Below are 111,288 nucleotides of genomic sequence, written 5' to 3'. Positions count from 1 at the left end.
CAGAGACAAATTACACCAGACTTGCTTCAGAAAATGTTTGCAAAATCAGGCAGTGAATAACCTGAATCACTTAATATTAAATGGACATCTTTTGAAAAAAGAATGTGTAAGACTTGTAAAAATGAAAAAAGAAATGAAAGAAAAAGTTGAGAAAATGGAAATTGCTGTACAGCAAATCACTGGACCACTACAACAAATTAATGACCAGGTGGAAATTCTGGAAAGTAAAACTGAAGATATTAAAAAAGAGAGCTAGAAAGTGAATTAGATAATCTGGCATTACTGGAATGGACATTTTACCCAGGGAAATTCCAGAGGATTCTGGTGAACATATTATAGAAAATATTATTAAAGCCTTATTTATTTATTTTTTGAATGAGATGAAGATATAGAGGCAGGTACTGAAAGACAACGTCTGTTGGAAAGACAACGTCTGTTTATTACTCAATGGACTTATGAACTTTCTGTGTAAAACAGAAAAAGATGAACTAATGATTTATTGTTTTGTTGATTTGATACGATAGATCAGGACTTTTCAAACTTTTCACCCATTGTACCACTTTTAGGATATGGCAACATCCAAGTACCACCAGTCACCTAGCAAGGTGTCAAAAACTTGATGATCAAAAAAAAAAGGGAAAAAAGTGATAAAGTACAGGTAGTCCTCAACTTACAACAGTTTGCTTAGTGACTGTTCAAAGTTACAATGGCACTGAAAAAAGTGTCCAAGCCACAGTCGAGCAAGACACCAGCCTGCCCACACGGCAGCGCTCTTCCTCCTGTCTGAGGTTTTCATTGTTGTGAGCATTTCTGTCAGCGGGGGTGGGGTGGGGAGTATTTGATTTTTATTCCCCCATCTGCTGGGTGATTGCAGCAGGCTTTGGTCACTTCACATGACTCTGGGTCACTGGGACCATCATAAATATAAATCAGTTGCCAAGCATCTGAATGTAACTCACAAGACCCTGGAGATGCTGCAACATTCCAGCTGATCAGCGCTTCTTCTGGGCTCAGCAGAAGCACCAGGATCAGTGCTGCTTTCCAGTTGATAGGTGCTTCTTCAGGGCTCAGCAGAAACACCAGGATCAGCGCCGAGCTCCAGCTGGAGCCTGGCGCTGATCTTGGCGCTTCCGCTGAGCTGACAGCTCCAAAAAAGCACCAATCAGCTGGAAAGTGGCACTGATTCTGGCGCTTCCACTGAGCCCTGACAGCCCTGCTGCTCCAGCCATCTCTTGCTCAGGCTTGTGTAGTGCTGCCACCAGTTCAGCTCATTCCCCTCCCCCGCTATCTTTTATAGGATGATCACGTACCACCTGCCAGGTGCCAATGTACCACAGGTGGTTCCCGTACCACTGGTTGAAAAGCCCTGCGATAGATTATAGAAAGCAGATGTAACTTTAGATAAAGAGGTAAATTGGTCAATGTTCTTATAACAGCTGTAAAGATGATTGGAAGCCGCTTCTTTGTATCCTGTTTTCTATTTTTTTTTTACTTTTTGTTTCTTGTACTTGTACTTTTAGCTCTCTTCTTTCTTACTCTATATTAGTTTGTATTAGTTTCTGAAAACTTTTAGTAAAGTTATATAACAAAATCACTCCGCTACTAAGCAGGCTCTCTCCATTGTTCTATTAAATTTGTCATAAGGCTTCCTCCATTGACTTCCCAATTCTACTACAAATTAGAGAGACTGAGATCCAGTAAACTGGCTAAAGCAGGAATAAGAAGATGCATGTAGCATGTGGCTGAATGGACAAGAACCAAGAAGAGGGGGCTGCTACTACATCTGAAGCAAGCATAATGTTTTCAGTTCCTGGGAGTGTCTTAAAACCTGTAGTTTCTCAAAGCAGCATATAAACTGGAAAAAATAAAATAAAAATCTAGGCTAAGTTAAACACATGCCAAGTCAAAAGACAGAGTAGAGAAACAGCCAGCAAATGGAGTTTTAGGAAACCCAACAATGCCTTATTATATCGCTTTAAAAGACTAAGGACCTTGTGTCGATCGGTTGTTGAAGAGCTCCCTAGTGGACAACAGCAGAGAATATTTCTTTGGGGATTTTAAACTTTATATAAATAAGTATCATTCACACAATTCCTTTTGAGGGCAAGAAATGCTTTGCAAAGCGCAAGAAACAGTAGGAAATATTAAGCAAACCCAATTAAAGAAATAAGAAAAAGAAAAATGCTGCTTAATTTAATTAATACCAACACATCCATTGTATTGCTCCATACTTTTCTTTGTTTCCACTATGTCCATACACCACTTGCAAGTTATCTTTTGCCTTTTAAACGTCTTTTGGAGAACCTCGCCAACTTCATTCAGTCACAACGTATTTTTTCCCACTCTACTCTCCATCTATTCATTCTTTCATTATATATTTGCATTGCAATTCACTTTTCATTATTTCCTTCTGTATGGCAGAATTACCTCCACGTACTTCTGTAGTAGTTAGCTATTTCTGTATCCAAAGGGCTTCACTCATTAACACCCCCCCCCATTCTTGATTATATTTACTATTTTACCACATACATTCCTTGTGTATCCTATTCCTGCTACATTCAACTGTTATGTTAATCCTGTTATGCCGAGCTCTTACATGGACAGATGCAAGCTCTTCTACATGAACATTTTCATTTGACATTCATTTTTCAGCATGTGCAATCCACTATCTTTCTACAGAATTTGCACATCTTAAAATTTTCTCTCCTACCACCTCATGCAGTTCTTATATATGTATCCATTAATACATGAAGTCACCAAAAGGACATTACCTATCCTTCTCTTTCTCCCGGCTAAATGCTGAATGCTTCATTAACTATTCCCTTTATTCTCCCAATGCTGTGTTTCCATATATTTTTTTTAGCACCTTCAGCAACTAGCTTTCGGCTCCATGTTTGTGCAAATATCCCATAATTCAAGCCCATTCATCTTCCATTTTTTCTAAACTAACAAATATTCAAAACTTTCTCATATTCACATATTTCTCATATTCACATATTTTTCAATGACCCATTAAAGAACAAAATATAAGGGTATTTTCCTGATATTGCCAAAATACAACCGAGATCAAAGGATTATTGTATAAAGGGCAGGAAACCTGAAGAATCTTGACCAATTCAGATCAAAAACTAATAATCAGGCAAGACCATTTATGATATTCATTCATTCATAATAGGTTAGCATCAGAACTAAAATTTAATATTTAGAATTGTGTTGATTTGATCCATTTTGTAAATTATCTACATCATTCGAGCACCATTTTCAAATGAAAATTATATAAATATATGGAAAGATTTTTCAATTTACCCAAGGTCCATGGTAGTCTACTGTATTTTAATCAAGTCTTCCTCAGTGCATAACCACCTACCTTGTTCTTTTGGAATACAGCTTTCCTTTAAAAGGGAACAGAAAGTCCTACTAAACAAGGATTAAATTGCATCTCTAAAGTACTTAACATACATGTCTGACAATCATAGGACACGAGCTGCAAAACGGTGCTAGGGAATACTAGACAGAAGCCCTAAATGTTTTAAAATACACATGAGAAAGAAATAATCAAAACCCACAGTGGCATTAATGTGCACCAGAAATTATTTGAAAAGTGAGTGAATGCTGGTGGAGCAGAACTCAGTATATTGAAACAGGTTAAAGAGAGGTTTTTGTCCTTTTGCCAGGAATACACCCACATGAAGTGCTCTTAAATTTCATTGAAAAGGAGCTGCACACTTATTAAACCTGTTTAAATAAACAAGAATAGGAGCTTGCATTATTACTCCCCACCCCCAAAAATGCAGTTAATGGAAAAGATTTAAATGTTTATGGATGTTCAGAAAATGCAGTTTCAAAAGCCACCTTTGGACAAAGATGACTAAATAATTCTGGTATGTACAAAGCAAATGTTAAAAAATTAGGTCAAAAGGCAATAATTTATTACATTCTCCCATTTGAATTCCCCATATTCTCAAAACACGGGGCACATATATGACCGATAATGGTTCTAAGCAGAATATTCTATGATTAAAGGAAGCAAGTCCATCTCCGTATGCGAGAAGGGGAAGGCACTTGGGTGTCTTTAGGAATTTCTAGCCAAGCTTAAAGCAGGGATTATTGCATGATACAATTGTTTTCCTAGGTTATTGGTGGGTGGAGGAAATTTCCATCAGTAGTCCGAAGAAGGCCAGCTGACATTCTGGAAAAGAGTTTCCACTTACCTTGAACTCACTCCAAATCAGAGACGCCCACAATAATAAGCTGCACAGAGCTCTAGTTCTATAAAGATTTTTATTTGGAATGAAAATATAGATATCAACCCTGAACAGTTAATTTCCCCTGTTCCATTGTCACTGTGTTTTGGAAGCCAGAAAGAGGAGTGGTACCAGAGACAGTAGCCTGAGGACTGTGACCAGAAGGCAGGCTCCTTTCACCACCTGGCCCTACTGCACGTCTCTCCATGTTCTCATTGCAAAAAGTTCAGACAAGGAAGCAGAAAACTCCTCCATGGGATTTCAATGGTCCTATCTGAGAAAAAGCATCCCACCTCCCACTGACTTATAGGTGGCCCAGGCTTCCAATAACACCCCCAACCCCACCCCACCCCCCGGGTGCACACACACACTTGCCACGAGAGACTCATAAGGAAACCTCAGCCTTATTCTCAAGTGGAGGGTACAGGCAGGCCAGGCCAAGCTGTCAGACAGCCCCAATCTCCCTGGGTGATATCTAAGCCGGCCCCATTCATGGGAATGGGACAGGAAATAGGCCATTGACCAGAATAAGGCAAAGGAGCAATGGTTAGGGCACTAGCATATGGCCCCTTGGATAATATGGGGTGCAGAAATGAGAGGAAGAGGAGATTTGGTCCGAGACAAAGCCCAAGAAACATTCCCAGTAGCAGCAAGAGAGGGCAAGCCCCTGTCTCACCCCACAGGGCAGGAGGCAATGTGAAGGGATTACTGGCAGGTCAAAGGAAGGGGAAGTAAGTGAGATCCTCCATGTTGGTCAGGTTCTCTTGGGGGGGGGGCACGCAAGGCCCATTAGAAATCACCATTCTCAATGCGGCTCAACTGCAACTCTAGCCTTGCAATGCGCTCCCCCTGTGCAGCCACAAGCGCCCGCAGGGATGCCACTTCACGCAACACCTCTTCAGTAAGCTGCCTCCCTTCCTGCAAATGGGAAAAAGTTGATCATTCATTATTTCATCATATTATCCATCTTTTTGCCCGTAAGATTCCCAGAATTCCAATGGCCCAACTCAAACCAACCACTAACTTACAATAACTGGAACAGACAGCAAATACAGTACATAATCTGGTGCAGGAAAAGGTGAGGAAAGCAAATCTGACCCACATTTTTAAGCCTGAAACAACACATATGCACAACCCTACCCTGATCATATGGGAGTCACAATAAGGAAGATGATCATTGCTACAGTTTCAAATAAAGAAATCTTCTGCAGCACAGGTTCTCAATTTTGGTGATTTTAAGATGTATAGATTTTAACTCCCAGAATCCCCCAACCAGCATGCATTATATACTTGGCTGCATCATGTTTCCAAGAGCCTGGTTTACAAAGTTGGTTGCAAAAAATTTAAGTGCCATTATTTGAGCAGCAAGGAGATCTGTGCAGGATCATATTCTAACCCAAGAATCATACCCAGCCTTTCTTAAAGTGCCGATACTTGTCAAAGCTATGAAGAGTCAGAAGCTTGCTTTTCTGCATGTAGGGAGGGCAGAAAGTCCGAAGATGAAGCAGACACTCAGTACTACCTTGCGAATCCCCATATGCCCCAAGCAACAGCACAGTACCCACCCTGCTAGCAGCAGTAACACCAAGGGCAGATGTGGCAGCGGATGGAGTCATGGCACTGGAGGGTGTGGCACTCAGCCCAGTGTTGGAGGGAGCCGCCGGGCGACCCTCAGGCAACAAACTTCTTCGGTTGACCTTGAAATCCCGCTGTTTGGTGGGTACATAGGCTTCACGCAGTGAGATTAGGATGGGGGGTGCTGTCTTCCCTGCCACCCATTCCTCTGCCTCCATGGCAGCTTCCGGCCCAGCTGTGTCTGGGTACAAGTCATCTTGGAACAGATCTGACTGCAAAGAGAGGACAGCATCAGCTTTCATGGCATTGGCAGAGAGCACCAGAACAGAGTCCTAAGATGAGTTACCAGCGTGTATTTAGCTGAACATGGAGAAAGAGACTAAATGTTTTACACTCATATGGAGCCCAAAATGTGAACACTATTTCATGTGGTAATACTAAGAATGTCCATTCTGCCTGAGAAATCACAAAAGGATAATCTGAGAACACAGACTTGAGAAAGGAGCATCTTAATTCCTCAGTGTTCATGGATCTGTTTCTAAATGGAAACCACTTCTCTTAACCCAAACATGTTGTACTGTTGCACAATCTACACAATAGTAGAGGGAAAAGTCTCTAGAATCAATCCTTTCACCAAAGGGATTCTAGGTAGTCAAGGAAAATTAAGTTTTGAACTGAACCATTCTAATTCTGTTTTAACATTTTTCTTTACATTTCTGAATAAAGATCAATTCTACTGGAACATTTGGAAATCATATTCAGAGCAGAATGTTGCATTTCATGGTGAAAGAAGTATGTGGCTGAAAGGAAAAGAAATTGTCACACGGGGGACAAAGAAGGCCAGGAAAACTTAGATAGTTATGTTTCTCAGAATCATATTACTTCAGAGAGATTAAAAATATGAATGAAAACAGGTGTGTGTGTTGAAAAAAAACCCAGCTCTCAACTGCCAGGAATGTTTTAAACAGAGAGTATCAAATAGTAATACAATACAGCAATTGAGACCAATCCTATCAAGGAGTAGTAGGATACTATATAGATATTCTAAATCAGCGGTTCTCAACCTATGGGGTCAATCAACCATTTCACGGGGGTCGCCAAGCAAGGCTGTCTGCCATTTTTTTCCCCTTTTCCAGCGGGTGCCTTACCTCCCTTGGGCTGGGGCAGCTGGTGGCCCAGCCAGTGGTCGGCCTGCTCCGTCTCTGCCGCTTGCCAGCTACGCGTCGGCCGGCGCAGGGGGCAACACCACGCATGTGCAGCGCTCCCGGTCAGGGAAAGTCCTCGACTTATGACCAGTTGGGTAGTCCTTGACTTACGACCGGTTTAGTCCTTGACTTACGACCGGTTTAGTCCTCGACTTACGACTGGTTGGGGGTCGTAGCATTAAAAAGGTTGAGAACCACTGTTCTAAATCAAACTTGCCGTGTCACGTGAGGTGTCATGATGTGTTGTGACTTTTTTTGCACTGCCGGACCTGGGGTGGGCACGGCCTACATATGTTGCAACCAGTTTGACACCTCTGTTCTAAATTATCAATTCAAAGACCCTAATCTAAATCTTAGCACAACTGTAACCTTAAATTAATTTGCAAGATGTCTAAGAGACTCATGGTTGAAATAAGATTGGAACTGGCTGACCTTACCAAGCTTTTTAAAAATGAGATATAATGGGAACTGAAGCACATTCATTAATCTACTAGGTCATTGGCTAGTATTATTAAAACAACAAAATTACAAATTAATGCAGAGCAACAGAAGTCAAGATCCAAGGAAAAAAGTATCAGCCAAATGATTCCTGACATTTTATAAGTTGTCTAACTTGTGTTAAGAAAAGCACTGCTGCCAGAATCTAGAAATTTGTAGCCTGCTTTGTCTTTTAGCAACATGGGGGGGGGGGGAATACAGTATTAGCACACTTCCTAGCAAGATGCTAATAGAGCACCGCAGTGGCAGGACCTGCTTTCTTCCAGATTAGGGTTCTGGTACTGGATTTTAATTCTAGTACTGGATTTTAATTCTAACATTAGACAAATAGGTCAGATGCTAAACTGCAACTGCTCGCCTGCCTACTAATGAAGAGCAGGGAAGGAAGATGAACCAGGAATCCCTTATAAGGAAAGGCAGGCTAATGTCTTCTTATGAAGTACCCACCTTCCTTGGCACTGTCATAATAATGGGTTCACACTTGCGCTCATGGAGTTTGTAAAATCTATAGAAACAGAAAGGAACAATTGAGTTAATCAGACTGGATCTTTAAAAACTATGAGAATAATTCATGCTATACTTTGACTGCCTATTTGCTTTCTTGCCATTCACCTCTATACCTTCCTATTAACAATTTAATCTAATTACCTGGCAATCTCACACTTGTTGACATCCAGACCCCGCTTGGGCATCCAACCCATGCCACGTTGTGGTTCTTTGCTAGTAAATGTGTTCAGGAAGTGGATGTATGGTGCTTCTGCTGTGATCTCAAAATACCGGATGCTAGAATCTCCCTGGAAAGCAAGAAAATATAGCAAGATACACCATGACAGAAACCGCTTTGGTCGCGCTGATGGATGATCTCTGGCGGGCCCAAGACAGGGGTTATTCCTCTGTCTTGGTGCTACTCGACCTCTCAGCGGCTTTTGATACCATCGATCATGGTATCCTTTTGCAACGACTTGAAGGAGTGGGAGTGGGAGGCACCGTTTTACGGTGGTTCTCCTCCTATCTCTCTGGCCGGTCGCAATCGGTATTGGTGAGAGGGCAGAGGTCAACCCCGAGGCCTCTTGAATGCGGCGTGCCACAGGGGTCAGTCCTCTCTCCCCTCCTATTTAACATCTATATGAAGCCGCTGGGTGAGATCATCAGACAGCACGGGGTGAGGTTTCATCAGTATGCTGATGATACCCAGTTATATATCTCCTCCCCGAGCTCTCTCAGTGAAGCGGCTGATGTGATGGGCCGTTGCCTCGAAGCCATGAGGGTCTGGATGGGGGTTAACAGACTCAGGCTCAATCCTGACAAGACCGAGTGGCTTTGGATGTTGCCTCCCAAGGATCATGTCGACTGTCCAGTGTTGACTCTCGTGGTGGAAAATATACCCCCTTCGGAGCAGGTTCGCAACTTGGGTGTCCTCCTTGATCCACAGCTGAATTTGGAACATCAATTGACGGCTGTGGTGGGGAGGACCTTTGCACAAATTCGCCTGTTGCACCAGTTGCGACCCTACCTGGACCGGGAGGTTCTCCTTACAGTCACTCACGCCCTTGTCACCTCACGTCTGGACTACTGCAACGCGCTCTACATGGGGCTACCCTTGAAAAGTATTCGGAGACTACAGTTGGTCCAGAATGCAGCCGCGCGAGTGATAGTGGGTGCTCCTCGATACACCCACGTTACACCTATCCTCCGTGAGCTGCACTGGTTGCCTATTGGTCTCCGGGTCCAATTCAAGGTGTTGGTCATTACCTTTAAAGCCCTATATGGCTCAGGGCCAGGCTATTTGCGAGACCGCCTACTACCTCATAGTTCCCTACGTCCGGTTAGATCCCACAGGCTGGGCCTCCTTCAGGCCCCGTCGGCCAAGCAGTGCCATTTGGCGGGGCCGCGGAGGAGGGCCTTCTCTGTGATGGCGCCCATGCTTTGGAACCAGCTCCCCCTGGAGATTAGGACCGCTCCCACCCTGTTGGTCTTCCGTAAACTACTTAAGACCTGGCTTTTCCGGCAGGCCTGGGGTTTATAAAACCTGACCCCTGGATGACTGTCTTTGTACTGTTTGTTTGTTATGTTTTATGTGTTTTTTATTGTTAGCCGCCCAGAGTCCTTCGGAAGTGGGGCGGCTTATAAATTTTAAAAATAAAATAAAATAAATAAAATGACAGAACTGCCACTGTTTGGATGGCAGAAAAATACATTAGAAAACCAGAATTCGAATCATCATTGAGAAAGTTAGCCTGATCCATAACATATCTGAGATGAAGTCCCATATATGAGAATCAGCCTATTATACTATGTTTAATAGTCTGCCGTTACATGAGTGCACTGTGCATAACACAACATGAAAGTCCTTCCTGTGAATTTTGATCAATAGATCATCTACTCACTGACAAAGTCCTTAAGGGAAAAGAGGTAGACCTGACTCCCGATTATTTGAAAACACCAAAATATGGCCTCTTTCTGCCCGTACACTTTGACTTTATGTCTTCAGCATAGGGATTGCCCTCCAGATACAAGGGTCATTTCCTCTCATTCCTAGACAATGTAGTCATTTGCTGATGTAATTCAACTGACAAGAGTTACACCCAGAATTCTCAGGTATCAGAGAAAAACAAGCACAAAAACACAGGCCTAATTTTATTTAGCAACAACGGGAGTCTTGTTTTCTTCGCAATATTAATGCTGAATTACAAGACAAGCTACAATAGGAAAGAAAACTATTAGATCCTCAGCAGATTCCCATGTACTATGATAGAAAAATCAATACCAGTTTAGTTTAGGAATTGTCCTATCTGTAAAGATAACACATAAAATATACTGGAAGGCATATTCTGCCTCAATCAGGCACCATCATGAATATACCTGCATATAGAAACAAAGTAAAAAAAAAAGCATACTTTGCCACAGACGTAGATAATGTTGGTGTCAGGGTCGTAGAAGGGCAGAAGGGCCCCATTGCTTGAGTCTAGTTCCTGCAATGCCATAGGTTCTTCAAGGTTTTCCTGAAATTGACAGAAACAAGAAAGCACAAAGATATATTACAATCTCTTTCAGATGGTTACCTCCATGTCAGCCCCTTTTGTGTAAGGTTTGACTTAATTGTTGCCTACTGCCTCGCTGGTTGGGAATAAAGAGAGAGGGTACTCCAGACTGGTTTGGGAAGGTTACTCTACATCAGAGAATTGCTTGAGAGGGAGAATCTCCTCATCCAGGGTTTAGAATTGTAGTAGAATCTTCATCCTTTCTCAGATACTACCTTCACATTGTGGGGATGGTGCGAGGCAGTGATACCATTGTAGAAGACGGGGCAGGATTCTGTTCATTTCCTTCAAGATATAATCCTGAGGGGTTCTCTTGCGGAACCAAGCTTAAAGCAATACCCATTTGAGAAGAAAGCAACCTTCAGAACGGGAAGAGGAGTCTGTTGCTCAGGCTCTTGGAACTGATAGGGGTTTCTCTTCTATTGGAGTCTTCCTCCCCACCCAGTTGTATCCCGCTCCGTCCACCTTCCCACTCACTGGATCCCAGAGAGCCAGCTGCCTTTCACTCATACGGCTGAAGCCTGTTGTAAAGATCTTCCCATCAGCCAGGAAAATGGCTCGCATTGGGCGTGCTCCCTCATACGCTTTCTCCCTTTCCTAGTAAGTAAGAGGGAAAGGGTCAGGTTAAGATAAAGCAAGCAGGTTCCACAATAGACAATAGAAATTCTCCCTGCCAGCTCTGCTCAGATATCTCTTAAACTGAATCCAGACTAAGCTCTCCTATCAGTCATCAAGATTAAATTCAACCAGAAGACTTAACATTGTTACAGGTATTTAAGCACAATTTCTTCAGCTCTGCCTTACCTTTTCATTTTGTCCCCATTCTAAGGACTATAACTATAACCAAACTCAAAAGTGTTTCTTCAGAAAGTTGCCTAGGAACAGACTAGATTAAGCTGGGAGGCCAATGAGGTCTTTGTGATGAAAGGCTGAAAACATCAAAGACCTCATTTTTAATTTGCTTCTGAGCAAAGAACACAAAATGTTAAAATCTTGGCACTCTGCAGGAAAAGAAGCTTCTTGTGCCACTCTTCTCGCTTCAAAATTAATCAGACCAGCATTTACTAAACCCCCTTGCTGATATCTAAGAAATATAATTTGACTCCATCAATATTTAAAATCTCTTTCTCGCTCTCTAATATTTTAAATATTTAAAAACATAATCCAGAAAGAAAACAAAAAGACAAGCAAAAGAGGAAATAGAGATTTACAAGAATTATAAAATTAAATGACAATTTCATGGTAATATTTAGTTCAAAATATTAAAATATATCAATTTAGGAGAATCTAAATAACACGCAATGATTAATGACAATTATATATCAGGATGAGAGATTACAATAATTTCTGCCTAATCTAAAAAATACTATCCTTAGATGTTGACACATTGTTAGAAGAAATTCAAATTTCAGATGTGTTACAAGACCATATGTGGTATTATAATCCAGAAATCTTTTCCATGTTGAATTCTATATTAAATTTGCTTTTCAAATAAAAGGTTATTTTTGACATTAATGTATACTCCCACTACTTTGCCATTCTTCCACAGAAAAGAGTATACATAATTTCCAACAAGCACAGGGAAAACTGATACAAAAGTGAAATTTAGGATTTTGTTATTGTTACTGTCTTTGTTATCTTAAATTGTGCTGATTTTATGAACATGATTTTGAGCTGAAGAACAGTTTAATCTGTTGTTTTACAGATGTATACGCATAACCACAAATTCTAAAATTGAAAAAAAAACCTATGAACAGCAGGGACTGTTAATGCAGAAATAGAGATCAGGTAGCTCAGATCCATGTTAGTTAATAAAAATGTGAAATCCTGCTCATTAAATTATCTGCTCTGGAAGTAATTTTTATATAGTAATGGAAAATGCGATTTCTGCCATAAATGTGTAATTATATTTAAGAAGCATAGCCTGAGGAGGGAAAGCACTTCTGATGCTCCAACTGCACTGAGAAAATATCTTTGTATTTTATACAATAGGGTTTTATTGCATTTTCAATTTTAAGGGTTAGCAGAAATTTAGAAAGCATAATTAAATCTGCAGGTATACAGAAAAGAGGAAAAAAGCAATCACTGGGTGGCAATCAAAACAATGTTTTCTAATTCTTTGCCTTTTCTAGTTTGATGAACTGTCCATAGATCTAAAGAACAAAATACTTTATATGATTTTTTTCTACTACACTCTTTCACAAACTTCAGCTGTTAGATTGCAACTTTCTGAAAAAAACAAACAAACCCAAAAACATGTGTCTCTTTAGGAGCTAAAAGCATTTAGATAGCGCTGACGCAAAAGTAAAAAAAAAAAAAAAAGGGGGGGGGAATGTAGATTCAAGACTAAGCTACTATGTATCCCAGCATTGCAGTAATAATATAATGCATTCTTCTTCAACAACTTTCTGGGGCTAAGATATTATAATTCCCCTCTACACAGATCCTGAATTGGAAAGACAATATTTATGCCATCATCGGTGATAGCTTCCCAACACCATCATCCCCATCTCATTTAAAACAACTGCCTTCCCTAACATTACTAAATGCTCATCAGAAGATAGCTGGAGTTCATTACAGTGAGAGGGGGACCTTTGACCTATTTGCTTCATTGACTCATGGGGGGGGGCAGAGGACTAAAGAAGAGCTCTTCCTCCCCCCCCCAAAGTTTGACAACTCTCATCACTAGCAACACAGATACTTCAACAGGAACTCAGCAAAAGCAATTTTGGCTTGGCTGTGAATCCCCCCACCCCAGATCAAACTTTCCCAAAAGACAGGTAGGCAAGACTGGCTAAAAAGGGTTCTTTTAAAGGTACTCCTTGCTAACGGGGGGGGGGGGGGCATGAGTTCCTAGGGAAGAGTCCCTTTAAAGATCTCCTGGCATGAAGAAAAAGCTGCTTTCCTGAACTGGAAGATATGTGCATCTCCTATCCCCTCGTCTAACTGGTGTGAGAAGCACTGGAGTCATCCAGTCCTTGGCCTTGATCCTAGTCCCTAGAGCAGGGCTCCATTTCTGTTCTCCTGCTTACTTCAGTGTATAGTCCTCGTATCTTTCTGCCACCTATGTATTTTGCTACTACTGTTGTAACATGTATTCAACACAGGACTGGTGATGCTGTCCAGATTTCTTGCTGACAGACTCAGGCATCATTTATTCTGCTGAAAACAAAGTTACAAAATCGGACTGTACCAGTTGCAAAATTTCCATTTGCCTTAAGATAGCACCTCTGCCTCAAGCACATTCCACATTACTTTTTTTTCAGTTCCTGTAGTAGGATTATAGTTCTGCAAGCACACTTTGGAAAACCAAAAACAAAGTGAATCCTGTCATGTATCCAAATGAACATTATAGTATACTACTATGAATACCCACCAATGTGTCATTTTTATACAAATAAACATGGCAAATTCTTTTGTAATTCTGTAGATCTGCAGTCACCTTACTGCAAATCAAAGACAGTACAAGTTTAAGATATGATTTAAGCTAAAAAAAATGGAACCTGAAGCAATAAAACAAAGAAAAAGCTGTGCAGATAAGAAAATGGGGAATCTACTGCAATACCCTAAAATACAAAATACAATGTTTTTGAATTGCCAAGATCAGAATGGCTTGTCACAATGCCACAAAATTAATTTCAACTCTTACAATCACACACTGCTTCATGAATGTAAACAAGAACTCAAAGCATGTCAGACTTACAGCTACAACTTGCCCACGACGTGGATCAATGATGCGCACACTTTTGTCCTTACAAGCTGAACAGAACAGACTGCCATCCCGGTTCCAGCTGACATTATAAATGATGTCAGGATGCAGATTGTCAAGGTAGTAAAGCTCTTCTGCAGTGCCCACATTCCACACAATAACCACATTATCACAGCCTGGAATAGAAAGGAACAACTAAATGGTTTGCTATGGTTTTTTTCAGACAGCTCATAAGCCCACATTTTTCAAAACCATCCTGCTTGCAGCAGAAACTTCTCAACTTTGCTGCCTCCTTTGCTGGTGGTACCTGCACTCAGAAGGATGTTGCGAGCGGTCGGATGCCACGTGATGATGCCCACACGTTTTGAATGTCCTTCCAGAACCACCACTGGTTCGGTTAGAGGCACTGTGAGGCCACCCTCTGGGATCTGCCATACCTGAAGAGAACAAACAGTGCAATACAAGGGCACAGAATCACAATGAAGCTCACATGTGTTTCATTCTCTCCCATCAACACTGCACCTCAAGCACAATCCTCCCTTCTTCCTAACAGCATCCAACATCAGTGGAAATTTATTTGGAAAACCCTCTCCTCCACATCATACCCTGCATAGTATTATCCACCTACTACTACTACACAAAGCCTAAAACAGCACTTCACATTTTAAAAGCAAAGGAAAAAAACCTCCCCTAAATTAAACCCTGTTCTGGGTATAATATGGTTCTACCCACGCTGCAGTTTTCAACCTCTGTCAAATGAAGAACTGTAGCTCATGCCAGCAAAAGACTGCCAGTCCTGTTTTATCTAAGTGAAATATTCAGATATGCCTTATTTTTGCATAATTTATTCTGCCTTTGCAGAAATAAGAAGTGTATGGAACATTGGAGTCTGCCTTCCTCCCCACTGCTAGAAATCTTGTTATTCTATCCTTCACATTGCCCACACCTTTCCAGCTGTGAGGAACACTTTTCACATGCAAGACTGACTGCAATTGCCTCAGCTTTAAGATGCATGTGGAGGCATGGCTACTGAAGAGACCACTTTACCCACTATACACACCTACATACAAACTTTCCCCATTTCCATCTCACCATAACAGTGCAATCCTCAGAACCACTGGCAATGATATGATCATTATGTGGACACCAATCAATGTCCAAAACTGGTCCAGTGTGCCCACACACGGTAGGGTAAGACTTATCAATGCGCCCTGTCTGGGGGAGAAATAAACGAGATAAGAGTTGACATACAGTTTAAGTCTCTCACAATCTTATTGCAAGCTGGAGTCCCGTTTTTTGTCTCAATTTTTTTTCCATATCAAGTCTCTCTCATAACCCTTCTCTTCCACCCCCAATTGTCTATAAAAGGTGGATCCATTAATAGAAAGATTAATATAAAGAAGTGACAAACATAGAGACAGTGAGTGGTCATTTTTATTAGAGTTTTCTGCTTCTCCTCCTCCCCCTTTCCTTTTTCCACCTTGAGCCCATCCTTCACCTTTTGCAGCGGGAGCACCATAAAGGCCCCCCCTCCACTGGCCTCGACAATTACTGCCACAAACTTGAGGTTGACAGCACAAAAGGTGCTGTCCCAGGTGACTCGTGAAACCCGGATGTCGTCATAGCACTGGTCATTCTTGACAGGCTGTCCAAAGACGTGGCGGAATTTGCTCTGACGCACAACCTTACGAAAGGACATGACTGGAAAGAGACAGAGCAAAAGTCAGAGAAAGGGTGCACACACAAGTATAGTGCAGGGATTCACTTATGACTGCTGCCCAGTTCGACGTCTTGCAATTTCAAAAGCATCGCTGCCAATAAAACCAGTTGCATCATCAGACAGTATCTGACTCTTAAGGGGGACTGGGGCCAGACCAATTGTGCTCCTAAAGAAGATGGGAACTGCACAAGAAGGAAGAAAGTAGCCACCAGTTTTATTCTTAGTTGCATCTCCTAAAATATTACCCCATATAAATTGGAAGACAGACCTAATTATCCTATTCCTTTGAGAAAAAGTAAAAAGCAGTTCCACGTTGTCCTCACCTTTAAAAGAGAGGCACGATAAAACATCAGAAACTAAATACAGTTAGTTCTTGACATTATCACAATTTGGAGCAGAACTTTTGTTGCTAAGCAAGGCAATTCTTAAGTGAGCCGTGCTCAATTTTATGACTTTTTTCTCCCCACAAATGTTAAGTGAATCGCTGCAGTTAAGTGAATCATGCCATCAATAGGCAAATCTGGCTTCCTCCATTAATTTTGCTTGACAGAAGCCAGCTGGGAAGATTGCAAATGGTAATCACATGAACCTGGGACCCTGCAAAGGTTGTAAATACATGCCAGTTGCCAAGCACCCAAATTTTGATTAGGTGACTGTGGGCATGTTGCAATGGTTGTAATAGCAAGGACCAGTTCTAATTCGCTTTTTTCAGCACTGTTGTGATTTCAAACGGTCACTAAACAAATGGTTGTAAATCAAGGACTACCTGTAAAACAGAACTAGAATAATCAGATGGCATGAGGGCAGAGCAAGGCCTAACTCAGAGAAAGCTCACAGGAAAGCCCATTTGGTGCCCTCTAACTAGAGACAAAAGACAGAAAGGGAATTACCTACACCACAACAAAGCCTTAATCTTTAAATCTATAAAACACGGAAAGCAAACTGGGAGGTTGCCTCAACACCAGATCCAATTGGATCAGAGTCAGAAACCAACCCAAACTCCAAACAGAACTCTTTCAAGCTAGAGGGGAACAAATGAAGTCCCACCAACAACAATCCATTCAGTTATTCAGAGTCCAATTTCAGAATGCGCTGAATGACTTCTGGGGAAGTGAGCTAGGATTACTCAATGGGGTGCATCTGCTTTCCATTCTGTTCATCAAGAGGGATCCCCCCTTATTTCCATAAGGAAGCAGAACCTATAGAAGCAAACATCTTTTAGAAATTCCTAACAGATCAGGTGGACTAAACGGTGGGCAATCATATAAATGCTCCTGCACATCCTGGAGAATTTGGAGGGGAAGTGGGGCTATAAAATTGACCCAATCTAATACAGTATGACAAGCACTTTTGTGTAGTGGCTAAAGACACCAGGCTAGAAACTGGGAAAGGTTGAATTCTAGTCTTGCCATGGACTCAAAGCCATCCAAATGATTTGGGACCAGTTACTACACTGTTTCAGCTCCAAGAAGGAAGCAAGACAAGCCACACCTGAAAATGCCGATAAGAAAACTGTAGAGACTTGTCCAGGCATTCACCAGGAGCAGGCATACACATACACAAAACCAAACCTATATTAGCTGGCCAGAAGTGTACATCTAGAAGAGTGTTTCTCAACCTTGACAATTTTAAGGCATGTTGAGAAACACTGATCTAGAACCTCCCTGAGAGGGGGGAAAAAATGATTGAGAAATGTAAAGGGAAGGGGAGACGGAGGGGGCCGGGTAGAGAAAAAAAGGAAGGAACTGTTTTTCTGCAAATCAGAGTCCCACGAAGAAATGAATAAATCATCCCAGTTCAATTACTCCACTGGAGCAACCGGATGTGCAAGGAAAAAAAATGCAAGGAGCCTCCAGTTGGACTAAAGGGAAGGGGGGGGGGGGGAAATCTAAGCAAAGCAATATTTTTTTTGGGGGGGGGGAGGTAGAAAGAGCGCAACCTGGAGGGAGGTTTCCACCCTCAGCGTGTCAGAGACCTGCCTCGTAAACAGCGAAAACGCAAAAGGGGGTCAGTCTCCAGCCGTATGCAAAAAGCTTTTCCATTTCCTGGCAACTGGAACGGCCAGCTGAGGGGAAGCCGCGTAGAAGAACGACAGCCACCGCCCCTCAATTTTTTTAAAGCGAAGTTGAATCTGAAGCTGTTGCATCCCCAGGATGGCCGCCACCTTCGATTTCCGAGGACCGGAAAAGAAAAGGCAAGGGAGAAGCTACGGCAGTATCGCTGCCCAGTCCGGAGGCGGGGAGCGAAGGTAGTGATTTTAGCAGTCTGCCTTCCGGCCTTGGGGCCCGGGAAGAAGCCCGGGAAGAAGCTCGGGGTGCCGTCCACCCACCCCGCCACCCCCTATCTCCATCAGCGCGCTCAGGACGCGGTCGCCTACCTCCACTCACCGGCTTGGAGGAACGGAACGGAGCAGCCTCTCCCTTGCGCACAGCCCAGGGCGGTGCATGCGAAGGGAGGGACGAAAGGCCCGGAGTGGGCCGGCCTCTCGGTGCCTACAGGAAATGACCGAGGAGGCGGAGGAAGCTCGCTTCCCAAGCACCGTTTTTACCTGCTTTGCGGGAGGAGCGGCCTAAAGCTCGAAGGAGAAATTCCTCCGGTACAGGAAGGGGCTGTGGCGACCGGGTACGCCGAGCCCGACAAGAATAACCAAGGCGAGCGACCGCTGCTTGGCTGGAGCTCCCGCAGCAGCTCGCTCGGGCAAGAGTCGGCCGCTGTAGTGGCCTGCAATTCGGAGAAGACTGCGGCGGTACGCCTGGCCAGCCCTGGAGGAGAGGTTCAGGCTGGCAGCCGGGATTCAGAGGCAGGATCCCAGCGGTCGTGGGAACTCATTTCGAGGAAGAAAAGCGCCTCTGGGGACGAGGCGGGAGCCTTTGCCTTCCCATTTGCCTAGCAGCAATTAGTTTATTAAGGGAACGGCGCGGTATTCCGACTCCCCAATACCTTTCTCCGCTATCGCTTGTTATGCGCGTTTTTCTCCTTTCACTGGGAGGCGGGCGCGCCTCCGTAAGCCCTAAACAGCATCCTGGAAGGTGCGCTTCCCTCATTTGGGGTCTACGAGCCGCAGCCCGGCGTCTGCTTTTCAGCTCTTCCAAGCGACCAGATGATTGCTTCCGTTGGGCTGGGATTTGTTATGGCTCTTTAAATCGGCCTCTTTCAAACTTGGCAACTTTAAGATGGGTGGAGTTCAACTCCCGGAATTCCCCTGCTGGCTGGGGAATTCTGGGAGTTGAAGTCGACACGACTTAAAGCTGCTGCCGACTTTGAAAAACGCTGGTGTAAATGAATCAGTGATCAAGCAGGGAGGGGTGGAGAGTGTGAATAATAAGAACTGTAGGAGTTGGCAAGGGCTAGAGGAAAATGAACTAAACTCCCCAAGAGAGCTGGTTGTGTCCAGTCTCTTAATTTCCAGAGATAAGGAACCCAGAACCTTCACAGCCATAGAGAGTAGGAGAAATGACTTTGTCCAAGATATGCAATAATTACCTAGGCAAAAGGGCTGAAGTATTTTAAAAGTCCAAAGCAACAAGATTATACTCAGAAGCAGCTGAGATGCTTCCCTGATTCAGACTTACAAGATTCTCTAAATATAGCCAATCTCAATAAAAGTAGTTTGAGTAGTCCTAAGTTGAGGACTACCTGTATACCCAATATTTCCGTTTCTAAGGCCATGGAAATAAAATCCTTGGTCAGCTTCCTTGTAATTTCTCTTTAAATACCTACCGTGTTTTCCCCAAATTAAGACCTGGTCTTATATATTTTTTGTCTCCAAAAGAGGCACTAGGTCTTAATTTTGGAGAATGACCCAAATTTAGGACCACCACAGCCAGGCCTCTCACACCCCGACACCTGTTGCACCGCTGTTTGACTTCTGTGGCCACTTGCTGTGACTTGCGGCCATATGGCACATTGCGCCATTGCCGCTCCTCCCGGCAGGACGCCGCATGGTGCTTTGCACCATTTCTGCTGCTCGCGGCAGGACACATGGCTCTTTGGGCCATTTCCACAGCAGAGACGGCCCAAAGCGCCATGTGGCTTCCTGCCTCAAGCAACAGAAGCGCCCCGAAGTGCTGCACCAGCCATGGAAGCGGCCAAAGCAGAAGGAGCAGCAACGGCACAATGTGCCACATGGAATCTGGGCCACAAGTGGCGGCATGCGGCTGCAGAAGTCAAGTAGCGCAACAGGTGTCAGGGTGTGGGAGACCTAGCTGTGGTGGTCCTACCGATAAGGTAGGCGGGTGTGGGGCAGCTTGATTTTTAGGGGTGCACCTCGCCCCAAAACTAGGGCTTAGTTTTGGAGTAGGACTTATATTAGGCCCACCCCAAAAAATCAAGGTAGGGCTTACTATTGGGCTGGGTCTAACTTTCGGGGAAAGACGGTAAGTGCAGCTATCATGTCTTCCTTAAGTAGGAACAACAGAAGATATGAAGGTGACAGTGCATGAATTTCTATCTGCCCTTGTTCTTTTCTTCCCTGTTGATAAAAACAACAGTAACAACCACAAGACATGCATTGGTTGATAGTTCCCTCTGAATTCATGCTTCAACACTGTAATCCCAAGGATATTTTCAAATATAGCATACTTGATTTATCTGTTCAATATTCTTGTAAATAATTTTGTTGATTAAGAAAAGTTCACAGAACATGTTGGTACAAATTTATCTACTGTGAGAAAAAAAAATTTGAACATGAGATTTTACCCTTAGAAGTGGGCAAAAAAGAAGCAAGAGGCTCTGTTGTGTTTATATCTTTCAGGAACACAAAAGAATGTGTTTGGTAGGTTGCTTGCTAAGCATAGCACACATACTTATTAGTTGCACTTCTTTATATGCTGCTTCCTTGCTGGATTTTAGGCAGCTCACAATAAATTGTAGCATAACATTAAAGGAACATATGACTGCCTATAAGATCCTTAAAGTAAAAACTCTTTATGTGGCTTCCATCTTAAATATTTTGACTGTTCTCTTAAACTGTACCCTTGCATAGGCCAATCCACATGTATACACAAGCTGTAATCACTTAAGTCTTTAATCCATAATCTCCTAAATTAGAAAAACAGCATTGTGTTCTATTGTACAAATTGATCAGAAGTGTGCCTTTTAAAAAGGGTGAAATGAACTTTTTTTAAATACAATGAATGTCGGAATCTGGATGTAGTATTTGTATAACAAATAAAACTTGCCGTGTGGTTAAGAGATATTCTCAACCAAAGAAATCTGGAAAGCAGGAAAGAGTTAACAATTGTTAGCAAACTCTTGATGCCTCTGACATTAATTTTGTGGACTGGGGCTGCCAAGAATGCTATTAGGGCATATCTGAAATGCTACGGGTCCCCCCATCATCTAAAGGATTGTGAATATAAATGTGTGTTTCTTACTTTAAATATATCCTGATCTTCAGCACTCAGCAATGTGCGGTTGACTTTAGTTGAATGTCATTATCCAGTCATAACATAGATTCATTATTGCCTTTTACCTGATAATTATCTACAGCCCTCTCAGACCAGCATTCAGCAATCACTAAGTTTCATGAAAGGGATGGGGGATAGGATGATGGGTGGGAAGAACAAAAGTGCACAACACAGAGGCAAAACCATTTAACTCAACTCAGTTCCACTTCACCATGTAGTAATCTGCTACACTTGCAACTAATTGATGGTTTGTTTAACCATACTTTATTGACTAAGTCACAAGTAACTGAATTAATACAATAATGAATGTTGCAAACCATTACTTATAAACAAGTGGCTGAGTTCATAAAATAAAGCAGTCAAAGTCTGCTGCAGCTGCAACCATAGTTTTGTGACTTTTAAAGACTACCAGTTTATCTTTGCCTATAATGCTACTTGGCATGAAAGGTGATTGTGTGTTGCAAGTCTTATGTAAGTGGATAAATGGCTGTAGGAGAGAGAGAGATTGTAAGCTGGTCAGGAAGATAAAAAATAGTAGAAACAGTGATATCTATATTATAGCAGCACTCATGAAACAGTTGTTGCTAATTACATAGACATCTTAATGGAAACTAATTGACACAGTACTATTATAAATACCCATTCTCTTTCCCTTGAAGTTGTTTTGTTAACATACAGTTCCTTTAAACAACTGAGATAAAACTTCCAAGTCTTTAAAATAATTAAGGAGAACAGAGATTCTGCAGGCTTTATTTGTTAAGATAAACAATAAGAAAGTTATCTGGGTTAATCATAAAAATAAGAAATATTTAAAAATCTCCTTAGCATGCAAAAATGTATCTGTTCATTCAAGTTGCTATGTACCAGGAATAGCCACACTGAACTCAGTTATGTTTATTTCTGAGTAAACTTTGTATGCTTTATAAATCCTTTTGACGCCAGACTGACTAGAAAGGAATTTTTACAAATCACAATTATACAACTGGATGCCTCAATAAAAAACTAAAACAGAAAATGAAAACAGAAATAAAAAGAGCTTCTAAAACTTAATGAAGAAGTTTATTTGTTGCTGTAGATGTTGCTGTACTTAAACAAATATAAAAGTGAAACTTTCACCAAAGTGAAATGAAATGCAGTCCAATGCATGTGTATGCTAAAAAAATACTTGGTTTTTTTGAGCTTAATCGGTTAAAATGTTTCACAGTCAATTATGATGTGATGTATATTATCTTTGAAAAATGTTGTTAAATAAATCAGTACAAACTGCTTATGAGCTATTCAAAGCAATCTATTTTCAGCTAACCAAGAAAAATAAGTTGGTCAGGGAACTGCAAAATATAGGATGTAAAAGCAAATGGAATACACAATGAATGTTTCAAATGTATTCTTTGTCCTCAAGTAGCATCACTTCTTTTTCCTTTTAATTACTGTTGTGCAACTGGGGATGACTTTGTTGATCTAATGATAAAGCAATTTAACTGAGCTTTGGAGTGTGTGTTATTGAAAATTTTGATACCACTATAAATCAGTGAAGCTAATAATGTTTCCACTCACAATCTTCTATGGGATAAGATTACCTTAAAACAAGGAAGTCCAGCCTGGGCTAATTTTAAACCGTCCTGGATTGTAAGGACTTAGTAACTTCTATGGGCTGTGTGGACCTTTCTGTGATATCTTGTAAACCATTCTGAAAATGGGCAAGGGCACTTTACAGTACCAAAATGTTTGTATTATTTGTACTTATTACTGTATTATTTTTGAATGTTTTTTTTATTAAGTATGTGTGTGCCTTCAAGTCAGTTTTTGACTTCAGATAACTGCAGGGACTAGTCCAGGCAGTCTTCTTTGCAAGGTTTTTTGGAAGTGATTTAGCATTGCCTGCTTCCTAGGGTTGAGAGAGAATGAGAGAGAGAAAGCCCAAGGTTACCTGCTGGTTTTTGTGCCTAAGGTGAGACAAGAATTCACAGTCTCCTAGTTTGTAGCCTGATGCCTTAACCACTACACAAAACTGCCTTTACAATAATATTTTACTCTTTTGAAAAAATATTTTTTTTAAAATAGGTAAAAGGACTGTGGGAGTTTTTAAAAATAGGTTCTGAAAAAGTGTTTAAAAGCAGGCATTATAGCACCTATTTGCAACTGTGTTTTCCCCCAGCATTGTAGGGCTGTTGTATCCAGTTGTCCTGAACCTAGGAAAAGACACAGCTGCTTTAAAGAGTTGCAGACAGATGCTATGTATGCATTCCCATGTCCTCCAATGCATCTGCTTGGAATTGAAACAAACATTTATATAACCATTACTAATGACAAAAATAAATCAAACATGTGTTTTTTTTTTCTTAAATAACAGATGGTACTGCTCAGTGATGTAGTGCCCTCTGCTGATTAAAAAAAATAATGCAGATTTATTTGTTTACTAAAATAGGTGGAAGCAACAACTTCTTTCCCAATCTGAAAGGAGAATGGGGAACCAGAACCATGAAAAGCAGCTCAGGGTGACTTGAGATATGGAAGAATCAATGGGAAAACGGTGTTGCATGGCTGGGATATGGGAGGCTGGAGTCATTAGGAAGACTCTAGAAGAGGAGGGCTTCAGAGAACGATGGATGGATTAGGTAGCTGCAAAGCTTGAGATAGGAAAAGCAGTAGCAGCCAAAACAGATAGTCCTGTATGCAGAATGGGCATGGGGAGAAGAGGAAGCAACATGGTTTGTACTAAAAGCATTATCAAGCCATTTTGTATTATTTCCCTAAGTAAAAAGTCACATTAAAGGCAAAGTCTGTTTTGAGTCATGGTTAGTAACATCATGCACACAATCGTGTGATTTTATTGGCAACATTATAGAAGTGATTTTTTCCAGTACCCCTTTGTATTTCTTTCTGGCATAGATGGATAGATAATAGAGAGACTGACAAAACCTTAGTATAGGGTCTCGGCTATAAGCCTCAAACTACCTAGAGGTGTCTGGTGCAAGTGCTATGCAGATCCGACCTTCTTAGGTTTTTAAGATAAGCCAAGGTTCACTAAGTTTAAAATATAAGATTAGATCTCTTTTGTCAAATGTTAGAGTTTTGCTTCTTCCTGTAGCTTGCTGTTGGAGATTGGGAGAAGAGGATACACCCATTACATTTTAGCTCCAGCACTATCAGTTCAGGATCCTGTCTAAGCCAACATTCAGCCCTTAATGATTATGTTTAATAAATGCAGTCTCAACCTAAAAAGTGTACACCCCCCTTTTAAAGATACATTCAACGCTGTCTTTTCAGTGATGGAGAATCATAGATAAACTCAAAACAATGGTAGAAGGTATCACTTTTAATGAGAATATCTAGAGTTCCCTCCGGGAAAGTGGGTTATTTTCAGGAGAATTCTGGTTTTAATCTTATGCACAATTACCAGGGAAGGGTGAGCAGTTACAGGGAGTAGGCAGAAAGAGATTGAAGTGATTATCCTGCCCACAGCTCCTACTGGTTCTCTGGTAGCTAGTTCCAAGGAAAAGTGGTTGTCTGGAATTTAAAAAAAAAATAAAGATTCTCCAGGCATAGATCCCAACCCTGTAGTAGTACTACTTTGTGTTTTTCCTCAACAATAAGATGGGGGTAAACATGTTTTTTTCTCAATTGGAGTATAGTTGAGCAGACATGCTCACACTCCTACCTGCCTAGGCCCATCCCACATGGGAACTCTAGAACTCTTTCCTTCTAACCCTGGAAGAACCTATAGCCAGAACAGCTTTAAAGCCTGCCCTGAAATTACCATAATAATCCCCTCTTATTAGCTTTCTATCTGCTCCTTCCTGGGGGTGAAATCTAAGAAGATTACCTTGGCTTTCATACTCAGAGGCTTCATACAGGGTTGCCTATCTCAGAGAAACGCACCTGTCCCATGCCACACAAGAAGCCAGTGGAGACGGAGGGCCTACCTGAGGGCAAAGTGGAAGAAGGAAAGCAGCCTTCCAGGCATGACAGTGAGTCCAAGGACAGCAACACTGAAAGCCCTGCCCCTGAGCAAAGCTCACAGCCGGGTCCTCAGACCAAGCACAGCAAGAAGCATCAAGATGACCCTCATGCAGCTGCCACCAAGGCCTATTCCCCTTTCCTCAACAGGCTCTTTGGCAAGGTGAGTGAGTGGCTGCAGAGCAGGAGCAGGCAATTTTCCAAAGACCCCAGCAGGCTCTGTGGGAGGCTGCGTGCCACAAATAGGAAGGTCAAGGGCCTGTTGGGTGGGACCTCAGGGCGTAGGACTGGTAAAATTGATCAGTCAAGTTTCTGCAAGCTTTAATACATCGGCCCTCCTCAACAGCTGAAAAAATGCCATTGAAGGACAAGCTCCACAGTTGTCTTAGCGGGCCGTTCTTCAGTCCATGGGCTGGCAGAAAAGCATGTTGGCTTAATTTTTATTCTGTTACAGGAAAAAGGCCAAACACTGGGGCTCTCCTTGCAGACTGCAGTGCAGGATAACTTAAGGAGAGGAATTGCTGGAGTCTCTTATCTTTGTTCTTCTTACCAAGCATTCTGTGCTGGCAGGAAAAACAACACTAATGACTCTATCTTAACATGCAAAGAGGTAGGGCTGGGTGAGCATAGGCAGGTAGTACCAGGATCAGCCGGTTAAGCCACTTGTCAAGCTGCCTGGCTGACAGATCGTTGGCATGGAGGCCCTCTACATTTCTGACCTATCAACAGTTTTTAGACTCAGGTCCTGTTTCACCCAGCCATATCCATTAACCACTGATTTTATTACCTCTTTATCACTATTGTCTTGATGTTGTTCCTCCTCTATTGTTGCTGCAGTCACTAGGGAAGAGGGTTTCACTTCCATGATGCCCCCAGTCCTTCCCCCAGTTGCTCACTTTCAGCCATGCCCATTCTGGAGATGGAATATGCCAAGATGACAATATAGCAGTGGGGGGTAGATGGAAACCATGCCAGGCTTTCTCTTGGCATCTGGGATGGAGAAGATCCTGGTTGCCAGGATTCCCCTTCTTACACATGTAGTAAAAGTGAAAGGAGGAATGGGAAGTAAATTTAAATGTCATTAAAGTCTCCTTATCCGTATTTACTGAGTTATTCCATGGCCATCCATTTAGCCTACTGAGATTTAAAACAACCATGGGTTTCTGGTGTAGGTCACAGGGAATGGCAAACGGGGAGGGGGTCACACTATCCTCATCACTAATGTCACTAGAATCCTGGAAAATTGCACTGAAGTGCCTTGGCATCCAAGACTGTTGTTTACTGCAAAATGTTTAATATGCAAGCCATGTGAGACCCTCTAAGATATTACTCTGGCACTGGAGGTATAGAGGGAGGGAAATAAGGAGGGCAAACAACATTATATCCTCCTTTTAATAGCAGATTTCATGCTTTGATGATGAATAGTAGCTAGAATGACTTTACCTAGACCCAAGAAATTAGGAATGTTTGAAGTTTGTCAAAATAACCACTAAACACACACACACAAGGGAAAAAATGTAAAATGATGTACTGTTGGTGTGGCTCCAGAAAAATTGTCCAGAACATATATACGTACTTCAAAATTATGTTGATGGAAATGTGGATAACATGAAAGTTCATTTTATCATGCCTGGCAGAGTTGTAAAAAGCCAGAAATTTCTGGGTTCAAATACATACAATATATGATGTAACTTTGGAATTAGAGATTAAAATATTAAATATAAATGTTACTGAAATATAAATTATAACTGCTGTCAAGAAGATTGAAGGCTACTTTAGAATGTTTTCATTTTCTTTTTTCATTTTCACTTATTATACTACTTGTTACTTTATTCTTCTTTAATTCAAAATTTGTATTGTTTTTAATTCTGTTGAAAAACTTCAATAAGAACCATTAAAAAGAAAAATTCAAGAAAACCTATATTTTCCAACCAGAGTCCCTTATGGCCTGAAGGAAAGCTAGTGATGAAATTGGGCAATGAAAAATAAATATGGAGAGCCTGGAAATAGTAAGTTCCTGAAGGAAGAATTACTTTCATCTCTGAATTGAGATTATAATTCAAAAGTAACATTAAAACAGAAGTTGCAACAGATTTGTCTCTTGAGGAGTGAGTAAAAGTTCCTCACTTTTGAAATGTCAATGCCAGAAGTAAATGTTAGTTAAATGTAAATGGATTTCCACCCTGCTACAGGGATGGTGGATGGTGGACATTTTGGTTTCTAATATTGCAAGTGTTAGCTTATTTCTTAGACACTGCTTGATTTTGCTACCAATCTGCTGGGTTGGTTTCACCTTAGCTTCAACCCTGGTAAGAAAATACTTTATTTTTATACTTTTTAAATACTTTATATTCTGATATAAAGCTTCCCACAACTGCATTCCCATGGGCAAAAATATGCCGAAATGGCAGGTCAAGAAGTGGAGATGGATAATTACTTCAGTGGAATCTGACTTGTACTTTGAATAGTAGTAATTTGAAAGAACATGTTTTTTTTGTAACTAAGGAAGCTTTCACTGGATTTGAAAAACTTAGCCTCTTCATTTTCCAAAGCGTTCTCTTGCTGCTGAAAAATGAGTGTATTTCCTACAAAGCAATTTTTTAAACCAGCAAGCACTGGTTTTTAAACCAGCAAACAATTTTTTAAACCAGCAAGCACTGGAGGCCATGGGACTGTAGAGCTGTGACAAAGCCTTAATTTGCACGCAGCCTGCAGACTCTAGGTTCAGGAATGGCAATGTGAAAGATCTACCTAATGGGACCTGGTGAGCAACTGCCAGCCAAACTGGGCAATATTGGGATATACTATTTGATCTAACACAACTTTGGTGTTGGATGATCACGATCTACACTGGCAAGTCTGCCATTCTAATAGGTTTAATCTAGGTTAAAAGCAGAGAGCCTACTTGCCTGCTCTCTATGTAGCTAACCAGAGTGCATGCTGAGTAAGATATCAGAGAACAAAGGAGTTGGGCCACCACCTATGCATGCATATTCACAACTCTTATAAGATTTGAGATAATTTACAGTTTAATTAATGTTTAAAGTTACAATATAGTTACCCCACTAATACTCCCCAGTTTTACTTTCTCTTCTGTTGCATACTGATCAGTAATTGATTGATGCATGATACTATAAGCAAAGCTTCAGTGAACAGGCAACAAGTAGTCACAGACTTGAGGAACCAGAACAGACAGAAATTACGTAGGGAAAGGGTTGCACCCACTTATGTGCTAAAGAACAGAGGCATGACCCACTGAACACAGATGATCAACTCTCCACTGCTAATAAAGATAGCCCATATCTGCTGCCTTGTTAGAAGCCCAGAAAATTGCATTAGCTTGACCAGTAGGTAGAGAAGATATAGGAAAATGCAGTCTAGTGATTTCCAAGATGTCCTTTTATTTGGAAGTACTTCAGGCAGTCTCTACTTCAAGAGAGGATGAATGAGCAGCTTCTGTTATGAATAAAATCTTTACGCGTAGCCTCCTGGAATGGTTCACCTGGAATGGTGAATTAAAGTAGGCGTACATCTGGGCTACCACGATATGAGCAACCACTAGATGGCAACCAAGAGTTAGAGTTTGCTGTATTTCTTTGGGACCATCTACCCCAGTGGTTCTCAACCTTGACAATTTTAAGGCATGTGGACTTCAACTCCCAGAATTCCACAGCCAGCATTGCTGGCTGTGGAATTCTGGGAGTTGAAGTCCACATGCCTTAAAATTGTCAAGGTTGAGAAACGCTGATCTACCCGTAGTTCTAATGGTTGTGAGGACTCCTGTGACCCAGATACAGCATGTCTAAATTAAAACCTGCAGAAGTGAGCTTGATCTCCAATCCATTTAATCCAGACATGTCAAACACAAGGCCCGGGAGCCAGATGCGGCCCGCGAAGTGATTTCATGTGGCCCGCGAAGCCATCCTGGAAACAGTGAGGGAACGGCCCCCTCTGCCTTGGCCCTGGCCCAGGCCAGCTGGGAGCCAATGTACAATTTTGTGGTGGCCATCTATGCTGAAACATGTTCAGTCTTAGCTCCATAGCTCCCCCTGCATGGCCTGAGAGGAACAGTGAGGCTCCTTCAGTGGACCATGCCTTGACACTTGCCCCGGTCCAACCCCATTCTGCCAGATCTATCCCACTCCTGCCCAGGCCCCCACAGGCACCCTTGACGCGAACGATGTAGAGCTGGCCACACCTACCCAGTAGGCCATACCCACTTCATCCACACCCACCTGGCCCCCTGAGGGCAACCGCAATGCTGATGCAGCCCTCAATGAAATTGAGTTTGACACCCCTGATTTAATCCAATTTTCAGCAGATTAATTTGAGAAGGGATTTCTCACTGGGTTGGAAGTATGTTGGTATTTGGGAGGGTGTGTGTGTTTTAACGTCCTCAACACTTTATCCAAGCTTTCCCCCTGTCAATCAGAGATGGGACTTTTGAGGATACTTGTGGAGAAAATATGACTTTAATAGTAAAGCAAACAATGGCCACAACTAAAATTTGTATATATCTTTTTCTTCTCCTTTTTAAAAAACAATCCTCTGAATAGTCTGAATAGTCTTTTTTTTGGGGGGGGGTTGCTCTACTTTGTGCTTTTGTCTAATGAGACTTGGATTTCAATAAACTTTAGAACTTTCTGCACATGTTGAAAATCCCTCTTGTTTTTCAATAGCCCAGTTCTGGATATTTTCCTCATAGCGTTCCTCACTAACATTTATTCATTTGCTTTCTGAAAACTTCTGTTCACTTGGGACTTTGTTTCATCTTATGCAGATTATATTAAACATTACAAAGATAACTTTTTTTGTAATGGTACAAATTTCAGAGACAGCCAGATGTTTTTCCCCTTTTAATGTGCTTTCTAGCTTTGTAGAACTTTTTGAGATATTCCTGCAGTGAAAGCAGTAAGAAGGATTAACTAAATCAGCTTCAGTCTGGGAGATTCTGGCATCCTGATGGAATCTGAACACCTTCAATATTTCCATAGGCACAAAGGAGGCTTTTTCAGGGAACAACGTGTCTCTTGGCAAATTCTTTTTTGCTAATAGGGCTTCTTCAGCAAGTTAGATCTTTATATAGCTGAAATTATAATAAATGTTACTTATGAATTTTCCCTCCCTTCTTTTATACATTCCCCTATATTCTGTACATGGGATCCTCTGGTTTTCAGGTGGTAAAGTGAGATCTGCTATTATATCGCCTTTAGTTTTTGAAGAAAAGATGAGATATCTATAGTAAACATTTCCTCCTTTTTCTCTTCCTTTTTTATGCTAGGAAAGAGAGCTTTCCCCGTTGGAACTGGATGGTAAGTTGGCAATGTTTTAGGAACATGGATTTAGGATCTTAAGATTTTGGCCATGAGGGGAAGATGCAGTCCTCACTATTTCACTGCTGATCAATAAAAGGATTTTTACTGATTTACCCAGTTCCCAGCCTCCACTTACTTAAATTTAGTTCTTTTTCAGTGTCAAATTTTGAGGAGACTTAATTTTTTTAATGTTTATTGTTTTCAGAGACTTAAATAATTTAATTTAATTTAGTTGATTATTTATAATTTCAAATAGTTTCACAGACTAAAGAATATTCTAGTTTGTGATTTAATAAAAAAATTAGTTTGTTAAGAATATTACAGACATTTTTTTTAAGGAAGGGAGTGACTAATAGAGGACGAACAGTTCTTCAGGGACAAGTAAAGATATGAGTTAGACTCAGTTTAACCATTGTCATTTATTGGAGCTAATTATGAATTGCCATCAATTAAGCAAAACGCATAAATCATCAAGAAGTTTCCAGACCTGTAGTGAGATAAGTTTCTTGCAAAAAAGGGGGAAAAAATTCAAAACAAAAAAAATTGTTTACACGTAGTGCTCGGCTAACGACCACGATGGATCGAAAAATTTCTTTCTAAGCAAATTAGTTGTTAAATGAGTTGCGCTCCATTTTGCAACCTTTTTACCATAGTTATTAAGTGAATCACTGTTGTTAAGTGAATCTGACTTCACTTTGTGACTGACTTTGTCAGAAGCCAGCTGAGAAAGTTCTAAATGATAATCTCATGATCCTGGGACAATGTAACCGTCATAAATACATGCCAGTCAAGTGCCCAAATTTTGATCATGTAACCATGGAGATGCTGCAATAATCATAAGCATGAAAACCAGTCATAAATCACTTTTTTCAGTGTTGTTGTAACTTTGAATGATCACTAAACAAATTGTTGTAAGTCGAGGACTACCTGCATATCAATAAATGTTATCCTAAGAGCATATTTGCCTTCCTCTTTTTAATTTTTTTCCCTTTTTTGTTCTTTAAGGAGGAAAGATTGTAAAGATTTGTATTAGAAGAAAAGAAAGTACAGAAAGTCAAATCTGTGATAATAATAATTGTTTATGTATAGGAGTTTATTAAGGTAGTAAACTTTCTCTCCTGCAAACTGTAAATGGTCATGATGGTTACAAATTAGCCAACGTGGCAATTTTATTTATCAGAATGATTATGACAGATATGCTATCTGGGCAACACATCTCTACAAAGATTACTCGTGCTTGTTAGCTTAAAGCCAGCCTGTCCAGTTCCTGGCAACCTCTGAATGACCATGGCTGTAAGAGAGCCCAAGGGTGTGCTTGCCTTCCAGGGCCATGGGCCTTTCCCTGAGTCCCCAATGGGGGAAGAAAAGTCAAGGAATCTTTGCTTCATGTCTGCAAAGTTTGTTTGTTTGGTTGATTTTTTTCACCTTTCCTGGCAGAGCTGCTAGATGCTTTCAAGGAATTTGACACGGATGAGGATGGCTATCTCACCTACAAAGATCTGGGTGATTGCATGCGAACCATGGGCTATATGCCTACAGAGATGGAGCTGCTGGAGATCTCCCAGCACATCAAAATGCGCAGTGAGTTGAATATTTATGTGCTTCTCCAGTTTCCAAGGCTCAGAGTCAATAATAGTCACAGGATGGGGTGCTGACAGGGCAGCTGAAGTAACCACTGCATACTATTTAGGCATAGGGATGAAATGTTATTTAGAGGATGTAAATTAGATTCAGAGTTATATTCATAGCTCATTACATTGTTTCTTAAATTACCCACAAACCATTTCAATAAAGTTGAAGAAATGCTAATCTCCGTGAAACACTTTCAATCATCATGTTCCCCCATGTCTTGTCTTATTTTATGGAACCGATGCTAGAGCAACAGTTATGAACTGTTGGAGAACAGGAAATCTAAGAGCAGTTTAATCTCATTCTTTCTCTAAAACAGAGGTCCCAAACTCCCGGTCCATGGACTGGCACCAGGCCGCAGCACATCAGAAACTGGGCCATGCAAACAAGTGAAGCCCCATCCATGGGATGTAGGCAGCACACGAAACCATGCCCTCTCCAGTCCACGGAAAAACCTCTCCCCACAGAACTGGTCCCTGGTGCCTAAAAGGTTGGGGGCCTCTGCTCTATAGGAACAGTAAGAACTTACAGAGTTCTGAAAGTTGGCCATTGTGGGAAAACAGAATGCTAGATTAGACATGTTTTTGGTCTATTCTAACATTAGATTTATATGGAACTCTTAGTTTCATATAAATCTAATCAGTAAAATAAATAAATTAAATAAATCTCTTGAAGAGAGGTAGTTTATATATCTAATAACACCATCTCCTACCTCATTCAAAAGTGCTTCTTCCATCAATTGAACTAATCGTTTCTTGTTATCTGTCCTCTTAGTGGGAGGACGTATAGATTTTGAGGAGTTTGTAGAGATGATGAGCCCCAAACTGCTTGAAGAAACAGCTCATATGGTGGGCGTGAGGGAGCTGAAGATCGCCTTCCGTGAGGTATGACAGCACAGCTATGAATTGGATATGTAAAGTTGTGCTGAAACCCATGCATATTTCCATAATTATTGATACTATTTTTTTATATATAAAATGGAAGAAGAATAGAGGATTTGGTTAGAAATATGTTTGCCCCTAGCCAGAAAATGCAGCATACAGCTAATTTATTACTATGAAAGAAGTAACAATGACGATTTAATTACCTATATTCCGGTGTATAAGACGATTTTTGAGAGCGTTGAAACAGCTTCCGAACTCGGGGGTCGTCTTATACACCGAGTCGTCTTATACGCCGGAAATAAGGTAGTTTCTGACGTATAAGACGACTTTCTAGGCAGGCGACTCGGCGTCGATCGTCTTATACGCCGGAAATACCGGTAGTTTCCGGCGTATAAGACGACTTTCTAGGCATGCGACTCGGCGTCGATCGTCTTGCGACCCGGCGTCGAACTCGGGGGTCGTCTTATACGCCGGGTCGCCCTATATGCCGGAATATACGGTATTTAATGATGTAAAATATGTAAAATAGAGACACTTACCAAATAATCTTACCAAAGATAGACAGGAGACAACTGAGGCAGTGGAGTCTCACTTCCTAACCCTGCTAAATGTATGCTGAAAGGACTGAAAGTAAGGGAATTTGGGGACTCTTTCTCTCAATGGAAAGGAAGACACAAGGTCAACCTTCCAGGCCTTTTCAGAAGAAGATATAATGTCATTTTTACTTTCTGCATATCATCCAACACACCAACCTCCTTTCGCCTACTCAACCCTGGAGGCCTGAAATTAGTTGGTACTGAATGTCAACTTCATAGAAGAGGTAAGGTTATTTCTTCCTTTGGTTTTCCTCTGAGGAGGGAAATCCAGAAAGAGAAATGGCTCTTGTACCACCTCCATCTAAGTTCAGAACCATAAGGGTTCACTAAGATTAACACAAAATGTCACCTCTCAGATAGTGTTTGGCTTAGAGACAGCTACAGGGCTAGCAAGAATAAATTGGGAATAAATACAAATGCTCTTTTGATCAACTGAAAGTCCTGAAGTAATCTTACTCTGTGTACAAATATCCTATGTGTTTGCTACTGTTCTTGTCTAATCCGTAAATGGCACCAGTCTTTATCAAGCTCATTTTAGCTTTACATTCTTTTCTCATACTCTATAGAATTAAAGTTTATATTTGGCAAAATGCTTTACCTTCTCCCCTCTCTCTGCTCCCATATGGATTTCTTGCTCTGAGTAAACAATATTAATAAATTGAAAAATATTAGTGCAGTGCCTTTTGCTTTACCCAGGAGTAATATTTATTTATCTGATTGATTTATTTGTGATTGATGTATTTCTGACTCTTTAAAGAAAAATTATTTAAGTGAATAGACATAGAGACAAGTAATAGATATTCAAAAGCATATTTCCTACCGGTCATTTTGATTCTTCTCTCATTTGTTTCTGTACTATAAAAAGTCTATTTTTCAGAAAAACACCCCTTTAATGTCTCATTCATAGTTCCAAGCCTTTCAAAATACTTCTTTCCTGGAGGCTAGTCCTTCTATGATGTCATGTCCAAAGACTTCATTCCCTTAAGCATTATTTTTATTTTCCCTTGCAGTTCCTTCTGAGTTCATTCAAACATCTGACTAGTTTCCAAAAGCCTTGTGTTGTCTTTGTGTAAGACAAACAGAGGAACCAAGGCAAGGAAAAGCTAATGGTTCACGAATTGTTTTATTTTCTTTCTGTGATCAGGAAATTAGTCTGATTTCTGTCAGAACAGAGTTCAGCCAAACTCAAGTCAAGCAGGAAAGGGAATTGAAAGTGGGTGGCAAAACAATAATTGAGTAGTCAACTTGAAAACTTCCAAGGATAATCATTAATCCCATGGCATAGTCACTAAATACACTGGCATTCTGCACCCGTGATAGCCACTGTCTTGGTCAGTGGCCCTTCAGCTACATGTCTCCTCTGCACCCCAAATATGGCTGCGGAACCTTGAGATTGCATTTCCCAAAATTTGGTAGCAAATGTCCATTTTGTGCAACATGACTTTTGGGGATTTGTTTTTCAAAAATAAAAGAGGAAATGAGAGGTAGAGGCCTGTGGGAAGGCAAACTGCACTGCAGTTAAATCCCCTCGCCCCTGAATACACAAAATTTCAATATTGCAAAGGAGTTCTCATGCGGGTGCTATGCTCATGCAAAAATTATCTAAGCTCATGCTATTTGTCTGTCATTCAGGAGAGAGAATCTGAAAAAAGTAACTAAGACTGGAGAATTTGGATAATCGGAAGAGGAGATAATAATAATAATAATAATAATAATAATAATAATAATAATAATAATAATAATAATAATAATAAAGAAGCTGAAGAAACAGTGGACCACCTGGTAAGCTGTTGCAAGAAGATTGCACACTGACTACAAGCAGCGGCATGACAAAGTAGCAACAATGGTGCATTGGAAGATCTGCAAAAAATATCATTTGCCTGTAAGCAAAAACTGGTGGGATCATAAAATAGAGAAAGTCATAGAAATGATAAAATTAAACTGCTCTGGGACTTCAGAATTCAAACAGACAAGCACCTGCAACATAACACCCCAGACTTAACAATTGTCGATAAGAAAGACAAAAAGTCTGGAGAGTGGACGTGGCAGTGCCTGGAGATAGCAGAATAGAAGAGAAAGAACTGGAGAAGATAACAAAATACAAAGACCTACAAATAGAAATAGAAAGACTGTGGCAAAAGCAAGCAAGGGTAGTACCAATAGTAATAGGCTCCTTGGGTGCAATCCCAAAACCACTGGAGCACCACTTGAACACCATTGGCATTGACAAATTCGCTATTAGTCAATTGCAAAAGGCGGCCTTACTAGGAACTGCTTCCATCCTGCGACGATATCTGTAATACCATCAAATATCCACATCTGCCTATCCCAGGTCCTGGGTAAGGACTCAATAGGTAGACAAAATGCCAAATCCAGTCTGAACATCTGGCTGACTGTGCGATGATCAATAATAATAATAATAATAGTAATAATAATAATACTAAAGTTGGAAGGGACCTTGGAGATCATCTAGTCCAACCCCTGCTCAGGCAGGAAACCCTATACCATTTCAGACAAATGGCTGTCCAGTCTCTTCTTAAAAACTTCCAGTGTTGGAACATTCACCGCTTCTGGAGGCAGGTTGTTCCACTGGTTAATTGTTCTGTCAGGAAGTTTCTCCTTAGTTCTAGGTTGCTTCTCTCCTTGATTAGCTTCCATCCATTGCTTCTTGTTCTGCCTTCAGGTGCTTTGGGGAATAGCTTGACTCCCTCTTCTTTGTGGCAAACCCCTGAGATATTGGAACACTGCTATCATGTCCCCCCTTATCCTTCTCATCATTAAATTAGACATGCCCAATTCCAGCAACCGTTCTTTATATGTTTTAGCCTTCAGTCCCCTAATCATCTTTGTTGCTCTTCTCTGTACTATTTCTAGAGTCTCAACATCTTTTTTACATCATGGTGACCAAAACTGGATGCAGTATTCCAAGTGTGGCCTTACCAAGGCATTGTGAAGTGGTATTAATACTTCACGTGATCTTGATTCTATCCCTCTGTTAATGCAGTTAATGTTGGCTTTTTTGGCAGCTGCAGCACACTGCTGGCTCATATTTAAGTGATTGTCCACTAGGACTCTGAGATCCCTCTCACAGTTACTACTATTGAGCAAGGTACCACCTATACCAGTGGTGATGAACCTATGGCACATGTGCCAGAGGCAGCACTCAGAGCCCTCTCTGTGGGCACACGTGCTGTTGCCCCAGCCCCGCCTCCCCCGCAGACTCCTCCTCACCAGCAGCCCCCATGGAGGAGAGTCACACCCCCCGGGCATGGCCTGCACAGAACAGCACAGCCAAGAACATGGCAGCCAGGCAGCGGAGACAAGTCTCCACTCTCGCACCCCATCACACACAGATGATGCTGCAAGATGCAGATGGAGGATGTGCCCATGGCGCTGCTGGGCCATCTGGGCAATCTGTGGTGGGCCATGGAGGTGGTAGGTAGCCCTGCAGGTGGGGCAGGGGGCAGAGTGTGGGTGGGGCGGAGCAGGTGGGCTGGGGCAGTTTTTGGGCACTCAGTCTCTAAAAGGTTCGCCATCACTGACCTATACTATACTTGTACATTTGATTTTTCTTGCCTAAATGTAGAACCTTAATTTTTTCACCATTGAATTTCATTTTGTTAGATAGCGCCCAGTGTTCAAGTCTGTCCAGATCCTCCTGTATCTTAAGCCTGTCTTCTGGAGTGTTGGCTATTCCTGCCAGCTTGGTGTTGTCTGCAAATTTGATGAGTTCCCCTTCTATCCCCTCGTCCAAATCGTTGATGAAGATGTTGAAGAGCACTGGGCCTAGAACAGAGCCTTGGGGCACCCCACTACATACTTCCCTCCATGTAGATGTGGTTCCATTGAGGACCACACGGTGAGTATGGCCGGTCAGCCAGCTACGAATCATCTGGTGGTGATGCTGTCTGTTATGTCCTGAGCCTGTGCAAGCAGGCTCGGGGCATTGCAAACGGTCCCGGGCAGGTGCAAGCTGCCCGGGACCAGACAGGCTGTCGCCAGTACTTGTGCGCATGCGCAAGTGCTGGCGTGCCAAAAGTTGCAGATTGACCCGGGAATGGCCTATAAAAGAGGCCGGGAGTTTTGGGCGTTGTCGGCGTCTTCTAACTTGTAAGCTGAACTGGAAATAAAGAAGTTTCTGAGAACTACAACTGCTTCTCGTGTCTTGCCATTTCACGAAGGACGCAACACTGGCGACGAGGATGGGATTGCCTTACATCAATGAAAAGAAGGTGTAAGCTTACCCGAGTGAGTCCTGAGCGGCAGGAACGGCGTTGACTCGGAAGCTACCCGCCAATCCAGCGTGCATTCGGGGGTAGGCTGGCTGATAGACCCTTCCTTTCTACAAAATGGCAAAAATTGGAAGGCTTTCGGAATTCGACGTCTCACATCCAGAGAGGTGGGAGTCCTACGTAGCCAGGGTGGAAAACTATCTCAAGGTAAATCAAGTAAGGGAAGATAGTTTAAAGGCTGCCACCCTGCTGTGCGTTTGCGGTCAAGACGCATTCGAAATCGCTGAGAACATTGCAGCACCTGTTCCTCTAGAGTCTGTCAGCTACGCAGATCTAAAAAAGCTACTGAAGGAGCACTTCCAGCCCAAGATGTCCGTCATCGCGTGGCGCCACACCTTCGAACAGAGGGATCAACGATCCGGAGAATCGGCCAAGGAGTACATCGCCGCGCTGAGGAAAGCCACCAAACATTGCGAGTTCAAGGACCTCGAAGAACGACTGAGGGATAGATTTGTATGCAGACTAAGGCATAGAGAGTTACAACAGAGACTTTTCGCCAAAGAGGACTTGTCATTCCAAGATGCCTTGAGAGAGGTCACCGCAGAAGAAGCAGAGGGTGGCGCCATCAAGAACATGCGGCCGATCAGGAGCAGTCCAGATGCTGCATCCGTGCACCAGGAAGAAGTCCAAAGGAACTCTGAGGAGGATCCTGACGAGGAAGTGGACCGTCTCCACCCCACGAAGGAAGGAAAACAGAGAGGAAGCTCTTCAGCTCTCCCCAAGTGCCTCGGTTGTGGAGGTCACCACAAGAGAACCGACTGCAAGTTCCGCTCCGCTATCTGCAGGGCATGCGGAAAACAAGGACACATTGCAGCTGTGTGCCTGGGCCGTCGGAAGGTACAACCTCAGGAAGAATTGCGCCTGAAAGGTACCAGGGTCCCCAGCCAAAACAGGGTGGGGCTTTGCGCTTCGCGAAGAAGCATCTATAGGACAGGCACACACAAGCCCATTAAGAAAAAGCTGTCACTTAAGGTGAAGCTACAAGGGGTTCCATTGGCTATGGAACTGGATATGGGGTCTGCACTTTCGATCATTTGCATGCAAACGTTTAGGAAGATTTGTTCCGGTAGTGGAACTCAGGCCAAGCTGAGGCCTTCTGACATTGTGTTAACAGACTTTCAAAACTCCAGAGTGTGTGTTAAGGGGGAGGCCACCCTTAACGTACAGTATAAGGATTTTGAAGGTCCACTAGATCTAATAGTAGTAGGGGGTGAACGAACGAGTCTCATAGGACTCGATTGGTTTGAGGCCTTGGGAATACACGTCACAGGGCTCAATAGTCTGCAAACACTCGACCTACAAGAAGTCTGCAAAGAATTTGCAGATGTTTTCAGCCCCCAGCTGGGCACATACAAAGGACCCCCCGTGTCACTAAAGCTAGACCCCACTGTCACTCCCATTAGGATTAAAGCAAGAAGGGTCCCTTTTGCTTTAAAAGGTAAAATTGACACTGAGTTGGACAAACTGATTCAGCAAGGAGTTCTAGAACCTGTTGACTCCAGTCCCTGGGAAACCCTCATTGTCACGCCTCTCAAGGCAAATGGGGACATTCGCATCTGTGCTGATTACAAATGCACTCTGAATAAGGCATTGCAGCAACATGCCTATCCTGTTCCTGTGGTCAGTCATATTCTGGCCTCCCTCAAGGGGGGGCGTGTTTTTGCAAAGCTTGACCTAGCTCAGGCGTGTCAACAGCTGCCTGTTGATGATGCTGCTGCTGTAGCTCAGACCATTGTGACCCACAGAGGGGCTTTCAAGATGAAGAGGCTACAATTTGGAGTAAATGTCACTCCTGGAATTTTCCAAAGCGTAATGGAAAACACACTACGGGGTATACCAGGGGTTTGCCCCTATTTTGATGATGTCTTAATTGCAGGAGATTCTACACACAATTTAGCTGAGAGATTAAGGGCTGTCCTGTTAAGGTTCAGGAAAACGGGCCTCAAGCTTAAGAAGGACAAATGTAAAATTGGGGTGCCTTCTACTGATTTTCTGGGATTCAAAATTGATGCTATTGGGATTCACCCTGCTGAATCCAAACTGAAAGCTATTATGCAGGCTCCTAGGCCAAAGTCTAAGGCCGAATTGCAGGCTTTCCTGGGCCTTCTGAGTTTCTACAATTCCTTTCTCCCGCATAAGGCTAGTGTAGCTGAGCCTCTTCACAGGCTATTAGACAAACAGGCAGTGTGGCAGTGGTCACAAAAACATGAGGCAAGTTTCAATGAGGTCAAGGCCTTACTCATTTCTAACAGTGTACTCGCTCATTTCAATGAATCCCTTCCTGTGTGCATCGCTTGTGATGCTTCTCCTTATGGGGTAGGAGCTGTACTAATCCACCTCCGCTCTGATGGAACTCAGGTTCCTGTTGCATATTACTCCAGAACATTGTCTTCTGCCGAGCGTAATTATGCTCAAATAGACAGGGAGGTCTTAGCTGTTGTTGCTGGAATTAAAAAATTCCATGATTTTTTATATGGCAGGCATTTCACGGTCTTCACTGACCATAAGCCTTTGCTGGGACTGTTTACCACGCGTAAGCAAACCCCCCAAATCATCTCCCCCAGGATGCTCAGATGGTCTATCTTTCTGTCTGCCTATGATTTTTCCTTACTTCGCAAACCTGGGAAGGAAATGGGCCATGCTGATGGCCTCAGTAGATTACCCCTGCCGGTAATAGAAGCTGACCCCACACCAGCTATCAATCTTCTTTCCATTCAAGCCTTGCCTGAGTCTCCTTTGAATGCCAGGGATGTAGCCGCTGAATCAGGCACAGATCACACACTTTCACGTGTCCTTTCTTGGGTTTTGTCTGGATGGTCAGAGCACTGTCCTGGTCCTGAGTTTCAGAGTTTCTGGCCTAAAAGGAACGAGTTGTCCACCTTCCAGGGTTGTCTGCTTTGGGGAAGCAGAGTTGTCATCCCTTCCTCAATGAGGACTAGGGTCTTAGGTTCCCTCCACGAGGGTCATCCTGGCATTGTACGCATGAAGGCGCTTGCGCGCAGCCATTTGTGGTGGCCTGGTTTAGATAGAGACATTGAAGCTAAGGTGCACGCATGCCACCCTTGTCAACGCTCGTGCCCTGAAATGCCCCAAGCTCCTGTACATAGATGGGAGGAAACATAGTCTCCATGGTCTAGGGTGCACATTGACTACGCTGGGCCCTTTCAGGGTCAATTCTTCTTGGTCCTAGTTGACAGCCATTCAAAATGGCTTGAGGTTGTACCTGTCTCTTCCACCACCACTGCAAAGACTATTCAAGTACTGAGGGGGATTTTTGCTGCGCATGGGCTTCCAGACGTCCTCGTGTCTGACAACGGCCCTCAATTCATGTCTTCCGAATTCCAAGCTTTCTTACAGGCTAACATGATTCGTCATGCCACCTCTGCACCTTTCCACCCGTCCACCAACGATATGGCTGAACGCATGGTTCGCATCACCAAGGACGCCTTGAAGAAAATTACCTACGGAGACTGGCATCACAGGTTGGCTGACTTCCTCCTTTCTTATCGCACCCACACTGTCCACTTCTACAGGGAGAAGCCCAGCTGAACTTCGTTGGGGGCGAAAACTGACTACCAAGCTTGACCGGTTGCATCCGGACAGACTGCCTCCTTCTGTTTCACACCCCAGGGCACCTAGGCAACTACTTGTGGGTGCCCCGGTGTGGACTCGTAATTACGGGCCTGGTCATACATGGGTCCCCGCTTCTATATCCAGGGTCACAGGTCCTCTGTCTTACGAGGTGTCCCTGGACAATGGTCGTGTCCTGCGTCGACACATCGACCAACTTCGCCCTAGACGGGACCTTCCCGCTGAGACTCCTGGGTCTTTTCCAGGGGGGAGGGGGATCCCTTTGGGCAAAGGGAAGGGCATGGGCTGCTGCCCATTATCAATGAGGAAGCTACAAACAGCTCATCTCAAGATTCCGCAAGTGCTCCCAACAGGAATTCATGGAGCTCAACTAGAACCCAGGCATCAGTGCCTACTCCAGCCAGGGAGTCACCCCGGGGGCATAATCACTACTCACCCGCATCACTCAGTACTCCAGTCAGGGAGAATACCCGTGAGCATCCCAACAAACCATACCCTGCAAGAGAGCTGGCACACACTCCTTCTAGTTGGCCCGACACTACCCCTGTGCCTAGAAGGGGGCAAACACACAGGGAGGTGGTCGAGGAACCAAATCCCGACTACAACACCTCTGATTTCACTCAGGGGACAACTGAGTTTTGGGACACTACCGAAAACCCCACAAGCCCGGGTACAGAACGGGAATCAGGGGACAGACAACCTCCTGACAGGTCTTGGACGGACCTCGGAGGTTCTACAGAAACGCCCAACAGTGTCAGTCACTTAGAGGGGCCAGAGAGCCTGCAGCTAGGCAGGACAACCAGGTCAAACAAAGAAAGAAGCCCTGGTCTGACGAGCCCGGTGGGCAAGCAAGCAGGCCAGGCATTGGAGCACAGTCCTTGGGAACCACCAGGGTGTAATAGGGGGGACAGGCACGTATCACCCCTCAGTCAAGGGGTACTTGGCAGGTACCCAGAAGTTAGGAGGTCACAGAGAGCCAGGAAATCTCCTAAGTATTTAGAGGATTTTGTAACTCTATTGGCAAAACAGAGTTAGCAGAGGAAGCAGAACACTAAGGCTGTTGGCAGGAAAAGGAATACCTGGCATTAGGTAGTATGGCACTACACTCGCAATGGGTTATGTGTTATTATGGCATGATTAATAGTTTTAGCCCGGGGGGAAGGGGTGTTATGTCCTGAGCCTGTGCAAGCAGGCTCGGGGCATTGTAAACGGTCCCGGGCAGGTGCAAGCTGCCCGGGACCAGACAGGCTGTCGCCAGTACTTGTGCGCATGCGCAAGTGCTGGCGCGCCAAAAGTTGCAGATTGACCCGGGAATGGCCTATAAAAGAGGCTGGGAGTTTTGGGCGTTGTCGCCGTCTTCTAACTTGTAAGCTGAACTGGAAATAAAGAAGTTTCTGAGAACTACAACTGCTTCTCGTGTCTTGCCATTTCGCGAAGGACGCAACACTGTCTAACCCACATTTTTCTATCTTATCAAGTAGTAGGTTGTGATCTACTTTATCAAATGCCTTACTGAAGTCCAAGTAAATTATATCCACAGCATTCCTCTGATCCACTAATTTTGTCACTTGGTTAAAGAATGCAATAAGATTTGTCTGGCATGATCTGTTTTTGACAAACCCATGTTGGCTTTTAGTAATGACTTTGTTTGCCTGTAGGTGTTCGCTGATTATCTTTCCCAGAATCTTCCCAGGTATTGAAATCAGGCTGATAGGTCTGTAATTTCCTGGATTCATTTTTTTTCCTTTTTTGAAGATGGGAACTACATCAGCTCTTTTCTAGTCCTCTGATAGTTCCCCAGTGCTCCAGGATCTTTGAAAAATATAGTTCAGTGGTTCTGAGATCACATCTGCCAGTTCCTTGAGAACCTTGGGGTGTAATCCATCTGGTCCTGGTGATTTGAACTCGCCTAGGCTGGACAGGTACTCATTTACCATTTTCTTGCCTATCTTGTGTTTCTAATCTGTTTTTTATGGTACTGTTTTTGATAGATTGGGCTGTTTTTTCCCTTTGTGTAAAGACAGATGCAAAAAACAAGCTAAATAGTTCTGCTTTCTTCCTGTTGCTTATCACCTTCTTGCCACTTTCCCCCACTAATAGACTAATCATTTCCTTAACTTTATTCTTGTTTTTTACATGTTGAAAGAAGCTTTTTTTGTTGTTATTTTTGACTTTGGTGGCAAGGCTTAGTTCATTTTGAGCCTTAGCTTTCCTCACTTCATCTTTGCAGGCTCAGGCTATTTGCTAATATTCTGCCTTAGTTATGTGCCCCTCTTTCCATTTTTTATACTTGTCCTTTTTATCTTTCAATTTATCAGAGAGTTCTTTATGCAGCCATGCTGGTTTCTTTTGAGAGCTGTTATTTTTCTTCTTTGTTGGTATTGTGCTAGACTGGGTTTTTATTATCTCACCTTTCAAAATTTCCCAAGCTTCTTGAGTTGTTTTCCCCTTAAGGATTCTCATTCATGGAATCCTTCCCAAGGCCTCTCTAAGTTTATTGAAATTAGCTCTCTTAAAGTCCAAGACTCTAGTTTGACTGTGTTCTATTGCTTGTGCTTCCATAATGCTGAATTCCAATATTCCATGATCACACTCCCGCCCAAGGTTCCTGTGGCTTCAACACCTTTTATTATTTCATCTCTGTTAGTGAGAATTAGATCCAATATGGCTAATCCTCTAGTTCCCTTCTCTACTTTTTGGGAGACAAAGTTGTCTGCTAGGTTTGTCAGAAATCTGTTTGATCTTCCACTTGGTACAGAGTTTCTCTCTCAGTTGATGTCAGGATAATTAAAGTCAGGGCTTTTTTTCTCATAGAACACCCAGAATGGAGTTCTGGCACCTTTTAGGGTAGGCAAGGCAGGTTGTATGACATGTGTGAGTTACAGCACTTTTTTTTTTTTTTTAGAAAAAAAGCACTGATTAAAGTCCTCCATTACTATTGTGATATGCTTCCTACATACCTTAGTTAGCTGGCTAGCAAAAAGTTCATCTATTTCCTCTGTCTGATTGGGTGGCCTATAGTATATACCTATGGCAATGTCATTCTCCCCCCCCCTTTTATATTGACCCAAATGCATTCAAGACAATTTTCATCATTGTTGTGCTCTATTTCTGTAGAGATGTAGTTTTCTTATAAAGGAATGGGAAGGTTGAATGGAGAATAAAAAAGAAAGGAAGATTTATTTATAACTTAGAAATATAAAAGTGCCCTACTGAGGACAGACTCTGGATAGCATACAATTGAACCAATACGACGTTTAAAAATAGGAAAAAGAAATACATAGAATGATATTACTTTGGACATAATAGGGAAAAATATGCCACAGCCAAGACAAACTTACACACCAGTGGGCATGACAAGTATCTATCCCAGAGCTTGGGGAAGGCGCCAAGTTTTTAAATATCATCTCAACATGAGTAGGCAGTCCAAACCCTGCCAGGGAGATATTGTTCCAAAGAGCAGGTGCCGCAACAGATGTTTGAGTGGGAAGTAAATACAGTCCGTTCTCAGACAATTCCTTTCCCCCCCATATATTTTATTGATTTTTTTTAAACATAAATCACTTAATAGTTGGTAAACAGTGTGTTTGCTGGGTTTACATTGGTAAAGAAAAATCATTAACAATTGGTTTCTATAATCCATAATCCACATAGTACATTTAATTGCTTTCCCCTTTTCCCCAAAATGTCTTCTTTGCAAACCTTGAAATAATGCAATTCTTATTATTTTGATAAATAACAGTTACATATATGATTTTTTCCCAATAGTCCTAGAAATAATGATCACATCAATATAATATTTCTTTTCTATCTAATCATTCTGGTTATATCCTCATCTTATATCCTGTTACAGTCCTTATTTAGATTTGTTTCTCCCATAAAGTTCAAAAGTTCAAAATCTGGTTAAGATTTTCTCAACAGTTAATTACATTTAAAGATTTAAATCCATTTTTCCCATATAAACCATCTCAAAGCTTTTACATTTCTCAAAGAATAGGTAAAAACAGTAAAGAAAAGGAAAAGAGAGCAAAAGTAAAGAAACATAAAAAGTAAAATACTACTTAAAATATATATTCCTCCTAAGCCTGCCTACCCCTGTCCTAAGCTAATATATATTCATTCCCAAAATTTCTTATTCTTTTTAACCATGATTAAAATATATATTAAATTTTTAAATATTCCGTTTAATGTGCCTAGTCATCTAATCCTTTAACTCTTATTCAAAAGATTTTTTTCTTTTTTATACATTATAATTTCCCTAAATTCAGACACATTTAATTATCTAAAACATTTCCTTCATCTAGGCCATTTCAGCAGTTTTATATTACTTATATCAAGAAATAAAATAAAAAGGGGGGAAAACATACAGTATTATTTAAGGAATTCATCTCTCTTAGAATGACATATGTATTCAGAATCTTTTCTAGTTCTTTAACCATATTCAAACAAATGTTTCTTTTTTAAATATTCTCTCTGGTAGATCCCATCATCTATTTCCTTAATTTTCACTTTGATCTTTTTCCTTTGACCAGTATCTTTCTTGATCAATGTGTTTTGCTGAATCAAAAGGTTTTTCCATATATTCATGACTGTTGCTGTAGGTATAAGAGGAAAACCAAAAAAAGTGTCTTTATGTGAGGCTTTTGCCTTTCCATGTTTCTTGAAAATGTTTTTCTCTTTCTCCTTCTTTGCTTTTCTTATCACTTCCTTTCTCTCTGATGTTTTCAACATCTCTACATTCCATTTTATCCAATCTGTTTTTTTTGTCCTCAGATTTATTTTGTAGTCTTAAGGAATGAGTTGTTTTTTTCCATTTCTTGTAAATTTTTTCCCACTAGGATTAAATCATGTTTTCTTGCTTTGTTAAGTTTCGTCTTTGAGTCTCTATTTTCAATTTTATGTCCATTTATTTGTTTTGTCTGCTTCTTCTCTGTTGTTGTTTCCTGACAGTTTTTTTTGTTGTAAAGTTAACTTAGAGATAGATTGATTTGTATTTTCAAAGTTATTTTTGATTTCTTTGTACTTTGAACTCTGTGTTATTTGAATTAATTGCAGTATACTATATATCTCCTCCTGAGAGGTATTTATGTTTTCTTGGTGTGTTCTGTTTACATGTCTCTGATTCATGATGACCAAAAGTTGGAGTTTTCCTTCTTATCTGCAAATAGCTTTAGAGTCCCGGTTAAATAGATATTTATCATCCAAAGAGTTCAAAAAAGATTTTTTTTCTAAAGTTTATAATTCTCTCTTTGTCTGCAGCCCATATTGTTGTCTTTTTTTGCTACAGCTGTTCTTTATTATTAAAGCTTTGAAGGTCACAAACACAGATTAGCTTTTCCCAGGTTTTGGCAAGTTCTCTATGGAAATCACAGCTGTCATAATCTTCATCCACCATTAGGTGTCAGCATCTATTTAGTTTTCAATATGAACAATGGTCTTTAAAATGAGAGTCTTAACCATTCAACAATCTTAAACTTGCCCAAAGTTAAATTTTAGCTTTCAAGTTTATAAATTTATTTCACTACCATATATTTTGATTCTCCATAGAAATTTTAATTCGCCACTTCCATTAGTATAAGGATGGGGCGGAAGTCCCCCTCCTTCACTTTTGGAGGTATTTTACTTCTTGGGGATCTTTTCCAGGAAATTAAGTGTAGAATAGAAAAGGGAAAATCAGATTCCTCACCCAGTTTCAAGCACATTGTTTACTGTAGTGCTGGTTAGTTCTTTTGGACTCCAGTTGCAAGTAGCTTGGGTTGATTGATGAAATACAGCCTTTCTCTGTCATATTAGAAGGCTTTCCCCAAGACAAACGGAATGACCACCGTCATTCCAGAGTCACCTGGGCACCCTTCTTTCTTCGCCACCTCTCTGGGGCAGCTTGGACCTATTAGGGTCTCCAGGCAAGATGAAAGTTGGCTGTGGGGGTGTGGCGGTCCGCAAGCCTCTGACCAGTCACTACCATGCAGGACCAGAAGTCCCATTCTCAGGCAATTCCTTCTTTCTCAAGTTTGATACAGATGGAGATGGAGCTATCAGCAGTTTTGAACTGCGCCAGGCTGTGACTGCCCTCTTAGGTGAGCAACTCAATGCCCAGGAGTTGGACGAGATCCTGCAAGATGTAGATCTCAATGGAGATGGAAAAGTGGACTTTGATGGTGAGAAAAGTCAGCACATGTTTTGTTAACTTCTTTCCCCTTAAATACTGCATTCTGAAAGGCAGGATCTATTTTCTATAAATGAGACACTATGTCAGAGGGATTTGGTTTTTTTAAAATACCGAATAGGTGCATCACAAATAGTGCAGGACAGCATTGGCTGGGTTGTTTAAGAATGCCTACCAATAGAAGAAATAATCTAGAAAAGCTGCAGGTTTTCCAGAAATGGATAGCACTGCAGTTGTAAGTTCCAGTAGGAGTCATACAGTAATCATGTTTTCAAATTTATCCATGAAAACATGCACAAGTTTGAACCAGAACTCTTTCATTTCAATGCATTTAATGTAGATTAAGAAAACAGGATTCTTTGCTACTCATTACTTCTTTAAAGGAAGCAGAAATTGTTTCCCCCTGAAGCTTTGTATGGTCTGTAGTCAATTTTGTAACTACTAGTTATCAGAGAATATGGGTCAATTTCAAAATTCATGGTTGGATAAGGTTGACTACCTTCTTTGATCATTGTTTGTATATAAGTAGCAGCACCTTTTCCATGGAACATAAACTAGAACTGTAACTCTGAAACATATTGTAATCACTAAAACATGCAAGTGTTTTAAGGACTTATCATAAATACAGTCAGGGCAAGATGAATTTTGGTAGGGAAAAGGGAATTTTATCAGGAAACTAGATTAACACTTCCACAATATAGTCCATTCCATACATGAGGGAGCTATCACACTGATGTGATGTAATGCCTGTTGTGATTTTCCCAAGGACTAGGAAGCAACTATGATGGTTTATAACACTCTCTTCCTAAGGCCCATTCACCCTTTTGAACTTTGTCCCTTGCCTCATTCTTACCAGAAAGCTATGTATGTTTATGTCTCCCTCTGAAAGGAAGACATTGATTAAGAAGATGAGAACCCCTCAGAAATATGATTGATCTGACTTTTCCTGTCTCTTTCAGAGTTTGTGATGATGCTGTCATCCACGTAACAAGAACCAGAGGAGAAGAAATGGGGATGTCTTTATTTCCAGAATTACCTTGCTCAGTAATGGGAAGGAATTGGTTTCTGCTGCTAGCTTTTTTCACTTGCTGGAGATAGGAACATCACGATAGGAGATGAAATTCTCTTTCCCCAAGTCTGGATCCAAAGCTGCAAAGTACCTCAGGGAGCAGGTGCTCACTGTGTGTGCAGGAAGATTTTGAGTTTTGAGGCAAAATGGTTGGGCTGAGCCTAGAGAACTCACCTGGCACCATCTTTGTTTGTTAGGAATACAAAGCACTTCAGGGCCCATACCAGTGTGGCTAGGCCTGGCAAATTCTGTCCAGGTATGGAGCCATACCCAGGTGTACTTTGATTTCCTCTGACATTCCCCTCCCCCCATCAGCTCAAAATTCCTGGAGACTTAAAATAAACTGTTTGAAGTTAATAGTTCATTCATCCAAAAATATTCTGTTGAGCTGAATGGTAATTTTTTTTTAATCCCCTAAGAGCAAAATGAATAAATGAATGACAAGCCTCTTCCCAGATATTTTAAAATAAAGGCAAAGAGATTCCTGGATCTCATTCATGAAGATTCTTCACTAGAAACTGTAAGGATATGCGTCCTATTTCAGTACACTGGTGAAACAAAAATAATATCAGCTTTGGATTTGTAAATAAAGCTATCATAATTCCAAAGAGCAATCCCTGAAATGCTTCCCATGAATTCAGTGTCAATTTGAAATTTGGAAAAAAGTTAAAGATCACTATATGCAACCATAAATATATTTATTTTCTTTTGACAATTGCATAAATATTAGATATATGTATGTTTATGCAAAAGCAGAGTCAGACTCTGGCTGTGTTACTGAACAACTGCAGTGTTAAATATTGAAATGATATAAAGCATAATTGAAATATTTGTATTTTGTTTTTCTGAAGTTCATGTGTTAAGTCTAGATAGCTGGTGATAATTAAAATTCACATTATTAGACCACAGATGAAATCAAAATGTAATAGTATGACACATATGGCAGACAGAACAAAGTCTTAGTTAAAAATCATTCAGCCTGACAAATTGAAAGCCTGCTTCATACGTTAAAAAATATTCTCAAATTGACAAAAAGAAATTGAGGATGAGGTCTTCAGAATTTCACTTTCCAAAACAATGGTGTGTCTACAAAGAATGTTCTTTGTCCAACCAATTGATCCTGCATCATGGACAGGAACATAAAAAGCCACCTCAGCTTGATTTTAATGGGTAGGCAGATTAGCATGACAAGAGCTTCTACTTGGGATCTAGCTAGGACAGACATGTCAAACACAAGGCCCGGGGGCCGGATGCGGCCCACGAAGTGGTTTCATGTGGCCCGCAAAGCCATCCTGGAAACAGTGAGGGAACGGTCCCCACTGCCTTGGCCCTGGCCCAGACCGGCCGGGAGCCAATGTACAATTTTGTGGTGGCCATCTATGCTGAAACACATTCAGTCTTAGCTCCACAAGGCCATCTGGAAACAGTGAAGAACCAGCCCCTGCCGCGTCGGCCCCACCCCCTGGGTGCATGCTGGGGAGGTGTCACCTTTTGTGAGGAATGAAGAAATGCACCATTGCCTGAAAGTGGCCAGCAAATGGCCTTCGTCTACTTCACATATCCGGCTTGATGGGCTCTGGGGGAGGGGTTTCAGCAGGAAGCGGGGTGCTCTCCTCACAGCGTCGGGTGGCTGAGCCAGGTGGCGCGAATCTGATGAGAAGTGCAATGCTGCCTAGCCCCCAGTCTGCCCAGTTTCAGCAGGCAGCAAGGTGCAAAGCTGGCGATCTTTTCACAGCCCAGCTCAACCTCTCAGTGCTGTGATGAGAGCGCCCCGCTGCCTGCCGAAACTGGACAGGCTGGGGGCTGGGTGGCATTGCACAGGTAACATTGACTCTCACTCTGCTCATGGCATCCCCTCCCCCAGAGCCCACCAAGCCAGATATGTGAAGTAGGTGAGGGCCATGTGCTGGCCACTTCTAGGCAATGGTGCATTTCTTCATTCCTCATAAAGGTTGACATCTCCCCAGCTGCATGTCTTGCCTGTTTTTCTCCCTCCCTCATTTCAAATATTTTCTCATCACTCTGTACTTAGGAAGAAAGGAAGGAAAGAAGGAAAGGAGAGGGAGGGTCTGAGGGAAGTTCTGCCTTAGTTCTGCCCTGCTACCCTTTCACCATCCCCTTGCCCCCTCTTCCTGACCTATCCTGGGGGTCTCCCATCCTATTGCTAAGGAAACTTTGGATACAAAACCGGGTCTCCTCCCATGGAGAGGGAATGGGCCTCCCTCTGACTTTGCCCTCGTACCCATCATGAGCAACCTGGGTAAGGAGAGCAAGCACAGTAGCAGCAGCCTTGAGGATGAGGTAAGTGCAGCTAGGTGACCCCTTGGGGAAGTGGGGCTGGGCTTGGTGCCACGGGTGCTTGAGGGGCAGGCTGGTGTTTGACCTCTGCTGTCCAGGGCTCTGGGCAGCCCACACCACCATCCAGCCCTCCCCCGCATGGCCTGAGAGGAACAGTGAGGCTCTTCCAGTGGACCATGCCTTGGCACTTGCCCTGGTCCCACTCCCTTCTGCCAGAGACCCTCAAATCTGTCCCACTCCTGCCCAGGCCCCCACAGGCCCCCTTGACACGAATGATGTAGAGCTGGCCATGCCCACCCAGTAGGCCATACCCACCCGGCCCCCCGAGGGCAACCACAATGCTGATGCGGCCCTCAATGAAATTGAGTTTGACACCCCTGAGCTAGGACATTACAGATAATCATCAACAATTGTAATTACACCTGTAAATATTTAATAACTAAAAGGCGTATGGCAGGATAGAAGTAATATGATCCCATAGGTAAACACCCATAACTTCTTTGTACCAGCTGAAGCTTCTAAAAACCCTTCCAGTGATACTTCATGCTAAATGTAGTATTCAAATCTAGCAATAACTAAGATACATTGAGTCAGTTCTCCTCAGGACTGGGAACAGCATTCCAAACTAGATTTTTGGGTCTACAGTTTCTTTGCTCCTTTGCCTCAAGAAACAATTTCCGCAAAGCAAATAGCATCCCTTATCATCTAACAATCTAGCAGTCAAAGAAAACTTGGCCAAAACAAATGGAATGTGTAGCTTGGCTATGGGTAAAAAACTAACCACAAACATTATTTCATGCAGGAAAGAAGTCCTGTGTCTCTGTTCTCCCTGTCATGCAACAGACAGGAACAGATTAAAGCATCAAATACAACTTCAGAAAAGCAGTTTCCACAGGTATCTCCCATTTCACCTTGCATGCCTCCTCTTTGCCTGTGATTTCTTAGCATCTTTTTTTTTTAGAGCATTTTTTCTAAAAAAAAAAAAAAAGTAGTTAAACCCACATTCAGAAAAAAGCTCAGGCAGTAGATGTAGTGTCTCTGTGTTTGGGAGACATTAGTTCGACTATTGAGAGGTAGCCAAACCTGTTATTCAAAGCAGCTATCTATGCTTGCTCAATCTCCCCACCACATCACGATAGGGAGGGAATGAGATTGATACTTCTTTTTTTCCCACCAGCAGGGTCTAAGCAGAAAGGGAAACCAAGCCATGGGGTTTCACCATTCACTTTACTTAACGTTCCACATTGAAACTACAAGGACAGATCCACGTCAGGCTCATTATTGGAGCAGAATAAGACTTGACCACTGGTGAAACAGAACTAGATTAATTGTACTTTATTGTAAGGCTGCATTAACAGAATCTTGCAAGTCTGAAAGTATAAATTTCCACCCATCACTTTTAACTGCCTGATATAGTAAGGCAGATCTTTTCTCGGTTTCATTTTGTGACCATTAAGTGATTGCTGGCTCCTTGCCCCTCTTATCTGTTTCTTTTCTAGGCAGCATTTCTCCTTCTCTTTCCTCAAGATCACTAATGCATTCCAATATGGTCAGTGAATGATAGACAGTTGATTAACCTTTGGGGGTCTTTACAGAGCTCCACACTAATCCTAATCCTGAAGGTGAGGTGGCTAATGGCAAGACAGCGTTACCCAGCCACCTACAAGAACGTGTGTGGTTATTTGTGTCATTTATCTATTATTGTCATTGTTATTTTTCATAGTACTATTACTAAAATAATATTTATTAGTTTCATATAATAAATATTTGGGGGCCAATGAACAAACTGAAATGGCATGAAAAGGTTATGCAGCTGAAGAGTTTGGGATCCCTGGCCTTGATGATTTACTGTAGATCTGAGAGACAATATTTTTGCCAGAGTACACTGGCTTATCCAATTTATCAAGTTTTCTGCATGTGCATCAAAAGATTATCCTAGAAATGAGGTGGAGTAAAGACCGATCTTGCACAAAAAAATAAAATAAAACCTCAAGGATTGTCAGGCCCGCCCCAAAACCAAGAATGACACATAGTGATTCCTCCAAGCTGAATTCTTTATTGTTTCCACATCTATCCGCAGAATATTGCCAGACTAAGCACACTACTTTTTGCATCTGCCATATACTCAGATAACTATTAGGGAGCAGCTGTCTTCACCCTCTTTGTCTCACACAAAATATCTGGACAGAATTGTCTCTTATTCCTCCAAAATGCACCCCTCCCTCTTGGGACTCCTCACTACATTCCATCACAAGGGCACATCATTGGGAGATAATTGCATCAAGCAATAAACTAAGGAGTGATTATCATCATTTGTTTGTTACATGGACTAAGCCATGCATAATTCCTTTCATTATGTATCATCAATTTGGTGCCAATTCTTAGTGACCACGTAAATTTTCTCCAGCATCACTGATTGTTAGAATGTGTACAACACAGAGGTTTCAACTGCCTTTGATTATTAACCAACTCATCGTATTTAAAATGTCTTCTGCAGTGCCGGTTGTGTAAATGTTTCCTTTTTTGTCTTCCAAAAGGCTATTTTCTTCTCATAGTAGGCTGCTTCGTTGATGAAGACTGGGAAGAAGGTGTCATCACCATCATGCAGAATATCCTCCCCAACAAAATTCTGGAAAACTGGGTCCCCAGGCTTCAGGGGCTGGAAATCTTTATCCTAAGGGAGATTATTTGATTTGATACCAAGAACAAAATAGCCAGAAGGTTTTCACAAAGCAAGCCTTTCTATTCCCCTTGTGTGGTAGCCTCTGATGAGCTGGAAACAGCCCTTGCAAGAGATGAAACTGTTGTAATGAGCATTGTCACTGTTGGATGATTAATTGCAGACTTCCTTGGAGTCTGATGTGTTATTATCCTACACTCTCTATCCCACTCAAGTAGACAACTTGATGATCAGAGAACGCAAGGTCGGGAAAAGGGCATTCTGACAAAGAGAAATTTCCCTAAGTCTTGCAATGTTGCGGCACACTTAGCAAAGCTCATGGTTTCGCATGCTTATTAAACTCCAGTTTCCTAGCACAATGTTTCCACTCCCCAATCCCTCACAAGGCAATTATTGAAGCTGAACAGCAATCTTTCTCATTTCTCCTGACCCTGAAAAGTAAAAGAGTGCTCTCTCACTACCCAAGGAGAGCTGCCGAGAAGAGTGTTTTCCCATCTCTGCCCTGCCTACTCCTCGGTATTCTGATTTATAAATGTCCCCACAAGCCCATACAAAGAAAACACAGGCATTTGCTGTTGGATCCCTGCTGCTATGGCTGTCAATTTTACACCTAGCTGTGGAGGTTTTGATTTCTGTTCTGTAGAAATTGAAAGAGGAAAAAAAATCTCATTCATTTTTATTGCATTAAAAAGCTTCTGAAGATGTAAGGAATGTATCAAGAAAAGGAAAGAATCTAGAGGGAGGGATAGACAAAAAAATCCCTTCTCAAATAGACCAGCCACAATAATGCAGTGTTGCAAAGTGGAAAAAATGTCAAATTGCTCTAATTTCAAATAAAATGCAGAGGTGCTGGGGAAAAAAAGACAGCTGCCGAAGCTACCTGATAGGGTGTGATTGCACACGTCCAAAGGGGGATCATACTGGTGCAAGATACTCATGTACAGATGCCCAAAGTTTTAGGCAGTCAATGTTCTATTATGTTGCAAAGAGCAGCCAGAAAGCTGCAAACAGCACATGCACACAAGCACTCACATGCACTCACTCTCGCACATACACATACACAAACATGTGCCCTCTCTTCTTTCCTTCTTTTCCTCATACTCACCTGTAGATTTGGATGTATTACAGCAGAAATCTCCCCGTTGGGATAACGGGGGAAGTCCTTCTGTTCAACCGGTCTGTATGCCTCTATTTCAAAAGCTGGGAACAAGGTGCCTAACAAAAAGAAGCAGACAAATCGCAGAAAGTTTATTCTCAGTCTTCATAATCAGGAGTCTATCAGGCAGGAGGATGGACAAACTCCTTCCCCACCACTCTGGGCAATTGATGATCAAAAGTTCAGATGTTTGTCAGCTTCTGCATCTGAATATACTGTTAGGTCTAGGCTTTATTTTAAAATTCATGCTAGGCACAGAGCCTGATCAGCGTAAATCTCATGACAGATCACTAGAGTGTGACACACGAGGGAAACAGGATTATATTTCCAGTCACATTACGGAAAAATGCATGACGGTTGGTTGGTAGCTCTGCATTAGCTTTTCTTTCACTCTTATTTTGACAAAGGGAGAGCTTGTTGCCATAGCTTTCATCATTTTATCAGTAAAACTGTAACACTCTGACGATCTCCAAAATGGATCTCACGAAGACGTAATATTTCTCACTCACGTTTATGGAGCTTCTCAGTTGAAGAATCAAAATAGGTCACCTTTGTTAAAAAGCTCAATGAAGTCCAAAGCACAGACCACAATTGATCTCATCTTAGCAAGTTGGTCAGCTCGTGCCACTCCCTGGGGTTGTGGGCCCAACTCTAATGCTGGAGGGGATTATAAGAAGAAAGGGGGGGGGGGGTAGAACACATCATTAGCAATTATGGTGAAATGTCTTTGTTTACCTTACATACACTTTTCCTCCTTCTACTACACTGATCACAAGTGGCAAAGCAAGGACTGGAATATCTCCCACTTTTTGCTTGGAGAATACCTATGAGACTTTTGAAAACACTACAAACTACTAATGTAAGGCCTAAATGTGATTTTTCCAAAAGGCAACTGGACTTTTTCAAGAAAGTCCAGTTGCCTTTTGAAAAAAAAAAAACCTCCTTGGGACAATTGTGACCTGGATGATCGAGAATCTCATAGACATTTACTAATGTAGGAATGGCCATTGTCTCTCAGCCTTTTCATAATATAGTTATACTGTATGGACAAAGAATGGGGCAAAGCTGACTATCTTATTAACAGCTGACTTAATATGCATTCAAGAGAAACCCAAATAAGTTATGCTAGAGGAAAAGTTGCCAGAGAAAAACAAGATTTGAATAAAGTAAGAGTTTGGAAAACAGGTGGGAGAGATATGAATTTTCATCTTCACTAGTTTTTAGTTATGTATTTATAAAACATTATTCCAAACTTATCTTGCTTAATTTATTTGAGCTATCTTAGTCTCTTTCAACAAAAAGCAACCAATTGGATAATTTTAATAGAATATTTTTAAATCTCTCATTATAGAAAGCAGCCCTTTGATACTGTCACTTTATTATTGCTACAAAGATGTCAAAATAGAAATGGGGTCAAGAAGACCATATCAGAAAAGACCCCTGTGGTTCAGCCAGAGATGATTTGAGACATCTGCTGCATCAAAAGATTACATTGAACCCTCTAAGGAGATAGTAGGATCTTTGGGGATGTTGCAACTGAAATTCATGAACCGTATGGATCTTTTCCAGTCATTCTGTATTCTAGGAAGGATCACCAGAACTACTCCTTACCTAGTCCATGTTTAGCCACTGACATCATGAAAGTAGTCTCCTCTCCAGATAGTTGACAGAGTAATATGGGACAGTGTCTCACTCTGCAGTGTTTCTGTAAAGGCAGGAAAAAAGAAGATAGCTTTTTTTAAAAAAAGAAATCCCAGTTTTCTTTTCTTGAAACAGGAAAAAAAATAAATTCTTAGGAAGTTTCAGAAACATGACCTCACCTGGATATAGTTACACATGTGTATGGATAACAGGCTAAATTCAGACTTCAGTAAGAGGCAGGAACCCATGTTGGCTGTAGTGTTGTGTAGATCTAACATAAAGTCATAGGCTTGAGATGAGCCTTTGGGTCCGAAGATCTGGTTGATTTCCTGAGCACGTTGAATCTCATAAAGGTCTGAATCTGAAGCCTTGGTACTGAGAAAGAGATGCACAAAATAATGGTAGTCTGTTAGATCTGATCAGGAGAAGATGCCTCTTCTAATCTGGTATTATGCGGATATATTGGGCTTCAACTTCTACTGTTCTAGCCAGCATGGTTAAAGCCACTTGGGCTGAAATTGATTCAAGATGGAGATATGCTAGCAGTTTTGAAGGGCCACAGACTGAAGAAAGTAAATTTAAAGTCTTATGGCAACAAACTTTAAGTGAGGGCTTAGACACCTAAGCATCTTCAAACCTGACACAAAAAATGTGAGCTTCAGTGTGTTACCCTCCCCAGTCCTGAGAAGGATGGTCTTTGTGTTCCCTACAAACTTCTAGAGCAGGGGTCTTCAAACTTGGCCCTTTTATGACTTGTGGACTTCAACTCCCAGAATTCCTCAGCCAGTGTTAACAAATCATAAAAGGGCCAAGTTTGAAGACCCCTGTTCTAGAGATTGGAGCAAAGCGTAATACTTACTTTAGAAAAGCTGCAGCGAACGTACGATTGAGATCCCTCCCAACGTAGCGCACGCACCGCTCGACTGCACGTGGGTTGCCCACAAGAGGTGTGACCTGAAAGGTGCTGCGCTGCAACTCAGATGGATCCTGTAGCCAGTGCTTGACTAGGTAAACACCTGACATTTCATTCCCATGAGTTCCCCCACATATTGCTACGCGTCCCAAGGGAGGAAGGTATTCTGGATGTGACATGATGGGGTTTCAGACTCTGTTGTGAGAAAGAAGACCACATGGGATTATCAACAGCCCTTTCAGCAATACTGGAGTGTTCCCATCTGCAACCCATTGAGCCAAGCCCCTAATCTTGCCTTTAAATTTACTATCCACCATCCAGTTCTGCAATGTTTTAATGTAAGAGTGGAGACTCCATGGATTACTAGAACTTCAGCATTCAATACAGTTAGTCCTCGATGTACGACCACAATTGAGTGCAAAATTTCTGTTGTTAAGCAAGGCAGTTGCTAAGTGACTTTTAACACCTTTCTTGCCACAGTCGTTAAGTGGATTACTGCAGTTGTTAACAACACAGTTGTTAAGTGAATCTGGCTTCCCCGTTGACTTTGCTTGTCACAAAGTTGCAGAAGGTGATCACATGACCCTGCAACTGTCATAAATTTGAGTCAGTTGCCAAACATCCAAATTTTGATCATGTGACCAGGGGGAATGCAGCAATTGCCGTTAAGTGTAAAAAAGGTTTGTAAGTCACTATTCTCAGTGCCGTTGTAACTTCGAACAAATGAACTGTTGTAAGTTCAGGACTATCTGTACAATTTACTTATTTACTTATAAATATTTACTTATTTATTTCTTTATTTATTATTCATTTATTTATATTAAATGCATATGCTGCCAGTGTCACCAATAAGGCAATTCTTAAGAGATATGTCTCAAATGTTGATATCATTGTCTAAACAAATCATTTGCACAGTTATATTATGAGGCACATGTCTCACACACACATATATAGACACCCCTGCTCCCAGTACAGTCGGTCTACAACTGTCACCCACTGTCGTGATGGGAGTGGCACAGAAATTCCATATGAGGATTCTGAGCATGTGTGAAAGCACCTTTCGGCTTCTGTGTGCCACAGGCTGCAGGAGATTGCAACCAGTTGTAAATATGAGTTGGTTGCTACAGGCGTCTGAAATGCAATCATGTGATCCCAGGAGTGGTGTAGCAATCATAACTGTGAGAGTAAGTTGACATAAATTTTAATGAGTTTGTCATAACTTCGAATGGTTGGTAAGCAACAGTGGTAAGTTAAGGATTGCCCTCTAAAGTCCACAGATGTGAAGAATATCACTAATGAAATTTAGAGTCTGTGAAGTAAAGCATCAGCCGTTTGTAATCACCTCTTTTTTTAAAAAAATCACATCTACCCATGATGCGGATGGTATTATTTCAGTTCTTCTGCAAAATCTGTGGTGAGCTAATTTTCCTCTAGGTTCATTTCCCAGACTGTATTCTGGGGCACATCCCCTAATCTTCGACTTGTCTGCTGCATGAGTTAGAAACAGAGAAGCTATTTAAAGAGAATGTGGGAGATTGCTCTCTTCAAGATCACCTGATTCCATATTCAGAATAGATTAAAAAAAATTCCCATCATCCTGGGTTATTAGTACATATACTGAAATTGTCATTTGCTTGAAAGAAAGTAGGAGAGAGGCAGAAGATGATGCTTTGGGGATGACAATTTCTTGAGGAAACAGTGAGGCACTTCTTAATGTGAGATATATTAGGAAAAAAAGTACAATGTATGTTCTAAAAACAGTATATCCCTTGCAATTTAATCTTCAAGAATTTGGCATTTTGAATATGTACTGAGTTGACATTAACAAAACGAACTTTACAGTCCTTAACGAGTGGAGGATAATAACCAACCAGAAAAAAAGTTCAACTACAACATTTTCCAGAATGTCAGAAAAGATTAAAGGGACTCAGGGATAGTATTTAGCACTATGCAATGTCTGATAGAGTGAAGGAGTGGTTGTCTGTGGGAATCTGATAAAGAGTTAGCAGACAGAATAACCAGCATTTACCCTGTCCTATAAAAGTAGCTAGCAACCCATGCTACTACTCTACCTCTAAAAATTCTTCCTGATCCCTTTTCTGTTTAAAACTGTAGTGATGCTTATGAATGTTACAGTGTGAGAACTTACCCAACTTGAAATTCTGGTCTACTTGCCTAATCCTGGCAGAAACACAGAGATGAGATCTGTCAGTCTCCTATCATGTCTAGGAATTCTACTAAAGTAGCTTTGTTGATATGTATGTATATGTGTGTCTCCAAGTCTGCCTTGACTTCTGGAGATTGTTGAACTAGTCTTTGCAGGTTTTTGTGTGTGTATATGTATATGTATGCAGAGGGAGAGAGAGGGAGGGGGGAGAAATGTTGTTGAGCATTGCAATTACAAATATAAGAATTAATACAAAGTAAAAAAAGAATACAAAGAAAAATAGTGCAGAAAAGAAAAGACTTCCCCCTTCATAACAGGTATAAATAATGTTAGTAACATCACTTTCTCTTAAAAAATGACCTCTTCTTCCCATGTCTCAAATCTATAAGCAAACCTTTAAAGCCTTATTGTTCTCTCCTGGTTGGCAAAAGTCCATTAAGAATTACCAGATATAACAATGGATCAAATAAACCAACTTTATATTTCTTCCTTTTAATTTTAACAATCCTGTTCTTTTTATATTCCTTCTCTCTCATTTTTAACATAAAAATATGTTTGAACCTTAATCCCCTCAAAGTCCTGAAACATGATTTGTTCTCATTTTTTTCTTCATCCCCTCTTACAAAATTTTTCACAACTTTAGCAGATTTTGAAAATCCAGTGTAACAAAGTTATCCCAGTCACTCTTTTGATTTGGTAAAACATCAGCTGGTTTCATTTGCATATCCAGTGTAGCATCTTCTTCTTCCTCCTCCTTCCCCTCATTTTTAGATCTATTTTAATCCCTGCATTTTTCCTGGCAACATTCAGAAGTGGCTCCCAGGACTAAGAAAGGGAGGGTTTGTCCCAAAGTCTCCCAACTGATTTTAACTATTATACCAAACTGGATCTTTGTTAACTTTTATGCCTTACTTAAAATTATGCTTTACTACTCAGCTGAAGTGTAATCACTGTCATTGAGAAGGATATTGTCCTTAATACCAGCAATTACACTCCCAAGCTTGCTGGGCTAAATCTGAGAACAAAAAATTTAGGAAAGTACTGGGTATGTAAGCACAATAAAAAATAACAACAAACAGAAAAGAAAGTGTTTCCAAATTCAAGGGCAACTATAAACTTTAGAACAAAGAGGACCCATTGGCTGAATGACACACTTAACAAGAAAATTCCTTACTTTATATTTGATGTAGATTACAGCTTTCAGGTTAAAGAATTCCCAATGGCAATTGTTTATATTTAGGGCAATTGTTTAAATTTGAAACCTCAGTTAAGAGCTATATAATGAGAGGCATAGAAATAGTGTTCCTGCTTCTTTTTAATTTTGAGTTAAGCCTAATCCCTAATGACTTTGTGGACAACATCACACAATTTTCTTGGCAAATACTACGTAAGGAGTTTGCAATGGCCTTCATCCAGGATGTTTATCCATTTTTTTGGTCAGGTGCTTAGCCCTGATATTTCCTTCCTCCTAAGTACCAACCATATGAACCCTGCTTAGCCTTTTCTAGATTTGCCTAGGTCAGTCAGGTGTTGCCACTTAATAGAGCAGATGGGAAGTTAATGTTTACTACAATAAACAGTATTTACTCCATAGAGTACCTTTGGACTCCATGTATTCCAGAGGCAGTCTTAGAAAATCAAAACAATGCTGGGCTTCATTGTTTCAAAATTTGCCCAACTGTCCAGAAAAGAGACTGCTATGTGAAGAACATCCTGGGATGGCAAAATGGGATGGGGGAAGCTTCTGGAAACTGGGTTTGTTGTGCTTAAGCAGTGAAATGCAGCCACCATTTTGTGAGAGTGCTGTTAACATGTCTTCCAAATTTCATGTATGCCATGGGCTCAAAAAAAAAGTTGGGACCTCTGCAATAATACAGCTATCCCATGGTACAAAGGGATAGAATGAGCAATCCTGTCCTCCATTCCTGACTGAAAAATTGCTCCATATATCTTCAGGCTGCTAAGGCTGAGAAACATCCCACATGGTGTGACATGAACCTGGAGGAAATTTCCTTCTTTCCGCTGACACTTTTGGAACAGTGGAGCATGAAGCCCATTTATGGCTTTTGGGGAATGGGAAATGTCTTTACTATTCTTGGCTGCTTCCAAAATGCCTCAGCAGAGGCCTGTTTTCAAACCAGTGACTTCCCTAAACTCTTCTCCTTTCTGGCGAGAGATTCCCCCCCCCTTCTAAACGCACCATCTCTTCACCCTAGTCCCCAATTTGTCTCTCCCTCTCCTCTTCTTGGCTGCCCATTTATCTCCCTCTGTCACCACCCATGGCAGCTCTAATATAACTGCAAGGCAGGTATTGAGCAGTGAGATGAGCAGGTGTGAGAAAGGACCAGGCACAACTGTCACTAGCTTGGCAGGAGAAGATGGATGGTGAGAAAAGGAGGGCCACGTCCAGGAGCCTGAAGGCTAAACAGGAGGAGGGGAAGGAAGACCAGACAGCTGCCCTTGTATTTAGCCCACTTCTCCTCTTCAGTGGGCTTGATTATTATGAATTCATCCTGATATTATACATGCCTGGGGCTCACCCCAAATCTAACCCAGATTTTGAAGGCGCCTTGGCCAGGATGACCTCAGTGCATGAGCCCCTGTTACTATGGTCCATATTGACCATTCACTTGCCATCTCCCTTGCGATCCAATCCATACCCTTGCCCTTGCCCAGGCACCAATAGGGAGGGAGGAACAAGGTCCCCTGTTGGCAGCTGGATCTGTCAATCATCCTCAGAGTTTGGCTGGTAATTGTTTCTCTCATAATTGCCATTTTGCATCAGGTTAGAGTACTTTTGCATCCTTTTCCAGATGTGGAATATGAAAGCCAAGTACATTTCATAAATCTAAATAAAAATATGTGGAGACTAGGAAAGTCCTACTCCAGGGAACTGAGCTTTGAATTAAAACATGTTTTTGAGGAGATAATGGAGGACAAGAATAAAAAATATTTATGGACCTAGGAAAAGCATGATTCCAGAGAAATGGCAATGTATGCATTATCCTTGAACTATTTAGCATTCTCTTATGAGATATCTGCCAACATCATGGCTGGATTTTAAAACTGTACTAAGCCATGATGTGAATGGGTTTGGCTGTGGTTTACTCATCAAAGTAGGAATGAATAAATCAATTTAACAAAATGTAGAAACTCAATCATTGCAAAGCCAGCATCCTAGGTCAATTGTACATTGAACAATGTAGTCAAAGGCCTTGCCCTAGCCTGTGAACTTGAACCAGAGAGCATTAATAGCAGATATAACATTTGTGTGGCAGTCTTATGCATCTTGCCCTGGCTTATTTCTCTCTCTGATTCTAGTCATCTAAAAATAAAGGATTTAATTGTATAGAGTTGATGATGTTTTCTGATGAAGCTTTGGAGTATTAGGTGCCCACAGTGGTCGGTAAATACCCCAGGCAGCCAAAATTATCATTACTCTGAACTCCCTACTCCACAGATTTTCTAGATAAAACATCCCTGGAAAAAAGAGTGGCCTTAACCACCTGGCAGCTGGGACAATAGGATGCAAAGAAAGTTTGGTTGGGGAGAGGACAGTTCCTAGACCTGTAATAATGTCCTGTGTAGAAAAGAAAATATGCAAAAGTATTCCATCCCATTATTAAACTGCCAGGGGTCAGAAAAAACTGCATTTGCCAAGCCCTCCTCTTTGATACAACATGGAAAGATTCTCAGGAGCTGACCAGGAACTCCCTGCTCACTTGACACTAGCAACAGACTTGGACTCTTCCATCATGGCTTCTGTTTCTCTTTCTATGAGAAATGCTAACAACAATTAGAGCTGTCATGCCCACTGTACCTCGGAGGAAGCTTTTTGCCCTCTGGCTTTAGCAATATTATTTCAGCCCAGGAGGTGGTCCCAGGACTGCTGTCCCTGGTCACCTGCTCATTGGGCTCATTAATCGATGGGTGTTGGCTGCATGGATGTGAGCAGCAGATGATTCCAGCATGTGCTGCTTTCATCCAACCAAGCCTTTATCTGGTTCACTCTCCTCCCTGCCTTGCTGCTCATTGGAGGGAATGGAAACCTCTCTTGATACGCGTCTACCACTAGCCCCCCAGCCCCGTAGGGATGGAAAATAAAATCGCTCACACCATTCTGGAGATTCAGCTCAGAACATTGCAGAGCAGGATATGGCAAGACTGAGAAGGGAATGAACTGAACAAGCCAGAGTCTTCTCACAGCCTTCCAGCTACATACAATGTCAGGTAATTGGATCCCAGCAATGTACTCATCCATGTTTTGGATCTTGGTGGTTTTCTCTTTGAGCATTTTGATTTCTTCCAAGCCAGTAGGTTCCTCTAGTGCTAGGAAAGATAGGGGGACAGTTATTGGACTAATGCTGCTTTCCCAAATTAGTGCTATTGAGAAGTGTTGGATTACAACTCCCATCATCCCAAATCTAAAGGCTGGGAAAGGCTGTCTTAAAGCTTACTCTTACATTCCATTGCTATGTAGAGAAGCAGCATGCTTGACACCTGAGCCGGGCCTTTCTGGTGATTTCCACATGTGCCCATTCAATAAAATCCTTGGATGCTGCAGATAGTGAGGTAGCATTTCTTTTATCTAGGTCAGTTGGGGATCCTAAAGAGTAGCAGCCTGGGTCATCTCAAAGGAAACCTGCTCTAAAACTTCATAGGGAACGTTCTGAGGGTACAAGCATATATGATTAAGTCATAATAATGAATTCATCTAATTACATGCTTGCATGATTTTTAAATACCACCCATGGAATGAAATGTGGCACATGCCTAAGAAGGAAGTAGAGGGGGTTGCTATAACCACTTCAGTTGGAATCCTGAAATAATGGGAATGATTGAGTGGGTGTCCTTAGAGGGGAAGGTAGGTACACATTGGCTTCTAGCCAGCAAGGCAGGTGAGGTAGTTGGGTCTCCCTGCTAGGAAGCTCACAGTGCAGCTTCCAACAGCCATACCTTATTGGCCGTTCTAACCAGTGACTCTTCCTGTGGCAGAACTTGCAGGGCTACAAGGCATTGGGTGTAGCTGCTGGATGGTGCTTGGAGCTATTCCCCCCCCCTAGTTTTTATTATTTACAGCTTAAGAGCAATTCACATGATGGATAGATTCAATTTTAACAGCCATTTTGACTGGAGAGATGCTAAACAAAGTTGATAATTAAACTCCCTATATAATCGAGGAGGTTCCGTCTATTCTGTTTTTTAAAGAAAACCTAATTGTGTTGCAAACCACCCCCACTCCTTGTTTTGTTATTGAATTTTGGCAATGTACTCCCGGAGGTTGCAAAGCTGAGTTGAGGGATCCTACATAGGCAATGAGTTGTGAGTTGATCCTCCTTCTTTTAAAGAAATTTGCTGGCCCTGGATGGCCCTGATGTTCTCAGACAAGGGAAATGAAAAGAGGTTAGACAAGGAAGCCAAGGTGAATAGTAGAAGAATAGCAGATAGGCTTGAGCTTTGATTGGATCCCATAGTCACAGTTTTTCAGGATTTGCACAACTGTGTGAATTGACAGCTGGAAAGATTAAGTGCATCTCTCCAGAAACCTTCGGATGGCTTTGTAGGGTCAACACAACTGAACTCTTTATTATAAGGTTACATTAACAGAATTTTGTGAGTCTGAAAGTACATTTCTCTCCTATTGCCTTTACAACCCAAGAAACCAGGAAAGTTCCCTTTGGAGATATTTACCATCCCCACATTCCTTCTGTGGGCTAAACTGCCTCTTATCCCGCTGTCTCCCCAGCTGTGGCTCTTCTCCCTGCCTTCAAAGGTCACTCCCGCATACCATTACAAAACATTCCTTGCCTTTTTGAGAACCTGCTTTAAAATATGTATAATACACATGTGATTTTTCTGAGGACTCTAGAGAGGGATGAAGAGAACAAGGCAAGGTGTACGAAAAGAACAGAATTTCACAAAAAGAGCAGGACATTAATCTCCTCAGCTTCCAGATGGAGCAGCACCAGGGTCATATTCCATACCCAGAACTGGGGTATTAGCCATATCCCTGTGGGAAACTATACATGGCTGAACATACATTGCTAGTCAAACGTTTCTGAGGTAAAGTCCACCTTGATTCAAGCTTGACTTTGATTTCATTCCAATCCACTCTTCAGCCCTCAAATTTCTTGGTTGTCTCCCATCCAAACAATAAATATGTTTCAACCTTGTTTAGCTTTTCAGGATCAAGCTAAATTGGTTAGGCACTGCCACCTAGAATCTAGATGGCCGTATCAAACAGATTTAGGAAGCGAATGTTTGTTTCTTTATCCCAATGAAACTGCAGTTCTAATTAGATCTGGACAGAAAGCAAACATTTTGAATATTTCATTTGAAGTTAGGAGCCAAAAAGTAGATATTTTTAAGGCATATTAAAGGACAAAATAAATGTTTTAGGGAAAATGTAAAATATTATTACATAAAAAGGACAAAGGAAAATGGGGTAATGAAACCACAAGATGGAGTAGTTACAACATGCAAAGTTTAATTTAAAGTTTCCTAATCTCTACTGGAAAAAGCAAGGTGAAAAGAAGCTGAATTAAGGCATGAATGTAAATAAGGTACAATAACCATTAACTGATTAGAAAAACTAGTGATAATAATTGATTTGTTGTTGGACAGAACAATTTTAACTCTAGTTTCCTTACTGGGATTGTTTGGGGCAACAGTCTTTCATATCAGCCATACGGAGTGTGCTCTGATCGTCCAGATCTGCTCATAGAAAACTCAGTGTCACTAGGGGCTATCAACAATTGGGTGGTTCCTGTCAGCAATACACACCTAAGAAATGATAAAACCATGTTTGGATCTTTTAGGTCCTTTTCTCTGACAGATTTCGCATTGGTCCTGTCAGGCATGCCAGCTTGGAGTTCATAAAGCTAATCGCACTAATATCCTACTTCCAATATAGGAAATACTATATGGGCTTCAGCTAAAACAGTCTATCAGGCTGAAAAGTCCTGCAAAACTGTCCTAGCTCCTGCTCTAACAACTATGAAGCGTCAAGGGTTGGTTTTAAGCAATAGTTTTTCTTGTTTGTTGCTCCTTGGTCCCACTTTATTGCATCTTAACTCAATTCACCTAAGCTTCCTCCAGTTTGGCTAAATAAATACAATTCTAGACTTTCCAGACATTTGGCACAGAGAAAGAGAGAATTTTAATTACCTGGTCCACAGCTGAGATTCAAGCAACACACTTCTGTAGGCTCTAGTGAAAACGTTGAAACTCTAATTGAAAGTCCAAAGTACAGACATCAGGAATGTCCTGGTAGAAAAGTAATCCAAATGCAATTGAAGGGGAAAAAAAATAAAAGTTAAGTCATGTAACCTGAATCTCATCAAGAAGTAAACAAGATTACAATAATCTCTCTCTCATTCTCTTTCTCTCTATAATTCATAACAAGGGGAAAAACTTTCACAACTGGGCAGAAAACTGAATTACTGCCAAATTCTTCATGACCCAAATATCCAACCTCAGAAAGCTAGTTTAGGAAAACAATCAAGAGTAGCCTTAACACAAAAGGGAAGACATTTTCACAGCAGGAAAATCATTCTTGTACAAAGAGAAAGCCTAAAGCAAATTTTCCCTAAGGAATTTTGAAAAAGCAAAACTATTCAGATATTCAAAGTAATAATAAATAAAGGAGAAAAGAAGAGCCCCAGTACAGAGCAGCAATCTCTTTTAATCTTCCGACACTTTAGTTTTTCTTGCTAATGCAACCTTTCATTTCTTCTTCTTTTTCAGTTAAAATTTAGTGTTGATTTGGGTAGATAAATGGATGACTGAAAAGTTCAGGCCAGAAACAAACAAACAAACAAACAAAAATCAGATTTCCCTTGTGAAAGAATGGGATGGGGATAATGTATTCCCATGATCTACTATTAACAGTGTAACAAATTATTAAACTTTTTTCATACTATCGCTGTCATATAATTTGCAAGATGTTTTGCCAGCATTAACTGTTTTTTTCCTGACTCAAGAGGCCTTTTTCCCACTGCTGAGTTAAAGGTCTCTCCGTCCATCCTTGACGCAACAGAAAATTACCAGCATAAATTTTCCTTTTCTCACTGGTAATCTCTCTCCTGCATCTTGTTTTCAAGTCACTACAACCATCTGATTTCCTTACAAGGAAACACAGGATAAAACTGATTTTACACATTGTGAGGATGGCCTTAGGCAATGTCAGGATATGGGGGGGGGGGGAAGCATATTGCAATGAATTAAGCTTCTCTCACTCATGGACTAGAACCCAAATGAAGGCAATGTCATGGAAACACAGCCAAAAAAAAAAAAAAAAAAGTGGCTGGAGCATTTTGGTGCCATAGCAACATACACATAGGGAAAAAACCTCTGAATCCAGGCAAAGAAAAAACATTATCCTCAAAACATCAGGCATGTTTTGAAAATCAGATTTTGCTCCTGTTACATCTTACAGCTCTGTTGCAATCCACCGGTTCCCTTATAAAAGTAACCTGAAACAGAAAAAGCATCATCCACCATCCTCTCCTTTAATGTTAAAGAGGTATGGATAATGAAGAATCGGTTTGGATGGATTATTTATTATCTTTGTTTTTTTGGTTTTACACAATATGCTTTTCTAGTGTGGTTTGGCCTGTTGTAGGAACTCAGCCATTGTCTTAGTTTTTTGCATGAACTAAGCCATCATGTTGATCTGTAATATTGTTTACTTGTTCAGACAGAGTATGTTATATTATCACAAAACAATTGTGTTTTGCTAACTCAGATTTAGTGTTCAGTGTATTGTGTGATTCCTTGGTTAAGTGCTTTTAGCAGTGACAGAGTACATATCTTTACAACTAAATCAGGATCAAATCTGAGCTAGATCTTCAGAAGATGCTGGTACTGTCTTCTCCTGTTTTCCACAGGACATAGCTTCAAACTTATTTTCAAATTCATAAGTTACATCTTAGAACACATACTGATATTTTAAGGAAATTTTATCTCTAAGCAGACATAAGTACTTATAATCAGTGAATAAGCCTCATTTCCAATCATTTGCAATAAGGGGCCAAGACTTCCATTTAGGCAGATATTCATGTCCGCCTTCAGAAATTAACCACAGCATATGAGTTTAGCAACTACCAATTAGAACACGTGATTGTCCTTCTAATCGAGGTGGAATTCAGAAAAAAGCAAATGCCATCTGCAACAAATGCATTTATATTTATTTACACATTTCCTCCCTGTTTATCAATTAAAAAACCCACAGGTGCATTCGAATAGTTTACTTTTATAAGAAAAAGCTCCAAGATTTTTGATGACAAGCATTTTTTCAAAGCACACATTCAGCACTCAAGAGAGTTTGGGGAATGGGAGGAGGTGGCTTATTGTATGTTGAAGGTTGTGTGTCAGCATGGCCCAAGATTGAATGTCACTGAGAGGCAGTTGCAAATCTTCCAAACTCAGAAACCACAGTCTAAGATGAAGTCAAATAGATTACATCCCACCCATGTAATTATTCCTGGTGTAACCACATATATAATATAAAGTTTGGTTGAGTTATTCTTTAACTAAAAAGGTGACCTGATAATGTCCTTTAATTTTCTAATGCATCTTTACAAACATGGGTGCGGGATGAGTTAATACCTTTGGAAAAAATTAATTGTGCACATACAATTGGGGCATAGTATTAGTGAAGTCTATGTTGTCCATAGGGATACATTCTCATACCATCCTTCAAAGTTAATCCACAACTGTAAGGAAGCAGGCTATCCAGGATGCAATTATTCTTTCAATTGTCCCCATTGTCCCTGTAAAAAGCATCAGCAATTCCTAAAGGTGCTTTTTCAAAAGTCAACTGGACTTTTTTTCCTTGAAAACATTTTGCTTCTCATCCAAAAAGCTTCTTCAGTTCTTGGATGAGAAGTAAAACATCTTCAAGGAAAAACAAAGTCCAGTTGCCTTTTGAAAAAAAAAACACGTTTGGGACACCATGACCTGGATGACTGAGAATCTCCATAAACAGCTGGAGTTCTTCCAAAGATGTAGATGTTTCAATGAAAGCCAACATTCAACCAGTGTAGATTAAGAGACAATGTCATGTTCAAAATCTAACATTGATCTTCTCCATGGGCAGGGATTTTTTTTTCCTGAATCTTGGTTCTCCCACTGAGGTTTACGGAAGTCTGGTCTCCATGGCATCTGGAGCTGATACTGTGGTTTTCTTTCACTTCTTTCTCAGCATTCATTGCAGCAAGTTTGAGTGTACTGACCTCTGAGGGCTGCCCCTTCTCTCCTAGCCCAGTGGCTGCATCATGTCTGCTGGGCACAACAGCAGACTTTGAGCAATATGGAACCAATGGAGCAGGGAAGCAAAATGGCAGCTCCCAGTTAGCTAGGAAAAACCAATGTGTGTCTGGTGTCACTGTGCAACTGGAAATGAGGAGTCTTTGGGAGGAGTTCAACAGCCTTGGCACCGAGATGATTGTCACCAAGGCAGGACGGTAAGTGTCATGCACTTGGGATCACAGGTGCAAACACCATCTAGTGCAGCATTTCTCAGTCACTGAATCTTTAATATGAGTAGACGTCAACTCCCCACATACCAGAAGTAGGAAAAGCACACCACTCAGCAAAGTTTCAGGAAGGAGGCTACAAAAATTGCACCTATACTACATTTATAAGAACAAAGTAAAAGACAATTAAGAAATTTAAGATTATACCATGCACCTGAGCTTCCCAAATGGGTGCAGCTGTTTTAATGCTTAAAAAATGTGTGTAAAATATGGTTTGCTGTGTAAGCTAATCCTCTTTCAAATGCTTTTCCAGAGCTTGCTGCCTGCCATGGGAGAAATTGCCCAGTTTGGCAATTTGTGAGAAGCCACTTGATAAGTGTCTTGGGCCTTTAAGGCAAGACTTGTAGTGGGCTTTCCTGATCTTGGGCACATGATATCTGCCCTTCCCTGACCCTGAGTATGCCATTTACTCAGCTCAGGAATATTTTCCCCATATTCTGTAATGGCCTTCAAAACACTGAAGGGGAAAGGAAAGGAAAGGAAAGGAAAGGAAAGGAAAGGAAAGGAAAGGAAAGGAAGAAAGCTCACCTTAGGAAATTTTCCATACTTCCACCCAAAGCTACTGGCTCAGTGCAGCATACTCATTTGTATCAATTATCCACAATAACCCATCTTTTTGTGCCAGCAGACCCTACTCATCTAAGACCCTTAGAATGTAGTTGACTGGCATTTCCAGGCCATGATAAGTCCTTCCCCAAAAACAACAGGGAGGCTAAACAAATGATCTTGCAAAGTCCTTTTTCTCTGTGGCAGGAGGATGTTTCCCACCTTCCAGCTGAAGATATCAGGCATGGACCCATTAGCTGACTATGTGCTTCTAATGGATTTTGTTCCTTTGGATGACAAGAGATACCGGTACGGGACCGTAAGTTTGGACCTACTGATGTCAATAGGAACTTCAATGAATGATTGCAGCCAATGGGGTCTCAGCCAATTCTCTACAGTCAAAGCTTTTCTATCAGCAGAGTTCAGGGGTTCTGGGATTTTTTTTTTTTAAAAAAAATCTGAATCTGAGAAGGTTTGAGACTTTCTATTCTCTTCCATTCCTCCCTCCAAACCCTTTAAATATCAGCCATCTTCTATTAGCACTTCTGTCATCTTCCAGGAAACCATGCCCACCCCGGCTCTGCAAAAGCAAAAACCATCACAATACACAGTGGTGGGATTCAAACATGTGAACAACCGGTTATCTGTGTGGATGCCTCTTCCGGAAGTCCATTCTGGACCTGGGCAACAAAAAGTAGCTACCAGTTCTGCTGAAGTGGTGCGAACCGGCTGAATCCCACCACTGACAATATGTCACGTGATGCAATTGAGTTTGACACCCATCCTATAAAGAATCACTTCCAGGCAGCTAGAGTGTACCTTCTTTTCCAATTTAACATTATTCATGAAGGGAAAAAAAACACATATCCTGTATCAGGTCTCTTCAGAAGAAAAAGGAGTTGCAAGGCATAATAACACCACACTTTTATCTCAAGATAAAAGCCACATAAGTAGTATGCATTTAAGTTGTATTAGGTTTCTATATTAGCATGCAGCAGAGAGTCAGCAGCTACCAGTCCGTGATGCAAATCCTGTGGGGCATCAGTTGCCGATACCAATAAAGAACCAGGAGTCAAAAGTTGGATTCATTATTATTATTTATTTGTCTAGCATGTCTTCAGGGATAAAAAACACATGAGCTTGACTCCCTCTCCTTTTCTTGTCATTCTGGCTTTTGGTCAACAATGGAAATGAATTAGCAATAGTCAGGTCAATATCTGGTTCTTGAATGAAGCTACTCATTAGAGAGGCACAGATTTTTAAGATGGCTGCCATGGTGAGGAAAAACTGTTTACCAAAAGACAATCTAGAACCCTGTCCCTGCTGTCCCTCCTAGTTCCTCAGGATGCTGTTTGTCATCCTAAAGTAGATGGCATATTTCCAAACAAACTCCTTTTTTTGTGCCCATCAGCATGTTATAAGGCAACATGGGATGTCTACATGTGATTAAGGGGCATTCCTATAAATAAAAGTGATGCTAGAGACTGCTATTTTGCTTTGCAGCATCCCAGTAACCATTTATTTTTAGAAAGTATTTAAGCAAAAATAAGATGGGATATAGAACCTGACAGGAACCAAAAGACTTAACTCACCCACATGATCGCTCCTCTCTTGCAATAGCCTTGTTGCTGAGACATATTTCAGTTCAGAATTTCATTTACACTTATAAAAGATCTTGATTTAGATTTTGGATTCTGCATGAATCAATTTATCTTAGTCATTGGTATTGTCTAACATGCCTGAACATCAATACAAATGAGTATGTGGGTTTGTTATGTATTAAACCAGGGGTCTTCAAACTTGGCCCTTTTATGACTTGTGGATGCTTGGCCCTTTTATGACTTGTGAATTCTGGGAGTTGAAGTCCACAAGTCATAAAAGGGCCAAGTTTGAAGACCCCTATATTAAACAATGTATGTAACATCCTTTGGCCTTCTTCCAGGCTGATAGATAGGGCCAGAATTCTCATCTCTGAGATATCCAGTTGTTAGGATGGATAACTTTTTCTGTTCCACATCAGGGCAGCATACTTCCTATAGGTAGTATTTCACTATTCCATAGTTGGAACTGGACTGATCTAGCCTATTTTTTTCCCCTTGGTCTGGAAAGCAAAGGAAAGCTTTTGAGCTGATAAGTAGAAAACAATGGGACTTCCTAGCAAGCCAAACATAATGGATGGATCCAATACAAGCCAGAACTGTAACAACCTGTCCCAGCAGGATACTTCTTTCCTACAGGTATGCATTCCACAGTTCTGCTTGGCTGGTAGCTGGCAAGGCGGATCCTGCTACACCTGGTCGGGTTCACTTCCATCCTGACTCCCCTGCCAAGGGAGGCCAATGGATGAGGCAAATTGTTTCTTTTGACAAGCTCAAGCTCACCAACAACTTGATGGATGACAACGGCCATGTGAGTTGCTCTGGACTGTTGCTGATTAATAACTATTTAGCTTCCTCACCTGGTTGCACTAGACTTAATAGCAACTGCTTAAGGGAATTGTTGCAAGTTTTTCTCCTGTTTTTATTTTTAAAAAGGCAACATTATTCTTTAAATGCAATCATCATAATACTCAGATTTAAAAAACTCTAAGCATATATCTATATCTATTAGCTAAAAACAAAAATACATTTCTCCAAAATTCTTCTCAAACAAGATTTTTCAAAAATAAAGGAGGGTTGTGGTAGTGGAGAAGAAGCCATATATTTCTCTCTCTCTCTCTCTCTCTCACACACACACACACACACACACACACACACACACCAGATACTGAACATTTACTTTTTGTTTTCCTATTCCATATTTTTAAGATTTTACAAAAACCTGTAGATATGAGCATTCTTTGTTCAGTAAAGATGTTGCCCAGTTGCAAAAAGAATTGATTTTGAGCTTCCTCATCAATATATATTATTTAATCTTCCATGACAACTACCTCATTGTGCAATGGGGAAATAAGGGGAGATTAGTCTTTTAAAATGCAGTCATTTTCTATTAGGATTTTTAAAAAAATATCTTCTAGAAATAAGTCTTTTTGCTTCTGTGCAACTCATTTTTCATACTGTTGGAGTAAGGGAAGAAACTTCTTTTCATTTATAACAGTATCTCACAATTGGGCTGGCTCAAGAAATCTGAATAAGCAATTACAGCTAGACTGTAACACGACCCTGACCCAAGACCCAACCTAATAGCTATGACCAATTTTATCCACCTTCTACCCTCCAGATGTGTGATATTCCTGTTTCCACCACTGCCATTTCCACCACCCAGTCACTGGGATAGGACAGCATGTATACTATATTATTCTCCCTCCCTCCCCCCCACCAGCTAATGTATATTGGACAAAACTGAACAGAATTAGGTGTGATAATGAAAGAAGTGCCTCTGCCCTGTATCAGTGGGGATGGAAAGATTCCCCTTGTTGTGATTGTGGTGCTGATATGCAAATTATGAAACTTATTTTGCAAAATTGCCTACAATGTTTGTTCTTTGGTTCCCAAGCAACGCCTATAGTAGCTGAACTGGACATCCAGTTATGAGACTCGGTTTTGTATATAATTATGTGGATGTGTGTATATGTTTACTTCTCTTTTGTCATGTTTTCATCACATATAGCATATTAACTTTTGTAACCTAATACATCTGGCCGTTGCCAGATTGGGAAACTGATGTAGGCTTTTTTCATGGAGACTTTAGTCATGAAAGTGAAGAGAAACTGAGTGAATTACCTTCAGTATAAATAAATAAAAAGCCTCTTTCATGAAATGTAGCCCCTTGGCTGACAGCAAAAAAAAATTCTGGCTAGTGTTTTTCCCCCATCATATTTCAAATTAGAACATGTCTACTGACATCTGGGAAAGTGAAAGAAAGTTGCATGCAGCCATATGCATCATGGGAAAATGTTAAAATGAGTGCCTTCACCTGAATTTAAATTTTGTATCCTCACCTGAAAGCTTTAATTTCTTAATCAAACAGATCATTCTGAACTCCATGCACAGATACCAGCCCCGTTTCCATGTGGTGGTGGTGGATCCACGTCCAGACAGTGAGCGTTATGCCCAGGAGAATTTCAAATCTTTCATCTTTACAGAGACACAATTTATGGCAGTGACCGCCTATCAGAACCACCGGGTAAGAACACAGTATATCATGGTTTCTCCTCCAAGAGAACTGATTTATGGAAGCGGGTTGATGTGGGACCAGAACACCTCTGAATTCTTGCAGATAAATCAGGATGGCCTCCTTGCTGGGTAAATATGCATAACACATACCGGTATCTCATGACCCTAAACTGACAACCTAATTACAAATCTTAAACAGCAATCTAAGAAGGCATCTGAGGGGATACAATCAATATGGATGAAGGGGACTAGCTCCAAGCCCCATTGTTCATTGGATAACTTTAAACTTTTATCTCTCAACCTCTTTTTGCTAGGGTACAATGAGATAGATAACCTTTTATCAATTGGTGTATCAATGAAGCCGCTAGGAGTCAAAGTTAACTTGAAGGAGACTTTGCCTTTTCTAAATGCCACCCTATGGTCCTCAGAAAAAGGGTAGGCAGGATATAAATCAATTAAATGTTTACTGTGTCCCTTGGCCTTCTACTAGACCAGTGTTTCTCAACCTTGACAATTTTAAGGCATGTGGACTTCAACTCCCAGAATTCCACAGCCAGCAATGCTGGCTGTGGAATTCTGGGAGTTGAAGTCCACATGCCTTAAAATTGTCAAGGTTGAGAAACACTGTACTAGACAGTTATGTGAGGCATGTGAAGGGACTTAGATAAGTGTGCTACTTGACTGAAATTCCTTTCTCTGGGACTAGTGAAAGCTACCTGAACAAAGATGAAGCTGGCAGGGAAGGTAATAAATAACTGATAAAGCTATCCCTCTCTTGATAGATCACCCAGCTGAAAATTGCTAGTAACCCCTTTGCTAAAGGTTTCCGGGAGTGTGAGCCAGATGACTGGTAAGTCTCTTCCTAGATTATTCTATTAAGCCAAAGATAGATAACTGAATAAACGGAGCCATCTATTCAATGAATTGAAGACCTTGTTGCAATTGCCACTTATGAGTGGGTTGCCTATAGAGGCAGATTTTGTTTAGGCAGGTATAATGAAATATGGGACTCATTTATACCGAGTACAGGTCAGGGGAGTGGAAGAGAGACGTGGAATTAAGCAGGGAGCCCTGCACAACTCACTGAGAGAGCCCTTTTTTCATTAACTCTATCTAACAAAAATATTTATCTCCAGTGGCTGCTTAAGGACGAGCAGGCAGTGATCACAGTGCAGGTGGCTAGATTCTGCACAGCAGCACTGGGGATTCGCCATAAACATTTTAGATCTTTTTAATAATATTTTACAATCAATTTTATTACATGTTTTTATCCAGCATTAGACTATAGTCAATGTATTTTTATTGTCAGGTCAGTATGATTCAGTTTTTCTGAAGCTAGGTAGTTTTTTTTTTAATATACTTTCTGTAAAACTAGGCAGACCTTGGCCACCCTTTGATTACATCATTAATGATAATATATTGCTATGTCTTCTTGTGTTGGTTCTGTTTAGTTTTGTTTTATTTGAATGTTTAATTTATGTGTTGGCCTTCAGCTGTAATAATAAATTGATTGATTGATTACCTTTGACTTCCACTCATCAGTTGGACTGCCTGTAGATGGTGATTTACTAGTCTTCCAGGTGGCTGTAAGATAGTTTTATGACTTTGCTGTCATTCAGGCTAGAAGAGGAAACTGGCAGAACTCTTTGTCTAATTTCATCCCAGTTGATGTACGCCAAACTGAGAAGTGTTGCAAGGGAATGGCAGTTCTGGCAATAAATGCAGCCAGAGGCACCCAGAGGTATTCCATAGATTCAAAATGATGCCGAAATAGGGAAAATGATATTGTCCCCACTCCCCAAAATAGTCAGGCAGAACCTCTTTTTGACTAAAGGAAAAATTCTGTAATGTTCTAATTTGAGATATCTCTTTTCCAGTTTAAATCAATTTATTTCTTTAATAACCGAGCAAAATGACAATGAAGTAACTGACAGGGAGGAATTATGCCCACAGCATTCTCAACCAGGCAACCTGTCAAATGCTAGCACCTGACAATATCAATACCTTATCAATACCTTTAAAAGAGATCTACAATGCCTAATTCATGGTCTTGGTAATGATAATGTGATCAGGGTCTAGAACAGCTAAGGTCAAATTTAGCCTGCCTCCACAGATGCAAAGGGATCAAAGTCTGAATCATGAAATACATTATCCGAAAAGGGTAGGCAGTGTCCGAGACACGTCATGCTACTTCTGTCACAATTCACTTTACCTCAGAAGGCTTCCCCCCCCCCCCATCTGTAATGTCTAAAACTGCTATAGAACCCATTCCACCAATGTTTGGGGAATGATTTATTGTATCAACTAAATCTGTGTCATTCCCATAACTCAACAAAAAGGAGGAATTAAGACACCAGTGGTAGCTAAGGACATAGCTGGAAATGGATCAAGTTGTTCTCCAAAAAACCTCCTGTAGAGGTTAACTACTTAAGGGAAATTTCACATTTATATACCTTAACTGGTTATGTTGTATGTGCATAGGCCGGGATCCTCAGGGCAACTACTGAGTTGTTTATCACGGAATGGGAATGCCTCCTCCTTAGCCCAACTTCAAGAGATTCCAGAGAAAGGTAAGATGAAAAATTAATTATCAGTTTAGAATGGAGAAATCTACAGGAAAGCATTCTTAAATCCACATGCCTACTAGGAAAACCAACAATCCCATAACACTGAAATTTTATGCTTTACTAATCTCCATTTAGAGGTTTAAGGTAATGAAGCTAGAGGACTTCCTACATAACTGTTTTATAAAGTTTTTGTGAGTTAAGTGCTGTCTTCTTCCATACTGCCTACATTGTAAGCTGAAATTAGCTGTTTTTTTTTTTCATTCCATTAAGCTTGCTTCCAGGTTTGGCTATAATCAAGTTGTATCTAATCCAAATTTTTGCTGAAGCACACTTAATCATTAGGTAAAGAACTCAGAGGAAAACTTGAACTTTGTTCTTTAAAGATCTGTATCATAAAGGTACCAAAAATGTTTAAATGCCTAGGCAATATCTGGAAAGCTACTGAAAGCTGAAGATTATGGCTTCCACAATTAGTAAATAGTTACCTTGGTATCTTCTCATTTAGCAAACAAGAGAAGAATCAACATCAACAACGACTTGCATACATTTTTCTCCGAGGCAGTTTGATTATATTCCTGTGTCTTTAATCTCTGCACCAAACTGGCTCTCCAAGTTTAGTAAGTTGAACTGTTAGCAAGAGAATTGGACCAAACAATGAACCGGTATTTAAATTGCTAGTTTCCAACAACTTAAAAATAGTAAAATGCAAATCACACTATTATCTCCTGAGATCCTAGGTCTTAGCGAAATCATATAGCTACCAGTATTCCCTGGATGTGGTTTCCTCAGTGGAGGTTTTGCCTTCCCCTCTGATCAGCAACAGCAAAGAAGGTATATTTCAAGAGTGTCACACTGTGTAGAAACGGAAGAGGGCTTCCGGTAATAGCTTTTATTTTCTACAGCTCTCTCTCTCTCTCTCTTTCTAGGGTTTTCCAGCAATCACCACCTTCCTCCTGCCATCCTCAGAGAAGCCTCCCAATTCCAGCATCAACCTCTGGTGACATCAGCCAGCCTCCCAGATGTATGCATTGCACGGCGACCCTTGAATGAAGCCCCAGGGGCCCTGCCCTACAAGCATCTTTCCTATCACAGCTTCTACGTGGGAGCTCGAACTGGGACAGCCCCTTATGCCCTACCTAGCAACCGGGCAACCAGCTTCCATACTCTCAATATTTACACAGCTGGTGGTTATGAGCAATGAGACAGCAGGAGCAGCCGTCCCCTGGCCCAGTTCAGATCAAACTTTCCTAAAGAACCCTTTTCATCTCCCAATGATGCTTTTTATGACACTGCCTGCCAGGAGGTTTCGCCCATTATACAACTCCCTCTTCATTGAAGGCATTTTGGGGATCGCATTTTTTATGCCCAACTGATACTTATAGCTTATCCCCTGCCCTAGATTAACAGAGTTGCCCAACATTTCCTCAATTACATATTAAATAATTGTATTATATATAGATACGATGTAGTCCAATACAAAACTAACCTCTTCTCAAAGGTGTAGTGGAACTCAAAACAGGAATGGAAAGTAGATTTCACTGAGATTCTGGCCACTTGCTCATTAACTGCTTCTACTCCTTACCCCTCTGAAACAGCCCACAGCGGTTAAGGAATTCAACCCCACCTCCAAACACAACAACCCTGACTGAAACACACCCGCCCCATGTCCAAATCTGCAAAGCAGAAATCCCAAGTAAATCTTGTGACTACAAAATGCTCTCCAGGCAGAGATAAAAATGCAGCGAGTTTTATTTTTGTTGCTGAGTTAGTGCCACAGGGATAAGGATTAATGTCTTTAGCACAGAATTCTACCTGGCCTATTGAATGCACTGTCCTCTTAAGGGGAGGATGTGACAGAGTGAGACAAGCTTTCAGTGCATTCTTGAGGCCTCCCTGCCTTCAATGTGAAGGAAGCTTGCAGTGCACTTCATGCCAAGAATCCCTCTTTTGCCTTTGGCAAAGTTAAGCTTAGTTGGCCCACCTGGGAGAGGTGCTGTTTCTATTTGCCTCCTCTCTGGTCCACGTTCCATTAATATGCTTTGCTAACAGTCCGTAAGCTGAGCTCAGAAGATAGAAAAAACAGCCAACATCTTAATCCACTTCCCTGTATTAACACCCAACATGTCAACTGTGCTTTAGATCAAGTCTGTCTTGACGGCTTGGATCTGCCTCCACCTCGTATTTTGGTAGATGCAGCATCAACCTGAGTTCTTTGTCACAATAATTTTTTTTCTGAGGCTGACCTGGACACTAACCCCCAATAAAATTCTAGTACAGTTCTGCAGAAAGTAAAAAATCCCTTGGCCAGGTCTCTTGTCAACTAATCTAAGTAAGTAAACCGGTCCCTTTTTACACAGATGAGTGATACAAATGGACAATGTCCTTCTAGTTCCAATAGAACCAAATTTCAGTGTTTCCTATATTCTAATTTTCCTTAAGGTCTTTTACCATTTTTTCCCACCAGAGCTTTCAGGATACAGAAATATACATAAGATGGTTATTGAAACAACAAATCACCTAAATCAAAAGATCTGCAAACAATGTGGCAAGATTCAAAACACAGCTCTGGAAGATTGTTCCTTCAGTTCCAAAATATCAGCCTAAATACTGATATTCGTGTGTGAGTCAGCACAGGATCTCGGTTTAATCGTAACAGGCTGTTAAAAGCTAGTGCATTTTCTGCCCGGATAGAAGTCACAAGCAATAGATGGGGAAGCAAGAGTCAGTTTAAAAAAAAAAAAAAGCAACATAAGCTGATAGCTTTGCCTATTAGTTCAGGATGGCACACTAAATATTCCCTTGTTGGAGAAGCAGTCACTTTTTTTCTTAGATCCAAATGTCGCTGGTGAAGTTGAAGGGGCTGAACTGGTATCCAGTACCTGAATAGAATTTGTTCTGGAATTCCACCCTGAAAAATACAGAACAGGTCAGTCTAGGATTGGCAAGATCAACTCTATCCCCAGTTTTATCTAGTTCCAATAGAGATGCGCTGTGTCATCCCAGATTCAACAACCCATCTAGGATCAAAGACTTGATCTCTTTGGAAATCATTTATCATCTCTACGACTCCTAAATGTTAGCATAGAGGCACTTAGCAATCCAAGCCAAATAAGTCAGACATGTCAAACTCGCGACGTCATGTGACGTTGCGCGACATATCGGAGCTTTTTCCATGGCAATGGGGTGGGCGCGGTTTCGTTGTCATGCGTCCGGCCATGGGCCTGCAGTTTGACACCCCTGGAATAAGTGAACAGCATTTACACAAAATGTTCTTGTGTTTCACAGAACTAATCCCTCTCCCATGCAAGTGTGAGCATATATGTCTCACCAATGAAGACGAAGGGCATGCAGGAAAGCTGAGAGTCCCTCCATCACCAGCAAAATTGCTACAGTCAATACTGCAAACGAAGCAAAGACAGGTACAAGGACAGCCACACCTTCGTAGCCCTTTAGCTGAAAGCCAATCTTCATCACCATACTCCAGAGGACCTCTGAGAGCTCTGTGGACAGGAATAAGTGCAAGCAGTTACCAAAGATTACGAAAGGGCAAATTCTCTCCCTATTGCATGCTAGGAATCTTTGCAGAAAGGGCATGAACCATCTTAATCAGACTTAATTTTGAGGCCAAATCACTGGCTATATATGCACTGTGATATTGTTTATGGCAGGGGTCCTCAACCTTGGCAACTTTAAAACTTGTGAACTTCAACTCCCAGAATTCCTCAAGTCCACAAGTCTTAAAGTTGCCAAGGTTGAGGACCCCTGGTTTACGGCATATCGTGTGTAAATCTGGCCAACCACGTTGACTACTTTGTTGACCATGGTTTAGCAAATAATGGGTTAGCGCAATATGAAAACCCAGTTTCTCACACACAATGATTTTACATGATGCCTAGACCTTCAGTTTGTTTAATCTTGTTTTGCTGAATAAATCATGTTTATCTGGCTTCATGTAACAACCAACGCCATAAGCCATGCTATACAAAACCAAAACCAAACAGCACACGATGATTTGCTGCAATACACCAACCCAACCGCCATCACCTTTCCCAGGAATTTCAGGAAAAACTCTTGCCAACCAAATAATCAGCCTGGCACAGATGTTTGCAGCCAAAACCTCCTCTATTTTCCTCACTTCCCACCCCCAGGAACTCACGTGCGTGGGCCAAACTGAGAGCCCAGAGACGCAGATAAGAGGCCGTGTTCGAGATGCAGCCCAGGCAATACTCAATAGTGTGGATTGTTTGATGCATTATCGCGTCGCTAAAGTCAAACTATCGGAGAGATGGAAAAGAATTGGGTGGCAGTGAGGACTAGCCAGGTGCTCTGAACTATGCTCAACGCCCTCTCCCTGGAGCCTTTTCCAAAATCCAAAGAAAGGAAATGAAAGGAGAGGGAGAGGAAGAGGGGAGGGGGGGGGGGAGGAAGACAGCAAATAGAGACTGATGAACAGAGCCAGTCTCAGATCAGAAGGTAGATTTAAAAAAAAAACCAATAATGTTGGGAGGCAAATGGCACGAGTGTCATGGCATATGTACTTATAAACTTAAGATCTTGGGGCACAGATATGAAGTTGCTTCTTTTACACAATGCCATCACGACAAACATGTTTTCATTCTGTCATAGTTGCAACTTTTATAGACATTGCTGCCTGCATCTCTCTGTTCAAAACGTAAGTACTGATGTATCTCTCTATGCTGGTTGTTTCGGCTATTTCATCAATTTCAGCCTTTCTTTTATTCTCCTACTGTGTCTAAAAAAGTCACTTAAGTGAAAATAAAGTCTTCAGGTTGTGGCAAATCTGTACAAAGTACTAGTCAAATGGCTGGGAGGGAGGACACGGAACAAAATTCTGGCCATCACTACCAAATTAAAGTAAAAGTATTACCTTCTCCCCTTCCTGGTTGGTTTCCATGTGATCCATGTCACCTTCAGCAATGTTCACAGATACTTTTCGTTCCTGTGAGTTCAGCAGTGGTTGCCGCTCTCCTGCTATGGAAGGATTGTGCTGCAAACATCCCAGAACACATCAACCATCAGAGAAGAGGCTTCTCAAATATCCCAGGATATATATAAGCAAAAGATCCCCTCCCCCTGAACCTGCTATCTTCCTCAATAGCATACGCCATCTTGGAGGATGCTTCAGTGTTCATTAAAGGCCTTTCTCGGCTCAGTCCTTGAATTGGTGGGCCCAAGAGAGGAAAGTCTTAGAATCCACATAGCTGGCAACTGAACTAGGGAACCCGGTTTGTACAACAGTCCTAAATGAATCCCAGGGAGTGATTCTTACCCGAGATTGGGGAACCTTCTGGCAATGTTTGTACCAGAGATACAAGGGTGTCCCCAGCAACAGGATGGGCACGGAGATTAGAGCCACCGACATCAACACCTTCTGCACTACTATCTGTAGTGAGCAAGAGGACAATTGTAGTTATTGCAGCCCTATCTCAAAGCATTCAAAATTAAAGTAACTTTACAGGAATGAAAAAAAACACCCTTTTCTGAGTTGCATCTCAAAATTAGAACAAGGCACCAGAGCAAAGACAAGTACAGGCACCCTCTTCTCCCTTTCTCATAGTTTATTTCAATTCTTATCCTATGAAACTTTATTGATGAGGATCTTTTTACACTCTAATCACGTTATTATTATATACTGTCTTATTAACAAAACAAAATAAAATAGGACTCTGAAAATTGTTTTATTAACTGAAAACTAGGAAACCATTCAATGCTTCCCTCAAAGTATTACAGTCCACCTGATTGTGTTAAAAAAAAAAAATGGTTACCAGCACAGTAAGCTTGAAAGTGTACTACCCAGTAAAGGGAATATGTTCCTAATATTAAACAAGGCATTAATAATATTTTGATTACTTAGTTCCATTTTTGAGTATTTTCCTTGACAGATTTAAAATGCAGCAAAAATAAGAAAGCAGCATCTAAAATAGTAAGCAGCATCCTCATATGGCACCTGTGGAAGCCCAAAACTAATTATTAAAAAAATAAAATGGCAGAAATTTCATAATTTCATAATCGCATGAGATTTCAGTGTTCCCAGCTGAAATATCACTAGATTGTATAAGATTTTAGGATGAGAGTATCTTGTGAGATTTGGCAGTTTGGATATGAATATGCATAAGCTTGAGTTTTTTGACAAGTACCAAAGGCATTTTTGGATAACTCTCAATAGCTAGAATTACATTTGTCTTCAGGTTCTCAATCTATAACTATTTCCAAAAATATTTTTCCACAGGTCTTGTGGCTTTGTATCTCTGGTTGACGTGTGCACATCATTGGTCATTACAAAACCAAATGATGAATTGGTTTGTGAAACCACCATCACCATTTAAACAGAAAATTCTCCTCAAATAACATTTCTCAAAAAAGCTGGTCACAAATCCAGCATTAAAAAGAAAATGCAGATGAATAGCAATGATTGAATAGAACAAAGCCATCTTAGTATGTTACAAGGCTAATTTGATTGTGGATGAGGCGGCCAAGTTGCTACGCATAATTATCAGACCTGGGTGGACCCAGAGGGGATTATCTGAAGATAGAGAATTTATGACTAATCCTTTCTCCTATTGTTTTTGCCCCCCTCTGTAAAATCCCATCTGTTAAGCAATGCCACCCATTTGGACCCTGAACACATTTTTTTTCCTGTTGTCAGCCTTGTTCTATCAAATAGTACCCCTCAGAGATTTTCCTAGGCTCTGGATTAGGGTGGGACATAGGCTTCCTATCTGAAGGATCTGAGTAGTTTTTTTACTGGGAAAACCATCTTCTTTTGCTGTTTTTGCTTGTTGTTTTATACTCCCATGTTTAATTTTATTTGCCACCAAAGTCACCGACACGTCTGGCAGCCTTAGGAATGTGAATGATAACCCAATCAAAGAAAAATAAATTTCAAGGGAACATTTTATCCCCAAGCAGCTTCCTCTATTCCTGTATTATCTGACAACGTGCACATCTGGAACAAATAGATGTTATTTGGATATATAATTTTCTGAATTATGTATCTGTCCTATCCCATTCAATTCAACAGATTCTAGAAAGAAGAAAAACAATGGAGAATTAAAGGGAGGAATACTTTTAAAGTAGGGAATCAAAAAAATAGGATATGATGCTAGAAGCAGTTACCTGGTGCTTAAAGAGCGTAGTATTTTCATCACTCTCTGAAAACAGGAACATGTTAATGAAGTGGATGAGAATGCTAGGGGCGAACTTGGAGTTAGAAACATCATACATAAACCATTTGTAAAATATCAGGATTACAAGGTAGCCAAAGAGCAGCAGAAGGAAAGTGATCTCTGGAAGGAAAACCAATAGGATCTTGTATCTTTGCTTGAAGTGGCTGCAAACCAGACAGACGGGAGAAGTCATCAACAAAACCATCAGAGACACATCCAGCCCAATATCACTGATTAGGCAGATGCCTCTTGGGAAGCAGCAGCTCAATCCCCATTATGTTCCTTAGCCTCTAAGGAAAAGAAAGTACCATATAGTACCATTATCTCTAGCTACTAGCAGTTTTACCCTCCATAATTGTATCCAACTCCCTTTTAATACCCACTCTGTTGATTGTAATCAAAGTAGAATTTCCAAGACCCCTTTTGTTGGCCAAGCAGGGGTACATCAACTGGATACTCACATGTGGTTGAAGATGCCAAGAAACACTCCAAAGGTCATGTGAAAAATGCCCAAGATCACAGACATCTTCATTTTGAAGGAGTTTAGAAAGGTGAGGTGATTAACAGCCAGACTCCAGATCTAGCTCATAAGAGAGGAAGACAAAAAATCCCACACATGGCAGTGACAAGAGCCAGTTCAGATTTGGGAAGGGGGAAAAAATAAAAGGAAAGCAGAGGAGAGAAACCCAATTAATTTTAATTCTGGTTCCATCTTATTTACAGCTGGACTTTGGATATAAAAGTATCATCTCTATATAAAGGAGCAACGTGGACTGAAAAAAGATTTTTTCCATCAAACATACAACTGATTGGTTGCAATATATGGATGCCAAGATAGTAGCATTCTTAAATATATCTTTGTACATTTAAACAAAGGAGGGGAATGGAAATAAATATATCTACAAATGCATATGATAACCCAAAGTAAATCTGAGATTACATATTTGCCTAAAATTAACCGCAATTCTGATTTAATTTCAGGACTACAGTGAGATATAAAACGGATATTAATTTTGTTTTGTCTTAAATCAGTTTTCTCCCAGCTGTTGACCTTTAGTTGAGTTGGAACTATATCTTCCAGAATTCCTTGTCAGAATGCTGGAATTAATTGCTTGGCGTTATAGTCCAATACACACCTGCACAGGTGTTTGATATTAGGAAATTGTCATGGTTAAATATTCAGCATGTATTTAAAATAAATACAACAGAAATTCAAATATGTTGCAAAATTAACATTCAAACTATATTAAGAACCTTTTATTAAACCCCTATCACATTCTTCTGTTCAAATTATAGTTTTGTTTATTAACTTAATGCATTTACATTCCTTTTTTCTTATGAAAGCTTAAAAGATTGTATATACGGGTCTTCCCCTCATTTTATCTTTGCCATACAGACTGGGCCTGATTGGGCCAAAGAAACTAAGAGAACTCAGTGACTAAGTGGGGAATTACTTCTGTTAGCTGAATCAAAGCATTTTGCATGTTAGTTAGTTATATATATCCACCTATTGTTGATGCAGCAACAACAATGCAGCAAAGTGCTCAACAGTCAGTGGAGTTCCCTGAGGTCAGCTCTCACCACAAAAGCAAAGTCTTTTGAAAATTAGGAGGGAGGATATGCCACCTTGAGCTCCTGAAGGAAAGGCAGGATATCACTAAGGAAGGCAGGCATATTGTATTGAGTACTTGCATTCAAATCCTCACAGTCAGTTACCGTAAATGCCGGCGTATAAGACGACTTCCGCGAGCGCTGAAATCGGCGCCAAAGACTGGGGTCGTCTTATATGCCGAGTCGTCTTATACGCCGGAAATACTGGTAGTTTCCGGCATATAAGACGACGTTCTAGGAATGCGGCCCGGCTATAAAGACGGGGGTCGTCTTATACGCCGGGTCGCCTAATACGCCGGCATATACGGTATTTTAGATCAGCTGAAAGATAATGGAAACCTATCAATTTTAGATTTGTTCAACATGGTTAAATATACCTAGTTCCTTTCCATCTAGCACACATCAAGCAGCACTAACCCGCATAACTACTTGTTTCAAGTTGCCACTCAGCTTACCGGATCTATCCCAAAAGGGTAGGGACCATTAAAAACGCCACTGACATTGGGGTCCAGGTTTAGAGAAAGGCTTTCTATGATGTAGTCTGAGCTGTAAGGAAAAGAAGAGTTTCAGGTGGTGACTATGCCCCCCCCCCAAGGAGAGGGAGAGTTTTGGCTTTAAGAACAGGCCCTTTGCTACCTCCAGTCCGAGTTGTTGGCCATAGCAGCGACACTCCAAGCAGAGGGGAAGATGGCCATTGCCTTGCCAAAGCATTCGTTGTAGATGAAACCGGTGTAGACAGAGAAGGCACCCATTAGGAGGATGAGGTAACGGCCCTCAAAGAACATCTGCCAGATCTGATAAGGGAAGGTAACATTAAGTGTACACGATGCATGGGGGGAACATACCCACGAGCCCATGTACAGTATTACATTTAGTTTCTGAAAGTGTTCAGCTTCTCAACTGGTCGGAGACAGAACTTAGGGATAGGGTATCTGCCAACCAGAACTAACTCCCCCCCCCTTTTTTTTTTTAGGATTTAAAAAAGGGGTAGCATCATCTTGTGGTCCTTAAGGGAAAAAAGAGGATGAACTTGTTCTAAAATTATTTCCAGATCTCTGGCAGAAATAGATTATCTTTTTTCTCCATCTACCTAAAGTGCACATTCCATGGAAAAAAGATCCTCTTCAACCAGGGCTCACCTCATTCTCCACTTTCTTCATGCCAGGCCGATTCTCAAAAAGCACCATCCAAAGGGCAAAGAAGAACATCAGTAGTCCATGGCCAACATCCCCAAACATGACGGCAAAGAGGAAAGGGAAAGTGATGATGGTGTAAGGAGCTGAAAAGGAAGGCTGACATTAGCTGAGAAGCCCAAGGGAAGTCCCACAGCTACTTGCCCTCTTGCTTAAATCAGCCCAAATTGTCACCATCCCTGCCTTGGTTATTTTTTGGAACCATAAAAGAATCGAGAATAATTGACACATCACATCAGCTCATATGCCATCCTGTTAGGCTTATACATTCTCTAAAACCGACACTTATTCCTGTTGGCTTTTTAATCTCTTTTACTCCCTATATGGCTCTCCCTTGTTTGGAGGCGAGGAGGTGTCATAGCTGTTACTGCAACTTGCAGTATCAAGCAATGGATCAAACCTTCAAGGTAAAGAGATGAGGGATGTAGCACATTTCCTCACCTGGGTTCATCTCTTGATAGCTGGTCACTCCATAGACATCAATAATGTTCTGGAAGCCAGCAGTGAATTTATTGCTGCGAATGAAAGTTGGGGGGTTCTCGGTGCAGATAATGCGATGGACAAAGGACTCCACTCCAGAACCACTGCGCTGCTGTAGGAACAAAAGAGGATCACCTAGGGGAGTTTAGGCAATGGATGTACTTGAGGTTGGACAGTTTTTCTCCTCTGTCTCTTTCTGAAAGGGTTTGCAGCAACTCAACTTCTACACTGCAGAGTCATGAGTCACCCAAGTACACACCCGAGGGCAAATTGCAACCCATCCTAAAAGAATCTGGAGCACTAAATCAAGTGCACCATGACAAGTGCAATTGTCTCTTTGCAGAGGCCGCTACTCAGCTACTGCTTTCCAAAATAAAAATTAAGTTTCTAGTCATCATGACTATTAAAGGCGATGGGTACCAAAGATTCAGAAGTCAAAGGCTCTCCAGGGTTACAAACTCTAATTATTTTCCATTATTACCTTTTGCTACCTCTCACAATTCAGAGCTCTGTGGACTAATTGGAAAGCTTGAAGTCCTATCTCAAAATAATCTAGGTGTATGTCAGAAAGTCACAGCTCTGACACCTGCATGCTACAAGGATGCTACCTGCAACCTACAAGGAGGAGCCAGGAATTATGCAAATCCCTGAATTCACATTTCTCAGCCACTGGAAATCTTCAGCCTTTTCTTTAGTGTCTGAGATTTTAGCACACATTATTTACATATCTCCAAGCATTCTTTTATACCCACGAGGACTAGAAACCTATTTTTTAAAAAACACTTTTAAAATTTACTGCTCTACAGGGGAAAGGGAAAAGCAAATTAATTACATATTAGTAACAATCTCAGTTCACTAAGTACTGGTTGTTATGTAGCCAAAACATATAAAAAGTACCTGCATGCTTTAAGACAGGGGTGTCAAACTCGCAATGTCACATAATGTGTCTCGACGTATCGCGACTTTTTTTCCATTGCCGACAATGGGGTGGGCGCGGTTTCGGCATGATGCATCCGGCCCACGGGCTGGCAGTTTAACACCCCTGCTTTAAGAGCACAAGGCTTAAGAATTATACTTTGGGGGAAAAAAATCTTTCGGAGAAGATACCTCCCTACTAAAACTCAGCCTGAGTAAGGATGGCCACAATGGTAAATCCCAGAGGAAGGCAGGTTCCAGCTATCTGAGAATAGGGGCACCAATCCTGCAACATTTTTGGGGGGAGGGGGGCAGCTCTTAGTGCTCAACTTAAAAGCCAAAGCAATTTCCTTTTAGCTCTGTGTGCAAAGAGGAATGCATTCGTCTGATTGAGAAAAAGTAATACATTTCTCCTCGTGGTCCACAGCATCTCAGGCAAGGCAGAGGTAGGACGGCAAGAGGAGAACAGAGGTCAGACGGGCATCCAGTGGCACTTACCGATCCTTCGCGCAGGGCCAGCTGCACAGCAGGAAGGTCACGGACAGGACACCAGACCTCACCAATGAGGCATTTATCAGTGATGCTGAAGCTGCACTGGTTGAGGATGAAGTAGATCGCCTTCATCTTCTGGATCTGTACTTGCCAAGCGGGTAGAACGGAAAGCACTTTTTGCAGCACCTGGTCCAAATATTGCTCCGTCTGGCCTAATACCTGTTTGCAAGAGTTTGGGGGCAAATTCACAGCTTTCATTAGCGGAGTGATTTGAAGTTAACATTATTTAATTAGCAATGGAAGAAGATGCTCAGAGCAGCAATTGTTCAAAGCAGTCTTTAAGTCTAGAAAATGCACAAGCCTCATCTCAGCACAGGCCTATTTATTCATTTGTTTATTGATTCATTTGTTCATTTGTCCATTCATTTATTCAAAACATTTGAAACATTAAAACAAAACTCTGGGTGGTCCACAGCCAAAGAATAAAACATCATATACCAAGAGTAAAAACAGAGAATAAAACTAAAAACAGGGGGGGGAAATATTGGCACCACAACCAAACTTCCCACACAACATTCTCCTCCCATTCTGACCTCACCATATCTACACTTTTTAAAACTGATTATCTTGCCCCAAATGTTCTCATTGTATTTATAAATTAGTGAAAGAAATGGAAAGAATTTACTATAAGAAGTGAGGAGTATAAACAGGAGAACAGGGCTGGGGCAGGAAGGGGAAGGACAGTCAGACTGAGTAAAAACAGTACGGAAGAAGAAAATACTTCTGCATTTCAAAAACTAAGAGTTTTTGGATGACCTTTTATTTGGTACGAAGGAGAAATTCAGCATTTTAGAGGAGTGGTAGACAAATATGATGTCTAAAAAGCACTGATGACTTTCAAAAAATAACATTTTTAAAATGTCAAAAACTTGTGAGATTTGGTGAACTCATGGAGGAATGCCACCACTTTGTATCATGCTTATCTAGAACAAAGGAATCTTGCAACTCCTTGAAGGATTCCAGCTAAATATAACTTGTGCCCTGCCATCAAAAAAGTTGAAAAAAGTTGCTGACAAATCTGAAGGGGAAAAAATGAAGTGACAATATTTATGTAGAATTTGCCATTATTAGACTTCTCAATTTTCTTTCTTTCCCTGGGGAAAAAAAAGGACTGGATCCACCACCGCCTCCTGCACACTTCCTCTGCCCCAATCGTGCAGAGAATCCTTACTATGGTCAGATCTTCTGCTTGAGTTCGCAGCCCAAGCAAGGTCTCCGTGCGCTCAGCCTCATTCTCAGGATATGGATACAGGTGGCAGTGAAAGCTGGGGAGAAACACAACACACTATGAGTGAGGTCAGTGGCAGACTGCTTATGGGGAAGCCAGATGTGCATATAGGGCAGGTGAGCTGGGTAACCAGAAGCTCTTGAGAAACTGACAAGCACGGCTAGTGGGAAGAGCCTCAGAGCTCTGGGAAAAGAGGCAATATGTGAATGATGCCAGACCACATCCGTGGAGGAACACATCATGAAAAAAACTTTGGAATGGAAAAACAGGTCTCACTATTAAGTAAGTAAGCAATAGTGGCTGTATTCACTTTACCCACCACAGGAATTCAGACCCTTAACCGTAAGTTTCCTTGTTTAGTAACCACAATTGGGAGCAGCAACTGGATTGTTAAGTGAAGTGGTCACTAACTGAAAATGCAACAGTGCTTATGATCTTACTTCAGTTTTCCTTTGCTTAGGGATAGTCCTTATTTCACAACTGCATATAATAAATCGTTGCATTTACGACCTTCGTGGGTCTATAAAGCAAAGGAAAGCTGAAGTAAGATTATTAGCACAGTCATAGTTTCACTTAGTGATCACTTTGTGTAACGACTGGGTTGCTGATCCCAGTTGTGATCGCTAAACGAGGACTTCCTAGACCAGGAGTGTCAAACTGCTGGGCCGCAGGTCGGACACATCACATGAAGCCACGCCCACCCCCTTGCCGGCAATGGCAAAACAGTCCTGATACGTCGCGCGACGCCACGTGACATCGCAAGTTTGACATGTCTGGCCTAGACAAACCTGCAAACGTTGTAAATGCAAGGAATGGTTGCAAAACTACTTTTTCACCACTGTTGTAATTGCAAACAGTTGTTAAATGAGGCAGTCACTAAATGGGGACTATGTATAGTGTATGGTTTGATTAAACTGGGAAATGTTGTCATTTCCACTACATCTATTATCAACACTATTCTCTGGGCCCTCTCTACTACCACGAATGTAAGGTATGTGTAAGTACATGTATCTGTATATCTATGAATGATATGGTTAAGGGGCTGGACTGCACCAAAGCAGAAGCACTGGTAAACCCAGGGGCAGGATGAGACAACAGTCAGAAGTGAGAACAATCAGAACCCATCATAGGCAACAGAGGGAGTACACAATATCCAGAGCACTCACCAGTTGGCGATCTTACGGATTTTCTGCCCAATCTGTTCACCCCAGTAGGAGATGAGGAAGATGACCCAGGTGATGCTTTCCCCCTACACAGGAAAAGACGAATTGCTCAGAAGCCTTCACAGTAGGAAAGATAGGCGAATGGGGGCTTCTTCCAAGGCAGGCTACAAAAGGTATTGACAATCTGAATTGCATTTCTGCCTGCCCATCAATTGATTGTTATGTATCATCAATTCTTAACGTCTACATTAGATCTATGTGGTCTGTCCCAGACCTAGCTCTTCAGGTCTTCCAATGGTTCACCAGTTGCTGCTGTAATCTAATTGTACCCATCTGGAATCTCACAACTGTGGGCATTCGTGAGAGCAGAGATGGAAGTATGAAAGGATAGACTTTGATGGCTTAACAAACGTACACTGCTCCAGTATAACAAAACTGCTAGTTTCTGTGATCGCCCCTGTATGAAGCTAGAGTCTCTGGGTTGCCTGCAGCCATTTTCCCTGTAACCCAGCCAGAGGTATCCTTATTGTTTTCAATTGCAGAGAGGAGTTACACATTTGGAAAGCGCAAGGTTAAGAAAAACTGCCGCAGTCTCAATGTGTTACCATTCCCAGCCAACGTATCCAATTTTTCCTCTTACTGGATTCCATCTTACCGTGGATAGATTTTCAACGGGTTCTGTCATCTCTATGAAATGTGGAACAAGGTAGCCACGGCATGCACGCCACAACAGCCGTTCGAAGGAATTCACCCGCCATGGATGTATCACACCTGCCACAAAGCTTTAGGGACAGGGTGAAAGAGAGAAAACCTAAATTAAATTTTGAAGATTGATTGTTCAGTTTCCCAAGTCAACATTGTGCACATCTTGCATTATGTACGTTAAGTGCCCTTCAGAGTACAGGAGTACCCCATATCTTCCATGAAAGGAATCCCCCAAAACACTCTCAATCCAATTAACCATGATCCCTTGAAACAGGTGAGAGAAGAGTCGGCAAGCTCCACAGCTCCTCCACCAGTATTCCTTATCTGAACAAGCAAGCCTCACCCAACTCCACTCACTTGATTCTGAGGTCAGGGCGTTGTCGCATGGTGGGGTTAAGCAGAGGATCTCTTTCAGAGTAAGCACGAGAATGGACAGGCGAATCAAGGGGCACCTGCTGGTAGACGTGACAACCCAGGATTCAGGCCACGGAAGCTCTCCTCCCACTCTCCCTGGGTTATTTGGCTAACAAAAGGTGTTTCACCCTCAGCCTTCTGTTCATCCCTTAGACCTGAGGCTTCGAACAACCCTCTCCAACAGCTCCCTCTTTTCCCCCCAAGTCCCCGAATTTGCCTGACTACCAGAGAGGTAGGTTTGGAACAGGAAGAGGAAGGGATCAACTTACCAATTGACCAGTGAAGCGCTGGCCCTCCTGCAGCACCTGAATATGCTCCCGCAGTTCCTGCAGCTGACTGAGCAGGGCCTCCCGGTTGTGGCTCACTTCCCGCAGCTCCTGTGACAGAGTCTCAGACTGCTCCTGGATACGCAGGGCCTCGCGGGCCAAGGGTGCGGCCAGATTCTCCTCTGGAGGCTTCAAAGACCGTCCAGCTTTCTGCACTTCTTGGGCCAAAAAATCTGGAGAGAAAAGAGGAAGAAGAAGAGACCCCAAACCTAGAGTTGGTGTTTTAATCCACATTTTCCTCAGCCCAGCTCAGAAAAGGGTTTCAGCAGGTTCAGTGCAGTTCACCCAGCACTGGAATCCAGCAGCAGGATTTGTGCTTGGCATGCAGAAAGGCCGAAGGTGAATCCCTGCCAGCAGGGGAAAAAAATCACTCAAAATCTGGAGAGCTGAGGCAAAGTTGGGCTGCCAATGTTAGGCTGAACCAGTGTTTTTCAAACTTAGCAACTTTTAGTTGCAAGGACTTCAACTCCCAGAATTCATGCTGGCGGGGGCAAGTCCACACATCTTACTCTTGCCAACTTTGAAAAACACTAGGTTGAACAAACCATGAGTAGATTCAGTATATTGCAAGTCCTGCTGACTGCAGGAATAGTGCCCAGGCTTAGCACCCAAAACATTATGCCAAACAGTTTGGAGGACTACATTCTGCCTGCTAGCTGATGAGTTGCACTGGTCTACCAAAGTTACAACCACAATCGTTCTCTCATTTTCGGTAATAAGATTTATGAAACTTGGGGGTTTCCTGCATGTTTCACTTCCTAAAACTCTCTGCAGTTTATATTTTTATTAAATTCTGAGCACTCTCCTACAGAAGAAAGGTATGAGTTTTTATAATCTGAGGACAACAAGTGTGATACAACCCCAGTTTTTTCTTCTGTCTACCTCTGGTACTAATGACTACAAAATGGAGACTGGATACAGAATGTTTTTCTAAAAGAAAATTGTTTTTTTATTATATTTCTCTATGCTTTATTTTTTCACTTTTAAAAGTGGGTTATTTTCCCCAAATTAATCAGCAACGTAATAAATGGATAAGGATGCCAATTCCAAATAAGAAACACAATAAAATGGATAGGCTGGCAATTCCAAATGTTTTTATGCCACCATGCATAGAAATTTGTTATCAAGATTTGGTATATTTCAATATTTTTTCAACAGATCTAAGTGAGCTTTTAAAGAAAACTGCATGCTATTGAATTGTAAAAAGCAGCCTGCATGAGAAATTCCAACTACCATTTGCCAAGGACCAGAGGTTATAATTCAATTTAGAAAAGTTTCTGCTGAAAGTGTCTCATGATGTACTAATCTAATGTGTCTCTAATTATAAAAAGAGAGTCTTATGATTTGCTTTATTAATCATTGACAGCCTGATAACATGCCTGATATCATACAGCTAAACTCTGGAAGCCTAACCCAATTTCTGCCAGCCTATAAACTAACAAAATACTTTTCACCAATATAGCTGACATGTTACTGGTTTTACTTCACTTCTACTTTCCAAGTTTCATTGTCAACCCTGTGAAAATCCTATAAGCAGAAGGAAAGCCCCACCAAGTCTCCCAAAGCAGGTGTCACTCACTGAACGTTTTCTCCATTTCTTCACAACGCCGCAGTTCTCCCACAAAGCGCCGCTGGAAGGCACTGACATGAGGATTTAGCTGAAAATAAAAAAGGCTTATTCAGAAGTTTATGAGGATCTGGTTAAAGATAGAGCAGATGCTTTAACCACCCCAGAACTAGGCACCAAAACTGGAATATCTCTTTGTTAAACCCAATTTATTCTTACCTTCAATCTCTTCTATGCATCTGCAAGACATTTAACAAAACATGCAATCCCAAAACTTTTTCCATAAATAAGGAGAGGGATAGGATGTAGGAGATCATTTCTACACAACCACTTCTCAAGTAAATGAAACTATCCATTATTCTTTCTGTTGCCTGCATATGACTATGTCCTTGTTTGATACCTAGGCACACACTATTTCTATCTCTTTTATTTGGTGACCCCACAAGCTTTGTGTATAAAAAAAAAAAGTTGAAAAGGGAGCCTCTCCTTTTGTAACAACAGCAACTTCTTTGTAAGAAACCAATTTTGTAAGAAACCCATGGACTCATTGCTGTCTGTCTTGCAATCACCGAGCAATTAAAAGCCCCAATAGCTATAACTTCCTTAGTTTAGTCTTCCCACCAAGCAGCCCCCAAATCTTCCAGCACATACATCACGGAACTCCACGAGGCCTCGCTCTCCTAATTCGCTAACACAAGCATAGGATGAAGCCGACTGCAAGAAGAGCTGGGCCAAGCACATCTCCTCGCTGCGAAACATCGTTCCGTTTCCAGAAGAAACTGTAAGACAAAATGGCTGCATTAGTAGGCATTAATTCACCCAAACCCCCACCTATTTCTAATGGAGGCTGGACATGGGTGGAGGGTCAGGGGTCTTTTTGATAGCTGTTGTCCTAAAAAGCACCAGTGACAAAAGAATAAGACTAGGAAATAGAGACAAAAGAGAGCGGTACAAAGACCAGGAGCGGGTGAGGAGCAGAGAACCCACCATCAGGAAAAATAGGCAAAATCAAAATGTGGATCCCATCAACTAGGGAGAGCTAAGTATCCCAACCAAAAGGTTGTGGATGCTGCCTAGCATTAGGACTGCATCAGTCAGAATTTGGTAGCTGCAGTGGCCTAAGGGAAAGGGGAACTGCTTACCTCTGGATACTCCAAATGCAAGAAAGCAGAAAACGAGTTTCTCCTTCAGGGGTCCAGCCAGACACAGCCCTAAATTAAATCTCTGCCACCCTGATGGCTTGCTGCAACTTGCTCCTTGGCTGACTCACGTGAGCCTTTTTTTTTCAGCTGTAGGATTGCAACACAGTTTCCAGGTCAGGCCACCACCACTCATTTCACAATGCGCCTCTGACTCAGGCTTCTCTATTGCTCATAATGGGATTAAAATATCCTGAGATGGCAGTTCTGGGACCCAGGTTGGAGAAAACTGCAAAGAGATAATTTCAGCCGTTGGAGCAGACAGAGTATGTTGCCTATTTGGGGGAGGAGTGTGGGGGAGAGAAGGAGAAAAAGACAAGGCACAATAATCAATTAAGAACAAAGACATATTCTCTAAATTTCATCCTCAGCAATCGTTGTTTGTCCTCTGCAATGAGAAAGTGACCTGTGTAGAAGATGGCTTGCTCTGATGACAGAGGTAACAAAGAGGAGCCCACAAGTCTGGGAAAACCACAGCATCTTGTCAACAACTGCAGAAACCACATCCAGAACCCTAGAGGCTGGTTTGACTGGAAGCAAGTGGGTTATAATTAGAACAATGAATGACTTCAACATTACTCTTCTGCAGAACATAGAATATTCTAGATTACTGTAGGCCATTTCCAGCCATTTTCTCCAGCAAAAATGCATGTAAGAAGACCAGATACTGCCATTTTTTCAAAGTATCATATCCAAGCCTGCAGGTCCCATTACAAGCAAAAACTTATTAGGAGAATTACCGTGACTTTAGAATGATTCTTGGGCTACAACTGAAGTGAATAGGGCTTCTATTAAGGGCTGCATCACTATATTGGGGAAAGAGGTTTTGCTCTTTGAAGTCAGGAATAGGCACCTATTTTCATGCATTCAACAGTGCCAACCACCAAGCTTAAACTCCACCACCAAAAGCTGCATTACTGCATCTACATAGAGAGGGAGCCAAAAATCACTGTTCCATCCATTCGCATGGCAGAATACTGTGAGCCCCCAGGGACTGAGAAAAAAATCTACACCCCCCCAAAAAAAGATTGCAAATTTGATCATATAAGAAGTAACTGCTTTAAGAAAGCTGATGTTTCAGAGTTGCAGCTTCTCTCCTCAATAATATGCAGCTACAATGGAGCATGCATCGGCTGTTTCCCCAATGCTCCAAATCACAACATTCTATATCAGAATTACAAAAATCATGCTCCAGAGGGGATCTATTAATTAGCAGAGCAGTGGAGCCCTCCCAGCCTTATGTCCTTATGTCAAGTTTTGTACTGAGTTAGGGAATTTCATATTCTGTGTAATTTTGTAGTTTTCATCTTGCGCTAAAAATAACGCAAAGAATTTGTATTGATAAGGAGCTTTGCAATAGGTTTATTTCTTTATTTCTTAGATTTTTTTACCCCATCTTTATTACTTTTATAAATAACTCAAAGTGGCGAAAAGATACCTAATAATGTTTCCTCTTTTCCACACAACAACAACCGTGTGCGGTGAGTTGGGCTAAGAAAGAGTGACTGGCCCAAAGTCACCCACCCGGTTTTTATGCCCAAAGCAGGACTAGATCTCCCAGTCTCCTAGTTTCTAGGTCAGCATCTTTACCACTACACCAAACTGGTTCTCATTAAACTCATTCAAAGTTAAATGACTAAGTCATCATGCTAGTTTTAGATTTAGCTAATATAGACATAATGGCATAGTTAAATAATACATATGGAAATTTTATTCTTTTTTTAAAAAAAAGTCAGTCAGCCTGGTGCAATTTTTTTTATTATATCTGTCGTTCTAATTTGGACCTCGGAATATAACTAAATTGAACTGTGTCTGAGAGAACTATCTACTGATAGATTTCTTGTTATCAGAATTACGCAAAACATTTGGAGGGTATTTTAATGAACAACATCAGTGTGAACAAAACACCCTTCCTTGATATGTGCAGTGAACCTGATCTTCTGAGGAGCATGCACATGCAATGTTTTGCCAGCTATCACATACTGTACACATGCCCAGTTAACCTGGGAAAGTTTTCTTTAGAGCAATAGTTTTCTGCAAGTCATGGCTGCCTCACTAATTTGAGGAAGGGCCTTTTTTCTCATTGGCATATTGTGCAAAAAAAAAAAAAACCCCTTCAAATATTGTGCGCAACCATGCTTTATGTGTTTTAAAATGGGTTTTTAAAAAGTTCCTCTACTTACATGGAGAGGATGTCATTTAATGACCTATTTTATGACTTTGTACCACATACTGAACCAAAGATAGAAATGAAAAGACTAGAGTCAGATGGCATCTCAGCTTGTTTGGCTACCTTGGGCTTCTGTTGTTGGCCAAATCCAGCCAGTAGAGAGCAAAGAAATCCAAAATAAACCCACTCATCACTTTAATGCAGGAAATCTTTCTAGTTATCATATAGACAAGAAAATACTATTCCCAACACCTAAATCTGATAAATGAGAGACCTTTTGAGAATCCCTGAAAAAATGGAATGACAACCCATTTCTGTATTGCTGCCCCAAAATCTACACAGACATGCCCAGGAGATCATCAGAATTTAGCAGACTTTGCCTTTAAAGTTTAACAGAAGAATAGAGTTGGATGGGACTTTGGAGGTCTTCTAGTCTAACCCCTGCTTAATATGGAAACTATATAACATTTCAGACAAATGGCCATCCAATCTCTTCTTAAAACCTCCAGTGATGGACTACCCACAGCTTCTGAAGGCAAACTGTTTCATTGATTAATTGTTTTCATTGTCAGGAATTTTTTCCTTATTTCTAGGTTGGTTCTCTTCTTGATTAGTTTCTATCCATTGCTTCTTGTCCTGCCTTCAGGTATTTTGGAGAATAGATGACCCCTTCTTCTTTGTGGCAACTCCTCAAATATTGGAACACTGCTATCATGTCACCCCTTGTCATTCTTTTCATTAGACTAAATATTCCCAATTCCTGCAACTGTTCTTCATACATTTTAGCCTCCAGTCCCCTAATCATCTTTGTTACTCTTCTCTGCACTTTCTAGAGTCTAAACATTTTTTTAAATTGTGGTGACCAAAACTGGATGCAATATTCCAAGTATGGTCCTTCCAAGATATTACAAAGCGATATTAACACCTCACATGATCCTAATTCTATCCCTCTGCTAATCTATCCTAGAATTGCATTGACTTTTCTGGCGGCTGAAACACACTACTGCCTCATATTTAAGTGATCGTCCAATAGACTCCTAGATTCCTCTCATAGTTACTGCTATTGAGCCAGGTACCACCTATTCTATACCTGTGCACTTGATTTTTCTAGCCTAATGTAAAACCTTACTTTTCTCACTACTGAATACATAGGGCCCAGTGTTCAAGTCTGTTGAGTTTCTTCTAGATCTTGAGTCTATCTTCTGGACTGTTGGCTATTCCAGCCAGCAATATCCTGTGCAAAGAAGACAACTAGAACAGGTGTTCACAAACCCATGGCCATGGACCGGTACTGGTCTGTGGCCTGCTAGGAACTGGGCTGCAGAGCTGTAGGTGAGCAGCGGGCAGGTGAGCGAAACTGAAACCACCCCATCTATGCAAAAATTGTCTTCCACAAAACTGGTCCCTGGTGCCAAAAAGGTTAGGGATTGCTGAATTAGAAGATAATATTACAACCAAATATCTAACCACACCCTACAGAAGTATTTTGTTGATCCCTCCTCAAAATAGAGATCCTTTTAAAAAAAACCAAGTTTTTATTAGACAAATGTGGAAGTGAAAATATGGCTAGGAGCCAAAGAAAGAAACAGCAGCTATCTTTTTCATCAAGGATTCATCATCATCACATCTCAAAATGGAATGCTGATATATCTTTATGTTAATATGAATTAATTTAATAAATAATATTGCTTCTCTTATGGATTGTGAAGCAGTTACAACAATGGAGGAATTTTTGTATTTGGCCTGAAAAGCTGCATCTGAACCAAGCTGATCTAGAAGCATGCTGTTATTAATTACTTTCCTGAGTCATCCAGTAAACTCTTGAAATAGAGGATGATTCTGTATTACTGTACAGATGTCTTGCATTTCTATTCCCACAATCCCCAACCCATAGGACTATATTGAGAAAGGATCTGGTAGCTGAAATCCAGTATCTCTAAAGAACATCACAGCTTGGAGAGCGCGGCAAAGATCGCTTTAATTATAAGGAAGTGTGTGTGTGGGGGGGGGGTTTCCAGCTCTCACGTGAGCTTTTCAAATTTTCCAAACATGGCACACGCACACACGCGCACACACACGCCAAAAATGAGTGTCCTTTCTGTAGTCCAAACCGGAACCATTTTTCTACAGTTCAGAAAAAGTACAGTTCTCAAAGAGAGCCCTAACTTCCGCACCTCTCAGAGAGACTGGAAATGGGAGACACAGTGGCGGATCTCCTCTGATCCAATTCCCCAAAAGACACGCCGGGGCCGAAAGATCGCTTCTGGCAGAAGCCGCTACCATTAAGTGGCTCTCCGTTCGCCCCACGACAGCCACACTCACCCCCTCCCGGCAAGCAGGTGGCCGCCGCAGCTCTGGAGTTGAGCGCCGCGATTGGTCTGCATAGAGGGCCCCCGAAAGCGATTTTCCCTTCCCACCCCACAAGCGATGTAAATGTAAACAAGTGAGGTGCGGCTAGTTTTTAGACATATTGCAACAAAGGGAAGGCGGGATGGAAGCTGGCTAGGTCTTGCAACAACTGAAGGAAAAGGAAGGCTGAACTCTCTAAACCCAAATGGCAGATCTTCAGAAGAGAGAAGACAGTCCCGTGATCGGGCTCAGGTTGATGGAGGGAGTCGCTGGCGAGAGGCCAAACAAACACTCACCTTGCGATGCCGTCACCGGAACAGCAGCCGGCTATCTTCGCCTCCCGGGCTGCCAATTCCTTCCTCTTTGCCATAAAGGCCCCAACTGAAAGGAAGGCTGATCTGTCCCGCCCTGCGAAATCTCCCAGTGCGCAGCTCGAAGGCACTTCCTGCTGGTTATGGGAACAGAGAACGACTTTGAAGAGCAAAGCGAGCTCTGCTTCTCAAACGCCGTGGGAGAAGAATGAAAGGAAAGTGAAATCTGTTTTCTTCTGCAGCTTCGTACTTTGCGCAGCCCGCCACGTGCACAATATTGTAGACGCTCCCGACTTTTTCCTTTGTTGACATACTGTATACCGCTGAGGGACAGTTGCGTCGTCAAAAAGTGCGAAGGTGTTATTAAAGATACTGAGATTTAGTTATTTATTTCACAGGCCTTGACCATCAGTAGATAGACTTTTATGGAGGCCAGCTTTTTTGATGATGTGGAGGCCAGAGCAACAGCTTAACCGAGGAGAAACAATGTCATTGCAAAATCTGCAGGATCTGTTGACAATGCTTATTAGCATCATGCTATTTACCATACTGTATTTTATATGCATGAGTGTCCAAAATAAATGCTATGTAATGTTTACAGCCTTTTAGTTGAAAGCACCAATTTTTTTTTTGCCCTAATTTCTTAATAGGTAAAACAGTCCCATATCTATAACAACTATATACAGTGCTTTTTTTGTAAAAAAAAAAAAAAAAAAAAAGGTGCCAGAACTCACACATGTCATACAACCTGCCTTGCCTACCCTATAAGGTTCCATCCAGAAAAGGTGCTGGAACTCCGTTCTGAGCGTTCTATGACAAAAAAAGCCCTGACTGTATACATGTTTTTTTTTTTTTGAGTTATTTCCTAGATTCTCTTTAGGAAGAGTACACTAACAATAAAAAAAAGTCTCTACATCTTTGCATTGGGATAAAGATGAGCCTTACAATTAGTTGTGCCATTGATTCATTTAACCTTGTGCCATCTCCAAGCCTTTATGTGTGTTGAAAGTTAGTACCCACCCACCCTCCTAGAGAAGGAAATATTTTGGGGGATACTAAAAAAGGCAGAATATTATATTTTCCCCAAAGGAATAATGGAGCGGGGGATCTTAAAAGGCATTTCTGCCCAGGTTTCCCCAGGCAGAAACTGAGTAGGAAGCTCTAGAAATGCAGATTTGATAATCCTATTCAGAAAGACTGGTCCACCTATTCATAAGCAAAATGCTTTCAGAGAAGCTTTGAGCTGATGGGACTAGAAAAACAAAGACTCCCAAGGACAGAATATGACCTTTAGGACAGCGGTTCTCAACCTGTGGGTCGGGACCCCATTTGGGGTCGAATGACCATTTCAAGGGGGTCGCCAAACAACGCAGTCCGCCATTTTTTCCCCTTTTCCTTAGCTGTGCTACTCCCTTTTATTCTATTGGCTTTTGAAAGCCAATAGAATAGACTCTCTTGAATAGAGTCTAATTCTATTGGCTTTCAAAAGCCAATAGGAATTGTCCAGGCTGTCTCTGCCCTGCTGAGCCCGCCAAAAGTCCCATTCTGCAAATGGTGCTGCAAGTTGTCTGCAGCGAAGGCGAGCTGTCTGGAAGTTTCCACTCTTCCCTGCTGAGCAACTACTAAAAATGTAATTAAAAGAGGGCCAGGGGTGGGAGGTGGGAGGCTGGCAGGCGCAGGGAGGGTTGCTGGCGCACGTGGGGCCCGGCGGGTGCCTTACCTGTCTTGGGCTGGGCCAGCTGGTGGCCTAGCCGGTGGTTGGCCTGCGCCGTCTCTGCTGCTTGCCAGCTACGCCTCAGCCAGCACAGGGGGCGGCACCACGCATGCACGGCGCTCCCGGGCAGGGAAAATCCTCGACTTATGACCGGTTGGGTAGTCCTCAACTTACGACCAGTTGGGTAGTCCTCAACTTACGACTGGTTGGGGTCGCGGCATTAAAAAGGTTGAGAACCACTGCAATAAATTATCTTGAGTCTCTATGTTCATCATAAGCTGATTTTCTATTGGGAAGATATGATCTTGCTCTTTACAAAAAAAGTCCAATATTATTTTGATCAAAAATTAAGTCCAAGATGCACCTGGAGCAGTGGTTCTCAACCTGTGGGTCGGGACCCCATTTGGGGTCGAACGACCATTTCACGGGGGTCGCCAAACAATGCAGTCCGCCATTTCTCCCCCCCTTTTATTTATTTTTATTTATTTATTTATGAGACTTATATACCGCTTTAAGTGAAAGCACTCTCTAAGCGGTGAACACCAGTAAGCAATGTATATATATATTTACATTGCCCCCAACAATCTGGGTCCTCATTTTACCTACCCCGGAAGGATGGAAGGCTGAATCAACTTTGAGCCAGTGAGATTTGAACCCGCTGACCTGCTGAACACAGTCAGCTAAAGTGGCCTGCAGTACTGCACTCTAACTGCTGCGCCACCTCGGCTCAGCGTTGTTTTCCTTAGCTGTGCTACTCCCTTTTATTCTATTGGCTTTTGAAAGCCAATAGAATAGTATCTCTTGAATAGAGTCTAATTCTATTGGCTTTCAAAAGCCAATAAGAATTGTCCAGGCTGTCTCTGCCCTGCTGAGCCCGCCAAAAGTCCCATTCTGCAAACGGTGCTGCAAGTTATCTGCAGCGAAGGTGAGCTGTCTGGAAGTTTCCACCCCTCCCTGCTAAGCAACTACTAAAAATGTAAGTAAAAGAGGGCCAGGGGTGGGAGATGGGAGTCCGGTGGGCGCAGGGAGGGTTGCTGGCACGCGTGGGGCCCGGCAGGTGCCTTACCTCCCTTGGGTTGGGCCAGCTGGTAGCCCAGCCGGTGGTCAGCCTGCTTCATCTCTGCCGCTTGCCAGCTATGCCTCGGCCGGCGCAGGGGGCGGCACCACGCATGCGCGGCGCTCCCGGGCAGGGAAAGTCCTCGACTTACGACCGGTTGGATAGTCCTTGACTTACGACCGGTTGTTTAGTCCTCGACTTACGACCGGTTGGGGGGGTCGCAGCATTAAAAAGGTTGAGAACCACTGACCTGGAGAGTACTGTAGAAATATGACTGTAATTACCACTACCTGGACTTCATGAATGTACAGCCCACCATCAATCTATGGATTATGTTCTTAAGTATGCTCCAGAACCTGCTACAAAATTTAAATTGTTAAACCACTTTCAAACAACAGTTATCATGTTTCAAATTCAAGATAGAGATGAATGGTCTCATTCTAAAAAGTAATATCATTACTGATCTCAAAAGATGGAATTTCTACAAAATAAGGTAAATGATAATAAAGTAAAAATCAATAAAGTAACATTTTTCTAGAACATTGTTCAAATATAAAATTGTAATTCAGCATCTATATATTATATTGCAGGTTTGAGAAAGCTACCCAAGTCAAGAGAACACCATCATATTTAAAGAACAGTGTAAAAACAACCCAACAATTCAAGGTAAGAGGATTTCCTGAAGAAAATGCTCATATGTGAAGAGCAAAACAACAAACAAATAAAGATTACAAACTCTGGAAAATAACAAGGCCTACAAGAACAACAGTAAGAATTATTGCAAGAGACGCTAATTAGCTCCCCCTTCATGCCTCATATTCCTATCAGCAATGTTATCAAGAAGCTTTAGAGTCAGACAATATAGTATCATTCAATTTTTTCCCTGCATATTTATTTTAATGCTTTTTATTAGGGAATATGTGTATAGATCCATATAGTAACTGAACTGAATATTGGAAATACCCATTATATTGGAAAGCTGACTCATCAAGAATTACACAGTACTGTAAATATATATATTTTCCAGCCACTAAATATCTTTTGGCTTCCTTTTTTCCATGTCTCATGACCTATTTTAGGAGATTTAATTATACTGATTCATTTCAGCTAAAGAGTTTTACCAAGGATGTTATGTACATAATGATAACAGCTAATGAAAAGACCTCTCTCTCTCTCTCTCTCTCTCTCTCTCTCTCTCTCTCTCTCTCTCTCTCCCACACACACACACACACACAGAGAACTGTAAATGTTCAGAAAATGAAATTTGAAGTACTGAGTGGAAATTTGAATATATTCCCTACTAAGAGGGTAATATAATTTTTACAGAAAACAAAAATAACTCAAAACTTTATACGGGCTGGAAACAATGATTTTATTTCATCATGATCAATGCTTCAACATGACTGAAAATATCTCATACAGGTACTCCTTGACATACAACTGGTTTGCTTAGTGACCAAACTTATGATGGATCTCCTAAAAAGTACTTACAACTCAATTCCAGAGTGCCAATGGCTGGGCGTGACCTGTCATTGTTTGGAGTCATGTCTTGACCATAATGTCTTCCCCCCCCCTGGTTTTGATGCGGCATAATTATGCCGACAATATTTTATTTTAGTATTTTATTTTTGTTCATCACGCAGTCAGCCAGATGTTCAAACTGGATTTGGCGTTTTGGACCACCTATAGAATCCTTACCAAGAACCTGGGAAAGGCAGATGTGGATGTTTGATGGTGTTGCAGATATCATTGCAGGATGCAGCTGCCTTTTGCAATTAACCGATGGTGAATTTTTCAAACCCAAGGGTATTCAAGTGGTGCTCCAAATGTTTTGGGATTGCATGCAAGGCCACTTGAACACCATTGTCATTGAGGCAACCACAACTATTTCAATCACTACTTTAAACAAACATCAGCATTCAAATTATCAACTAAGGATTGAACTGGAAGAGGAAAATAGTCTGGCATTCTCCCAGGCCCACTGCAACCCCAGATGACAAATTTTATTTTATTTTTACACCGTAGTACATTGCCATTCTCACTTCAGAACAGTTTGGAATCTGTGCCAGCTTCTTTACCGACTTGTAGGAAGCTGTGAGGGACCTCTGACCTCCTGTGGGCTGAAGCCAGACCCATCTACCTGCTCCCAGCAGCCAAAGGAAGGCTGGTCTACATTCAATTTCAATGTAGGAAGTAGCTGAAAAATGAAACAGAGTGGGCAAGGATCAACAACTTGTGGCTAATGCCTCTAACACCAGAGATATCCAATTTCTACTCCATCAGCAGCCACTGTGGCTCACTTAGTGACTTTCAGCAGAAATTACTTCACAGGATTGTTGTGAAGAAATATAGGAGGATGGAGCACCATGAATGTGCCTTGAGTTCCTGAACAAAGATGAGTTATATATAAATGTGCATGTAGTTAGGAAGGGGCACGCAAAGCAATAAAAATATTAAGGCTTTTTTTCATGTACCTTAAATTTGTTGCTTTAAGAGTAGTATGATGAGTCAGTTCCTTACAGCTGGGTGAGGGAGGGATGGTGGGACTGGCAGGAAACTCACAGCATGTTCAAAATGACCATCACGTGACTGCAATTGGAGACTGACCACAGCTGCAGCTTGAAGCAGCCCCAACGTTCCCAAATTTCATTCCCTCAGGAGTCATGGGTCCCATATTTGGGCACTTTCTGTAAGTTAGCCGATGTAAGGTATCTTGGTTTAAAAATTGTTGCCCTGTGATGCACCATTTCACTTAGTAAACGGCAGTGACAAGAATTTTAGTAGTATATAGATCAGGGATGGGCAACAATGGCAACTTTATGATCTGTGGACTTCAACTCCGAGAATTCCTGATCCAGCAGCATGACTTGACTTAAGTATCAATGTCATCATCATAAGTAATGTGCCTGTGAAAAGAGAACCATCTTTTGGAATCCATTCCATGTTATGGCATCTCTAGTGGCAGAGGCAAGAACAACTTACTTACTTACTTACTTACTTACTTACTTACTTACTTACTTACTTATTTATTTATTTATTTATTTATTTATTGTATGCATGCATGCATTCATTCATTCATTCATTCATTCATTCATTCATTCATTCCTGTAGCCAGCCATCTGGGCGACTCACAATGCAGGATTTTCTCAGGATGCCAGAGGAATGTAATTGAAACTCATATCACAATGTGTAAATAGCTTCAGATGAGTTGCTTTATATAAACTAACAATCTATAATAGCCTGAATAAAAAGTGATATACTGATTTAGAGAGCTAAAATATTATCTAAACTGATACGAGTAGTATTTATATTATGTATTACCTGGCATTGGTTTTGGATACTTTGCTCATAACCCAGACATAGCTTCCATCTAATTTAACATTTTTATCTTTTCAAATAATTTTTATGCTCTTTATTCCTTCTATAAATTTACATTTCTGAGAAGCTCTTTTGTCTTAAGCTGTGTTTTAGTTGTATTGTAATATCTTCCCCAATATTCCAGTTCCTGTTTCCCCACAAAGCAAATGCAATCTGGATGGAGATACTCTACCTGTAGAAGGCATATGTTACAACTTCTTTATTCATTCTGTTAATGCAGTGTTTCTTAACCTCCACAAGTTTAAACTGAGTGAACTTCAACTCCCAGAATTCCTGCAGCCAGTATGCTGACTAGCGGAATTTTGGGTGCTGAGATCTACCCAGCTTAAACTCGCAGAGGTTGGAAACACTGTACTACTATTTCGCAAAAAAGAGGATGCATCATTGTTAATCACTGTTAATGATTTGGTGATCTACGTTACAGAACATCCTATTACTCTCTGAAAGCTCTTTGTACCTGTTAAGTCCTCACATTAATGACGAGTGATGAAGACACATCTTTCCAGGAACACTCTTTATTTCAGTTTCAGCCAAAATTCCAACAACGATCATAGGCACGCAGGCCTCCTTTTATACTCCCAGATCCCCAGACATAATGGCAACAGAACGCAGCGCTTTTCCCGCCTTGCGCATGTGCGCAAGCCGGCGCCACTCAGTCTGGTCCCGGGCAGCTACTGCAAACCCTGGGACCATTGCAACGTCCCGAGCCTGCATTTGCAGGCTCAGGACACAACACCCCTTCCCCCTAACTTGAGTCAATCCTGACCTTTTTTAACAGTCTTCTTTGGGAAGAGTGTCATACTTCCTCACAATCAAGCTTGGAAGGAGTGCCTAAGGTTGCCCCCACCTACAAGTGTCTCCCCATTGTTTTTTGGTGAATTGCTATACCCGAAATCATAAATAAAACAAATACATTATCAGTCAACGACTCTAAGGTCATTACCCTTGGAACTGGACAGCAACTTCACAAAATCTGAAAGATATTTGGGCGGGCACTTGGCCCTTTGCGACCTCCTTGGACCGGGAGAGTTCGCTTGGTCTCTTCCATTTCCCACCAGGCTGGGTGCGTCAAGATGTTGCTGCCCCCTTTCCTCAGGCTGCCCTGGTGCTGTTGCCTGACCTACCTGCTCGCCTGCCAGGCTCAGTAGGTCAGGACTTTGCTGCCCCATGTACCTGTTCGACCTGCTCATCTGCTGGCTGGCTGAGCCCTCTGAGCTCAACCCAGCATCCCTTGGAGGGGTGGTATTCCCCAGATCCACAATGGACCTTTCTTGGGAGCACTGTCCCTCAAACCCAAGGTCAGCAGATGGAAAGTCAGTGTTAGCTGCAAGACCCCAGTACCCATTGGACCCTAAGATCATGCCTGAAGTGCCAGAGTCCGGAGTTGCCTCTCTGTTAGCCCCCATTCCAACAGACTTCCTTCTGGGAGCAATTGTAGAATTTGGCCATCCCCCATTGCTGTGTTGCCAGTTCTCTTGTATGGTTTGGGTTGTGTGGATATCCCCGGTCACTCTCCCTGTCTGGAGTATTACTGGTTGTGTATGAATAATGTGGATACCCCCGGTGTGACTCCCTGGCTGGAGTACGTATGGGTGTGTGGGATGACCCCCTGTCCCATGAATTCCTGTTCGGAGCACTTGCAGAAACTTGAGATGGGACACCAATGGCCTCCTCAGCAGCCAGTGACGGCTGCTGACCTTGATCCTCAGAATGCACTCTATAACCCTCCTCCCCCCCTAGAGCAGAGCCAGGAGCGGAAGGGTGAAAAACCAGCCTCGCACGCAGCTGATCTATGTGCCGCCGAAGAACGCGGCCGTCTTCCAAGGACACTTCATAGGACAAAGATCCAGAGACCTTGCAGACCACAGCTGGTACCCAGAGATGACCAGGCCCATAGTTGCGAGTCCAGACTGGATCACCCACTTGAAAGCATGCGACACCTGAGACGCCACCCGGTCAGGATGCAGTCTGTCCAGCTTAGTAATGAGTCAGTGACCCCAGCGGAGTTCAGCAGGGCTCTTCCCGGTGGATGTGCAAGGTGTGGTGCAATGTGCAAGAAGAAAGTCTGCTAACCTGTGATGCCAGTTACCGTAAGTCAGTTTCTTGAGAGCATCCTTGGTGATGTGTACCATACGTTCAGCCATTCCGTTGGTGGATGGGTGGAACGGAGCCGAAGTTGCATGGTGTATCAGGTTGGCCTGCAGAAAAGCCTGGAACTCAGAAGAGGTAAATTGAGGACCGTTATCTGAAACCAGAACATCTGGAAGGCCATGAGCTGCAAAAATACCTCGCAACACCTGGATAGTCTTGGCAGTAGTAGAGGACACAGGAACAACCTCTAGCCACTTGGAATGGCTATCAACAACAACCAGGAAGAATTGCCCCTGAAAGGGCCCAGTGTAATCTAATGCAGTGGTTCTTAACCTGGGCGATATTGCCCCCCAGGGGGCGATTTCATTTTTCAGGGGGGCGATGGAACGAAAAGGGGCAATGCGGGGGCGAAGGAACGAAAAGGGCGCGATATGGGGGCGAGGGAGCGAGAAGTTTGGGGGACACTTTTGAGACTTTTTCGTACAGTGAATGGCTGTATATCTGTCATACAAAAACATCAGATTGCTCGCTATTAGTGGATTGAATTGTGTTTTCAGATGTTCCTCCAGCTTAACTTCAGTACAGAACACCGTACATATGTAAATACACATTGCTTATCTTCATGCGTGTTGTGCAGCAGCCTCTACCCATACAGTGGCGCGCCATTGGCCAGAATATGGGAGATATGGGGAAAAGACTGGAAATAAATTATTTGCATCGATATGTCCTGATGAACAATTTTAAAGAAAACAAAAAAAAAAGTGTTTGCATAAATTGAAGAATTATTTCCTATGTTATGATTGAGAGGTTATGTTGGGGGAGGGAGGCGATAACAACTTCCTCATTGGCTCAAGGAGGCGATTCGTTCAAAAAGGTTAAGAACAACTGTGTACCCTAGACCACGGGGTTTGAGTTTCCTCCCACCTGTGAACTGGGGCCTGAGGCATTTCAGGCCGGGACTGTTGGCACACATGGCACCCATGCACCTGGGCCTTGATGGCTTTATCAAGGCCAGGCCACCACAAATGGCTGCGCACAAGCGCTTTCATCCTGACTATCCCAGGGTGTCCCTCATGCAGAGAGATTAAGATTCGAGACCTCAATGAGGCTGGGATTACTACCCTACTACCCCATAACAAGCATCCCTTGAAAGTGGACAATTCATGCCTCTTTCGCCAGAAACTTTGGAAGTCAGTATCCGGGCCCGTGTCAGACCATCCTGACAACACCCATGTCAGCACGCATGTAAGCGTGTGATCAGTGGCAGTTTCTGCAGCCACATCCTAGCATTGAGGGGAGACTCAGGCAGCTCTTGAATGGACAGAATATTAATGGCTGGAGCAGGATCAGGCTCCAAGGTTGGCAGGGGTAATCTACTCAGGCCGTCTGCATGACCCATTTCCTTTCCAGGTTTGTGAATCAACGTGTAGTCATATGCTGACAGGAAAATGGACCAACGCAGCATTCGAGGAGATAAGATATGTGGAGTTTGTTTGGAAGTGGTAAACAACTCCAACAAGGGCTTATGGTCAGTGTAAACCGTAAAGTGGCGGCTGTATATGAAATAATGAAACTTCTTAATGCCAGCCACAATAGCCAATGCTTCCCTGTCAATTTGAGCGTAATTACGCTCTGCAGAAGACAGGGTCATGGAATAATAGACCACAGGGACCTGTGTCCCATCAGCCTTCATGTGGCTAAGTACAGCTCCCACCCCATATGGAGATGCATCACAGGCAATGCAAATGGGAAGCTGCTCATTGAAGTGAGCTAGCACTGCATTGGAAGTAAGCAAGGCTTTAACCTCATTGAAACTTTTTTCATGGACTTTAGTCCACTGCCAACTGTCTTGTTTGTCTAAGAGCCTGTGCAAAGGTTCAGCTATTGCAGCTTTATGTGGCAGAAAAGCATGGTAAAAGTTTAATAGCCCCCAAAAGGCTTGTAGTTCACCCTTAGATTTAGGGCTTGGGGCCTGCTGAATAGCTTTCAATTTAGCTTCAGAAGGGTGGATGCCATGAATCCCAAAAAATCAAGAGAATTGACTCCTATCTTACACTTGTCCTTCTTTAACTTAAGGCCTACTCTTCTAAAACAAAGCAAGACAGCCAAACTTGGCAGCCACTCTCTGCCAAGTTTTGGGATGATTCCCCAGCAATGA

At 41.7% G+C, this 111,288-nt stretch overlaps 5 protein-coding genes across 11 annotated transcripts; 2 read left to right on the top strand and 3 right to left on the bottom strand.

The window, feature by feature from the left end:
• Positions 1-4,262: 4,262 nt before the first annotated feature.
• On the bottom strand, positions 4,263-20,125 carry CORO1B (coronin 1B). Of its 3 annotated transcripts, none has more exons than XM_039341024.1 (11): positions 18,933-20,125; positions 15,771-15,973; positions 15,365-15,487; positions 14,580-14,709; positions 14,267-14,448; positions 11,041-11,160; positions 10,420-10,524; positions 8,171-8,316; positions 7,970-8,027; positions 5,810-6,091; positions 4,263-5,162 (listed from the first exon to the last, which is right to left on the bottom strand). In XM_039341024.1, the coding sequence occupies exons 2-11, from the start codon at positions 15,969-15,971 to the stop codon at positions 5,034-5,036; spliced, it is 1,476 nt and encodes a 491-aa protein (XP_039196958.1). In that variant the 5' UTR covers positions 15,972-15,973; positions 18,933-20,125; the 3' UTR covers positions 4,263-5,033. The 3 variants fall into 3 exon arrangements, with proteins under 3 accessions (XP_039196958.1, XP_039196957.1, XP_039196956.1); XM_039341023.1 differs by lacking the exon at positions 18,933-20,125 and adding an exon at positions 18,380-18,881; XM_039341022.1 differs by lacking the exon at positions 18,933-20,125 and adding an exon at positions 18,370-18,517.
• A 5,012-nt stretch (positions 20,126-25,137) lies between these two features.
• CABP4 (calcium binding protein 4) lies at positions 25,138-49,730 on the top strand. Its single transcript, XM_039341021.1, has 6 exons — positions 25,138-25,520; positions 30,639-30,669; positions 32,110-32,253; positions 33,076-33,185; positions 47,675-47,822; positions 48,790-49,730. The coding sequence occupies exons 1-6, from the start codon at positions 25,287-25,289 to the stop codon at positions 48,816-48,818; spliced, it is 696 nt and encodes a 231-aa protein (XP_039196955.1). The 5' UTR covers positions 25,138-25,286; the 3' UTR covers positions 48,819-49,730.
• A 2,787-nt stretch (positions 49,731-52,517) lies between these two features.
• Positions 52,518-78,452, bottom strand: ACY3 (aminoacylase 3). Of its 3 annotated transcripts, none has more exons than XM_039341018.1 (8): positions 77,407-78,452; positions 66,922-67,020; positions 57,534-57,782; positions 56,854-57,049; positions 56,645-56,738; positions 55,583-55,690; positions 54,983-55,092; positions 52,518-53,871 (listed from the first exon to the last, which is right to left on the bottom strand). In XM_039341018.1, exons 3-8 carry the CDS (start codon positions 57,764-57,766, stop codon positions 53,677-53,679), a joined length of 936 nt encoding a protein of 311 aa, XP_039196952.1. In that variant the 5' UTR covers positions 57,767-57,782; positions 66,922-67,020; positions 77,407-78,452; the 3' UTR covers positions 52,518-53,676. The 3 variants fall into 3 exon arrangements, with proteins under 3 accessions (XP_039196952.1, XP_039196951.1, XP_039196953.1); XM_039341017.1 differs by having other exon boundaries at positions 78,006-78,452; XM_039341019.1 differs by lacking the exons at positions 66,922-67,020; positions 77,407-78,452 and adding an exon at positions 63,871-64,012.
• Positions 74,271-80,263, top strand: LOC120306940 (T-box transcription factor TBX10-like). Its single transcript, XM_039341020.1, has 4 exons — positions 74,271-74,963; positions 75,736-75,803; positions 77,435-77,523; positions 78,447-80,263. Exons 1-4 carry the CDS (start codon positions 74,823-74,825, stop codon positions 78,719-78,721), a joined length of 573 nt encoding a protein of 190 aa, XP_039196954.1. The 5' UTR covers positions 74,271-74,822; the 3' UTR covers positions 78,722-80,263.
• Positions 79,252-101,405, bottom strand: TCIRG1 (T cell immune regulator 1, ATPase H+ transporting V0 subunit a3). 3 transcript variants are annotated; one of them, XM_039341014.1, is made up of 21 exons: positions 100,876-101,405; positions 96,004-96,335; positions 95,513-95,640; positions 94,874-94,952; positions 93,238-93,467; positions 92,912-93,009; positions 92,505-92,631; positions 91,853-91,935; positions 90,630-90,723; positions 89,405-89,617; positions 87,953-88,103; positions 87,458-87,597; positions 86,955-87,112; positions 86,774-86,864; positions 85,169-85,287; positions 84,658-84,871; positions 82,811-82,924; positions 82,409-82,528; positions 81,677-81,794; positions 80,849-81,020; positions 79,252-80,428 (listed from the first exon to the last, which is right to left on the bottom strand). In XM_039341014.1, the coding sequence occupies exons 3-21, from the start codon at positions 95,618-95,620 to the stop codon at positions 80,347-80,349; spliced, it is 2,511 nt and encodes an 836-aa protein (XP_039196948.1). In that variant the 5' UTR covers positions 95,621-95,640; positions 96,004-96,335; positions 100,876-101,405; the 3' UTR covers positions 79,252-80,346. The 3 variants fall into 3 exon arrangements, with proteins under 3 accessions (XP_039196948.1, XP_039196950.1, XP_039196949.1); XM_039341016.1 differs by having other exon boundaries at positions 92,912-93,006; XM_039341015.1 differs by having other exon boundaries at positions 96,004-96,289.
• Between the last annotated feature and the right edge of the window lie 9,883 nt (positions 101,406-111,288).

Source organism: Crotalus tigris, unplaced genomic scaffold (genome assembly GCF_016545835.1).
Source record: "Crotalus tigris isolate CLP2741 ecotype Arizona unplaced genomic scaffold, ASM1654583v1 scf7180000017764.6130737, whole genome shotgun sequence".
NCBI lineage: Eukaryota > Metazoa > Chordata > Lepidosauria > Squamata > Viperidae > Crotalus > Crotalus tigris.
This window is presented reverse-complemented; position numbering and strand designations above follow the sequence as displayed.

Excerpts from the sequence above, each read along its gene's own strand:
- CORO1B (XM_039341024.1), bottom strand. The coding sequence starts at position 15,971 with ATGTCCTTTCGTAAGGTTGTGCGTCAGAGCAAATTCCGCCACGTCTTT. Across the intron at positions 14,449-14,579 it reads CAACATCCTTCTGAGTGCAG|GCTGTGATAATGTGGTTATT; the intron begins GTACCACCAGCA and ends TTTCTATTCCAG. Across the intron at positions 6,092-7,969 it reads TTATGACAGTGCCAAGGAAG|TCAGATCTGTTCCAAGATGA; the intron begins GTGGGTACTTCA and ends CTCTCTTTGCAG.
- CABP4 (XM_039341021.1), top strand. The coding sequence starts at position 25,287 with ATGCCACACAAGAAGCCAGTGGAGACGGAGGGCCTACCTGAGGGCAAA. Across the intron at positions 25,521-30,638 it reads TCAACAGGCTCTTTGGCAAG|GAAAGAGAGCTTTCCCCGTT; the intron begins GTGAGTGAGTGG and ends TTTTTATGCTAG. Across the intron at positions 33,186-47,674 it reads TGAAGATCGCCTTCCGTGAG|TTTGATACAGATGGAGATGG; the intron begins GTATGACAGCAC and ends TTCTTTCTCAAG.
- ACY3 (XM_039341018.1), bottom strand. The coding sequence starts at position 57,766 with ATGTCACATCCAGAATACCTTCCTCCCTTGGGACGCGTAGCAATATGT. Across the intron at positions 57,050-57,533 it reads TTCGCTGCAGCTTTTCTAAA|TACCAAGGCTTCAGATTCAG; the intron begins GTAAGTATTACG and ends TCTCTTTCTCAG. Across the intron at positions 55,093-55,582 it reads CATTGAGCTTTTTAACAAAG|GCACCTTGTTCCCAGCTTTT; the intron begins GTGACCTATTTT and ends TCTTTTTGTTAG.
- LOC120306940 (XM_039341020.1), top strand. The coding sequence starts at position 74,823 with ATGCACAGATACCAGCCCCGTTTCCATGTGGTGGTGGTGGATCCACGT. Across the intron at positions 74,964-75,735 it reads CCGCCTATCAGAACCACCGG|ATCACCCAGCTGAAAATTGC; the intron begins GTAAGAACACAG and ends CTCTCTTGATAG. Across the intron at positions 75,804-77,434 it reads GAGTGTGAGCCAGATGACTG|GCCGGGATCCTCAGGGCAAC; the intron begins GTAAGTCTCTTC and ends GTATGTGCATAG.
- TCIRG1 (XM_039341014.1), bottom strand. The coding sequence starts at position 95,620 with ATGTTTCGCAGCGAGGAGATGTGCTTGGCCCAGCTCTTCTTGCAGTCG. Across the intron at positions 81,021-81,676 it reads TCTCAGTTTGGCCCACGCAC|AGCTCTCAGAGGTCCTCTGG; the intron begins GTGAGTTCCTGG and ends TCCTGTCCACAG. Across the intron at positions 80,429-80,848 it reads CATGCCCTTCGTCTTCATTG|GGTGGAATTCCAGAACAAAT; the intron begins GTGAGACATATA and ends TGTATTTTTCAG.